Source organism: Balaenoptera physalus (assembly GCF_965194825.1).
Source record: "Balaenoptera physalus genome assembly, chromosome: 14".
In the NCBI taxonomy this organism is placed as follows: Eukaryota; Metazoa; Chordata; class Mammalia; order Artiodactyla; family Balaenopteridae; genus Balaenoptera; species Balaenoptera physalus.
Window position 1 is genome coordinate 96,393,855 of NC_138893.1, and position 144,179 is coordinate 96,538,033.

Consider the following 144,179-nt stretch of genomic DNA (forward strand, 5'->3'; position numbering starts at 1 on the left):
GCAGGGTCACACGTTTAGAAAACACACTATGGCTGCTTAACGGGAAAGGTGAGGTGGGGTGATGCATAAAACAAGGGTTTCAAATTAGCTCAGATACCGTTCCATAAACCCAATAGGTAATAGACAAGACCTACTCCTTGCTCAGTGAATTGGACTCAACACCCCCTATTCACCGCCCAAGAATATATCTGACTAGTAAGAATCTTAAAACCTATGCATTGATATCTCTCTGTAAGTGAGTCCAGTGGGTGTAAAGCGGCAAAAACACAGCAGTGAAAAGCAGGTAAACCCCATTATAAAAATCAATTACTTTTAAAAACCCGTGAAACAAAGACAGTGAAAGAGAGAGAAATTCTTACAAAATTCGTTCAGGGGCTGTGATGCCACCTGGATTGACCATATCTAGACCCACAGTTGATTGAGACATAAGGGTGGACACTCTTGGGGCTGAGAGGTTTGGTGAGGTTGGGTGAGCAAACGCAGACCCTTTAAAGTAATACGGCGTGGTACCCATCCCATGGGTTCCAAATCTCCAGGTTCAAGGGCATCTTCCTACATCGAAAGCATGCATGAGAAACCCAGAAGATGGTACACCGTGTGATCCGGAAAGGTTTTCAAAACGCACCTCATTTCTCATCTCCTTGTGCTCGGGTTTGCCATTCCAGCCGCTTTACTAGCAATCTCCCTCCTTGGAGAATCAGCACCTTTAACCTCCTGTTCCGTACAGGTTGCAATTTGTCCTGAGGATGAACGGGAAGAGGGGGAACCAATGAGAGACTAGCTCTAGGTGTTGGGACAGGCACAGGTCACTCTATTTTCCCATCAGGAAGAAGAATTAACCACAGGCTCAGCCTGCCGCCCGGGACCAGAATAGGGCCTGAAGCAATCCTGCGCTTTTGCGGCCAGCTCCCAAGAAAGCGAGTTGAAAAATGGAATTCAGGGGCACTGAAATTCACAAACCTGCAGACTTATAAATGATGACTCTCGTCCACAAATATATTGAGGGAAGGCAACGAAGAGGATTGGAAAGCAAGGCAGAATTGCAGGAAACAGATTTCAGGAGGGAGATTCGAATCGCCTTTAAAGCACAGGAAAAGCGGCAAAACCTCGACAATGATGCCCTTGGCCAAAAAGGGCGTATGCGTTTCTTCCTGAATATATTCAGGAAAAAACGCATACGCCCTTTTTGGCCAACCAAGCAACCTGGAAAGGCAAATCAGCGCTACAAAGAAGTCTCGCTTCCCATCGGTCAAAAGGGCCATGCTGAATAAAGTGTCAAAACCAGAAATGCAAAACAGGCCATGGAGAAACGGGAGCCTGGCTACGCTGATGGGCGGGATGTAAATTGCCAACAGCCACTCTGGAGAAGTGCACGGTGTGTCCTGAAACATCGAAAAAAATCAGCTTAGGGAGCATAGGGCACTTCCACTCATGGGCGTATAAATTGGGAAAACTAAAAGTCAGCAAGACACAGGCACCCCAAAGTTTAGGGCTGCTCTGTTGACAAGAACCTCCACTTCGTTACACCTTAAATATCCCAGGAAAGAGAAAAATGGATAAAGAAGTTGTGGTCCTTATGTACAATGGAATATCACTCAGCCATGAAATCAACGTCATAAGGCTAGTAGCAGCAAGATGAGTGGATTTAGGTAGGACGATTCTAAGTGAAATAAGTCACACAGAAAAAGATACTTATCATAAGATATCACTTATAGAGGGAATATAAAAACCGCTACCCTTGAACTGAATTACAAATCAGAGCAGGGTAACACGTTTAGAAAACACACTATGGCTGCTTAACGGGAAAGGTGAGGTGGGGTGATGCATAAAACAAGGGTTTCAAATTAGCTCAGATACCGTTCCATAAACCCAATAGGTAATAGACAAGACCTACTCCTTGCTCAGTGAATTGGACTCAACACCCCCTATTCACCGCCCAAGAATATATCTGACTAGTAAGAATCTTAAAACCTATGCATTGATATCTCTCTGTAAGTGAGTCCAGTGGGTGTAAAGCGGCAAAAACACAGCAGTGAAAAGCAGGTAAACCCCATTATAAAAATCAATTACTTTTAAAAACCCGTGAAACAAAGACAGTGAAAGAGAGAGAAATTCTTACAAAATTCGTTCAGGGGCTGTGATGCCACCTGGATTGACCATATCTAGACCCACAGTTGATTGAGACATAAGGGTGGACACTCTTGGGGCTGAGAGGTTTGGTGAGGTTGGGTGAGCAAACGCAGACCCTTTAAAGTAATACTGCGTGGTACCCATCCCATGGGTCCCAAATCTCCAGGTTCAAGGGCATCTTCCTACATCGAAAGCATGCATGAGAAACCCAGAAGATGGTACACCGTGTGATCCGGAAAGGTTTTCAAAACGCACCTCATTTCTCATCTCCTTGTGCTCGGGTTTGCCATTCCAGCCGCTTTACTAGCAATCTCCCTCCTTGGAGAATCAGCACCTTTAACCTCCTGTTCCGTACAGGTTGCAATTTGTCCTGAGGATGAACGGGAAGAGGGGGAACCAATGAGAGACTAGCTCTAGGTGTTGGGACAGGCACAGGTCACTCTATTTTCCCATCAGGAAGAAGAATTAACCACAGGCTCAGCCTGCCGCCCGGGACCAGAATAGGGCCTGAAGCAATCCTGCGCTTTTGCGGCCAGCTCCCAAGAAAGCGAGTTGAAAAATGGAGCTCAGGGGCACTGCAATTCACAAACCTGCAGACTTATAAATGATGACTCTCGTCCACAAATATATTGAGGGAAGGCAACGAAGAGGATTGGAAAGCAAGGCAGAATTGCAGGAAACAGATTTCAGGAGGGAGATTCGAATCGCCTTTAAAGCACAGGAAAAGCGGCAAAACCTCGACAATGATGCCCTTGGCCAAAAAGGGCGTATGCGTTTCTTCCTGAATATATTCAGGAAAAAACGCATACGCCCTTTTTGGCCAACCAAGCAACCTGGAAAGGCAAATCAGCGCTACAAAGAAGTCTCGCTTCCCATCGGTCAAAAGGGCCATGCTGAATAAAGGGTCAAAACCAGAAATGCAAAACAGGCCATGGAGAAACGGGAGCCTGGCTACGCTGATGGGCGGGATGTAAATTGCCAACAGCCACTCTGGAGAAGTGCACGGTGTGTCCTGAAACATCGAAAAAAATCAGCTTAGGGAGCATAGGGCACTTCCACTCATGGGCGTATAAATTGGGAAAACTAAAAGTCAGCAAGACACAGGCACCCCAAAGTTTAGGGCTGCTCTGTTGACAAGAACCTCCACTTCGTTACACCTTAAATATCCCAGGAAAGAGAAAAATGGATAAAGAAGTTGTGGTCCTTATGTACAATGGAATATCACTCAGCCATGAAATCAACGTCATAAGGCTAGTAGCAGCAAGATGAGTGGATTTAGGTAGGACGATTCTAAGTGAAATAAGTCACACAGAAAAAGATACTTATCATAAGATATCACTTATAGAGGGAATATAAAAACCGCTACCCTTGAACTGAATTACAAATCAGAGCAGGGTCACACGTTTAGAAAACACACTATGGCTGCTTAACGGGAAAGGTGAGGTGGGGTGATGCATAAAACAAGGGTTTCAAATTAGCTCAGATACCGTTCCATAAACCCAATAGGTAATAGACAAGACCTACTCCTTGCTCAGTGAATTGGACTCAACACCCCCTATTCACCGCCCAAGAATATATCTGACTAGTAAGAATCTTAAAACCTATGCATTGATATCTCTCTGTAAGTGAGTCCAGTGGGTGTAAAGCGGCAAAAACACAGCAGTGAAAAGCAGGTAAACCCCATTATAAAAATCAATTACTTTTAAAAACCCGTGAAACAAAGACAGTGAAAGAGAGAGAAATTCTTACAAAATTCGTTCAGGGGCTGTGATGCCACCTGGATTGACCATATCTAGACCCACAGTTGATTGAGACATAAGGGTGGACACTCTTGGGGCTGAGAGGTTTGGTGAGGTTGGGTGAGCAAACGCAGACCCTTTAAAGTAATACGGCGTGGTACCCATCCCATGGGTCCCAAATCTCCAGGTTCAAGGGCATCTTCCTACATCGAAAGCATGCATGAGAAACCCAGAAGATGGTACACCGTGTGATCCGGAAAGGTTTTCAAAACGCACCTCATTTCTCATCTCCTTGTGCTCGGGTTTGCCATTCCAGCCGCTTTACTAGCAATCTCCCTCCTTGGAGAATCAGCACCTTTAACCTCCTGTTCCGTACAGGTTGCAATTTGTCCTGAGGATGAACGGGAAGAGGGGGAACCAATGAGAGACTAGCTCTAGGTGTTGGGACAGGCACAGGTCACTCTATTTTCCCATCAGGAAGAAGAATTAACCACAGGCTCAGCCTGCCGCCCGGGACCAGAATAGGGCCTGAAGCAATCCTGCGCTTTTGCGGCCAGCTCCCAAGAAAGCGAGTTGAAAAATGGAATTCAGGGGCACTGAAATTCACAAACCTGCAGACTTATAAATGATGACTCTCGTCCACAAATATATTGAGGGAAGGCAACGAAGAGGATTGGAAAGCAAGGCAGAATTGCAGGAAACAGATTTCAGGAGGGAGATTCGAATCGCCTTTAAAGCACAGGAAAAGCGGCAAAACCTCGACAATGATGCCCTTGGCCAAAAAGGGCGTATGCGTTTCTTCCTGAATATATTCAGGAAAAAACGCATACGCCCTTTTTGGCCAACCAAGCAACCTGGAAAGGCAAATCAGCGCTACAAAGAAGTCTCGCTTCCCATCGGTCAAAAGGGCCATGCTGAATAAAGGGTCAAAACCAGAAATGCAAAACAGGCCATGGAGAAACGGGAGCCTGGCTACGCTGATGGGCGGGATGTAAATTGCCAACAGCCACTCTGGAGAAGTGCACGGTGTGTCCTGAAACATCGAAAAAAATCAGCTTAGGGAGCATAGGGCACTTCCACTCATGGGCGTATAAATTGGGAAAACTAAAAGTCAGCAAGACACAGGCACCCCAAAGTTTAGGGCTGCTCTGTTGACAAGAACCTCCACTTCGTTACACCTTAAATATCCCAGGAAAGAGAAAAATGGATAAAGAAGTTGTGGTCCTTATGTACAATGGAATATCACTCAGCCATGAAATCAACGTCATAAGGCTAGTAGCAGCAAGATGAGTGGATTTAGGTAGGACGATTCTAAGTGAAATAAGTCACACAGAAAAAGATACTTATCATAAGATATCACTTATAGAGGGAATATAAAAACCGCTACCCTTGAACTGAATTACAAATCAGAGCAGGGTCACACGTTTAGAAAACACACTATGGCTGCTTAACGGGAAAGGTGAGGTGGGGTGATGCATAAAACAAGGGTTTCAAATTAGCTCAGATACCGTTCCATAAACCCAATAGGTAATAGACAAGACCTACTCCTTGCTCAGTGAATTGGACTCAACACCCCCTATTCACCGCCCAAGAATATATCTGACTAGTAAGAATCTTAAAACCTATGCATTGATATCTCTCTGTAAGTGAGTCCAGTGGGTGTAAAGCGGCAAAAACACAGCAGTGAAAAGCAGGTAAACCCCATTATAAAAATCAATTACTTTTAAAAACCCGTGAAACAAAGACAGTGAAAGAGAGAGAAATTCTTACAAAATTCGTTCAGGGGCTGTGATGCCACCTGGATTGACCATATCTAGACCCACAGTTGATTGAGACATAAGGGTGGACACTCTTGGGGCTGAGAGGTTTGGTGAGGTTGGGTGAGCAAACGCAGACCCTTTAAAGTAATACGGCGTGGTACCCATCCCATGGGTCCCAAATCTCCAGGTTCAAGGGCATCTTCCTACATCGAAAGCATGCATGAGAAACCCAGAAGATGGTACACCGTGTGATCCGGAAAGGTTTTCAAAACGCACCTCATTTCTCATCTCCTTGTGCTCGGGTTTGCCATTCCAGCCGCTTTACTAGCAATCTCCCTCCTTGGAGAATCAGCACCTTTAACCTCCTGTTCCGTACAGGTTGCAATTTGTCCTGAGGATGAACGGGAAGAGGGGGAACCAATGAGAGACTAGCTCTAGGTGTTGGGACAGGCACAGGTCACTCTATTTTCCCATCAGGAAGAAGAATTAACCACAGGCTCAGCCTGCCGCCCGGGACCAGAATAGGGCCTGAAGCAATCCTGCGCTTTTGCGGCCAGCTCCCAAGAAAGCGAGTTGAAAAATGGAATTCAGGGGCACTGAAATTCACAAACCTGCAGACTTATAAATGATGACTCTCGTCCACAAATATATTGAGGGAAGGCAACGAAGAGGATTGGAAAGCAAGGCAGAATTGCAGGAAACAGATTTCAGGAGGGAGATTCGAATCGCCTTTAAAGCACAGGAAAAGCGGCAAAACCTCGACAATGATGCCCTTGGCCAAAAAGGGCGTATGCGTTTCTTCCTGAATATATTCAGGAAAAAACGCATACGCCCTTTTTGGCCAACCAAGCAACCTGGAAAGGCAAATCAGCGCTACAAAGAAGTCTCGCTTCCCATCGGTCAAAAGGGCCATGCTGAATAAAGTGTCAAAACCAGAAATGCAAAACAGGCCATGGAGAAACGGGAGCCTGGCTACGCTGATGGGCGGGATGTAAATTGCCAACAGCCACTCTGGAGAAGTGCACGGTGTGTCCTGAAACATCGAAAAAAATCAGCTTAGGGAGCATAGGGCACTTCCACTCATGGGCGTATAAATTGGGAAAACTAAAAGTCAGCAAGACACAGGCACCCCAAAGTTTAGGGCTGCTCTGTTGACAAGAACCTCCACTTCGTTACACCTTAAATATCCCAGGAAAGAGAAAAATGGATAAAGAAGTTGTGGTCCTTATGTACAATGGAATATCACTCAGCCATGAAATCAACGTCATAAGGCTAGTAGCAGCAAGATGAGTGGATTTAGGTAGGACGATTCTAAGTGAAATAAGTCACACAGAAAAAGATACTTATCATAAGATATCACTTATAGAGGGAATATAAAAACCGCTACCCTTGAACTGAATTACAAATCAGAGCAGGGTCACACGTTTAGAAAACACACTATGGCTGCTTAACGGGAAAGGTGAGGTGGGGTGATGCATAAAACAAGGGTTTCAAATTAGCTCAGATACCGTTCCATAAACCCAATAGGTAATAGACAAGACCTACTCCTTGCTCAGTGAATTGGACTCAACACCCCCTATTCACCGCCCAAGAATATATCTGACTAGTAAGAATCTTAAAACCTATGCATTGATATCTCTCTGTAAGTGAGTCCAGTGGGTGTAAAGCGGCAAAAACACAGCAGTGAAAAGCAGGTAAACCCCATTATAAAAATCAATTACTTTTAAAAACCCGTGAAACAAAGACAGTGAAAGAGAGAGAAATTCTTACAAAATTCGTTCAGGGGCTGTGATGCCACCTGGATTGACCATATCTAGACCCACAGTTGATTGAGACATAAGGGTGGACACTCTTGGGGCTGAGAGGTTTGGTGAGGTTGGGTGAGCAAACGCAGACCCTTTAAAGTAATACGGCGTGGTACCCATCCCATGGGTCCCAAATCTCCAGGTTCAAGGGCATCTTCCTACATCGAAAGCATGCATGAGAAACCCAGAAGATGGTACACCGTGTGATCCGGAAAGGTTTTCAAAACGCACCTCATTTCTCATCTCCTTGTGCTCGGGTTTGCCATTCCAGCCGCTTTACTAGCAATCTCCCTCCTTGGAGAATCAGCACCTTTAACCTCCTGTTCCGTACAGGTTGCAATTTGTCCTGAGGATGAACGGGAAGAGGGGGAACCAATGAGAGACTAGCTCTAGGTGTTGGGACAGGCACAGGTCACTCTATTTTCCCATCAGGAAGAAGAATTAACCACAGGCTCAGCCTGCCGCCCGGGACCAGAATAGGGCCTGAAGCAATCCTGCGCTTTTGCGGCCAGCTCCCAAGAAAGCGAGTTGAAAAATGGAATTCAGGGGCACTGAAATTCACAAACCTGCAGACTTATAAATGATGACTCTCGTCCACAAATATATTGAGGGAAGGCAACGAAGAGGATTGGAAAGCAAGGCAGAATTGCAGGAAACAGATTTCAGGAGGGAGATTCGAATCGCCTTTAAAGCACAGGAAAAGCGGCAAAACCTCGACAATGATGCCCTTGGCCAAAAAGGGCGTATGCGTTTCTTCCTGAATATATTCAGGAAAAAACGCATACGCCCTTTTTGGCCAACCAAGCAACCTGGAAAGGCAAATCAGCGCTACAAAGAAGTCTCGCTTCCCATCGGTCAAAAGGGCCATGCTGAATAAAGGGTCAAAACCAGAAATGCAAAACAGGCCATGGAGAAACGGGAGCCTGGCTACGCTGATGGGCGGGATGTAAATTGCCAACAGCCACTCTGGAGAAGTGCACGGTGTGTCCTGAAACATCGAAAAAAATCAGCTTAGGGAGCATAGGGCACTTCCACTCATGGGCGTATAAATTGGGAAAACTAAAAGTCAGCAAGACACAGGCACCCCAAAGTTTAGGGCTGCTCTGTTGACAAGAACCTCCACTTCGTTACACCTTAAATATCCCAGGAAAGAGAAAAATGGATAAAGAAGTTGTGGTCCTTATGTACAATGGAATATCACTCAGCCATGAAATCAACGTCATAAGGCTAGTAGCAGCAAGATGAGTGGATTTAGGTAGGACGATTCTAAGTGAAATAAGTCACACAGAAAAAGATACTTATCATAAGATATCACTTATAGAGGGAATATAAAAACCGCTACCCTTGAACTGAATTACAAATCAGAGCAGGGTCACACGTTTAGAAAACACACTATGGCTGCTTAACGGGAAAGGTGAGGTGGGGTGATGCATAAAACAAGGGTTTCAAATTAGCTCAGATACCGTTCCATAAACCCAATAGGTAATAGACAAGACCTACTCCTTGCTCAGTGAATTGGACTCAACACCCCCTATTCACCGCCCAAGAATATATCTGACTAGTAAGAATCTTAAAACCTATGCATTGATATCTCTCTGTAAGTGAGTCCAGTGGGTGTAAAGCGGCAAAAACACAGCAGTGAAAAGCAGGTAAACCCCATTATAAAAATCAATTACTTTTAAAAACCCGTGAAACAAAGACAGTGAAAGAGAGAGAAATTCTTACAAAATTCGTTCAGGGGCTGTGATGCCACCTGGATTGACCATATCTAGACCCACAGTTGATTGAGACATAAGGGTGGACACTCTTGGGGCTGAGAGGTTTGGTGAGGTTGGGTGAGCAAACGCAGACCCTTTAAAGTAATACGGCGTGGTACCCATCCCATGGGTCCCAAATCTCCAGGTTCAAGGGCATCTTCCTACATCGAAAGCATGCATGAGAAACCCAGAAGATGGTACACCGTGTGATCCGGAAAGGTTTTCAAAACGCACCTCATTTCTCATCTCCTTGTGCTCGGGTTTGCCATTCCAGCCGCTTTACTAGCAATCTCCCTCCTTGGAGAATCAGCACCTTTAACCTCCTGTTCCGTACAGGTTGCAATTTGTCCTGAGGATGAACGGGAAGAGGGGGAACCAATGAGAGACTAGCTCTAGGTGTTGGGACAGGCACAGGTCACTCTATTTTCCCATCAGGAAGAAGAATTAACCACAGGCTCAGCCTGCCGCCCGGGACCAGAATAGGGCCTGAAGCAATCCTGCGCTTTTGCGGCCAGCTCCCAAGAAAGCGAGTTGAAAAATGGAATTCAGGGGCACTGAAATTCACAAACCTGCAGACTTATAAATGATGACTCTCGTCCACAAATATATTGAGGGAAGGCAACGAAGAGGATTGGAAAGCAAGGCAGAATTGCAGGAAACAGATTTCAGGAGGGAGATTCGAATCGCCTTTAAAGCACAGGAAAAGCGGCAAAACCTCGACAATGATGCCCTTGGCCAAAAAGGGCGTATGCGTTTCTTCCTGAATATATTCAGGAAAAAACGCATACGCCCTTTTTGGCCAACCAAGCAACCTGGAAAGGCAAATCAGCGCTACAAAGAAGTCTCGCTTCCCATCGGTCAAAAGGGCCATGCTGAATAAAGGGTCAAAACCAGAAATGCAAAACAGGCCATGGAGAAACGGGAGCCTGGCTACGCTGATGGGCGGGATGTAAATTGCCAACAGCCACTCTGGAGAAGTGCACGGTGTGTCCTGAAACATCGAAAAAAATCAGCTTAGGGAGCATAGGGCACTTCCACTCATGGGCGTATAAATTGGGAAAACTAAAAGTCAGCAAGACACAGGCACCCCAAAGTTTAGGGCTGCTCTGTTGACAAGAACCTCCACTTCGTTACACCTTAAATATCCCAGGAAAGAGAAAAATGGATAAAGAAGTTGTGGTCCTTATGTACAATGGAATATCACTCAGCCATGAAATCAACGTCATAAGGCTAGTAGCAGCAAGATGAGTGGATTTAGGTAGGACGATTCTAAGTGAAATAAGTCACACAGAAAAAGATACTTATCATAAGATATCACTTATAGAGGGAATATAAAAACCGCTACCCTTGAACTGAATTACAAATCAGAGCAGGGTCACACGTTTAGAAAACACACTATGGCTGCTTAACGGGAAAGGTGAGGTGGGGTGATGCATAAAACAAGGGTTTCAAATTAGCTCAGATACCGTTCCATAAACCCAATAGGTAATAGACAAGACCTACTCCTTGCTCAGTGAATTGGACTCAACACCCCCTATTCACCGCCCAAGAATATATCTGACTAGTAAGAATCTTAAAACCTATGCATTGATATCTCTCTGTAAGTGAGTCCAGTGGGTGTAAAGCGGCAAAAACACAGCAGTGAAAAGCAGGTAAACCCCATTATAAAAATCAATTACTTTTAAAAACCCGTGAAACAAAGACAGTGAAAGAGAGAGAAATTCTTACAAAATTCGTTCAGGGGCTGTGATGCCACCTGGATTGACCATATCTAGACCCACAGTTGATTGAGACATAAGGGTGGACACTCTTGGGGCTGAGAGGTTTGGTGAGGTTGGGTGAGCAAACGCAGACCCTTTAAAGTAATACTGCGTGGTACCCATCCCATGGGTCCCAAATCTCCAGGTTCAAGGGCATCTTCCTACATCGAAAGCATGCATGAGAAACCCAGAAGATGGTACACCGTGTGATCCGGAAAGGTTTTCAAAACGCACCTCATTTCTCATCTCCTTGTGCTCGGGTTTGCCATTCCAGCCGCTTTACTAGCAATCTCCCTCCTTGGAGAATCAGCACCTTTAACCTCCTGTTCCGTACAGGTTGCAATTTGTCCTGAGGATGAACGGGAAGAGGGGGAACCAATGAGAGACTAGCTCTAGGTGTTGGGACAGGCACAGGTCACTCTATTTTCCCATCAGGAAGAAGAATTAACCACAGGCTCAGCCTGCCGCCCGGGACCAGAATAGGGCCTGAAGCAATCCTGCGCTTTTGCGGCCAGCTCCCAAGAAAGCGAGTTGACAAATGGAGCTCAGGGGCACTGCAATTCACAAACCTGCAGACTTATAAATGATGACTCTCGTCCACAAATATATTGAGGGAAGGCAACGAAGAGGATTGGAAAGCAAGGCAGAATTGCAGGAAACAGATTTCAGGAGGGAGATTCGAATCGCCTTTAAAGCACAGGAAAAGCGGCAAAACCTCGACAATGATGCCCTTGGCCAAAAAGGGCGTATGCGTTTTTTCCTGAATATATTCAGGAAAAAACGCATACGCCCTTTTTGGCCAACCAAGCAACCTGGAAAGGCAAATCAGCGCTACAAAGAAGTCTCGCTTCCCATCGGTCAAAAGGGCCATGCTGAATAAAGTGTCAAAACCAGAAATGCAAGACAGGCCATGGAGAAACGGGAGCCTGGCTACGCTGATGGGCGGGATGTAAATTGCCAACAGCCACTCTGGAGAAGTGCACGGTGTGTCCTGAAACATCGAAAAAAATCAGCTTAGGGAGCATAGGGCACTTCCACTCATGGGCGTATAAATTGGGAAAACTAAAAATCAGCAAGACACAGGCACCCCAAAGTTTAGGGCTGCTCTGTTGACAAGAACCTCCACTTCGTTACACCTTAAATATCCCAGGAAAGAGAAAAATGGATAAAGAAGTTGTGGTCCTTATGTACAATGGAATATCACTCAGCCATGAAATCAACGTCATAAGGCTAGTAGCAGCAAGATGAGTGGATTTAGGTAGGACGATTCTAAGTGAAATAAGTCACACAGAAAAAGATACTTATCATAAGATATCACTTATAGAGGGAATATAAAAACCGCTACCCTTGAACTGAATTACAAATCAGAGCAGGGTCACACGTTTAGAAAACACACTATGGCTGCTTAACGGGAAAGGTGAGGTGGGGTGATGCATAAAACAAGGGTTTCAAATTAGCTCAGATACCGTTCCATAAACCCAATAGGTAATAGACAAGACCTACTCCTTGCTCAGTGAATTGGACTCAACACCCCCTATTCACCGCCCAAGAATATATCTGACTAGTAAGAATCTTAAAACCTATGCATTGATATCTCTCTGTAAGTGAGTCCAGTGGGTGTAAAGCGGCAAAAACACAGCAGTGAAAAGCAGGTAAACCCCATTATAAAAATCAATTACTTTTAAAAACCCGTGAAACAAAGACAGTGAAAGAGAGAGAAATTCTTACAAAATTCGTTCAGGGGCTGTGATGCCACCTGGATTGACCATATCTAGACCCACAGTTGATTGAGACATAAGGGTGAACACTCTTGGGGCTGAGAGGTTTGGTGAGGTTGGGTGAGCAAACGCAGACCCTTTAAAGTAATACGGCGTGGTACCCATCCCATGGGTCCCAAATCTCCAGGTTCAAGGGCATCTTCCTACATCGAAAGCATGCATGAGAAACCCAGAAGATGGTACACCGTGTGATCCGGAAAGGTTTTCAAAACGCACCTCATTTCTCATCTCCTTGTGCTCGGGTTTGCCATTCCAGCCGCTTTACTAGCAATCTCCCTCCTTGGAAAACCAGCACCTTTAACCTCCTGTTCCGTACAGGTTGCAATTTGTCCTGAGGATGAACGGGAAGAGGGGGAACCAATGAGAGACTAGCTCTAGGTGTTGGGACAGGCACAGGTCACTCTATTTTCCCATCAGGAAGAAGAATTAACCACAGGCTCAGCCTGCCGCCCGGGACCAGAATAGGGCCTGAAGCAATCCTGCGCTTTTGCGGCCAGCTCCCAAGAAAGCGAGTTGAAAAATGGAGCTCAGGGGCACTGCAATTCACAAACCTGCAGACTTATAAATGATGACTCTCGTCCACAAATATATTGAGGGAAGGCAACGAAGAGGATTGGAAAGCAAGGCAGAATTGCAGGAAACAGATTTCAGGAGGGAGATTCGAATCGCCTTTAAAGCACAGGAAAAGCGGCAAAACCTCGACAATGATGCCCTTGGCCAAAAAGGGCGTATGCGTTTCTTCCTGAATATATTCAGGAAAAAACGCATACGCCCTTTTTGGCCAACCAAGCAACCTGGAAAGGCAAATCAGCGCTACAAAGAAGTCTCGCTTCCCATCGGTCAAAAGGGCCATGCTGAATAAAGTGTCAAAACCAGAAATGCAAAACAGGCCATGGAGAAACGGGAGCCTGGCTACGCTGATGGGCGGGATGTAAATTGCCAACAGCCACTCTGGAGAAGTGCACGGTGTGTCCTGAAACATCGAAAAAAATCAGCTTAGGGAGCATAGGGCACTTCCACTCATGGGCGTATAAATTGGGAAAACTAAAAGTCAGCAAGACACAGGCACCCCAAAGTTTAGGGCTGCTCTGTTGACAAGAACCTCCACTTCGTTACACCTTAAATATCCCAGGAAAGAGAAAAATGGATAAAGAAGTTGTGGTCCTTATGTACAATGGAATATCACTCAGCCATGAAATCAACGTCATAAGGCTAGTAGCAGCAAGATGAGTGGATTTAGGTAGGACGATTCTAAGTGAAATAAGTCACACAGAAAAAGATACTTATCATAAGATATCACTTATAGAGGGAATATAAAAACCGCTACCCTTGAACTGAATTACAAATCAGAGCAGGGTAACACGTTTAGAAAACACACTATGGCTGCTTAACGGGAAAGGTGAGGTGGGGTGATGCATAAAACAAGGGTTTCAAATTAGCTCAGATACCGTTCCATAAACCCAATAGGTAATAGACAAGACCTACTCCTTGCTCAGTGAATTGGACTCAACACCCCCTATTCACCGCCCAAGAATATATCTGACTAGTAAGAATCTTAAAACCTATGCATTGATATCTCTCTGTAAGTGAGTCCAGTGGGTGTAAAGCGGCAAAAACACAGCAGTGAAAAGCAGGTAAACCCCATTATAAAAATCAATTACTTTTAAAAACCCGTGAAACAAAGACAGTGAAAGAGAGAGAAATTCTTACAAAATTCGTTCAGGGGCTGTGATGCCACCTGGATTGACCATATCTAGACCCACAGTTGATTGAGACATAAGGGTGGACACTCTTGGGGCTGAGAGGTTTGGTGAGGTTGGGTGAGCAAACGCAGACCCTTTAAAGTAATACTGCGTGGTACCCATCCCATGGGTCCCAAATCTCCAGGTTCAAGGGCATCTTCCTACATCGAAAGCATGCATGAGAAACCCAGAAGATGGTACACCGTGTGATCCGGAAAGGTTTTCAAAACGCACCTCATTTCTCATCTCCTTGTGCTCGGGTTTGCCATTCCAGCCGCTTTACTAGCAATCTCCCTCCTTGGAGAATCAGCACCTTTAACCTCCTGTTCCGTACAGGTTGCAATTTGTCCTAAGGATGAACGGGAAGAGGGGGAACCAATGAGAGACTAGCTCTAGGTGTTGGGACAGGCACAGGTCACTCTATTTTCCCATCAGGAAGAAGAATTAACCACAGGCTCAGCCTGCCGCCCGGGACCAGAATAGGGCCTGAAGCAATCCTGCGCTTTTGCGGCCAGCTCCCAAGAAAGCGAGTTGACAAATGGAGCTCAGGGGCACTGCAATTCACAAACCTGCAGACTTATAAATGATGACTCTCGTCCACAAATATATTGAGGGAAGGCAACGAAGAGGATTGGAAAGCAAGGCAGAATTGCAGGAAACAGATTTCAGGAGGGAGATTCGAATCGCCTTTAAAGCACAGGAAAAGCGGCAAAACCTCGACAATGATGCCCTTGGCCAAAAAGGGCGTATGCGTTTTTTCCTGAATATATTCAGGAAAAAACGCATACGCCCTTTTTGGCCAACCAAGCAACCTGGAAAGGCAAATCAGCGCTACAAAGAAGTCTCGCTTCCCATCGGTCAAAAGGGCCATGCTGAATAAAGTGTCAAAACCAGAAATGCAAGACAGGCCATGGAGAAACGGGAGCCTGGCTACGCTGATGGGCGGGATGTAAATTGCCAACAGCCACTCTGGAGAAGTGCACGGTGTGTCCTGAAACATCGAAAAAAATCAGCTTAGGGAGCATAGGGCCCTTCCACTCATGGGCGTATAAATTGGGAAAACTAAAAATCAGCAAGACACAGGCACCCCAAAGTTTAGGGCTGCTCTGTTGACAAGAACCTCCACTTCGTTACACCTTAAATATCCCAGGAAAGAGAAAAATGGATAAAGAAGTTGTGGTCCTTATGTACAATGGAATATCACTCAGCCATGAAATCAACGTCATAAGGCTAGTAGCAGCAAGATGAGTGGATTTAGGTAGGACGATTCTAAGTGAAATAAGTCACACAGAAAAAGATACTTATCATAAGATATCACTTATAGAGGGAATATAAAAACCGCTACCCTTGAACTGAATTACAAATCAGAGCAGGGTCACACGTTTAGAAAACACACTATGGCTGCTTAACGGGAAAGGTGAGGTGGGGTGATGCATAAAACAAGGGTTTCAAATTAGCTCAGATACCGTTCCATAAACCCAATAGGTAATAGACAAGACCTACTCCTTGCTCAGTGAATTGGACTCAACACCCCCTATTCACCGCCCAAGAATATATCTGACTAGTAAGAATCTTAAAACCTATGCATTGATATCTCTCTGTAAGTGAGTCCAGTGGGTGTAAAGCGGCAAAAACACAGCAGTGAAAAGCAGGTAAACCCCATTATAAAAATCAATTACTTTTAAAAACCCGTGAAACAAAGACAGTGAAAGAGAGAGAAATTCTTACAAAATTCGTTCAGGGGCTGTGATGCCACCTGGATTGACCATATCTAGACCCACAGTTGATTGAGACATAAGGGTGGACACTCTTGGGGCTGAGAGGTTTGGTGAGGTTGGGTGAGCAAACGCAGACCCTTTAAAGTAATACGGCGTGGTACCCATCCCATGGGTCCCAAATCTCCAGGTTCAAGGGCATCTTCCTACATCGAAAGCATGCATGAGAAACCCAGAAGATGGTACACCGTGTGATCCGGAAAGGTTTTCAAAACGCACCTCATTTCTCATCTCCTTGTGCTCGGGTTTGCCATTCCAGCCGCTTTACTAGCAATCTCCCTCCTTGGAGAATCAGCACCTTTAACCTCCTGTTCCGTACAGGTTGCAATTTGTCCTGAGGATGAACGGGAAGAGGGGGAACCAATGAGAGACTAGCTCTAGGTGTTGGGACAGGCACAGGTCACTCTATTTTCCCATCAGGAAGAAGAATTAACCACAGGCTCAGCCTGCCGCCCGGGACCAGAATAGGGCCTGAAGCAATCCTGCGCTTTTGCGGCCAGCTCCCAAGAAAGCGAGTTGAAAAATGGAATTCAGGGGCACTGAAATTCACAAACCTGCAGACTTATAAATGATGACTCTCGTCCACAAATATATTGAGGGAAGGCAACGAAGAGGATTGGAAAGCAAGGCAGAATTGCAGGAAACAGATTTCAGGAGGGAGATTCGAATCGCCTTTAAAGCACAGGAAAAGCGGCAAAACCTCGACAATGATGCCCTTGGCCAAAAAGGGCGTATGCGTTTCTTCCTGAATATATTCAGGAAAAAACGCATACGCCCTTTTTGGCCAACCAAGCAACCTGGAAAGGCAAATCAGCGCTACAAAGAAGTCTCGCTTCCCATCGGTCAAAAGGGCCATGCTGAATAAAGTGTCAAAACCAGAAATGCAAAACAGGCCATGGAGAAACGGGAGCCTGGCTACGCTGATGGGCGGGATGTAAATTGCCAACAGCCACTCTGGAGAAGTGCACGGTGTGTCCTGAAACATCGAAAAAAATCAGCTTAGGGAGCATAGGGCACTTCCACTCATGGGCGTATAAATTGGGAAAACTAAAAGTCAGCAAGACACAGGCACCCCAAAGTTTAGGGCTGCTCTGTTGACAAGAACCTCCACTTCGTTACACCTTAAATATCCCAGGAAAGAGAAAAATGGATAAAGAAGTTGTGGTCCTTATGTACAATGGAATATCACTCAGCCATGAAATCAACGTCATAAGGCTAGTAGCAGCAAGATGAGTGGATTTAGGTAGGACGATTCTAAGTGAAATAAGTCACACAGAAAAAGATACTTATCATAAGATATCACTTATAGAGGGAATATAAAAACCGCTACCCTTGAACTGAATTACAAATCAGAGCAGGGTCACACGTTTAGAAAACACACTATGGCTGCTTAACGGGAAAGGTGAGGTGGGGTGATGCATAAAACAAGGGTTTCAAATTAGCTCAGATACCGTTCCATAAACCCAATAGGTAATAGACAAGACCTACTCCTTGCTCAGTGAATTGGACTCAACACCCCCTATTCACCGCCCAAGAATATATCTGACTAGTAAGAATCTTAAAACCTATGCATTGATATCTCTCTGTAAGTGAGTCCAGTGGGTGTAAAGCGGCAAAAACACAGCAGTGAAAAGCAGGTAAACCCCATTATAAAAATCAATTACTTTTAAAAACCCGTGAAACAAAGACAGTGAAAGAGAGAGAAATTCTTACAAAATTCGTTCAGGGGCTGTGATGCCACCTGGATTGACCATATCTAGACCCACAGTTGATTGAGACATAAGGGTGGACACTCTTGGGGCTGAGAGGTTTGGTGAGGTTGGGTGAGCAAACGCAGACCCTTTAAAGTAATACGGCGTGGTACCCATCCCATGGGTCCCAAATCTCCAGGTTCAAGGGCATCTTCCTACATCGAAAGCATGCATGAGAAACCCAGAAGATGGTACACCGTGTGATCCGGAAAGGTTTTCAAAACGCACCTCATTTCTCATCTCCTTGTGCTCGGGTTTGCCATTCCAGCCGCTTTACTAGCAATCTCCCTCCTTGGAGAATCAGCACCTTTAACCTCCTGTTCCGTACAGGTTGCAATTTGTCCTGAGGATGAACGGGAAGAGGGGGAACCAATGAGAGACTAGCTCTAGGTGTTGGGACAGGCACAGGTCACTCTATTTTCCCATCAGGAAGAAGAATTAACCACAGGCTCAGCCTGCCGCCCGGGACCAGAATAGGGCCTGAAGCAATCCTGCGCTTTTGCGGCCAGCTCCCAAGAAAGCGAGTTGAAAAATGGAATTCAGGGGCACTGAAATTCACAAACCTGCAGACTTAAAAATGATGACTCTCGTCCACAAATATATTGAGGGAAGGCAACGAAGAGGATTGGAAAGCAAGGCAGAATTGCAGGAAACAGATTTCAGGAGGGAGATTCGAATCGCCTTTAAAGCACAGGAAAAGCGGCAAAACCTCGACAATGATGCCCTTGGCCAAAAAGGGCGTATGCGTTTCTTCCTGAATATATTCAGGAAAAAACGCATACGCCCTTTTTGGCCAACCAAGCAACCTGGAAAGGCAAATCAGCGCTACAAAGAAGTCTCGCTTCCCATCGGTCAAAAGGGCCATGCTGAATAAAGTGTCAAAACCAGAAATGCAAAACAGGCCATGGAGAAACGGGAGCCTGGCTACGCTGATGGGCGGGATGTAAATTGCCAACAGCCACTCTGGAGAAGTGCACGGTGTGTCCTGAAACATCGAAAAAAATCAGCTTAGGGAGCATAGGGCACTTCCACTCATGGGCGTATAAATTGGGAAAACTAAAAGTCAGCAAGACACAGGCACCCCAAAGTTTAGGGCTGCTCTGTTGACAAGAACCTCCACTTCGTTACACCTTAAATATCCCAGGAAAGAGAAAAATGGATAAAGAAGTTGTGGTCCTTATGTACAATGGAATATCACTCAGCCATGAAATCAACGTCATAAGGCTAGTAGCAGCAAGATGAGTGGATTTAGGTAGGACGATTCTAAGTGAAATAAGTCACACAGAAAAAGATACTTATCATAAGATATCACTTATAGAGGGAATGTAAAAACCGCTACCCTTGAACTGAATTACAAATCAGAGCAGGGTAACACGTTTAGAAAACACACTATGGCTGCTTAACGGGAAAGGTGAGGTGGGGTGATGCATAAAACAAGGGTTTCAAATTAGCTCAGATACCGTTCCATAAACCCAATAGGTAATAGACAAGACCTACTCCTTGCTCAGTGAATTGGACTCAACACCCCCTATTCACCGCCCAAGAATATATCTGACTAGTAAGAATCTTAAAACCTATGCATTGATATCTCTCTGTAAGTGAGTCCAGTGGGTGTAAAGCGGCAAAAACACAGCAGTGAAAAGCAGGTAAACCCCATTATAAAAATCAATTACTTTTAAAAACCCGTGAAACAAAGACAGTGAAAGAGAGAGAAATTCTTACAAAATTCGTTCAGGGGCTGTGATGCCACCTGGATTGACCATATCTAGACCCACAGTTGATTGAGACATAAGGGTGGACACTCTTGGGGCTGAGAGGTTTGGTGAGGTTGGGTGAGCAAACGCAGACCCTTTAAAGTAATACTGCGTGGTACCCATCCCATGGGTCCCAAATCTCCAGGTTCAAGGGCATCTTCCTACATCGAAAGCATGCATGAGAAACCCAGAAGATGGTACACCGTGTGATCCGGAAAGGTTTTCAAAACGCACCTCATTTCTCATCTCCTTGTGCTCGGGTTTGCCATTCCAGCCGCTTTACTAGCAATCTCCCTCCTTGGAGAATCAGCACCTTTAACCTCCTGTTCCGTACAGGTTGCAATTTGTCCTGAGGATGAACGGGAAGAGGGGGAACCAATGAGAGACTAGCTCTAGGTGTTGGGACAGGCACAGGTCACTCTATTTTCCCATCAGGAAGAAGAATTAACCACAGGCTCAGCCTGCCGCCCGGGACCAGAATAGGGCCTGAAGCAATCCTGCGCTTTTGCGGCCAGCTCCCAAGAAAGCGAGTTGACAAATGGAGCTCAGGGGCACTGCAATTCACAAACCTGCAGACTTATAAATGATGACTCTCGTCCACAAATATATTGAGGGAAGGCAACGAAGAGGATTGGAAAGCAAGGCAGAATTGCAGGAAACAGATTTCAGGAGGGAGATTCGAATCGCCTTTAAAGCACAGGAAAAGCGGCAAAACCTCGACAATGATGCCCTTGGCCAAAAAGGGCGTATGCGTTTTTTCCTGAATATATTCAGGAAAAAACGCATACGCCCTTTTTGGCCAACCAAGCAACCTGGAAAGGCAAATCAGCGCTACAAAGAAGTCTCGCTTCCCATCGGTCAAAAGGGCCATGCTGAATAAAGTGTCAAAACCAGAAATGCAAGAAAGGCCATGGAGAAACGGGAGCCTGGCTACGCTGATGGGCGGGATGTAAATTGCCAACAGCCACTCTGGAGAAGTGCACGGTGTGTCCTGAAACATCGAAAAAAATCAGCTTAGGGAGCATAGGGCACTTCCACTCATGGGCGTATAAATTGGGAAAACTAAAAATCAGCAAGACACAGGCACCCCAAAGTTTAGGGCTGCTCTGTTGACAAGAACCTCCACTTCGTTACACCTTAAATATCCCAGGAAAGAGAAAAATGGATAAAGAAGTTGTGGTCCTTATGTACAATGGAATATCACTCAGCCATGAAATCAACGTCATAAGGCTAGTAGCAGCAAGATGAGTGGATTTAGGTAGGACGATTCTAAGTGAAATAAGTCACACAGAAAAAGATACTTATCATAAGATATCACTTATAGAGGGAATATAAAAACCGCTACCCTTGAACTGAATTACAAATCAGAGCAGGGTCACACGTTTAGAAAACACACTATGGCTGCTTAACGGGAAAGGTGAGGTGGGGTGATGCATAAAACAAGGGTTTCAAATTAGCTCAGATACCGTTCCATAAACCCAATAGGTAATAGACAAGACCTACTCCTTGCTCAGTGAATTGGACTCAACACCCCCTATTCACCGCCCAAGAATATATCTGACTAGTAAGAATCTTAAAACCTATGCATTGATATCTCTCTGTAAGTGAGTCCAGTGGGTGTAAAGCGGCAAAAACACAGCAGTGAAAAGCAGGTAAACCCCATTATAAAAATCAATTACTTTTAAAAACCCGTGAAACAAAGACAGTGAAAGAGAGAGAAATTCTTACAAAATTCGTTCAGGGGCTGTGATGCCACCTGGATTGACCATATCTAGACCCACAGTTGATTGAGACATAAGGGTGAACACTCTTGGGGCTGAGAGGTTTGGTGAGGTTGGGTGAGCAAACGCAGACCCTTTAAAGTAATACGGCGTGGTACCCATCCCATGGGTCCCAAATCTCCAGGTTCAAGGGCATCTTCCTACATCGAAAGCATGCATGAGAAACCCAGAAGATGGTACACCGTGTGATCCGGAAAGGTTTTCAAAACGCACCTCATTTCTCATCTCCTTGTGCTCGGGTTTGCCATTCCAGCCGCTTTACTAGCAATCTCCCTCCTTGGAAAACCAGCACCTTTAACCTCCTGTTCCGTACAGGTTGCAATTTGTCCTGAGGATGAACGGGAAGAGGGGGAACCAATGAGAGACTAGCTCTAGGTGTTGGGACAGGCACAGGTCACTCTATTTTCCCATCAGGAAGAAGAATTAACCACAGGCTCAGCCTGCCGCCCGGGACCAGAATAGGGCCTGAAGCAATCCTGCGCTTTTGCGGCCAGCTCCCAAGAAAGCGAGTTGAAAAATGGAGCTCAGGGGCACTGCAATTCACAAACCTGCAGACTTATAAATGATGACTCTCGTCCACAAATATATTGAGGGAAGGCAACGAAGAGGATTGGAAAGCAAGGCAGAATTGCAGGAAACAGATTTCAGGAGGGAGATTCGAATCGCCTTTAAAGCACAGGAAAAGCGGCAAAACCTCGACAATGATGCCCTTGGCCAAAAAGGGCGTATGCGTTTCTTCCTGAATATATTCAGGAAAAAACGCATACGCCCTTTTTGGCCAACCAAGCAACCTGGAAAGGCAAATCAGCGCTACAAAGAAGTCTCGCTTCCCATCGGTCAAAAGGGCCATGCTGAATAAAGTGTCAAAACCAGAAATGCAAAACAGGCCATGGAGAAACGGGAGCCTGGCTACGCTGATGGGCGGGATGTAAATTGCCAACAGCCACTCTGGAGAAGTGCACGGTGTGTCCTGAAACATCGAAAAAAATCAGCTTAGGGAGCATAGGGCACTTCCACTCATGGGCGTATAAATTGGGAAAACTAAAAGTCAGCAAGACACAGGCACCCCAAAGTTTAGGGCTGCTCTGTTGACAAGAACCTCCACTTCGTTACACCTTAAATATCCCAGGAAAGAGAAAAATGGATAAAGAAGTTGTGGTCCTTATGTACAATGGAATATCACTCAGCCATGAAATCAACGTCATAAGGCTAGTAGCAGCAAGATGAGTGGATTTAGGTAGGACGATTCTAAGTGAAATAAGTCACACAGAAAAAGATACTTATCATAAGATATCACTTATAGAGGGAATATAAAAACCGCTACCCTTGAACTGAATTACAAATCAGAGCAGGGTAACACGTTTAGAAAACACACTATGGCTGCTTAACGGGAAAGGTGAGGTGGGGTGATGCATAAAACAAGGGTTTCAAATTAGCTCAGATACCGTTCCATAAACCCAATAGGTAATAGACAAGACCTACTCCTTGCTCAGTGAATTGGACTCAACACCCCCTATTCACCGCCCAAGAATATATCTGACTAGTAAGAATCTTAAAACCTATGCATTGATATCTCTCTGTAAGTGAGTCCAGTGGGTGTAAAGCGGCAAAAACACAGCAGTGAAAAGCAGGTAAACCCCATTATAAAAATCAATTACTTTTAAAAACCCGTGAAACAAAGACAGTGAAAGAGAGAGAAATTCTTACAAAATTCGTTCAGGGGCTGTGATGCCACCTGGATTGACCATATCTAGACCCACAGTTGATTGAGACATAAGGGTGGACACTCTTGGGGCTGAGAGGTTTGGTGAGGTTGGGTGAGCAAACGCAGACCCTTTAAAGTAATACTGCGTGGTACCCATCCCATGGGTCCCAAATCTCCAGGTTCAAGGGCATCTTCCTACATCGAAAGCATGCATGAGAAACCCAGAAGATGGTACACCGTGTGATCCGGAAAGGTTTTCAAAACGCACCTCATTTCTCATCTCCTTGTGCTCGGGTTTGCCATTCCAGCCGCTTTACTAGCAATCTCCCTCCTTGGAGAATCAGCACCTTTAACCTCCTGTTCCGTACAGGTTGCAATTTGTCCTAAGGATGAACGGGAAGAGGGGGAACCAATGAGAGACTAGCTCTAGGTGTTGGGACAGGCACAGGTCACTCTATTTTCCCATCAGGAAGAAGAATTAACCACAGGCTCAGCCTGCCGCCCGGGACCAGAATAGGGCCTGAAGCAATCCTGCGCTTTTGCGGCCAGCTCCCAAGAAAGCGAGTTGACAAATGGAGCTCAGGGGCACTGCAATTCACAAACCTGCAGACTTATAAATGATGACTCTCGTCCACAAATATATTGAGGGAAGGCAACGAAGAGGATTGGAAAGCAAGGCAGAATTGCAGGAAACAGATTTCAGGAGGGAGATTCGAATCGCCTTTAAAGCACAGGAAAAGCGGCAAAACCTCGACAATGATGCCCTTGGCCAAAAAGGGCGTATGCGTTTTTTCCTGAATATATTCAGGAAAAAACGCATACGCCCTTTTTGGCCAACCAAGCAACCTGGAAAGGCAAATCAGCGCTACAAAGAAGTCTCGCTTCCCATCGGTCAAAAGGGCCATGCTGAATAAAGTGTCAAAACCAGAAATGCAAGACAGGCCATGGAGAAACGGGAGCCTGGCTACGCTGATGGGCGGGATGTAAATTGCCAACAGCCACTCTGGAGAAGTGCACGGTGTGTCCTGAAACATCGAAAAAAATCAGCTTAGGGAGCATAGGGCCCTTCCACTCATGGGCGTATAAATTGGGAAAACTAAAAATCAGCAAGACACAGGCACCCCAAAGTTTAGGGCTGCTCTGTTGACAAGAACCTCCACTTCGTTACACCTTAAATATCCCAGGAAAGAGAAAAATGGATAAAGAAGTTGTGGTCCTTATGTACAATGGAATATCACTCAGCCATGAAATCAACGTCATAAGGCTAGTAGCAGCAAGATGAGTGGATTTAGGTAGGACGATTCTAAGTGAAATAAGTCACACAGAAAAAGATACTTATCATAAGATATCACTTATAGAGGGAATATAAAAACCGCTACCCTTGAACTGAATTACAAATCAGAGCAGGGTCACACGTTTAGAAAACACACTATGGCTGCTTAACGGGAAAGGTGAGGTGGGGTGATGCATAAAACAAGGGTTTCAAATTAGCTCAGATACCGTTCCATAAACCCAATAGGTAATAGACAAGACCTACTCCTTGCTCAGTGAATTGGACTCAACACCCCCTATTCACCGCCCAAGAATATATCTGACTAGTAAGAATCTTAAAACCTATGCATTGATATCTCTCTGTAAGTGAGTCCAGTGGGTGTAAAGCGGCAAAAACACAGCAGTGAAAAGCAGGTAAACCCCATTATAAAAATCAATTACTTTTAAAAACCCGTGAAACAAAGACAGTGAAAGAGAGAGAAATTCTTACAAAATTCGTTCAGGGGCTGTGATGCCACCTGGATTGACCATATCTAGACCCACAGTTGATTGAGACATAAGGGTGGACACTCTTGGGGCTGAGAGGTTTGGTGAGGTTGGGTGAGCAAACGCAGACCCTTTAAAGTAATACTGCGTGGTACCCATCCCATGGGTCCCAAATCTCCAGGTTCAAGGGCATCTTCCTACATCGAAAGCATGCATGAGAAACCCAGAAGATGGTACACCGTGTGATCCGGAAAGGTTTTCAAAACGCACCTCATTTCTCATCTCCTTGTGCTCGGGTTTGCCATTCCAGCCGCTTTACTAGCAATCTCCCTCCTTGGAGAATCAGCACCTTTAACCTCCTGTTCCGTACAGGTTGCAATTTGTCCTGAGGATGAACGGGAAGAGGGGGAACCAATGAGAGACTAGCTCTAGGTGTTGGGACAGGCACAGGTCACTCTATTTTCCCATCAGGAAGAAGAATTAACCACAGGCTCAGCCTGCCGCCCGGGACCAGAATAGGGCCTGAAGCAATCCTGCGCTTTTGCGGCCAGCTCCCAAGAAAGCGAGTTGACAAATGGAGCTCAGGGGCACTGCAATTCACAAACCTGCAGACTTATAAATGATGACTCTCGTCCACAAATATATTGAGGGAAGGCAACGAAGAGGATTGGAAAGCAAGGCAGAATTGCAGGAAACAGATTTCAGGAGGGAGATTCGAATCGCCTTTAAAGCACAGGAAAAGCGGCAAAACCTCGACAATGATGCCCTTGGCCAAAAAGGGCGTATGCGTTTTTTCCTGAATATATTCAGGAAAAAACGCATACGCCCTTTTTGGCCAACCAAGCAACCTGGAAAGGCAAATCAGCGCTACAAAGAAGTCTCGCTTCCCATCGGTCAAAAGGGCCATGCTGAATAAAGTGTCAAAACCAGAAATGCAAGAAAGGCCATGGAGAAACGGGAGCCTGGCTACGCTGATGGGCGGGATGTAAATTGCCAACAGCCACTCTGGAGAAGTGCACGGTGTGTCCTGAAACATCGAAAAAAATCAGCTTAGGGAGCATAGGGCACTTCCACTCATGGGCGTATAAATTGGGAAAACTAAAAATCAGCAAGACACAGGCACCCCAAAGTTTAGGGCTGCTCTGTTGACAAGAACCTCCACTTCGTTACACCTTAAATATCCCAGGAAAGAGAAAAATGGATAAAGAAGTTGTGGTCCTTATGTACAATGGAATATCACTCAGCCATGAAATCAACGTCATAAGGCTAGTAGCAGCAAGATGAGTGGATTTAGGTAGGACGATTCTAAGTGAAATAAGTCACACAGAAAAAGATACTTATCATAAGATATCACTTATAGAGGGAATATAAAAACCGCTACCCTTGAACTGAATTACAAATCAGAGCAGGGTCACACGTTTAGAAAACACACTATGGCTGCTTAACGGGAAAGGTGAGGTGGGGTGATGCATAAAACAAGGGTTTCAAATTAGCTCAGATACCGTTCCATAAACCCAATAGGTAATAGACAAGACCTACTCCTTGCTCAGTGAATTGGACTCAACACCCCCTATTCACCGCCCAAGAATATATCTGACTAGTAAGAATCTTAAAACCTATGCATTGATATCTCTCTGTAAGTGAGTCCAGTGGGTGTAAAGCGGCAAAAACACAGCAGTGAAAAGCAGGTAAACCCCATTATAAAAATCAATTACTTTTAAAAACCCGTGAAACAAAGACAGTGAAAGAGAGAGAAATTCTTACAAAATTCGTTCAGGGGCTGTGATGCCACCTGGATTGACCATATCTAGACCCACAGTTGATTGAGACATAAGGGTGAACACTCTTGGGGCTGAGAGGTTTGGTGAGGTTGGGTGAGCAAACGCAGACCCTTTAAAGTAATACGGCGTGGTACCCATCCCATGGGTCCCAAATCTCCAGGTTCAAGGGCATCTTCCTACATCGAAAGCATGCATGAGAAACCCAGAAGATGGTACACCGTGTGATCCGGAAAGGTTTTCAAAACGCACCTCATTTCTCATCTCCTTGTGCTCGGGTTTGCCATTCCAGCCGCTTTACTAGCAATCTCCCTCCTTGGAAAACCAGCACCTTTAACCTCCTGTTCCGTACAGGTTGCAATTTGTCCTGAGGATGAACGGGAAGAGGGGGAACCAATGAGAGACTAGCTCTAGGTGTTGGGACAGGCACAGGTCACTCTATTTTCCCATCAGGAAGAAGAATTAACCACAGGCTCAGCCTGCCGCCCGGGACCAGAATAGGGCCTGAAGCAATCCTGCGCTTTTGCGGCCAGCTCCCAAGAAAGCGAGTTGAAAAATGGAGCTCAGGGGCACTGCAATTCACAAACCTGCAGACTTATAAATGATGACTCTCGTCCACAAATATATTGAGGGAAGGCAACGAAGAGGATTGGAAAGCAAGGCAGAATTGCAGGAAACAGATTTCAGGAGGGAGATTCGAATCGCCTTTAAAGCACAGGAAAAGCGGCAAAACCTCGACAATGATGCCCTTGGCCAAAAAGGGCGTATGCGTTTCTTCCTGAATATATTCAGGAAAAAACGCATACGCCCTTTTTGGCCAACCAAGCAACCTGGAAAGGCAAATCAGCGCTACAAAGAAGTCTCGCTTCCCATCGGTCAAAAGGGCCATGCTGAATAAAGTGTCAAAACCAGAAATGCAAAACAGGCCATGGAGAAACGGGAGCCTGGCTACGCTGATGGGCGGGATGTAAATTGCCAACAGCCACTCTGGAGAAGTGCACGGTGTGTCCTGAAACATCGAAAAAAATCAGCTTAGGGAGCATAGGGCACTTCCACTCATGGGCGTATAAATTGGGAAAACTAAAAGTCAGCAAGACACAGGCACCCCAAAGTTTAGGGCTGCTCTGTTGACAAGAACCTCCACTTCGTTACACCTTAAATATCCCAGGAAAGAGAAAAATGGATAAAGAAGTTGTGGTCCTTATGTACAATGGAATATCACTCAGCCATGAAATCAACGTCATAAGGCTAGTAGCAGCAAGATGAGTGGATTTAGGTAGGACGATTCTAAGTGAAATAAGTCACACAGAAAAAGATACTTATCATAAGATATCACTTATAGAGGGAATATAAAAACCGCTACCCTTGAACTGAATTACAAATCAGAGCAGGGTAACACGTTTAGAAAACACACTATGGCTGCTTAACGGGAAAGGTGAGGTGGGGTGATGCATAAAACAAGGGTTTCAAATTAGCTCAGATACCGTTCCATAAACCCAATAGGTAATAGACAAGACCTACTCCTTGCTCAGTGAATTGGACTCAACACCCCCTATTCACCGCCCAAGAATATATCTGACTAGTAAGAATCTTAAAACCTATGCATTGATATCTCTCTGTAAGTGAGTCCAGTGGGTGTAAAGCGGCAAAAACACAGCAGTGAAAAGCAGGTAAACCCCATTATAAAAATCAATTACTTTTAAAAACCCGTGAAACAAAGACAGTGAAAGAGAGAGAAATTCTTACAAAATTCGTTCAGGGGCTGTGATGCCACCTGGATTGACCATATCTAGACCCACAGTTGATTGAGACATAAGGGTGGACACTCTTGGGGCTGAGAGGTTTGGTGAGGTTGGGTGAGCAAACGCAGACCCTTTAAAGTAATACTGCGTGGTACCCATCCCATGGGTCCCAAATCTCCAGGTTCAAGGGCATCTTCCTACATCGAAAGCATGCATGAGAAACCCAGAAGATGGTACACCGTGTGATCCGGAAAGGTTTTCAAAACGCACCTCATTTCTCATCTCCTTGTGCTCGGGTTTGCCATTCCAGCCGCTTTACTAGCAATCTCCCTCCTTGGAGAATCAGCACCTTTAACCTCCTGTTCCGTACAGGTTGCAATTTGTCCTAAGGATGAACGGGAAGAGGGGGAACCAATGAGAGACTAGCTCTAGGTGTTGGGACAGGCACAGGTCACTCTATTTTCCCATCAGGAAGAAGAATTAACCACAGGCTCAGCCTGCCGCCCGGGACCAGAATAGGGCCTGAAGCAATCCTGCGCTTTTGCGGCCAGCTCCCAAGAAAGCGAGTTGACAAATGGAGCTCAGGGGCACTGCAATTCACAAACCTGCAGACTTATAAATGATGACTCTCGTCCACAAATATATTGAGGGAAGGCAACGAAGAGGATTGGAAAGCAAGGCAGAATTGCAGGAAACAGATTTCAGGAGGGAGATTCGAATCGCCTTTAAAGCACAGGAAAAGCGGCAAAACCTCGACAATGATGCCCTTGGCCAAAAAGGGCGTATGCGTTTTTTCCTGAATATATTCAGGAAAAAACGCATACGCCCTTTTTGGCCAACCAAGCAACCTGGAAAGGCAAATCAGCGCTACAAAGAAGTCTCGCTTCCCATCGGTCAAAAGGGCCATGCTGAATAAAGTGTCAAAACCAGAAATGCAAGACAGGCCATGGAGAAACGGGAGCCTGGCTACGCTGATGGGCGGGATGTAAATTGCCAACAGCCACTCTGGAGAAGTGCACGGTGTGTCCTGAAACATCGAAAAAAATCAGCTTAGGGAGCATAGGGCCCTTCCACTCATGGGCGTATAAATTGGGAAAACTAAAAATCAGCAAGACACAGGCACCCCAAAGTTTAGGGCTGCTCTGTTGACAAGAACCTCCACTTCGTTACACCTTAAATATCCCAGGAAAGAGAAAAATGGATAAAGAAGTTGTGGTCCTTATGTACAATGGAATATCACTCAGCCATGAAATCAACGTCATAAGGCTAGTAGCAGCAAGATGAGTGGATTTAGGTAGGACGATTCTAAGTGAAATAAGTCACACAGAAAAAGATACTTATCATAAGATATCACTTATAGAGGGAATATAAAAACCGCTACCCTTGAACTGAATTACAAATCAGAGCAGGGTCACACGTTTAGAAAACACACTATGGCTGCTTAACGGGAAAGGTGAGGTGGGGTGATGCATAAAACAAGGGTTTCAAATTAGCTCAGATACCGTTCCATAAACCCAAAAGGTAATAGACAAGACCTACTCCTTGCTCAGTGAATTGGACTCAACACCCCCTATTCACCGCCCAAGAATATATCTGACTAGTAAGAATCTTAAAACCTATGCATTGATATCTCTCTGTAAGTGAGTCCAGTGGGTGTAAAGCGGCAAAAACACAGCAGTGAAAAGCAGGTAAACCCCATTATAAAAATCAATTACTTTTAAAAACCCGTGAAACAAAGACTGTGAAAGAGAGAGAAATTCTTACAAAATTCGTTCAGGGGCTGTGATGCCACCTGGATTGACCATATCTAGACCCACAGTTGATTGAGACATAAGGGTGGACACTCTTGGGGCTGAGAGGTTTGGTGAGGTTGGGTGAGCAAACGCAGACCCTTTAAAGTAATACGGCGTGGTACCCATCCCATGGGTCCCAAATCTCCAGGTTCAAGGGCATCTTCCTACATCGAAAGCATGCATGAGAAACCCAGAAGATGGTACACCGTGTGATCCGGAAAGGTTTTCAAAACGCACCTCATTTCTCATCTCCTTGTGCTCGGGTTTGCCATTCCAGCCGCTTTACTAGCAATCTCCCTCCTTGGAAAACCAGCACCTTTAACCTCCTGTTCCGTACAGGTTGCAATTTGTCCTGAGGATGAACGGGAAGAGGGGGAACCAATGAGAGACTAGCTCTAGGTGTTGGGACAGGCACAGGTCACTCTATTTTCCCATCAGGAAGAAGAATTAACCACAGGCTCAGCCTGCCGCCCGGGACCAGAATAGGGCCTGAAGCAATCCTGCGCTTTTGCGGCCAGCTCCCAAGAAAGCGAGTTGAAAAATGGAGCTCAGGGGCACTGCAATTCACAAACCTGCAGACTTATAAATGATGACTCTCGTCCACAAATATATTGAGGGAAGGCAACGAAGAGGATTGGAAAGCAAGGCAGAATTGCAGGAAACAGATTTCAGGAGGGAGATTCGAATCGCCTTTAAAGCACAGGAAAAGCGGCAAAACCTCGACAATGATGCCCTTGGCCAAAAAGGGCGTATGCGTTTCTTCCTGAATATATTCAGGAAAAAACGCATACGCCCTTTTTGGCCAACCAAGCAACCTGGAAAGGCAAATCAGTGCTACAAAGAAGTCTCGCTTCCCATCGGTCAAAAGGGCCATGCTGAATAAAGTGTCAAAACCAGAAATGCAAAACAGGCCATGGAGAAACGGGAGCCTGGCTACGCTGATGGGCGGGATGTAAATTGCCAACAGCCACTCTGGAGAAGTGCACGGTGTGTCCTGAAACATCGAAAAAAATCAGCTTAGGGAGCATAGGGCACTTCCACTCATGGGCGTATAAATTGGGAAAACTGAAAATCAGCAAGACACAGGCACCCCAAAGTTTAGGGCTGCTCTGTTGACAAGAACCTCCACTTCGTTACACCTTAAATATCCCAGGAAAGAGAAAAATGGATAAAGAAGTTGTGGTCCTTATGTACAATGGAATGTCACTCAGCCATGAAATCAACGTCATAAGGCTAGTAGCAGCAAGATGAGTGGATTTAGGTAGGACGATTCTAAGTGAAATAAGTCACACAGAAAAAGATACTTATCATAAGATATCACTTATAGAGGGAATATAAAAACCGCTACCCTTGAACTGAATTACAAATCAGAGCAGGGTCACACGTTTAGAAAACACACTATGGCTGCTTAACGGGAAAGGTGAGGTGGGGTGATGCATAAAACAAGGGTTTCAAATTAGCTCAGATACCGTTCCATAAACCCAATAGGTAATAGACAAGACCTACTCCTTGCTCAGTGAATTGGACTCAACACCCCCTATTCACCGCCCAAGAATATATCTGACTAGTAAGAATCTTAAAACCTATGCATTGATATCTCTCTGTAAGTGAGTCCAGTGGGTGTAAAGCGGCAAAAACACAGCAGTGAAAAGCAGGTAAACCCCATTATAAAAATCAATTACTTTTAAAAACCCGTGAAACAAAGACAGTGAAAGAGAGAGAAATTCTTACAAAATTCGTTCAGGGGCTGTGATGCCACCTGGATTGACCATATCTAGACCCACAGTTGATTGAGACATAAGGGTGGACACTCTTGGGGCTGAGAGGTTTGGTGAGGTTGGGTGAGCAAACGCAGACCCTTTAAAGTAATACGGCGTGGTACCCATCCCATGGGTCCCAAATCTCCAGGTTCAAGGGCATCTTCCTACATCGAAAGCATGCATGAGAAACCCAGAAGATGGTACACCGTGTGATCCGGAAAGGTTTTCAAAACGCACCTCATTTCTCATCTCCTTGTGCTCGGGTTTGCCATTCCAGCCGCTTTACTAGCAATCTCCCTCCTTGGAGAATCAGCACCTTTAACCTCCTGTTCCGTACAGGTTGCAATTTGTCCTGAGGATGAACGGGAAGAGGGGGAACCAATGAGAGACTAGCTCTAGGTGTTGGGACAGGCACAGGTCACTCTATTTTCCCATCAGGAAGAAGAATTAACCACAGGCTCAGCCTGCCGCCCGGGACCAGAATAGGGCCTGAAGCAATCCTGCGCTTTTGCGGCCAGCTCCCAAGAAAGCGAGTTGAAAAATGGAGCTCAGGGGCACTGCAATTCACAAACCTGCAGACTTATAAATGATGACTCTCGTCCACAAATATATTGAGGGAAGGCAACGAAGAGGATTGGAAAGCAAGGCAGAATTGCAGGAAACAGATTTCAGGAGGGAGATTCGAATCGCCTTTAAAGCACAGGAAAAGCGGCAAAACCTCGACAATGATGCCCTTGGCCAAAAAGGGCGTATGCGTTTCTTCCTGAATATATTCAGGAAAAAACGCATACGCCCTTTTTGGCCAACCAAGCAACCTGGAAAGGCAAATCAGTGCTACAAAGAAGTCTCGCTTCCCATCGGTCAAAAGGGCCATGCTGAATAAAGTGTCAAAACCAGAAATGCAAAACAGGCCATGGAGAAACGGGAGCCTGGCTACGCTGATGGGCGGGATGTAAATTGCCAACAGCCACTCTGGAGAAGTGCACGGTGTGTCCTGAAACATCGAAAAAAATCAGCTTAGGGAGCATAGGGCACTTCCACTCATGGGCGTATAAATTGGGAAAACTGAAAATCAGCAAGACACAGGCACCCCAAAGTTTAGGGCTGCTCTGTTGACAAGAACCTCCACTTCGTTACACCTTAAATATCCCAGGAAAGAGAAAAATGGATAAAGAAGTTGTGGTCCTTATGTACAATGGAATGTCACTCAGCCATGAAATCAACGTCATAAGGCTAGTAGCAGCAAGATGAGTGGATTTAGGTAGGACGATTCTAAGTGAAATAAGTCACACAGAAAAAGATACTTATCATAAGATATCACTTATAGAGGGAATATAAAAACCGCTACCCTTGAACTGAATTACAAATCAGAGCAGGGTCACACGTTTAGAAAACACACTATGGCTGCTTAACGGGAAAGGTGAGGTGGGGTGATGCATAAAACAAGGGTTTCAAATTAGCTCAGATACCGTTCCATAAACCCAATAGGTAATAGACAAGACCTACTCCTTGCTCAGTGAATTGGACTCAACACCCCCTATTCACCGCCCAAGAATATATCTGACTAGTAAGAATCTTAAAACCTATGCATTGATATCTCTCTGTAAGTGAGTCCAGTGGGTGTAAAGCGGCAAAAACACAGCAGTGAAAAGCAGGTAAACCCCATTATAAAAATCAATTACTTTTAAAAACCCGTGAAACAAAGACAGTGAAAGAGAGAGAAATTCTTACAAAATTCGTTCAGGGGCTGTGATGCCACCTGGATTGACCATATCTAGACCCACAGTTGATTGAGACATAAGGGTGGACACTCTTGGGGCTGAGAGGTTTGGTGAGGTTGGGTGAGCAAACGCAGACCCTTTAAAGTAATACGGCGTGGTACCCATCCCATGGGTCCCAAATCTCCAGGTTCAAGGGCATCTTCCTACATCGAAAGCATGCATGAGAAACCCAGAAGATGGTACACCGTGTGATCCGGAAAGGTTTTCAAAACGCACCTCATTTCTCATCTCCTTGTGCTCGGGTTTGCCATTCCAGCCGCTTTACTAGCAATCTCCCTCCTTGGAGAATCAGCACCTTTAACCTCCTGTTCCGTACAGGTTGCAATTTGTCCTGAGGATGAACGGGAAGAGGGGGAACCAATGAGAGACTAGCTCTAGGTGTTGGGACAGGCACAGGTCACTCTATTTTCCCATCAGGAAGAAGAATTAACCACAGGCTCAGCCTGCCGCCCGGGACCAGAATAGGGCCTGAAGCAATCCTGCGCTTTTGCGGCCAGCTCCCAAGAAAGCGAGTTGAAAAATGGAATTCAGGGGCACTGAAATTCACAAACCTGCAGACTTAAAAATGATGACTCTCGTCCACAAATATATTGAGGGAAGGCAACGAAGAGGATTGGAAAGCAAGGCAGAATTGCAGGAAACAGATTTCAGGAGGGAGATTCGAATCGCCTTTAAAGCACAGGAAAAGCGGCAAAACCTCGACAATGATGCCCTTGGCCAAAAAGGGCGTATGCGTTTCTTCCTGAATATATTCAGGAAAAAACGCATACGCCCTTTTTGGCCAACCAAGCAACCTGGAAAGGCAAATCAGCGCTACAAAGAAGTCTCGCTTCCCATCGGTCAAAAGGGCCATGCTGAATAAAGTGTCAAAACCAGAAATGCAAAACAGGCCATGGAGAAACGGGAGCCTGGCTACGCTGATGGGCGGGATGTAAATTGCCAACAGCCACTCTGGAGAAGTGCACGGTGTGTCCTGAAACATCGAAAAAAATCAGCTTAGGGAGCATAGGGCACTTCCACTCATGGGCGTATAAATTGGGAAAACAAAAATCAGCAAGACACAGGCACCCCAAAGTTTAGGGCTGCTCTGTTGACAAGAACCTCCACTTCGTTACACCTTAAATATCCCAGGAAAGAGAAAAATGGATAAAGAAGTTGTGGTCCTTATGTACAATGGAATATCACTCAGCCATGAAATCAACGTCATAAGGCTAGTAGCAGCAAGATGAGTGGATTTAGGTAGGACGATTCTAAGTGAAATAAGTCACACAGAAAAAGATACTTATCATAAGATATCACTTATAGAGGGAATGTAAAAACCGCTACCCTTGAACTGAATTACAAATCAGAGCAGGGTAACACGTTTAGAAAACACACTATGGCTGCTTAACGGGAAAGGTGAGGTGGGGTGATGCATAAAACAAGGGTTTCAAATTAGCTCAGATACCGTTCCATAAACCCAATAGGTAATAGACAAGACCTACTCCTTGCTCAGTGAATTGGACTCAACACCCCCTATTCACCGCCCAAGAATATATCTGACTAGTAAGAATCTTAAAACCTATGCATTGATATCTCTCTGTAAGTGAGTCCAGTGGGTGTAAAGCGGCAAAAACACAGCAGTGAAAAGCAGGTAAACCCCATTATAAAAATCAATTACTTTTAAAAACCCGTGAAACAAAGACAGTGAAAGAGAGAGAAATTCTTACAAAATTCGTTCAGGGGCTGTGATGCCACCTGGATTGACCATATCTAGACCCACAGTTGATTGAGACATAAGGGTGGACACTCTTGGGGCTGAGAGGTTTGGTGAGGTTGGGTGAGCAAACGCAGACCCTTTAAAGTAATACTGCGTGGTACCCATCCCATGGGTCCCAAATCTCCAGGTTCAAGGGCATCTTCCTACATCGAAAGCATGCATGAGAAACCCAGAAGATGGTACACCGTGTGATCCGGAAAGGTTTTCAAAACGCACCTCATTTCTCATCTCCTTGTGCTCGGGTTTGCCATTCCAGCCGCTTTACTAGCAATCTCCCTCCTTGGAGAATCAGCACCTTTAACCTCCTGTTCCGTACAGGTTGCAATTTGTCCTGAGGATGAACGGGAAGAGGGGGAACCAATGAGAGACTAGCTCTAGGTGTTGGGACAGGCACAGGTCACTCTATTTTCCCATCAGGAAGAAGAATTAACCACAGGCTCAGCCTGCCGCCCGGGACCAGAATAGGGCCTGAAGCAATCCTGCGCTTTTGCGGCCAGCTCCCAAGAAAGCGAGTTGACAAATGGAGCTCAGGGGCACTGCAATTCACAAACCTGCAGACTTATAAATGATGACTCTCGTCCACAAATATATTGAGGGAAGGCAACGAAGAGGATTGGAAAGCAAGGCAGAATTGCAGGAAACAGATTTCAGGAGGGAGATTCGAATCGCCTTTAAAGCACAGGAAAAGCGGCAAAACCTCGACAATGATGCCCTTGGCCAAAAAGGGCGTATGCGTTTTTTCCTGAATATATTCAGGAAAAAACGCATACGCCCTTTTTGGCCAACCAAGCAACCTGGAAAGGCAAATCAGCGCTACAAAGAAGTCTCGCTTCCCATCGGTCAAAAGGGCCATGCTGAATAAAGTGTCAAAACCAGAAATGCAAGACAGGCCATGGAGAAACGGGAGCCTGGCTACGCTGATGGGCGGGATGTAAATTGCCAACAGCCACTCTGGAGAAGTGCACGGTGTGTCCTGAAACATCGAAAAAAATCAGCTTAGGGAGCATAGGGCACTTCCACTCATGGGCGTATAAATTGGGAAAACTAAAAGTCAGCAAGACACAGGCACCCCAAAGTTTAGGGCTGCTCTGTTGACAAGAACCTCCACTTCGTTACACCTTAAATATCCCAGGAAAGAGAAAAATGGATAAAGAAGTTGTGGTCCTTATGTACAATGGAATATCACTCAGCCATGAAATCAACGTCATAAGGCTAGTAGCAGCAAGATGAGTGGATTTAGGTAGGACGATTCTAAGTGAAATAAGTCACACAGAAAAAGATACTTATCATAAGATATCACTTATAGAGGGAATATAAAAACCGCTACCCTTGAACTGAATTACAAATCAGAGCAGGGTCACACGTTTAGAAAACACACTATGGCTGCTTAACGGGAAAGGTGAGGTGGGGTGATGCATAAAACAAGGGTTTCAAATTAGCTCAGATACCGTTCCATAAACCCAATAGGTAATAGACAAGACCTACTCCTTGCTCAGTGAATTGGACTCAACACCCCCTATTCACCGCCCAAGAATATATCTGACTAGTAAGAATCTTAAAACCTATGCATTGATATCTCTCTGTAAGTGAGTCCAGTGGGTGTAAAGCGGCAAAAACACAGCAGTGAAAAGCAGGTAAACCCCATTATAAAAATCAATTACTTTTAAAAACCCGTGAAACAAAGACAGTGAAAGAGAGAGAAATTCTTACAAAATTCGTTCAGGGGCTGTGATGCCACCTGGATTGACCATATCTAGACCCACAGTTGATTGAGACATAAGGGTGAACACTCTTGGGGCTGAGAGGTTTGGTGAGGTTGGGTGAGCAAACGCAGACCCTTTAAAGTAATACGGCGTGGTACCCATCCCATGGGTCCCAAATCTCCAGGTTCAAGGGCATCTTCCTACATCGAAAGCATGCATGAGAAACCCAGAAGATGGTACACCGTGTGATCCGGAAAGGTTTTCAAAACGCACCTCATTTCTCATCTCCTTGTGCTCGGGTTTGCCATTCCAGCCGCTTTACTAGCAATCTCCCTCCTTGGAAAACCAGCACCTTTAACCTCCTGTTCCGTACAGGTTGCAATTTGTCCTGAGGATGAACGGGAAGAGGGGGAACCAATGAGAGACTAGCTCTAGGTGTTGGGACAGGCACAGGTCACTCTATTTTCCCATCAGGAAGAAGAATTAACCACAGGCTCAGCCTGCCGCCCGGGACCAGAATAGGGCCTGAAGCAATCCTGCGCTTTTGCGGCCAGCTCCCAAGAAAGCGAGTTGAAAAATGGAGCTCAGGGGCACTGCAATTCACAAACCTGCAGACTTATAAATGATGACTCTCGTCCACAAATATATTGAGGGAAGGCAACGAAGAGGATTGGAAAGCAAGGCAGAATTGCAGGAAACAGATTTCAGGAGGGAGATTCGAATCGCCTTTAAAGCACAGGAAAAGCGGCAAAACCTCGACAATGATGCCCTTGGCCAAAAAGGGCGTATGCGTTTTTTCCTGAATATATTCAGGAAAAAACGCATACGCCCTTTTTGGCCAACCAAGCAACCTGGAAAGGCAAATCAGCGCTACAAAGAAGTCTCGCTTCCCATCGGTCAAAAGGGCCATGCTGAATAAAGTGTCAAAACCAGAAATGCAAAACAGGCCATGGAGAAACGGGAGCCTGGCTACGCTGATGGGCGGGATGTAAATTGCCAACAGCCACTCTGGAGAAGTGCACGGTGTGTCCTGAAACATCGAAAAAAATCAGCTTAGGGAGCATAGGGCACTTCCACTCATGGGCGTATAAATTGGGAAAACTGAAAATCAGCAAGACACAGGCACCCCAAAGTTTAGGGCTGCTCTGTTGACAAGAACCTCCACTTCGTTACACCTTAAATATCCCAGGAAAGAGAAAAATGGATAAAGAAGTTGTGGTCCTTATGTACAATGGAATATCACTCAGCCATGAAATCAACGTCATAAGGCTAGTAGCAGCAAGATGAGTGGATTTAGGTAGGACGATTCTAAGTGAAATAAGTCACACAGAAAAAGATACTTATCATAAGATATCACTTATAGAGGGAATATAAAAACCGCTACCCTTGAACTGAATTACAAATCAGAGCAGGGTAACACGTTTAGAAAACACACTATGGCTGCTTAACGGGAAAGGTGAGGTGGGGTGATGCATAAAACAAGGGTTTCAAATTAGCTCAGATACCGTTCCATAAACCCAATAGGTAATAGACAAGACCTACTCCTTGCTCAGTGAATTGGACTCAACACCCCCTATTCACCGCCCAAGAATATATCTGACTAGTAAGAATCTTAAAACCTATGCATTGATATCTCTCTGTAAGTGAGTCCAGTGGGTGTAAAGCGGCAAAAACACAGCAGTGAAAAGCAGGTAAACCACATTATAAAAATCAATTACTTTTAAAAACCCGTGAAACAAAGACAGTGAAAGAGAGAGAAATTCTTACAAAATTCGTTCAGGGGCTGTGATGCCACCTGGATTGACCATATCTAGACCCACAGTTGATTGAGACATAAGGGTGGACACTCTTGGGGCTGAGAGGTTTGGTGAGGTTGGGTGAGCAAACGCAGACCCTTTAAAGTAATACGGCGTGGTACCCATCCCATGGGTCCCAAATCTCCAGGTTCAAGGGCATCTTCCTACATCGAAAGCATGCATGAGAAACCCAGAAGATGGTACACCGTGTGATCCGGAAAGGTTTTCAAAACGCACCTCATTTCTCATCTCCTTGTGCTCGGGTTTGCCATTCCAGCCGCTTTACTAGCAATCTCCCTCCTTGGAGAATCAGCACCTTTAACCTCCTGTTCCGTACAGGTTGCAATTTGTCCTAAGGATGAACGGGAAGAGGGGGAACCAATGAGAGACTAGCTCTAGGTGTTGGGACAGGCACAGGTCACTCTATTTTCCCATCAGGAAGAAGAATTAACCACAGGCTCAGCCTGCCGCCCGGGACCAGAATAGGGCCTGAAGCAATCCTGCGCTTTTGCGGCCAGCTCCCAAGAAAGCGAGTTGACAAATGGAGCTCAGGGGCACTGCAATTCACAAACCTGCAGACTTATAAATGATGACTCTCGTCCACAAATATATTGAGGGAAGGCAACGAAGAGGATTGGAAAGCAAGGCAGAATTGCAGGAAACAGATTTCAGGAGGGAGATTCGAATCGCCTTTAAAGCACAGGAAAAGCGGCAAAACCTCGACAATGATGCCCTTGGCCAAAAAGGGCGTATGCGTTTTTTCCTGAATATATTCAGGAAAAAACGCATACGCCCTTTTTGGCCAACCAAGCAACCTGGAAAGGCAAATCAGCGCTACAAAGAAGTCTCGCTTCCCATCGGTCAAAAGGGCCATGCTGAATAAAGTGTCAAAACCAGAAATGCAAGACAGGCCATGGAGAAACGGGAGCCTGGCTACGCTGATGGGCGGGATGTAAATTGCCAACAGCCACTCTGGAGAAGTGCACGGTGTGTCCTGAAACATCGAAAAAAATCAGCTTAGGGAGCATAGGGCCCTTCCACTCATGGGCGTATAAATTGGGAAAACTAAAAATCAGCAAGACACAGGCACCCCAAAGTTTAGGGCTGCTCTGTTGACAAGAACCTCCACTTCGTTACACCTTAAATATCCCAGGAAAGAGAAAAATGGATAAAGAAGTTGTGGTCCTTATGTACAATGGAATGTCACTCAGCCATGAAATCAACGTCATAAGGCTAGTAGCAGCAAGATGAGTGGATTTAGGTAGGACGATTCTAAGTGAAATAAGTCACACAGAAAAAGATACTTATCATAAGATATCACTTATAGAGGGAATATAAAAACCGCTACCCTTGAACTGAATTACAAATCAGAGCAGGGTCACACGTTTAGAAAACACACTATGGCTGCTTAACGGGAAAGGTGAGGTGGGGTGATGCATAAAACAAGGGTTTCAAATTAGCTCAGATACCGTTCCATAAACCCAATAGGTAATAGACAAGACCTACTCCTTGCTCAGTGAATTGGACTCAACACCCCCTATTCACCGCCCAAGAATATATCTGACTAGTAAGAATCTTAAAACCTATGCATTGATATCTCTCTGTAAGTGAGTCCAGTGGGTGTAAAGCGGCAAAAACACAGCAGTGAAAAGCAGGTAAACCCCATTATAAAAATCAATTACTTTTAAAAACCCGTGAAACAAAGACTGTGAAAGAGAGAGAAATTCTTACAAAATTCGTTCAGGGGCTGTGATGCCACCTGGATTGACCATATCTAGACCCACAGTTGATTGAGACATAAGGGTGGACACTCTTGGGGCTGAGAGGTTTGGTGAGGTTGGGTGAGCAAACGCAGACCCTTTAAAGTAATACGGCGTGGTACCCATCCCATGGGTCCCAAATCTCCAGGTTCAAGGGCATCTTCCTACATCGAAAGCATGCATGAGAAACCCAGAAGATGGTACACCGTGTGATCCGGAAAGGTTTTCAAAACGCACCTCATTTCTCATCTCCTTGTGCTCGGGTTTGCCATTCCAGCCGCTTTACTAGCAATCTCCCTCCTTGGAAAACCAGCACCTTTAACCTCCTGTTCCGTACAGGTTGCAATTTGTCCTGAGGATGAACGGGAAGAGGGGGAACCAATGAGAGACTAGCTCTAGGTGTTGGGACAGGCACAGGTCACTCTATTTTCCCATCAGGAAGAAGAATTAACCACAGGCTCAGCCTGCCGCCCGGGACCAGAATAGGGCCTGAAGCAATCCTGCGCTTTTGCGGCCAGCTCCCAAGAAAGCGAGTTGAAAAATGGAGCTCAGGGGCACTGCAATTCACAAACCTGCAGACTTATAAATGATGACTCTCGTCCACAAATATATTGAGGGAAGGCAACGAAGAGGATTGGAAAGCAAGGCAGAATTGCAGGAAACAGATTTCAGGAGGGAGATTCGAATCGCCTTTAAAGCACAGGAAAAGCGGCAAAACCTCGACAATGATGCCCTTGGCCAAAAAGGGCGTATGCGTTTCTTCCTGAATATATTCAGGAAAAAACGCATACGCCCTTTTTGGCCAACCAAGCAACCTGGAAAGGCAAATCAGTGCTACAAAGAAGTCTCGCTTCCCATCGGTCAAAAGGGCCATGCTGAATAAAGTGTCAAAACCAGAAATGCAAAACAGGCCATGGAGAAACGGGAGCCTGGCTACGCTGATGGGCGGGATGTAAATTGCCAACAGCCACTCTGGAGAAGTGCACGGTGTGTCCTGAAACATCGAAAAAAATCAGCTTAGGGAGCATAGGGCACTTCCACTCATGGGCGTATAAATTGGGAAAACTAAAAATCAGCAAGACACAGGCACCCCAAAGTTTAGGGCTGCTCTGTTGACAAGAACCTCCACTTCGTTACACCTTAAATATCCCAGGAAAGAGAAAAATGGATAAAGAAGTTGTGGTCCTTATGTACAATGGAATGTCACTCAGCCATGAAATCAACGTCATAAGGCTAGTAGCAGCAAGATGAGTGGATTTAGGTAGGACGATTCTAAGTGAAATAAGTCACACAGAAAAAGATACTTATCATAAGATATCACTTATAGAGGGAATATAAAAACCGCTACCCTTGAACTGAATTACAAATCAGAGCAGGGTCACACGTTTAGAAAACACACTATGGCTGCTTAACGGGAAAGGTGAGGTGGGGTGATGCATAAAACAAGGGTTTCAAATTAGCTCAGATACCGTTCCATAAACCCAATAGGTAATAGACAAGACCTACTCCTTGCTCAGTGAATTGGACTCAACACCCCCTATTCACCGCCCAAGAATATATCTGACTAGTAAGAATCTTAAAACCTATGCATTGATATCTCTCTGTAAGTGAGTCCAGTGGGTGTAAAGCGGCAAAAACACAGCAGTGAAAAGCAGGTAAACCCCATTATAAAAATCAATTACTTTTAAAAACCCGTGAAACAAAGACAGTGAAAGAGAGAGAAATTCTTACAAAATTCGTTCAGGGGCTGTGATGCCACCTGGATTGACCATATCTAGACCCACAGTTGATTGAGACATAAGGGTGGACACTCTTGGGGCTGAGAGGTTTGGTGAGGTTGGGTGAGCAAACGCAGACCCTTTAAAGTAATACGGCGTGGTACCCATCCCATGGGTCCCAAATCTCCAGGTTCAAGGGCATCTTCCTACATCGAAAGCATGCATGAGAAACCCAGAAGATGGTACACCGTGTGATCCGGAAAGGTTTTCAAAACGCACCTCATTTCTCATCTCCTTGTGCTCGGGTTTGCGATTCCAGCCGCTTTACTAGCAATCTCCCTCCTTGGAGAATCAGCACCTTTAACCTCCTGTTCCGTACAGGTTGCAATTTGTCCTGAGGATGAACGGGAAGAGGGGGAACCAATGAGAGACTAGCTCTAGGTGTTGGGACAGGCACATGTCACTCTATTTTCCCATCAGGAAGAAGAATTAACCACAGGCTCAGCCTGCCGCCCGGGACCAGAATAGGGCCTGAAGCAATCCTGCGCTTTTGCGGCCAGCTCCCAAGAAAGCGAGTTGAAAAATGGAATTCAGGGGCACTGCAATTCACAAACCTGCAGACTTATAAATGATGACTCTCGTCCACAAATATATTGAGGGAAGGCAACGAAGAGGATTGGAAAGCAAGGCAGAATTGCAGGAAACAGATTTCAGGAGGGAGATTCGAATCGCCTTTAAAGCACAGGAAAAGCGGCAAAACCTCGACAATGATGCCCTTGGCCAAAAAGGGCGTATGCGTTTCTTCCTGAATATATTCAGGAAAAAACGCATACGCCCTTTTTGGCCAACCAAGCAACCTGGAAAGGCAAATCAGCGCTACAAAGAAGTCTCGCTTCCCATCGGTCAAAAGGGCCATGCTGAATAAAGTGTCAAAACCAGAAATGCAAAACAGGCCATGGAGAAACGGGAGCCTGGCTACGCTGATGGGCGGGATGTAAATTGCCAACAGCCACTCTGGAGAAGTGCACGGTGTGTCCTGAAACATCGAAAAAAATCAGCTTAGGGAGCATAGGGCCCTTCCACTCATGGGCGTATAAATTGGGAAAACTAAAAGTCAGCAAGACACAGGCACCCCAAAGTTTAGGGCTGCTCTGTTGACAAGAACCTCCACTTCGTTACACCTTAAATATCCCAGGAAAGAGAAAAATGGATAAAGAAGTTGTGGTCCTTATGTACAATGGAATATCACTCAGCCATGAAATCAACGTCATAAGGCTAGTAGCAGCAAGATGAGTGGATTTAGGTAGGACGATTCTAAGTGAAATAAGTCACACAGAAAAAGATACTTATCATAAGATATCACTTATAGAGGGAATATAAAAACCGCTACCCTTGAACTGAATTACAAATCAGAGCAGGGTAACACGTTTAGAAAACACACTATGGCTGCTTAACGGGAAAGGTGAGGTGGGGTGATGCATAAAACAAGGGTTTCAAATTAGCTCAGATACCGTTCCATAAACCCAATAGGTAATAGACAAGACCTACTCCTTGCTCAGTGAATTGGACTCAACACCCCCTATTCACCGCCCAAGAATATATCTGACTAGTAAGAATCTTAAAACCTATGCATTGATATCTCTCTGTAAGTGAGTCCAGTGGGTGTAAGGCGGCAAAAACACAGCAGTGAAAAGCAGGTAAACCCCATTATAAAAATCAATTACTTTTAAAAACCCGTGAAACAAAGACAGTGAAAGAGAGAGAAATTCTTACAAAATTCGTTCAGGGGCTGTGATGCCACCTGGATTGACCATATCTAGACCCACAGTTGATTGAGATATAAGGGTGGACACTCTTGGGGCTGAGAGGTTTGGTGAGGTTGGGTGAGCAAACGCAGACCCTTTAAAGTAATACTGCGTGGTACCCATCCCATGGGTCCCAAATCTCCAGGTTCAAGGGCATCTTCCTACATCGAAAGCATGCATGAGAAACCCAGAAGATGGTACACCGTGTGATCCGGAAAGGTTTTCAAAACGCACCTCATTTCTCATCTCCTTGTGCTCGGGTTTGCCATTCCAGCCGCTTTACTAGCAATCTCCCTCCTTGGAGAATCAGCACCTTTAACCTCCTGTTCCGTACAGGTTGCAATTTTTCCTAAGGATGAACGGGAAGAGGGGGAACCAATGAGAGACTAGCTCTAGGTGTTGGGACAGGCACAGGTCACTCTATTTTCCCATCAGGAAGAAGAATTAACCACAGGCTCAGCCTGCCGCCCGGGACCAGAATAGGGCCTGAAGCAATCCTGCGCTTTTGCGGCCAGCTCCCAAGAAAGCGAGTTGACAAATGGAGCTCAGGGGCACTGCAATTCACAAACCTGCAGACTTATAAATGATGACTCTCGTCCACAAATATATTGAGGGAAGGCAACGAAGAGGATTGGAAAGCAAGGCAGAATTGCAGGAAACAGATTTCAGGAGGGAGATTCGAATCGCCTTTAAAGCCCAGGAAAAGCGGCAAAACCTCGACAATGATGCCCTTGGCCAAAAAGGGCGTATGCGTTTTTTCCTGAATATATTCAGGAAAAAACGCATACGCCCTTTTTGGCCAACCAAGCAACCTGGAAAGGCAAATCAGCGCTACAAAGAAGTCTCGCTTCCCATCGGTCAAAAGGGCCATGCTGAATAAAGTGTCAAAACCAGAAATGCAAGACAGGCCATGGAGAAACGGGAGCCTGGCTACGCTGATGGGCGGGATGTAAATTGCCAACAGCCACTCTGGAGAAGTGCACGGTGTGTCCTGAAACATCGAAAAAAATCAGCTTAGGGAGCATAGGGCCCTTCCACTCATGGGCGTATAAATTGGGAAAACTAAAAATCAGCAAGACACAGGCACCCCAAAGTTTAGGGCTGCTCTGTTGACAAGAACCTCCACTTCGTTACACCTTAAATATCCCAGGAAAGAGAAAAATGGATAAAGAAGTTGTGGTCCTTATGTACAATGGAATATCACTCAGCCATGAAATCAACGTCATAAGGCTAGTAGCAGCAAGATGAGTGGATTTAGGTAGGACGATTCTAAGTGAAATAAGTCACACAGAAAAAGATACTTATCATAAGATATCACTTATAGAGGGAATATAAAAACCGCTACCCTTGAACTGAATTACAAATCAGAGCAGGGTCACACGTTTAGAAAACACACTATGGCTGCTTAACGGGAAAGGTGAGGTGGGGTGATGCATAAAACAAGGGTTTCAAATTAGCTCAGATACCGTTCCATAAACCCAATAGGTAATAGACAAGACCTACTCCTTGCTCAGTGAATTGGACTCAACACCCCCTATTCACCGCCCAAGAATATATCTGACTAGTAAGAATCTTAAAACCTATGCATTGATATCTCTCTGTAAGTGAGTCCAGTGGGTGTAAAGCGGCAAAAACACAGCAGTGAAAAGCAGGTAAACCCCATTATAAAAATCAATTACTTTTAAAAACCCGTGAAACAAAGACAGTGAAAGAGAGAGAAATTCTTACAAAATTCGTTCAGGGGCTGTGATGCCACCTGGATTGACCATATCTAGACCCACAGTTGATTGAGACATAAGGGTGGACACTCTTGGGGCTGAGAGGTTTGGTGAGGTTGGGTGAGCAAACGCAGACCCTTTAAAGTAATACTGCGTGGTACCCATCCCATGGGTCCCAAATCTCCAGGTTCAAGGGCATCTTCCTACATCGAAAGCATGCATGAGAAACCCAGAAGATGGTACACCGTGCGATCCGGAAAGGTTTTCAAAACGCACCTCATTTCTCATCTCCTTGTGCTCGGGTTTGCCATTCCAGCCGCTTTACTAGCAATCTCCCTCCTTGGAGAATCAGCACCTTTAACCTCCTGTTCCGTACAGGTTGCAATTTGTCCTGAGGATGAACGGGAAGAGGGGGAACCAATGAGAGACTAGCTCTAGGTGTTGGGACAGGCACAGGTCACTCTATTTTCCCCTCAGGAAGAAGAATTAACCACAGGCTCAGCCTGCCGCCCGGGACCAGAATAGGGCCTGAAGCAATCCTGCGCTTTTGCGGCCAGCTCCCAAGAAAGCGAGTTGAAAAATGGAGCTCAGGGGCACTGCAATTCACAAACCTGCAGACTTATAAAGGATGACTCTCGTCCACAAATATATTGAGGGAAGGCAACGAAGAGGATTGGAAAGCAAGGCAGAATTGCAGGAAACAGATTTCAGGAGGGAGATTCGAATCGCCTTTAAAGCACAGGAAAAGCGGCAAAACCTCGACAATGATGCCCTTGGCCAAAAAGGGCGTATGCGTTTTTTCCTGAATATATTCAGGAAAAAACGCATACGCCCTTTTTGGCCAACCAAGCAACCTGGAAAGGCAAATCAGCGCTACAAAGAAGTCTCGCTTCCCATCGGTCAAAAGGGCCATGCTGAATAAAGTGTCAAAACCAGAAATGCAAAACAGGCCATGGAGAAACGGGAGCCTGGCTACGCTGATGGGCGGGATGTAAATTGCCAACAGCCACTCTGGAGAAGTGCACGGTGTGTCCTGAAACATCGAAAAAAATCAGCTTAGGGAGCATAGGGCACTTCCACTCATGGGCGTATAAATTGGGAAAACTAAAAGTCAGCAAGACACAGGCACCCCAAAGTTTAGGGCTGCTCTGTTGACAAGAACCTCCACTTCGTTACACCTTAAATATCCCAGGAAAGAGAAAAATGGATAAAGAAGTTGTGGTCCTTATGTACAATGGAATATCACTCAGCCATGAAATCAACGTCATAAGGCTAGTAGCAGCAAGATGAGTGGATTTAGGTAGGACGATTCTAAGTGAAATAAGTCACACAGAAAAAGATACTTATCATAAGATATCACTTATAGAGGGAATATAAAAACCGCTACCCTTGAACTGAATTATAAATCAGAGCAGGGTCACACGTTTAGAAAACACACTATGGCTGCTTAACGGGAAAGGTGAGGTGGGGTGATGCATAAAACAAGGGTTTCAAATTAGCTCAGATACCGTTCCATAAACCCAATAGGTAATAGACAAGACCTACTCCTTGCTCAGTGAATTGGACTCAACACCCCCTATTCACCGCCCAAGAATATATCTGACTAGTAAGAATCTTAAAACCTATGCATTGATATCTCTCTGTAAGTGAGTCCAGTGGGTGTAAAGCGGCAAAAACACAGCAGTGAAAAGCAGGTAAACCCCATTATAAAAATCAATTACTTTTAAAAACCCGTGAAACAAAGACAGTGAAAGAGAGAGAAATTCTTACAAAATTCGTTCAGGGGCTGTGATGCCACCTGGATTGACCATATCTAGACCCACAGTTGATTGAGACATAAGGGTGGACACTCTTGGGGCTGAGAGGTTTGGTGAGGTTGGGTGAGCAAACGCAGACCCTTTAAAGTAATACTGCGTGGTACCCATCCCATGGGTCCCAAATCTCCAGGTTCAAGGGCATCTTCCTACATCGAAAGCATGCATGAGAAACCCAGAAGATGGTACACCGTGCGATCCGGAAAGGTTTTCAAAACGCACCTCATTTCTCATCTCCTTGTGCTCGGGTTTGCCATTCCAGCCGCTTTACTAGCAATCTCCCTCCTTGGAGAATCAGCACCTTTAACCTCCTGTTCCGTACAGGTTGCAATTTGTCCTGAGGATGAACGGGAAGAGGGGGAACCAATGAGAGACTAGCTCTAGGTGTTGGGACAGGCACAGGTCACTCTATTTTCCCCTCAGGAAGAAGAATTAACCACAGGCTCAGCCTGCCGCCCGGGACCAGAATAGGGCCTGAAGCAATCCTGCGCTTTTGCGGCCAGCTCCCAAGAAAGCGAGTTGAAAAATGGAGCTCAGGGGCACTGCAATTCACAAACCTGCAGACTTATAAAGGATGACTCTCGTCCACAAATATATTGAGGGAAGGCAACGAAGAGGATTGGAAAGCAAGGCAGAATTGCAGGAAACAGATTTCAGGAGGGAGATTCGAATCGCCTTTAAAGCACAGGAAAAGCGGCAAAACCTCGACAATGATGCCCTTGGCCAAAAAGGGCGTATGCGTTTTTTCCTGAATATATTCAGGAAAAAACGCATACGCCCTTTTTGGCCAACCAAGCAACCTGGAAAGGCAAATCAGCGCTACAAAGAAGTCTCGCTTCCCATCGGTCAAAAGGGCCATGCTGAATAAAGTGTCAAAACCAGAAATGCAAAACAGGCCATGGAGAAACGGGAGCCTGGCTACGCTGATGGGCGGGATGTAAATTGCCAACAGCCACTCTGGAGAAGTGCACGGTGTGTCCTGAAACATCGAAAAAAATCAGCTTAGGGAGCATAGGGCACTTCCACTCATGGGCGTATAAATTGGGAAAACTAAAAATCAGCAAGACACAGGCACCCCAAAGTTTAGGGCTGCTCTGTTGACAAGAACCTCCACTTCGTTACACCTTAAATATCCCAGGAAAGAGAAAAATGGATAAAGAAGTTGTGGTCCTTATGTACAATGGAATATCACTCAGCCATGAAATCAACGTCATAAGGCTAGTAGCAGCAAGATGAGTGGATTTAGGTAGGACGATTCTAAGTGAAATAAGTCACACAGAAAAAGATACTTATCATAAGATATCACTTATAGAGGGAATATAAAAACCGCTACCCTTGAACTGAATTACAAATCAGAGCAGGGTAACACGTTTAGAAAACACACTATGGCTGCTTAACGGGAAAGGTGAGGTGGGGTGATGCATAAAACAAGGGTTTCAAATTAGCTCAGATACCGTTCCATAAACCCAATAGGTAATAGACAAGACCTACTCCTTGCTCAGTGAATTGGACTCAACACCCCCTATTCACCGCCCAAGAATATATCTGACTAGTAAGAATCTTAAAACCTATGCATTGATATCTCTCTGTAAGTGAGTCCAGTGGGTGTAAAGCGGCAAAAACACAGCAGTGAAAAGCAGGTAAACCCCATTATAAAAATCAATTACTTTTAAAAACCCGTGAAACAAAGACAGTGAAAGAGAGAGAAATTCTTACAAAATTCGTTCAGGGGCTGTGATGCCACCTGGATTGACCATATCTAGACCCACAGTTGATTGAGACATAAGGGTGGACACTCTTGGGGCTGAGAGGTTTGGTGAGGTTGGGTGAGCAAACGCAGACCCTTTAAAGTAATACTGCGTGGTACCCATCCCATGGGTCCCAAATCTCCAGGTTCAAGGGCATCTTCCTACATCGAAAGCATGCATGAGAAACCCAGAAGATGGTACACCGTGCGATCCGGAAAGGTTTTCAAAACGCACCTCATTTCTCATCTCCTTGTGCTCGGGTTTGCCATTCCAGCCGCTTTACTAGCAATCTCCCTCCTTGGAGAATCAGCACCTTTAACCTCCTGTTCCGTACAGGTTGCAATTTGTCCTGAGGATGAACGGGAAGAGGGGGAACCAATGAGAGACTAGCTCTAGGTGTTGGGACAGGCACAGGTCACTCTATTTTCCCCTCAGGAAGAAGAATTAACCACAGGCTCAGCCTGCCGCCCGGGACCAGAATAGGGCCTGAAGCAATCCTGCGCTTTTGCGGCCAGCTCCCAAGAAAGCGAGTTGAAAAATGGAGCTCAGGGGCACTGCAATTCACAAACCTGCAGACTTATAAAGGATGACTCTCGTCCACAAATATATTGAGGGAAGGCAACGAAGAGGATTGGAAAGCAAGGCAGAATTGCAGGAAACAGATTTCAGGAGGGAGATTCGAATCGCCTTTAAAGCACAGGAAAAGCGGCAAAACCTCGACAATGATGCCCTTGGCCAAAAAGGGCGTATGCGTTTTTTCCTGAATATATTCAGGAAAAAACGCATACGCCCTTTTTGGCCAACCAAGCAACCTGGAAAGGCAAATCAGCGCTACAAAGAAGTCTCGCTTCCCATCGGTCAAAAGGGCCATGCTGAATAAAGTGTCAAAACCAGAAATGCAAAACAGGCCATGGAGAAACGGGAGCCTGGCTACGCTGATGGGCGGGATGTAAATTGCCAACAGCCACTCTGGAGAAGTGCACGGTGTGTCCTGAAACATCGAAAAAAATCAGCTTAGGGAGCATAGGGCACTTCCACTCATGGGCGTATAAATTGGGAAAACTAAAAGTCAGCAAGACACAGGCACCCCAAAGTTTAGGGCTGCTCTGTTGACAAGAACCTCCACTTCGTTACACCTTAAATATACCAGGAAAGAGAAAAATGGATAAAGAAGTTGTGGTCCTTATGTACAATGGAATATCACTCAGCCATGAAATCAACGTCATAAGGCTAGTAGCAGCAAGATGAGTGGATTTAGGTAGGACGATTCTAAGTGAAATAAGTCACACAGAAAAAGATACTTATCATAAGATATCACTTATAGAGGGAATATAAAAACCGCTACCCTTGAACTGAATTACAAATCAGAGCAGGGTAACACGTTTAGAAAACACACTATGGCTGCTTAACGGGAAAGGTGAGGTGGGGTGATGCATAAAACAAGGGTTTCAAATTAGCTCAGATACCGTTCCATAAACCCAATAGGTAATAGACAAGACCTACTCCTTGCTCAGTGAATTGGACTCAACACCCCCTATTCACCGCCCAAGAATATATCTGACTAGTAAGAATCTTAAAACCTATGCATTGATATCTCTCTGTAAGTGAGTCCAGTGGGTGTAAAGCGGCAAAAACACAGCAGTGAAAAGCAGGTAAACCCCATTATAAAAATCAATTACTTTTAAAAACCTGTGAAACAAAGACAGTGAAAGAGAGAGAAATTCTTACAAAATTCGTTCAGGGGCTGTGATGCCACCTGGATTGACCATATCTAGACCCACAGTTGATTGAGACATAAGGGTGGACACTCTTGGGGCTGAGAGGTTTGGTGAGGTTGGGTGAGCAAACGCAGACCCTTTAAAGTAATACTGCGTGGTACCCATCCCATGGGTCCCAAATCTCCAGGTTCAAGGGCATCTTCCTACATCGAAAGCATGCATGAGAAACCCAGAAGATGGTACACCGTGCGATCCGGAAAGGTTTTCAAAACGCACCTCATTTCTCATCTCCTTGTGCTCGGGTTTGCCATTCCAGCCCCTTTACTAGCAATCTCCCTCCTTGGAGAATCAGCACCTTTAACCTCCTGTTCCGTACAGGTTGCAATTTGTCCTGAGGATGAACGGGAAGAGGGGGAACCAATGAGAGACTAGCTCTAGGTGTTGGGACAGGCACAGGTCACTCTATTTTCCCATCAGGAAGAAGAATTAACCACAGGCTCAGCCTGCCGCCCGGGACCAGAATAGGGCCTGAAGCAATCCTGCGCTTTTGCGGCCAGCTCCCAAGAAAGCGAGTTGAAAAATGGAGCTCAGGGGCACTGCAATTCACAAACCTGCAGACTTATAAAGGATGACTCTCGTCCACAAATATATTGAGGGAAGGCAACGAAGAGGATTGGAAAGCAAGGCAGAATTGCAGGAAACAGATTTCAGGAGGGAGATTCGAATCGCCTTTAAAGCACAGGAAAAGCGGCAAAACCTCGACAATGATGCCCTTGGCCAAAAAGGGCGTATGCGTTTTTTCCTGAATATATTCAGGAAAAAACGCATACGCCCTTTTTGGCCAACCAAGCAACCTGGAAAGGCAAATCAGCGCTACAAAGAAGTCTCGCTTCCCATCGGTCAAAAGGGCCATGCTGAATAAAGTGTCAAAACCAGAAATGCAAAACAGGCCATGGAGAAACGGGAGCCTGGCTACGCTGATGGGCGGGATGTAAATTGCCAACAGCCACTCTGGAGAAGTGCACGGTGTGTCCTGAAACATCGAAAAAACTCAGCTTAGGGAGCATAGGGCACTTCCACTCATGGGCGTATAAATTGGGAAAACTAAAAGTCAGCAAGACACAGGCACCCCAAAGTTTAGGGCTGCTCTGTTGACAAGAACCTCCACTTCGTTACACCTTAAATATCCCAGGAAAGAGAAAAATGGATAAAGAAGTTGTGGTCCTTATGTACAATGGAATATCACTCAGCCATGAAATCAACGTCATAAGGCTAGTAGCAGCAAGATGAGTGGATTTAGGTAGGACGATTCTAAGTGAAATAAGTCACACAGAAAAAGATACTTATCATAAGATATCACTTATAGAGGGAATATAAAAACCGCTACCCTTGAACTGAATTACAAATCAGAGCAGGGTAACACGTTTAGAAAACACACTATGGCTGCTTAACGGGAAAGGTGAGGTGGGGTGATGCATAAAACAAGGGTTTCAAATTAGCTCAGATACCGTTCCATAAACCCAATAGGTAATAGACAAGACCTACTCCTTGCTCAGTGAATTGGACTCAACACCCCCTATTCACCGCCCAAGAATATATCTGACTAGTAAGAATCTTAAAACCTATGCATTGATATCTCTCTGTAAGTGAGTCCAGTGGGTGTAAAGCGGCAAAAACACAGCAGTGAAAAGCAGGTAAACCCCATTATAAAAATCAATTACTTTTAAAAACCCGTGAAACAAAGACAGTGAAAGAGAGAGAAATTCTTACAAAATTCGTTCAGGGGCTGTGATGCCACCTGGATTGACCATATCTAGACCCACAGTTGATTGAGACATAAGGGTGGACACTCTTGGGGCTGAGAGGTTTGGTGAGGTTGGGTGAGCAAACGCAGACCCTTTAAAGTAATACTGCGTGGTACCCATCCCATGGGTCCCAAATCTCCAGGTTCAAGGGCATCTTCCTACATCGAAAGCATGCATGAGAAACCCAGAAGATGGTACACCGTGCGATCCGGAAAGGTTTTCAAAACGCACCTCATTTCTCATCTCCTTGTGCTCGGGTTTGCCATTCCAGCCGCTTTACTAGCAATCTCCCTCCTTGGAGAATCAGCACCTTTAACCTCCTGTTCCGTACAGGTTGCAATTTGTCCTGAGGATGAACGGGAAGAGGGGGAACCAATGAGAGACTAGCTCTAGGTGTTGGGACAGGCACAGGTCACTCTATTTTCCCCTCAGGAAGAAGAATTAACCACAGGCTCAGCCTGCCGCCCGGGACCAGAATAGGGCCTGAAGCAATCCTGCGCTTTTGCGGCCAGCTCCCAAGAAAGCGAGTTGAAAAATGGAGCTCAGGGGCACTGCAATTCACAAACCTGCAGACTTATAAAGGATGACTCTCGTCCACAAATATATTGAGGGAAGGCAACGAAGAGGATTGGAAAGCAAGGCAGAATTGCAGGAAACAGATTTCAGGAGGGAGATTCGAATCGCCTTTAAAGCACAGGAAAAGCGGCAAAACCTCGACAATGATGCCCTTGGCCAAAAAGGGCGTATGCGTTTTTTCCTGAATATATTCAGGAAAAAACGCATACGCCCTTTTTGGCCAACCAAGCAACCTGGAAAGGCAAATCAGCGCTACAAAGAAGTCTCGCTTCCCATCGGTCAAAAGGGCCATGCTGAATAAAGTGTCAAACCCAGAAATGCAAAACAGGCCATGGAGAAACGGGAGCCTGGCTACGCTGATGGGCGGGATGTAAATTGCCAACAGCCACTCTGGAGAAGTGCACGGTGTGTCCTGAAACATCGAAAAAAATCAGCTTAGGGAGCATAGGGCACTTCCACTCATGGGCGTATAAATTGGGAAAACTAAATGTCAGCAAGACACAGGCACCCCAAAGTTTAGGGCTGCTCTGTTGACAAGAACCTCCACTTCGTTACACCTTAAATATCCCAGGAAAGAGAAAAATGGATAAAGAAGTTGTGGTCCTTATGTACAATGGAATATCACTCAGCCATGAAATCAACGTCATAAGGCTAGTAGCAGCAAGATGAGTGGATTTAGGTAGGACGATTCTAAGTGAAATAAGTCACACAGAAAAAGATACTTATCATAAGATATCACTTATAGAGGGAATATAAAAACCGCTACCCTTGAACTGAATTACAAATCAGAGCAGGGTAACACGTTTAGAAAACACACTATGGCTGCTTAACGGGAACGGTGAGGTGGGGTGATGCATAAAACAAGGGTTTCAAATTAGCTCAGATACCGTTCCATAAACCCAATAGGTAATAGACAAGACCTACTCCTTGCTCAGTGAATTGGACTCAACACCCCCTATTCACCGCCCAAGAATATATCTGACTAGTAAGAATCTTAAAACCTATGCATTGATATCTCTCTGTAAGTGAGTCCAGTGGGTGTAAAGCGGCAAAAACACAGCAGTGAAAAGCAGGTAAACCCCATTATAAAAATCAATTACTTTTAAAAACCCGTGAAACAAAGACAGTGAAAGAGAGAGAAATTCTTACAAAATTCGTTCAGGGGCTGTGATGCCACCTGGATTGACCATATCTAGACCCACAGTTGATTGAGACATAAGGGTGGACACTCTTGGGGCTGAGAGGTTTGGTGAGGTTGGGTGAGCAAACGCAGACCCTTTAAAGTAATACTGCGTGGTACCCATCCCATGGGTCCCAAATCTCCAGGTTCAAGGGCATCTTCCTACATCGAAAGCATGCATGAGAAACCCAGAAGATGGTACACCGTGCGATCCGGAAAGGTTTTCAAAACGCACCTCATTTCTCATCTCCTTGTGCTCGGGTTTGCCATTCCAGCCGCTTTACTAGCAATCTTCCTCCTTGGAGAATCAGCACCTTTAACCTCCTGTTCCGTACAGGTTGCAATTTGTCCTGAGGATGAACGGGAAGAGGGGGAACCAATGAGAGACTAGCTCTAGGTGTTGGGACAGGCACAGGTCACTCTATTTTCCCATCAGGAAGAAGAATTAACCACAGGCTCAGCCTGCCGCCCGGGACCAGAATAGGGCCTGAAGCAATCCTGCGCTTTTGCGGCCAGCTCCCAAGAAAGCGAGTTGAAAAATCGAGCTCAGGGGCACTGCAATTCACAAACCTGCAGACTTATAAAGGATGACTCTCGTCCACAAATATATTGAGGGAAGGCAACGAAGAGGATTGGAAAGCAAGGCAGAATTGCAGGAAACAGATTTCAGGAGGGAGATTCGAATCGCCTTTAAAGCACAGGAAAAGCGGCAAAACCTCGACAATGATGCCCTTGGCCAAAAAGGGCGTATGCGTTTTTTCCTGAATATATTCAGGAAAAAACGCATACGCCCTTTTTGGCCAACCAAGCAACCTGGAAAGGCAAATCAGCGCTACAAAGAAGTCTCGCTTCCCATCGGTCAAAAGGGCCATGCTGAATAAAGTGTCAAAACCAGAAATGCAAAACAGGCCATGGAGAAACGGGAGCCTGGCTACGCTGATGGGCGGGATGTAAATTGCCAACAGCCACTCTGGAGAAGTGCACGGTGTGTCCTGAAACATCGAAAAAAATCAGCTTAGGGAGCATAGGGCACTTCCACTCATGGGCGTATAAATTGGGAAAACTAAATGTCAGCAAGACACAGGCACCCCAAAGTTTAGGGCTGCTCTTTTGGCAAGAACCTCCACTTCGTTACACCTTAAATATCCCAGGAAAGAGAAAAATGGATAAAGAAGTTGTGGTCCTTATGTACAATGGAATATCACTCAGCCATGAGATCAACGTCATAAGGCTAGTAGCAGCAAGATGAGTGGATTTAGGTAGGACGATTCTAAGTGAAATAAGTCACACAGAAAACGATACTTATCATAAGATATCACTTATAGAGGGAATATAAAAACCGCTACCCTTGAACTGAATTACAAATCAGAGCAGGGTAACACGTTTAGAAAACACACTATGGCTGCTTAACGGGAACGGTGAGGTGGGGTGATGCATAAAACAAGGGTTTCAAATTAGCTCAGATACCGTTCCATAAACCCAATAGGTAATAGACAAGACCTACTCCTTGCTCAGTGAATTGGACTCAACATCCCCTATTCACCGCCCAAGAATATATCTGACTAGTAAGAATCTTAAAACCTATGCATTGATATCTCTCTGTAAGTGAGTCCAGTGGGTGTAAAGCGGCAAAAACACAGCAGTGAAAAGCAGGTAAACCCCATTATAAAAATCAATTACTTTTAAAAACCCGTGAAACAAAGACAGTGAAAGAGAGAGAAATTCTTACAAAATTCGTTCAGGGGCTGTGATGCCACCTGGATTGACCATATCTAGACCCACAGTTGATTGAGACATAAGGGTGGACACTCTTGGGGCTGAGAGGTTTGGTGAGGTTGGGTGAGCAAACGCAGACCCTTTAAAGTAATACGGCGTGGTACCCATCCCATGGGTCCCAAATCTCCAGGTTCAAGGGCATCTTCCTACATCGAAAGCATGCATGAGAAACCCAGAAGATGGTACACCGTGCGATCCGGAAAGGTTTTCAAAACGCACCTCATTTCTCATCTCCTTGTGCTCAGGTTTGCCATTCCAGCCGCTTTACTAGCAATCTCCCTCCTTGGAGAATCAGCACCTTTAACCTCCTGTTCCGTACAGGTTGCAATTTGTCCTGAGGATGAACGGGAAGAGGGGGAACCAATGAGAGACTAGCTCTAGGTGTTGGGACAGGCACAGGTCACTCTATTTTCCCCTCAGGAAGAAGAATTAACCACAGGCTCAGCCTGCCGCCCGGGACCAGAATAGGGCCTGAAGCAATCCTGCGCTTTTGCGGCCAGCTCCCAAGAAAGCGAGTTGAAAAATGGAGCTCAGGGGCACTGCAATTCACAAACCTGCAGACTTATAAATGATGACTCTCGTCCACAAATATATTGAGGGAAGGCAACGAAGAGGATTGGAAAGCAAGGCAGAATTGCAGGAAACAGATTTCAGGAGGGAGATTCGAATCGCCTTTAAAGCCCAGGAAAAGCGGCAAAACCTCGACAATGATGCCCTTGGCCAAAAAGGGCGTATGCGTTTTTTCCTGAATATATTCAGGAAAAAACGCATACGCCCTTTTTGGCCAACCAGGCAACCTGGAAAGGCAAATCAGCGCTACAAAGAAGTCTCGCTTCCCATCGGTCAAAAGGGCCATGCTGAATAAAGTGTCAAAACCAGAAATGCAAAACAGGCCATGGAGAAACGGGAGCCTGGCTACGCTGATGGGCGGGATGTAAATTGCCAACAGCCACTCTGGAGAAGTGCACGGTGTGTCCTGAAACATCGAAAAAAATCAGCTTAGGGAGCATAGGGCACTTCCACTCATGGGCGTATAAATTGGGAAAACTAAAAGTCAGCAAGACACAGGCACCCCAAAGTTTAGGGCTGCTCTGTTGACAAGAACCTCCACTTCGTTACACCTTAAATATCCCAGGAAAGAGAAAAATGGATAAAGAAGTTGTGGTCCTTATGTACAATGGAATATCACTCAGCCATGAAATCAACGTCATAAGGCTAGTAGCAGCAAGATGAGTGGATTTAGGTAGGACGATTCTAAGTGAAATAAGTCACACAGAAAAAGATACTTATCATAAGATATCACTTATAGAGGGAATATAAAAACCGCTACCCTTGAACTGAATTACAAATCAGAGCAGGGTAACACGTTTAGAAAACACACTATGGCTGCTTAACGGGAACGGTGAGGTGGGGTGATGCATAAAACAAGGGTTTCAAATTAGCTCAGATACCGTTCCATAAACCCAATAGGTAATAGACAAGACCTACTCCTTGCTCAGTGAATTGGACTCAACACCCCCTATTCACCGCCCAAGAATATATCTGACTAGTAAGAATCTTAAAACCTATGCATTGATATCTCTCTGTAAGTGAGTCCAGTGGGTGTAAAGCGGCAAAAACACAGCAGTGAAAAGCAGGTAAACCCCATTATAAAAATCAATTACTTTTAAAAACCCGTGAAACAAAGACAGTGAAAGAGAGAGAAATTCTTACAAAATTCGTTCAGGGGCTGTGATGCCACCTGGATTGACCATATCTAGACCCACAGTTGATTGAGACATAAGGGTGGACACTCTTGGGGCTGAGAGGTTTGGTGAGGTTGGGTGAGCAAACGCAGACCCTTTAAAGTAATACTGCGTGGTACCCATCCCATGGGTCCCAAATCTCCAGGTTCAAGGGCATCTTCCTACATCGAAAGCATGCATGAGAAACCCAGAAGATGGTACACCGTGCGATCCGGAAAGGTTTTCAAAACGCACCTCATTTCTCATCTCCTTGTGCTCGGGTTTGCCATTCCAGCCGCTTTACTAGCAATCTCCCTCCTTGGAGAATCAGCACCTTTAACCTCCTGTTCCGTACAGGTTGCAATTTGTCCTGAGGATGAACGGGAAGAGGGGGAACCAATGAGAGACTAGCTCTAGGTGTTGGGACAGGCACAGGTCACTCTATTTTCCCCTCAGGAAGAAGAATTAACCACATGCTCAGCCTGCCGCCCGGGACCAGAATAGGGCCTGAAGCAATCCTGCGCTTTTGCGGCCAGCTCCCAAGAAAGCGAGTTGAAAAATGGAGCTCAGGGGCACTGCAATTCACAAACCTGCAGACTTATAAATGATGACTCTCGTCCACATATATATTGAGGGAAGGCAACGAAGAGGATTGGAAAGCAAGGCAGAATTGCAGGAAACAGATTTCAGGAGGGAGATTCGAATCGCCTTTAAAGCCCAGGAAAAGCGGCAAAACCTCGACAATGATGCCCTTGGCCAAAAAGGGCGTATGCGTTTTTTCCTGAATATATTCAGGAAAAAACGCATACGCCCTTTTTGGCCAACCAAGCAACCTGGAAAGGCAAATCAGCGCTACAAAGAAGTCTCGCTTCCCATCGGTCAGAAGGGCCATGCTGAATAAAGTGTCAAAACCAGAAATGCAAAACAGGCCATGGAGAAACGGGAGCCTGGCTACGCTGATGGGCGGGATGTAAATTGCCAACAGCCACTCTGGAGAAGTGCACGGTGTGTCCTGAAACATCGAAAAAAATCAGCTTAGGGAGCATAGGGCACTTCCACTCATGGGCGTATAAATTGGGAAAACTAAAAGTCAGCAAGACACAGGCACCCCAAAGTTTAGGGCTGCTCTGTTGACAAGAACCTCCACTTCGTTACACCTTAAATATCCCAGGAAAGAGAAAAATGGATAAAGAAGTTGTGGTCCTTATGTACAATGGAATATCACTCAGCCATGAAATCAACGTCATAAGGCTAGTAGCAGCAAGATGAGTGGATTTAGGTAGGACGATTCTAAGTGAAATAAGTCACACAGAAAAAGATACTTATCATAAGATATCACTTATAGAGGGACTATAAAAACCGCTACCCTTGAACTGAATTACAAATCAGAGCAGGGTAACACGTTTAGAAAACACACTATGGCTGCTTAACGGGAACGGTGAGGTGGGGTGATGCATAAAACAAGGGTTTCAAATTAGCTCAGATACCGTTCCATAAACCCAATAGGTAATAGACAAGACCTACTCCTTGCTCAGTGAATTGGACTCAACACCCCCTATTCACCGCCCAAGAATATATCTGACTAGTAAGAATCTTAAAACCTATGCATTGATATCTCTCTGTGAGTCCAGTGGGTGTAAAGCGGCAAAAACACAGCAGTGAAAAGCAGGTAAACCCCATTATAAAAATCAATTACTTTTAAAAACCCGTGAAACAAAGACAGTGAAAGAGAGAGAAATTCTTACAAAATTCGTTCAGGGGCTGTGATGCCACCTGGATTGACCATATCTAGACCCACAGTTGATTGAGACATAAGGGTGGACACTCTTGGGGCTGAGAGGTTTGGTGAGGTTGGGTGAGCAAACGCAGACCCTTTAAAGTAATACTGCGTGGTACCCATCCCATGGGTCCCAAATCTCCAGGTTCAAGGGCATCTTCCTACATCGAAAGCATGCATGAGAAACCCAGAAGATGGTACACCGTGCGATCCGGAAAGGTTTTCAAAACGCACCTCATTTCTCATCTCCTTGTGCTCGGGTTTGCCATTCCAGCCGCTTTACTAGCAATCTCCCTCCTTGGAGAATCAGCACCTTTAACCTCCTGTTCCGTACAGGTTGCAATTTGTCCTGAGGATGAACGGGAAGAGGGGGAACCAATGAGAGACTAGCTCTAGGTGTTGGGACAGGCACAGGTCACTCTATTTTCCCCTCAGGAAGAAGAATTAACCACAGGCTCAGCCTGCCGCCCGGGACCAGAATAGGGCCTGAAGCAATCCTGCGCTTTTGCGGCCAGCTCCCAAGAAAGCGAGTTGAAAAATGGAGCTCAGGGGCACTGCAATTCACAAACCTGCAGACTTATAAATGATGACTCTCGTCCACATATATATTGAGGGAAGGCAACGAAGAGGATTGGAAAGCAAGGCAGAATTGCAGGAAACAGATTTCAGGAGGGAGATTCGAATCGCCTTTAAAGCCCAGGAAAAGCGGCAAAACCTCGACAATGATGCCCTTGGCCAAAAAGGGCGTATGCGTTTTTTCCTGAATATATTCAGGAAAAAACGCATACGCCCTTTTTGGCCAACCAAGCAACCTGGAAAGGCAAATCAGCGCTACAAAGAAGTCTCGCTTCCCATCGGTCAAAAGGGCCATGCTGAATAAAGTGTCAAAACCAGAAATGCAAAACAGGCCATGGAGAAACGGGAGCCTGGCTACGCTGATGGGCGGGATGTAAATTGCCAACAGCCACTCTGGAGAAGTGCACGGTGTGTCCTGAAACATCGAAAAAAATCAGCTTAGGGAGCATAGGGCACTTCCACTCATGGGCGTATAAATTGGGAAAACTAAAAATCAGCAAGACACAGGCACCCCAAAGTTTAGGGCTGCTCTGTTGACAAGAACCTCCACTTCGTTACACCTTAAATATCCCAGGAAAGAGAAAAATGGATAAAGAAGTTGTGGTCCTTATGTACAATGGAATATCACTCAGCCATGAAATCAACGTCATAAGGCTAGTAGCAGCAAGATGAGTGGATTTAGGTAGGACGATTCTAAGTGAAATAAGTCACACAGAAAAAGATACTTATCATAAGATATCACTTATAGAGGGAATATAAAAACCGCTACCCTTGAACTGAATTACAAATCAGAGCAGGGTAACACGTTTAGAAAACACACTATGGCTGCTTAACGGGAACGGTGAGGTGGGGTGATGCATAAAACAAGGGTTTCAAATTAGCTCAGATACCGTTCCATAAACCCAATAGGTAATAGACAAGACCTACTCCTTGCTCAGCGAATTGGACTCAACACCCCCTATTCACCGCCCAAGAATATATCTGACTAGTAAGAATCTTAAAACCTATGCATTGATATCTCTCTGTAAGTGAGTCCAGTGGGTGTAAAGTGGCAAAAACACAGCAGTGAAAAGCAGGTAAACCCCATTATAAAAATCAATTACTTTTAAAAACCCGTGAAACAAAGACAGTGAAAGAGAGAGAAATTCTTACAAAATTCGTTCAGGGGCTGTGATGCCACCTGGATTGACCATATCTAGACCCACAGTTGATTGAGACATAAGGGTGGACACTCTTGGGGCTGAGAGGTTTGGTGAGGTTGGGTGAGCAAACGCAGACCCTTTAAAGTAATACTGCGTGGTACCCATCCCATGGGTCCCAAATCTCCAGGTTCAAGGGCATCTTCCTACATCGAAAGCATGCATGAGAAACCCAGAAGATGGTACACCGTGTGATCCGGAAAGGTTTTCAAAACGCACCTCATTTCTCATCTCCTTGTGCTCGGGTTTGCCATTCCAGCCGCTTTACTAGCAATCTCCCTCCTTGGAGAATCAGCACCTTTAACCTCCTGTTCCGTACAGGTTGCAATTTGTCCTGAGGATGAACGGGAAGAGGGGGAACCAATGAGAGACTAGCTCTAGGTGTTGGGACAGGCACAGGTCACTCTATTTTCCCCTCAGGAAGAAGAATTAACCACAGGCTCAGCCTGCCGCCCGGGACCAGAATAGGGCCTGAAGCAATCCTGCGCTTTTGCGGCCAGCTCCCAAGAAAGCGAGTTGAAAAATGGAGCTCAGGGGCACTGCAATTCACAAACCTGCAGACTTATAAATGATGACTCTCGTCCACAAATATATTGAGGGAAGGCAACGAAGAGGATTGGAAAGCAAGGCAGAATTGCAGGAAACAGATTTCAGGAGGGAGATTCGAATCGCCTTTAAAGCCCAGGAAAAGCGGCAAAACCTCGACAATGATGCCCTTGGCCAAAAAGGGCGTATGCGTTTTTTGCTGAATATATTCAGGAAAGAACGCATACGCCCTTTTTGGCCAACCAAGCAACCTGGAAAGGCAAATCAGCGCTACAAAGAAGTCTCGCTTCCCATCGGTCAAAAGGGCCATGCTGAATAAAGTGTCAAAACCAGAAATGCAAAACAGGCCATGGAGAAACGGGAGCCTGGCTACGCTGATGGGCGGGATGTAAATTGCCAACAGCCACTCTGGAGAAGTGCACGGTGTGTCCTGAAACATCGAAAAAAATCAGCTTAGGGAGCATAGGGCACTTCCACTCATGGGCGTATAAATTGGGAAAACTAAAAGTCAGCAAGACACAGGCACCCCAAAGTTTAGGGCTGCTCTGTTGACAAGAACCTCCACTTCGTTACACCTTAAATATCCCAGGAAAGAGAAAAATGGATAAAGAAGTTGTGGTCCTTATGTACAATGGAATATCACTCAGCCATGAAATCAACGTCATAAGGCTAGTAGCAGCAAGATGAGTGGATTTACGTAGGACGATTCTAAGTGAAATAAGTCACACAGAAAAAGATACTTATCATAAGATATCACTTATAGAGGGAATATAAAAACCGCTACCCTTGAACTGAATTACAAATCAGAGCAGGGTAACACGTTTAGAAAACACACTATGGCTGCTTAACGGGAACGGTGAGGTGGGGTGATGCATAAAACAAGGGTTTCAAATTAGCTCAGATACCGTTCCATAAACCCAATAGGTAATAGACAAGACCTACTCCTTGCTCAGTGAATTGGACTCAACACCCCCTATTCACCGCCCAAGAATATATCTGACTAGTAAGAATCTTAAAACCTATGCATTGATATCTCTCTGTGAGTCCAGTGGGTGTAAAGCGGCAAAAACACAGCAGTGAAAAGCAGGTAAACCCCATTATAAAAATCAATTACTTTTAAAAACCCGTGAAACAAAGACAGTGAAAGAGAGAGAAATTCTTACAAAATTCGTTCAGGAGCTGTGATGCCACCTGGATTGACCATATCTAGACCCACAGTTGATTGAGACATAAGGGTGGACACTCTTTGGGCTGAGAGGTTTGGTGAGGTTGGGTGAGCAAACGCAGACCCTTTAAAGTAATACTGCGTGGTACCCATCCCATGGGTCCCAAATCTCCAGGTTCAAGGGCATCTTCCTACATCGAAAGCATGCATGAGAAACCCAGAAGATGGTACACCGTGCGATCCGGAAAGGTTTTCAAAACGCACCTCATTTCTCATCTCCTTGTGCTCGGGTTTGCCATTCCAGCCGCTTTACTAGCAATCTCCCTCCTTGGAGAATCAGCACCTTTAACCTCCTGTTCCGTACAGGTTGCAATTTGTCCTGAGGATGAACGGGAAGAGGGGGAACCAATGAGAGACTAGCTCTAGGTGTTGGGACAGGCACAGGTCACTCTATTTTCCCCTCAGGAAGAAGAATTAACCACATGCTCAGCCTGCCGCCCGGGACCAGAATAGGGCCTGAAGCAATCCTGCACTTTTGCGGCCAGCTCCCAAGAAAGCGAGTTGAAAAATGGAGCTCAGGGGCACTGCAATTCACAAACCTGCAGACTTATAAATGATGACTCTCGTCCACAAATATATTGAGGGAAGGCAACGAAGAGGATTGGAAAGCAAGGCAGAATTGCAGGAAACAGATTTCAGGAGGGAGATTCGAATCGCCTTTAAAGCCCAGGAAAAGCGGCAAAACCTCGACAATGATGCCCTTGGCCAAAAAGGGCGTATGCGTTTTTTCCTGAATATATTCAGGAAAAAACGCATACGCCCTTTTTGGCCAACCAGGCAACCTGGAAAGGCAAATCAGCGCTACAAAGAAGTCTCGCTTCCCATCGGTCAAAAGGGCCATGCTGAATAAAGTGTCAAAACCAGAAATGCAAAACAGGCCATGGAGAAACGGGAGCCTGGCTACGCTTATGGGCGGGATGTAAATTGCCAACAGCCACTCTGGAGAAGTGCACGGTGTGTCCTGAAACATCGAAAAAAATCAGCTTAGGGAGCATAGGGCACTTCCACTCATGGGCGTATAAATTGGGAAAACTAAAAGTCAGCAAGACACAGGCACCCCAAAGTTTAGGGCTGCTCTGTTGACAAGAACCTCCACTTCGTTACACCTTAAATATCCCAGGAAAGAGAAAAATGGATAAAGAAGTTGTGGTCCTTATGTACAATGGAATATCACTCAGCCATGAAATCAACGTCATAAGGCTAGTAGCAGCAAGATGAGTGGATTTAGGTAGGACGATTCTAAGTGAAATAAGTCACACAGAAAAAGATACTTATCATAAGATATCACTTATAGAGGGAATATAAAAACCGCTACCCTTGAACTGAATTACAAATCAGAGCAGGGTAACACGTTTAGAAAACACACTATGGCTGCTTAACGGGAACGGTGAGGTGGGGTGATGCATAAAACAAGGGTTTCAAATTAGCTCAGATACCGTTCCATAAACCCAATAGGTAATAGACAAGACCTACTCCTTGCTCAGTGAATTGGACTCAACACCCCCTATTCACCGCCCAAGAATATATCTGACTAGTAAGAATCTTAAAACCTATGCATTGATATCTCTCTGTGAGTCCAGTGGGTGTAAAGCGGCAAAAACACAGCAGTGAAAAGCAGGTAAACCCCATTATAAAAATCAATTACTTTTAAAAACCCGTGAAACAAAGACAGTGAAAGAGAGAGAAATTCTTACAAAATTCGTTCAGGAGCTGTGATGCCACCTGGATTGACCATATCTAGACCCACAGTTGATTGAGACATAAGGGTGGACACTCTTTGGGCTGAGAGGTTTGGTGAGGTTGGGTGAGCAAACGCAGACCCTTTAAAGTAATACTGCGTGGTACCCATCCCATGGGTCCCAAATCTCCAGGTTCAAGGGCATCTTCCTACATCGAAAGCATGCATGAGAAACCCAGAAGATGGTACACCGTGCGATCCGGAAAGGTTTTCAAAACGCACCTCATTTCTCATCTCCTTGTGCTCGGGTTTGCCATTCCAGCCGCTTTACTAGCAATCTCCCTCCTTGGAGAATCAGCACCTTTAACCTCCTGTTCCGTACAGGTTGCAATTTGTCCTGAGGATGAACGGGAAGAGGGGGAACCAATGAGAGACTAGCTCTAGGTGTTGGGACAGGCACAGGTCACTCTATTTTCCCATCAGGAAGAAGAATTAACCACAGGCTCAGCCTGCCGCCCGGGACCAGAATAGGGCCTGAAGCAATCCTGCGCTTTTGCGGCCAGCTCCCAAGAAAGCGAGTTGAAAAATGGAGCTCAGGGGCACTGCAATTCACAAACCTGCAGACTTATAAATGATGACTCTCGTCCACAAATATATTGAGGGAAGGCAACGAAGAGGATTGGAAAGCAAGGCAGAATTGCAGGAAACAGATTTCAGGAGGGAGATTCGAATCGCCTTTAAAGCCCAGGAAAAGCGGCAAAACCTCGACAATGATGCCCTTGGCCAAAAAGGGCGTATGCGTTTTTTCCTGAATATATTCAGGAAAAAACGCATACGCCCTTTTTGGCCAACCAGGCAACCTGGAAAGGCAAATCAGCGCTACAAAGAAGTCTCGCTTCCCATCGGTCAAAAGGGCCATGCTGAATAAAGTGTCAAAACCAGAAATGCAAAACAGGCCATGGAGAAACGGGAGCCTGGCTACGCTGATGGGCGGGATGTAAATTGCCAACAGCCACTCTGGAGAAGTGCACGGTGTGTCCTGAAACATCGAAAAAAATCAGCTTAGGGAGCATAGGGCACTTCCACTCATGGGCGTATAAATTGGGAAAACTAAAAGTCAGCAAGACACAGGCACCCCAAAGTTTAGGGCTGCTCTGTTGACAAGAACCTCCACTTCGTTACACCTTAAATATCCCAGGAAAGAGAAAAATGGATAAAGAAGTTGTGGTCCTTATGTACAATGGAATATCACTCAGCCTTGAAATCAACGTCATAAGGCTAGTAGCAGCAAGATGAGTGGATTTAGGTAGGACGATTCTAAGTGAAATAAGTCACACAGAAAAAGATACTTATCATAAGATATCACTTATAGAGGGAATATAAAAACCGCTACCCTTGAACTGAATTACAAATCAGAGCAGGGTAACACGTTTAGAAAACACACTATGGCTGCTTAACGGGAACGGTGAGGTGGGGTGATGCATAAAACAAGGGTTTCAAATTAGCTCAGATACCGTTCCATAAACCCAATAGGTAATAGACAAGACCTACTCCTTGCTCAGTGAATTGGACTCAACACCCCCTATTCACCGCCCAAGAATATATCTGACTAGTAAGAATCTTAAAACCTATGCATTGATATCTCTCTGTGAGTCCAGTGGGTGTAAAGCGGCAAAAACACAGCAGTGAAAAGCAGGTAAACCCCATTATAAAAATCAATTACTTTTAAAAACCCGTGAAACAAAGACAGTGAAAGAGAGAGAAATTCTTACAAAATTCGTTCAGGAGCTGTGATGCCACCTGGATTGACCATATCTAGACCCACAGTTGATTGAGACATAAGGGTGGACACTCTTTGGGCTGAGAGGTTTGGTGAGGTTGGGTGAGCAAACGCAGACCCTTTAAAGTAATACTGCGTGGTACCCATCCCATGGGTCCCAAATCTCCAGGTTCAAGGGCATCTTCCTACATCGAAAGCATGCATGAGAAACCCAGAAGATGGTACACCGTGCGATCCGGAAAGGTTTTCAAAACGCACCTCATTTCTCATCTCCTTGTGCTCGGGTTTGCCATTCCAGCCGCTTTACTAGCAATCTCCCTCCTTGGAGAATCAGCACCTTTAACCTCCTGTTCCGTACAGGTTGCAATTTGTCCTGAGGATGAACGGGAAGAGGGGGAACCAATGAGAGACTAGCTCTAGGTGTTGGGACAGGCACAGGTCACTCTATTTTCCCCTCAGGAAGAAGAATTAACCACATGCTCAGCCTGCCGCCCGGGACCAGAATAGGGCCTGAAGCAATCCTGCGCTTTTGCGGCCAGCTCCCAAGAAAGCGAGTTGAAAAATGGAGCTCAGGGGCACTGCAATTCACAAACCTGCAGACTTGTAAATGATGACTCTCGTCCACAAATATATTGAGGGAAGGCAACGAAGAGGATTGGAAAGCAAGGCAGAATTGCAGGAAACAGATTTCAGGAGGGAGATTCGAATCGCCTTTAAAGCCCAGGAAAAGCTGCAAAACCTCGACAATGATGCCCTTGGCCAAAAAGGGCGTATGCGTTTTTTCCTGAATATATTCAGGAAAAAACGCATACGCCCTTTTTGGCCAACCAGGCAACCTGGAAAGGCAAATCAGCGCTACAAAGAAGTCTCGCTTCCCATCGGTCAAAAGGGCCATGCTGAATAAAGTGTCAAAACCAGAAATGCAAAACAGGCCATGGAGAAACGGGAGCCTGGCTACGCTGATGGGCGGGATGTAAATTGCCAACAGCCACTCTGGAGAAGTGCACGGTGTGTCCTGAAACATCGAAAAAAATCAGCTTAGGGAGCATAGGGCACTTCCACTCATGGGCGTATAAATTGGGAAAACTAAAAGTCAGCAAGACACAGGCACCCCAAAGTTTAGGGCTGCTCTGTTGACAAGAACCTCCACTTCGTTACACCTTAAATATCCCAGGAAAGAGAAAAATGGATAAAGAAGTTGTGGTCCTTATGTACAATGGAATATCACTCAGCCATGAAATCAACGTCATAAGGCTAGTAGCAGCAAGATGAGTGGATTTAGGTAGGACGATTCTAAGTGAAATAAGTCACACAGAAAAAGATACTTATCATAAGATATCACTTATAGAGGGAATATAAAAACCGCTACCCTTGAACTGAATTACAAATCAGAGCAGGGTAACACGTTTAGAAAACACACTATGGCTGCTTAACGGGAACGGTGAGGTGGGGTGATGCATAAAACAAGGGTTTCAAATTAGCTCAGATACCGTTCCATAAACCCAATAGGTAATAGACAAGACCTACTCCTTGCTCAGTGAATTGGACTCAACACCCCCTATTCACCGCCCAAGAATATATCTGACTAGTAAGAATCTTAAAACCTATGCATTGATATCTCTCTGTGAGTCCAGTGGGTGTAAAGCGGCAAAAACACAGCAGTGAAAAGCAGGTAAACCCCATTATAAAAATCAATTACTTTTAAAAACCCGTGAAACAAAGACAGTGAAAGAGAGAGAAATTCTTACAAAATTCGTTCAGGAGCTGTGATGCCACCTGGATTGACCATATCTAGACCCACAGTTGATTGAGACATAAGGGTGGACACTCTTTGGGCTGAGAGGTTTGGTGAGGTTGGGTGAGCAAACGCAGACCCTTTAAAGTAATACTGCGTGGTACCCATCCCATGGGTCCCAAATCTCCAGGTTCAAGGGCATCTTCCTACATCGAAAGCATGCATGAGAAACCCAGAAGATGGTACACCGTGCGATCCGGAAAGGTTTTCAAAACGCACCTCATTTCTCATCTCCTTGTGCTCGGGTTTGCCATTCCAGCCGCTTTACTAGCAATCTCCCTCCTTGGAGAATCAGCACCTTTAACCTCCTGTTCCGTACAGGTTGCAATTTGTCCTGAGGATGAACGGGAAGAGGGGGAACCAATGAGAGACTAGCTCTAGGTGTTGGGACAGGCACAGGTCACTCTATTTTCCCCTCAGGAAGAAGAATTAACCACATGCTCAGCCTGCCGCCCGGGACCAGAATAGGGCCTGAAGCAATCCTGCGCTTTTGCGGCCAGCTCCCAAGAAAGCGAGTTGAAAAATCGAGCTCAGGGGCACTGCAATTCACAAACCTGCAGACTTATAAATGATGACTCTCGTCCATAAATATATTGAGGGAAGGCAACGAAGAGGATTGGAAAGCAAGGCAGAATTGCAGGAAACAGATTTCAGGAGGGAGATTCGAATCGCCTTTAAAGCCCAGGAAAAGCTGCAAAACCTCGACAATGATGCCCTTGGCCAAAAAGGGCGTATGCGTTTTTTCCTGAATATATTCAGGAAAAAACGCATACGCCCTTTTTGGCCAACCAGGCAACCTGGAAAGGCAAATCAGCGCTACAAAGAAGTCTCGCTTCCCATCGGTCAAAAGGGCCATGCTGAATAAAGTGTCAAAACCAGAAATGCAAAACAGGCCATGGAGAAACGGGAGCCTGGCTACGCTGATGGGCGGGATGTAAATTGCCAACAGCCACTCTGGAGAAGTGCACGGTGTGTCCTGAAACATCGAAAAAAATCAGCTTAGGGAGCATAGGGCACTTCCACTCATGGGCGTATAAATTGGGAAAACTAAAAGTCAGCAAGACACAGGCACCCCAAAGTTTAGGGCTGCTCTGTTGACAAGAACCTCCACTTCGTTACACCTTAAATATCCCAGGAAAGAGAAAAATGGATAAAGAAGTTGTGGTCCTTATGTACAATGGAATATCACTCAGCCATGAAATCAACGTCATAAGGCTAGTAGCAGCAAGATGAGTGGATTTAGGTAGGACGATTCTAAGTGAAATAAGTCACACAGAAAAAGATACTTATCATAAGATATCACTTATAGAGGGAATATAAAAACCGCTACCCTTGAACTGAATTACAAATCAGAGCAGGGTAACACGTTTAGAAAACACACTATGGCTGCTTAACGGGAACGGTGAGGTGGGGTGATGCATAAAACAAGGGTTTCAAATTAGCTCAGATACCGTTCCATAAACCCAATAGGTAATAGACAAGACCTACTCCTTGCTCAGTGAATTGGACTCAACACCCCCTATTCACCGCCCAAGAATATATCTGACTAGTAAGAATCTTAAAACCTATGCATTGATATCTCTCTGTGAGTCCAGTGGGTGTAAAGCGGCAAAAACACAGCAGTGAAAAGCAGGTAAACCCCATTATAAAAATCAATTACTTTTAAAAACCCGTGAAACAAAGACAGTGAAAGAGAGAGAAATTCTTACAAAATTCGTTCAGGAGCTGTGATGCCACCTGGATTGACCATATCTAGACCCACAGTTGATTGAGACATAAGGGTGGACACTCTTTGGGCTGAGAGGTTTGGTGAGGTTGGGTGAGCAAACGCAGACCCTTTAAAGTAATACTGCGTGGTACCCATCCCATGGGTCCCAAATCTCCAGGTTCAAGGGCATCTTCCTACATCGAAAGCATGCATGAGAAACCCAGAAGATGGTACACCGTGCGATCCGGAAAGGTTTTCAAAACGCACCTCATTTCTCATCTCCTTGTGCTCGGGTTTGCCATTCCAGCCGCTTTACTAGCAATCTCCCTCCTTGGAGAATCAGCACCTTTAACCTCCTGTTCCGTACAGGTTGCAATTTGTCCTGAGGATGAACGGGAAGAGGGGGAACCAATGAGAGACTAGCTCTAGGTGTTGGGACAGGCACAGGTCACTCTATTTTCCCCTCAGGAAGAAGAATTAACCACATGCTCAGCCTGCCGCCCGGGACCAGAATAGGGCCTGAAGCAATCCTGCGCTTTTGCGGCCAGCTCCCAAGAAAGCGAGTTGAAAAATCGAGCTCAGGGGCACTGCAATTCACAAACCTGCAGACTTATAAATGATGACTCTCGTCCATAAATATATTGAGGGAAGGCAACGAAGAGGATTGGAAAGCAAGGCAGAATTGCAGGAAACAGATTTCAGGAGGGAGATTCGAATCGCCTTTAAAGCCCAGGAAAAGCGGCAAAACCTCGACAATGATGCCCTTGGCCAAAAAGGGCGTATGCGTTTTTTCCTGAATATATTCAGGAAAAAACGCATACGCCCTTTTTGGCCAACCAGGCAACCTGGAAAGGCAAATCAGCGCTACAAAGAAGTCTCGCTTCCCATCGGTCAAAAGGGCCATGCTGAATAAAGTGTCAAAACCAGAAATGCAAAACAGGCCATGGAGAAAGGGGAGCCTGGCTACGCTGATGGGCGGGATGTAAATTGCCAACAGCCACTCTCGAGAAGTGCACGGTGTGTCCTGAAACATCGAAAAAAATCAGCTTAGGGAGCATAGGGCACTTCCACTCATGGGCGTATAAATTGGGAAAACTAAAAGTCAGCAAGACACAGGCACCCCAAAGTTTAGGGCTGCTCTGTTGACAAGAACCTCCACTTCGTTACACCTTAAATATCCCAGGAAAGAGAAAAATGGATAAAGAAGTTGTGGTCCTTATGTACAATGGAATATCACTCAGCCTTGAAATCAACGTCATAAGGCTAGTAGCAGCAAGATGAGTGGATTTAGGTAGGACGATTCTAAGTGAAATAAGTCACACAGAAAAAGATACTTATCATAAGATATCACTTATAGAGGGAATATAAAAACCGCTACCCTTGAACTGAATTACAAATCAGAGCAGGGTAACACGTTTAGAAAACACACTATGGCTGCTTAACGGGAAAGGTGAGGTGGGGTGATGCATAAAACAAGGGTTTCAAATTAGCTCAGATACCGTTCCATAAACCCAATAGGTAATAGACAAGACCTACTCCTTGCTCAGTGAATTGGACTCAACACCCCCTATTCACCGCCCAAGAATATATCTGACTAGTAAGAATCTTAAAACCTATGCATTGATATCTCTCTGTGAGTCCAGTGGGTGTAAAGCGGCAAAAACACAGCAGTGAAAAGCAGGTAAACCCCATTATAAAAATCAATTACTTTTAAAAACCCGTGAAACAAAGACAGTGAAAGAGAGAGAAATTCTTACAAAATTCGTTCAGGAGCTGTGATGCCACCTGGATTGACCATATCTAGACCCACAGTTGATTGAGACATAAGGGTGGACACTCTTTGGGCTGAGAGGTTTGGTGAGGTTGGGTGAGCAAACGCAGACCCTTTAAAGTAATACTGCGTGGTACCCATCCCATGGGTCCCAAATCTCCAGGTTCAAGGGCATCTTCCTACATCGAAAGCATGCATGAGAAACCCAGAAGATGGTACACCGTGCGATCCGGAAAGGTTTTCAAAACGCACCTCATTTCTCATCTCCTTGTGCTCGGGTTTGCCATTCCAGCCGCTTTACTAGCAATCTCCCTCCTTGGAGAATCAGCACCTTTAACCTCCTGTTCCGTACAGGTTGCAATTTGTCCTGAGGATGAACGGGAAGAGGGGGAACCAATGAGAGACTAGCTCTAGGTGTTGGGACAGGCACAGGTCACTCTATTTTCCCCTCAGGAAGAAGAATTAACCACATGCTCAGCCTGCCGCCCGGGACCAGAATAGGGCCTGAAGCAATCCTGCGCTTTTGCGGCCAGCTCCCAAGAAAGCGAGTTGAAAAATGGAGCTCAGGGGCACTGCAATTCACAAACCTGCAGACTTATAAATGATGACTCTCGTCCACAAATATATTGAGGGAAGGCAACGAAGAGGATTGGAAAGCAAGGCAGAATTGCAGGAAACAGATTTCAGGAGGGAGATTCGAATCGCCTTTAAAGCCCAGGAAAAGCGGCAAAACCTCGACAATGATGCCCTTGGCCAAAAAGGGCGTATGCGTTTTTTCCTGAATATATTCAGGAAAAAACGCATACGCCCTTTTTGGCCAACCAGGCAACCTGGAAAGGCAAATCAGCGCTACAAAGAAGTCTCGCTTCCCATCGGTCAAAAGGGCCATGCTGAATAAAGTGTCAAAACCAGAAATGCAAAACAGGCCATGGAGAAACGGGAGCCTGGCTACGCTGATGGGCGGGATGTAAATTGCCAACAGCCACTCTGGAGAAGTGCACGGTGTGTCCTGAAACATCGAAAAAAATCAGCTTAGGGAGCATAGGGCACTTCCACTCATGGGCGTATAAATTGGGAAAACTAAAAGTCAGCAAGACACAGGCACCCCAAAGTTTAGGGCTGCTCTGTTGACAAGAACCTCCACTTCGTTACACCTTAAATATCCCAGGAAAGAGAAAAATGGATAAAGAAGTTGTGGTCCTTATGTACAATGGAATATCACTCAGCCATGAAATCAACGTCATAAGGCTAGTAGCAGCAAGATGAGTGGATTTAGGTAGGACGATTCTAAGTGAAATAAGTCACACAGAAAAAGATACTTATCATAAGATATCACTTATAGAGGGAATATAAAAACCGCTACCCTTGAACTGAATTACAAATCAGAGCAGGGTAACACGTTTAGAAAACACACTATGGCTGCTTAACGGGAACGGTGAGATGGGGTGATGCATAAAACAAGGGTTTCAAATTAGCTCAGATACCGTTCCATAAACCCAATAGGTAATAGACAAGACCTACTCCTTGCTCAGTGAATTGGACTCAACACCCCCTATTCACCGCCCAAGAATATATCTGACTAGTAAGAATCTTAAAACCTATGCATTGATATCTCTCTGTAAGTGAGTCCAGTGGGTGTAAAGCGGCAAAAACACAGCAGTGAAAAGCAGGTAAACCCCATTATAAAAATCAATTACTTTTAAAAACCCGTGAAACAAAGACAGTGAAAGAGAGAGAAATTCTTACAAAATTCGTTCAGGGGCTGTGATGCCACCTGGATTGACCATATCTAGACCCACAGTTGATTGAGACATAAGGGTGGACACTCTTGGGGCTGAGAGGTTTGGTGAGGTTGGGTGAGCAAACGCAGACCCTTTAAAGTAATACTGCGTGGTACCCATCCCATGGGTCCCAAATCTCCAGGTTCAAGGGCATCTTCCTACATCGAAAGCATGCATGAGAAACCCAGAAGATGGTACACCGTGCGATCCGGAAAGGTTTTCAAAACGCACCTCATTTCTCATCTCCTTGTGCTCGGGATTGCCATTCCAGCCGCTTTACTAGCAATCTCCCTCCTTGGAGAATCAGCACCTTTAACCTCCTGTTCCGTACAGGTTGCAATTTGTCCTGAGGATGAACGGGAAGAGGGGGAACCAATGAGAGACTAGCTCTAGGTGTTGGGACAGGCACAGGTCACTCTATTTTCCCCTCAGGAAGAAGAATTAACCACAGGCTCAGCCTGCCGCCCGGGACCAGAATAGGGCCTGAAGCAATCCTGCGCTTTTGCGGCCAGCTCCCAAGAAAGCGAGTTGAAAAATGGAGCTCAGGGGCACTGCAATTCACAAACCTGCAGACTTATAAAGGATGACTCTCGTCCACAAATATATTGAGGGAAGGCAACGAAGAGGATTGGAAAGCAAGGCAGAATTGCAGGAAACAGATTTCAGGAGGGAGATTCGAATCGCCTTTAAAGCCCAGGAAAAGCGGCAAAACCTCGACAATGATGCCCTTGGCCCAAAAGGGCGTATGCGTTTTTTCCTGAATATATTCAGGAAAAAACGCATACGAACTTTTTGGCCAACCAAGCAACCTGGAAAGGCAAATCAGCGCTACAAAGAAGTCTCGCTTCCCATCGGTCAAAAGGGCCATGCTGAATAAAGTGTCAAAACCAGAAATGCAAAACAGGCCATGGAGAAACGGGAGCCTGGCTACGCTGATGGGCGGGATGTAAATTGCCAACAGCCACTCTGGAGAAGTGCACGGTGTGTCCTGAAACATCGAAAAAAATCAGCTTAGGGAGCATAGGGCACTTCCACTCATGGGCGTATAAATTGGGAAAACTAAAAATCAGCAAGACACAGGCACCCCAAAGTTTAGGGCTGCTCTGTTGACAAGAACCTCCACTTCGTTACACCTTAAATATCCCAGGAAAGAGAAAAATGGATAAAGAAGTTGTGGTCCTTATGTACAATGGAATATCACTCAGCCATGAAATCAACGTCATAAGGCTAGTAGCAGCAAGATGAGTGGATTTAGGTAGGACGATTCTAAGTGAAATAAGTCACACAGAAAAAGATACTTATCATAAGATATCACTTATAGAGGGAATATAAAAACCGCTACCCTTGAACTGAATTACAAATCAGAGCAGGGTAACACGTTTAGAAAACACACTATGGCTGCTTAACGGGAACGGTGAGGTGGGGTGATGCATAAAACAAGGGTTTCAAATTAGCTCAGATACCGTTCCATAAACCCAATAGGTAATAGACAAGACCTACTCCTTGCTCAGTGAATTGGACTCAACACCCCCTATTCACCGCCCAAGAATATATCTGACTAGTAAGAATCTTAAAACCTATGCATTGATATCTCTCTGTAAGTGAGTCCAGTGGGTGTAAAGCGGCAAAAACACAGCAGTGAAAAGCAGGTAAACCCCATTATAAAAATCAATTACTTTTAAAAACCCGTGAAACAAAGACAGTGAAAGAGAGAGAAATTCTTACAAAATTCGTTCAGGGGCTGTGATGCCACCTGGATTGACCATATCTAGACCCACAGTTGATTGAGACATAAGGGTGGACACTCTTGGGGCTGAGAGGTTTGGTGAGGTTGGGTGAGCAAACGCAGACCCTTTAAAGTAATACTGCGTGGTACCCATCCCATGGGTCCCAAATCTCCAGGTTCAAGGGCATCTTCCTACATCGAAAGCATGCATGAGAAACCCAGAAGATGGTACACCGTGCGATCCGGAAAGGTTTTCAAAACGCACCTCATTTCTCATCTCCTTGTGCTCGGGTTTGCCATTCCAGCCGCTTTACTAGCAATCTCCCTCCTTGGAGAATCAGCACCTTTAACCTCCTGTTCCGTACAGGTTGCAATTTGTCCTGAGGATGAACGGGAAGAGGGGGAACCAATGAGAGACTAGCTCTAGGTGTTGGGACAGGCACAGGTCACTCTATTTTCCCCTCAGGAAGAAGAATTAACCACAGGCTCAGCCTGCCGCCCGGGACCAGAATAGGGCCTGAAGCAATCCTGCGCTTTTGCGGCCAGCTCCCAAGAAAGCGAGTTGAAAAATGGAGCTCAGGGGCACTGCAATTCACAAACCTGCAGACTTATAAATGATGACTCTCGTCCACAAATATATTGAGGGAAGGCAACGAAGAGGATTGGAAAGCAAGGCAGAATTGCAGGAAACAGATTTCAGGAGGGAGATTCGAATCGCCTTTAAAGCCCAGGAAAAGCGGCAAAACCTCGACAATGATGCCCTTGGCCAAAAAGGGCGTATGCGTTTTTTCCTGAATATATTCAGGAAAAAACGCATACGCCCTTTTTGGCCAACCAGGCAACCTGGAAAGGCAAATCAGCGCTACAAAGAAGTCTCGCTTCCCATCGGTCAAAAGGGCCATGCTGAATAAAGTGTCAAAACCAGAAATGCAAAACAGGCCATGGAGAAACGGGAGCCTGGCTACGCTGATGGGCGTGATGTAAATTGCCAACAGCCACTCTGGAGAAGTGCACGGTGTGTCCTGAAACATCGAAAAAAATCAGCTTAGGGAGCATAGGGCACTTCAACTCATGGGCGTATAAATTGGGAAAACTAAAAGTCAGCAAGACACAGGCACCCCAAAGTTTAGGGCTGCTCTGTTGACAAGAACCTCCACTTCGTTACACCTTAAATATCCCAGGAAAGAGAAAAATGGATAAAGAAGTTGTGGTCCTTATGTACAATGGAATATCACTCAGCCATGAAATCAACGTCATAAGGCTAGTAGCAGCAAGATGAGTGGATTTAGGTAGGACGATTCTAAGTGAAATAAGTCACACAGAAAAAGATACTTATCATAAGATATCACTTATAGAGGGACTATAAAAACCGCTACCCTTGAACTGAATTACAAATCAGAGCAGGGTAACACGTTTAGAAAACACACTATGGCTGCTTAACGGGAACGGTGAGGTGGGGTGATGCATAAAACAAGGGTTTCAAATTAGCTCAGATACCGTTCCATAAACCCAATAGGTAATAGACAAGACCTACTCCTTGCTCAGTGAATTGGACTCAACACCCCCTATTCACCGCCCAAGAATATATCTGACTAGTAAGAATCTTAAAACCTATGCATTGATATCTCTCTGTAAGTGAGTCCAGTGGGTGTAAAGCGGCAAAAACACAGCAGTGAAAAGCAGGTAAACCCCATTATAAAAATCAATTACTTTTAAAAACCCGTGAAACAAAGACAGTGAAAGAGAGAGAAATTCTTACAAAATTCGTTCAGGGGCTGTGATGCCACCTGGATTGACCATATCTAGACCCACAGTTGATTGAGACATAAGGGTGGACACTCTTGGGGCTGAGAGGTTTGGTGAGGTTGGGTGAGCAAACGCAGACCCTTTAAAGTAATACTGCGTGGTACCCATCCCATGGGTCCCAAATCTCCAGGTTCAAGGGCATCTTCCTACATCGAAAGCATGCATGAGAAACCCAGAAGATGGTACACCGTGCGATCCGGAAAGGTTTTCAAAACGCACCTCATTTCTCATCTCCTTGTGCTCGGGTTTGCCATTCCAGCCGCTTTACTAGCAATCTCCCTCCTTGGAGAATCAGCACCTTTAACCTCCTGTTCCGTACAGGTTGCAATTTGTCCTGAGGATGAACGGGAAGAGGGGGAACCAATGAGAGACTAGCTCTAGGTGTTGGGACAGGCACAGGTCACTCTATTTTCCCCTCAGGAAGAAGAATTAACCACAGGCTCAGCCTGCCGCCCGGGACCAGAATAGGGCCTGAAGCAATCCTGTGCTTTTGCGGCCAGCTCCCAAGAAAGCGAGTTGAAAAATGGAGCTCAGGGGCACTGCAATTCACAAACCTGCAGACTTATAAATGATGACTCTCGTCCACAAATATATTGAGGGAAGGCAACGAAGAGGATTGGAAAGCAAGGCAGAATTGCAGGAAACAGATTTCAGGAGGGAGATTCGAATCGCCTTTAAAGCCCAGGAAAAGCGGCAAAACCTCGACAATGATGCCCTTGGCCAAAAAGGGCGTATGCGTTTTTTCCTGAATATATTCAGGAAAAAACGCATACGCCCTTTTTGGCCAACCAAGCAACCTGGAAAGGCAAATCAGCGCTACAAAGAAGTCTCGCTTCCCATCGGTCAAAAGGGCCATGCTGAATAAAGTGTCAAAACCAGAAATGCAAAACAGGCCATGGAGAAACGGGAGCCTGGCTACGCTGATGGGCGGGATGTAAATTGCCAACAGCCACTCTGGAGAAGTGCACGGTGTGTCCTGAAACATCGAAAAAAATCAGCTTAGGGAGCATAGGGCACTTCCACTCATGGGCGTATAAATTGGGAAAACTAAAAGTCAGCAAGACACAGGCACCCCAAAGTTTAGGGCTGCTCTGTTGACAAGAACCTCCACTTCGTTACACCTTAAATATCCCAGGAAAGAGAAAAATGGATAAAGAAGTTGTGGTCCTTATGTACAATGGAATATCACTCAGCCATGAAATCAACGTCATAAGGCTAGTAGCAGCAAGATGAGTGGATTTAGGTAGGACGATTCTAAGTGAAATAAGTCACACAGAAAAAGATACTTATCATAAGATATCACTTATAGAGGGAATATAAAAACCGCTACCCTTGAACTGAATTACAAATCAGAGCAGGGTAACACGTTTAGAAAACACACTATGGCTGCTTAACGGGAAAGGTGAGGTGGGGTGATGCATAAAACAAGGGTTTCAAATTAGCTCAGATACCGTTCCATAAACCCAATAGGTAATAGACAAGACCTACTCCTTGCTCAGTGAATTGGACTCAACACCCCCTATTCACCGCCCAAGAATATATCTGACTAGTAGGAATCTTAAAACCTATGCATTGATATCTCTCTGTAAGTGAGTCCAGTGGGTGTAAAGCGGCAAAAACACAGCAGTGAAAAGCAGGTAAACCCCATTATAAAAATCAATTACTTTTAAAAACCCGTGAAACAAAGACAGTGAAAGAGAGAGAAATTCTTACAAAATTCGTTCAGGGGCTGTGATGCCACCTGGATTGACCATATCTAGACCCACAGTTGATTGAGACATAAGGGTGGACACTCTTGGGGCTGAGAGGTTTGGTGAGGTTGGGTGAGCAAACGCAGACCCTTTAAAGTAATACTGCGTGGTACCCATCCCATGGGTCCCAAATCTCCAGGTTCAAGGGCATCTTCCTACATCGAAAGCATGCATGAGAAACCCAGAAGATGGTACACCGTGCGATCCGGAAAGGTTTTCAAAACGCACCTCATTTCTCATCTCCTTGTGCTCGGGTTTGCCATTCCAGCCGCTTTACTAGCAATCTCCCTCCTTGGAGAATCAGCACCTTTAACCTCCTGTTCCGTACAGGTTGCAATTTGTCCTGAGGATGAACGGGAAGAGGGGGAACCAATGAGAGACTAGCTCTAGGTGTTGGGACAGGCACAGGTCACTCTATTTTCCCCTCAGGAAGAAGAATTAACCACAGGCTCAGCCTGCCGCCCGGGACCAGAATAGGGCCTGAAGCAATCCTGCGCTTTTGCGGCCAGCTCCCAAGAAAGCGAGTTGAAAAATGGAGCTCAGGGGCACTGCAATTCACAAACCTGCAGACTTATAAATGATGACTCTCGTCCACAAATATATTGAGGGAAGGCAACGAAGAGGATTGGAAAGCAAGGCAGAATTGCAGGAAACAGATTTCAGGAGGGAGATTCGAATCGCCTTTAAAGCCCAGGAAAAGAGGCAAAACCTCGACAATGATGCCCTTGGCCAAAAAGGGCGTATGCGTTTTTTGCTGAATATATTCAGGAAAAAACGCATACGCCCTTTTTGGCCAACCAAGCAACCTGGAAAGGCAAATCAGCGCTACAAAGAAGTCTCGCTTCCCATCGGTCAAAAGGGCCATGCTGAATAAAGTGTCAAAACCAGAAATGCAAAACAGGCCATGGAGAAACGGGAGCCTGGCTACGCTGATGGGCGGGATGTAAATTGCCAACAGCCACTCTGGAGAAGTGCACGGTGTGTCCTGAAACATCGAAAAAAATCAGCTTAGGGAGCATAGGGCACTTCCACTCATGGGCGTATAAATTGGGAAAACTAAAAGTCAGCAAGACACAGGCACCCCAAAGTTTAGGGCTGCTCTGTTGACAAGAACCTCCACTTCGTTACACCTTAAATATCCCAGGAAAGAGAAAAATGGATAAAGAAGTTGTGGTCCTTATGTACAATGGAATATCACTCAGCCATGAAATCAACGTCATAAGGCTAGTAGCAGCAAGATGAGTGGATTTAGGTAGGACGATTCTAAGTGAAATAAGTCACACAGAAAAAGATACTTATCATAAGATATCACTTATAGAGGGACTATAAAAACCGCTACCCTTGAACTGAATTACAAATCAGAGCAGGGTAACACGTTTAGAAAACACACTATGGCTGCTTAACGGGAACGGTGAGGTGGGGTGATGCATAAAACAAGGGTTTCAAATTAGCTCAGATACCGTTCCATAAACCCAATAGGTAATAGACAAGACCTACTCCTTGCTCAGTGAATTGGACTCAACACCCCCTATTCACCGCCCAAGAATATATCTGACTAGTAAGAATCTTAAAACCTATGCATTGATATCTCTCTGTGAGTCCAGTGGGTGTAAAGCGGCAAAAACACAGCAGTGAAAAGCAGGTAAACCCCATTATAAAAATCAATTACTTTTAAAAACCCGTGAAACAAAGACAGTGAAAGAGAGAGAAATTCTTACAAAATTCGTTCAGGAGCTGTGATGCCACCTGGATTGACCATATCTAGACCCACAGTTGATTGAGACATAAGGGTGGACACTCTTTGGGCTGAGAGGTTTGGTGAGGTTGGGTGAGCAAACGCAGACCCTTTAAAGTAATACTGCGTGGTACCCATCCCATGGGTCCCAAATCTCCAGGTTCAAGGGCATCTTCCTACATCGAAAGCATGCATGAGAAACCCAGAAGATGGTACACCGTGCGATCCGGAAAGGTTTTCAAAACGCACCTCATTTCTCATCTCCTTGTGCTCGGGTTTGCCATTCCAGCCGCTTTACTAGCAATCTCCCTCCTTGGAGAATCAGCACCTTTAACCTCCTGTTCCGTACAGGTTGCAATTTGTCCTGAGGATGAACGGGAAGAGGGGGAACCAATGAGAGACTAGCTCTAGGTGTTGGGACAGGCACAGGTCACTCTATTTTCCCCTCAGGAAGAAGAATTAACCACATGCTCAGCCTGCCGCCCGGGACCAGAATAGGGCCTGAAGCAATCCTGCGCTTTTGCGGCCAGCTCCCAAGAAAGCGAGTTGAAAAATCGAGCTCAGGGGCACTGCAATTCACAAACCTGCAGACTTATAAATGATGACTCTCGTCCATAAATATATTGAGGGAAGGCAACGAAGAGGATTGGAAAGCAAGGCAGAATTGCAGGAAACAGATTTCAGGAGGGAGATTCGAATCGCCTTTAAAGCCCAGGAAAAGCGGCAAAACCTCGACAATGATGCCCTTGGCCAAAAAGGGCGTATGCGTTTTTTCCTGAATATATTCAGGAAAAAACGCATACGCCCTTTTTGGCCAACCAGGCAACCTGGAAAGGCAAATCAGCGCTACAAAGAAGTCTCGCTTCCCATCGGTCAAAAGGGCCATGCTGAATAAAGTGTCAAAACCAGAAATGCAAAACAGGCCATGGAGAAAGGGGAGCCTGGCTACGCTGATGGGCGGGATGTAAATTGCCAACAGCCACTCTCGAGAAGTGCACGGTGTGTCCTGAAACATCGAAAAAAATCAGCTTAGGGAGCATAGGGCACTTCCACTCATGGGCGTATAAATTGGGAAAACTAAAAGTCAGCAAGACACAGGCACCCCAAAGTTTAGGGCTGCTCTGTTGACAAGAACCTCCACTTCGTTACACCTTAAATATCCCAGGAAAGAGAAAAATGGATAAAGAAGTTGTGGTCCTTATGTACAATGGAATATCACTCAGCCTTGAAATCAACGTCATAAGGCTAGTAGCAGCAAGATGAGTGGATTTAGGTAGGACGATTCTAAGTGAAATAAGTCACACAGAAAAAGATACTTATCATAAGATATCACTTATAGAGGGAATATAAAAACCGCTACCCTTGAACTGAATTACAAATCAGAGCAGGGTAACACGTTTAGAAAACACACTATGGCTGCTTAACGGGAAAGGTGAGGTGGGGTGATGCATAAAACAAGGGTTTCAAATTAGCTCAGATACCGTTCCATAAACCCAATAGGTAATAGACAAGACCTACTCCTTGCTCAGTGAATTGGACTCAACACCCCCTATTCACCGCCCAAGAATATATCTGACTAGTAAGAATCTTAAAACCTATGCATTGATATCTCTCTGTGAGTCCAGTGGGTGTAAAGCGGCAAAAACACAGCAGTGAAAAGCAGGTAAACCCCATTATAAAAATCAATTACTTTTAAAAACCCGTGAAACAAAGACAGTGAAAGAGAGAGAAATTCTTACAAAATTCGTTCAGGAGCTGTGATGCCACCTGGATTGACCATATCTAGACCCACAGTTGATTGAGACATAAGGGTGGACACTCTTTGGGCTGAGAGGTTTGGTGAGGTTGGGTGAGCAAACGCAGACCCTTTAAAGTAATACTGCGTGGTACCCATCCCATGGGTCCCAAATCTCCAGGTTCAAGGGCATCTTCCTACATCGAAAGCATGCATGAGAAACCCAGAAGATGGTACACCGTGCGATCCGGAAAGGTTTTCAAAACGCACCTCATTTCTCATCTCCTTGTGCTCGGGTTTGCCATTCCAGCCGCTTTACTAGCAATCTCCCTCCTTGGAGAATCAGCACCTTTAACCTCCTGTTCCGTACAGGTTGCAATTTGTCCTGAGGATGAACGGGAAGAGGGGGAACCAATGAGAGACTAGCTCTAGGTGTTGGGACAGGCACAGGTCACTCTATTTTCCCCTCAGGAAGAAGAATTAACCACATGCTCAGCCTGCCGCCCGGGACCAGAATAGGGCCTGAAGCAATCCTGCGCTTTTGCGGCCAGCTCCCAAGAAAGCGAGTTGAAAAATGGAGCTCAGGGGCACTGCAATTCACAAACCTGCAGACTTATAAATGATGACTCTCGTCCACAAATATATTGAGGGAAGGCAACGAAGAGGATTGGAAAGCAAGGCAGAATTGCAGGAAACAGATTTCAGGAGGGAGATTCGAATCGCCTTTAAAGCCCAGGAAAAGCGGCAAAACCTCGACAATGATGCCCTTGGCCAAAAAGGGCGTATGCGTTTTTTCCTGAATATATTCAGGAAAAAACGCATACGCCCTTTTTGGCCAACCAGGCAACCTGGAAAGGCAAATCAGCGCTACAAAGAAGTCTCGCTTCCCATCGGTCAAAAGGGCCATGCTGAATAAAGTGTCAAAACCAGAAATGCAAAACAGGCCATGGAGAAACGGGAGCCTGGCTACGCTGATGGGCGGGATGTAAATTGCCAACAGCCACTCTGGAGAAGTGCACGGTGTGTCCTGAAACATCGAAAAAAATCAGCTTAGGGAGCATAGGGCACTTCCACTCATGGGCGTATAAATTGGGAAAACTAAAAGTCAGCAAGACACAGGCACCCCAAAGTTTAGGGCTGCTCTGTTGACAAGAACCTCCACTTCGTTACACCTTAAATATCCCAGGAAAGAGAAAAATGGATAAAGAAGTTGTGGTCCTTATGTACAATGGAATATCACTCAGCCATGAAATCAACGTCATAAGGCTAGTAGCAGCAAGATGAGTGGATTTAGGTAGGACGATTCTAAGTGAAATAAGTCACACAGAAAAAGATACTTATCATAAGATATCACTTATAGAGGGAATATAAAAACCGCTACCCTTGAACTGAATTACAAATCAGAGCAGGGTAACACGTTTAGAAAACACACTATGGCTGCTTAACGGGAACGGTGAGGTGGGGTGATGCATAAAACAAGGGTTTCAAATTAGCTCAGATACCGTTCCATAAACCCAATAGGTAATAGACAAGACCTACTCCTTGCTCAGTGAATTGGACTCAACACCCCCTATTCACCGCCCAAGAATATATCTGACTAGTAAGAATCTTAAAACCTATGCATTGATATCTCTCTGTAAGTGAGTCCAGTGGGTGTAAAGCGGCAAAAACACAGCAGTGAAAAGCAGGTAAACCCCATTATAAAAATCAATTACTTTTAAAAACCCGTGAAACAAAGACAGTGAAAGAGAGAGAAATTCTTACAAAATTCGTTCAGGGGCTGTGATGCCACCTGGATTGACCATATCTAGACCCACAGTTGATTGAGACATAAGGGTGGACACTCTTGGGGCTGAGAGGTTTGGTGAGGTTGGGTGAGCAAACGCAGACCCTTTAAAGTAATACTGCGTGGTACCCATCCCATGGGTCCCAAATCTCCAGGTTCAAGGGCATCTTCCTACATCGAAAGCATGCATGAGAAACCCAGAAGATGGTACACCGTGCGATCCGGAAAGGTTTTCAAAACGCACCTCATTTCTCATCTCCTTGTGCTCGGGTTTGCCATTCCAGCCGCTTTACTAGCAATCTCCCTCCTTGGAGAATCAGCACCTTTAACCTCCTGTTCCGTACAGGTTGCAATTTGTCCTGAGGATGAACGGGAAGAGGGGGAACCAATGAGAGACTAGCTCTAGGTGTTGGGACAGGCACAGGTCACTCTATTTTCCCCTCAGGAAGAAGAATTAACCACAGGCTCAGCCTGCCGCCCGGGACCAGAATAGGGCCTGAAGCAATCCTGCGCTTTTGCGGCCAGCTCCCAAGAAAGCGAGTTGAAAAATGGAGCTCAGGGGCACTGCAATTCACAAACCTGCAGACTTATAAATGATGACTCTCGTCCACAAATATATTGAGGGAAGGCAACGAAGAGGATTGGAAAGCAAGGCAGAATTGCAGGAAACAGATTTCAGGAGGGAGATTCGAATCGCCTTTAAAGCCCAGGAAAAGCGGCAAAACCTCGACAATGATGCCCTTGGCCAAAAAGGGCGTATGCGTTTTTTCCTGAATATATTCAGGAAAAAACGCATACGCCCTTTTTGGCCAACCAGGCAACCTGGAAAGGCAAATCAGCGCTACAAAGAAGTCTCGCTTCCCATCGGTCAAAAGGGCCATGCTGAATAAAGTGTCAAAACCAGAAATGCAAAACAGGCCATGGAGAAACGGGAGCCTGGCTACGCTGATGGGCGTGATGTAAATTGCCAACAGCCACTCTGGAGAAGTGCACGGTGTGTCCTGAAACATCGAAAAAAATCAGCTTAGGGAGCATAGGGCACTTCAACTCATGGGCGTATAAATTGGGAAAACTAAAAGTCAGCAAGACACAGGCACCCCAAAGTTTAGGGCTGCTCTGTTGACAAGAACCTCCACTTCGTTACACCTTAAATATCCCAGGAAAGAGAAAAATGGATAAAGAAGTTGTGGTCCTTATGTACAATGGAATATCACTCAGCCATGAAATCAACGTCATAAGGCTAGTAGCAGCAAGATGAGTGGATTTAGGTAGGACGATTCTAAGTGAAATAAGTCACACAGAAAAAGATACTTATCATAAGATATCACTTATAGAGGGACTATAAAAACCGCTACCCTTGAACTGAATTACAAATCAGAGCAGGGTAACACGTTTAGAAAACACACTATGGCTGCTTAACGGGAACGGTGAGGTGGGGTGATGCATAAAACAAGGGTTTCAAATTAGCTCAGATACCGTTCCATAAACCCAATAGGTAATAGACAAGACCTACTCCTTGCTCAGTGAATTGGACTCAACACCCCCTATTCACCGCCCAAGAATATATCTGACTAGTAAGAATCTTAAAACCTATGCATTGATATCTCTCTGTAAGTGAGTCCAGTGGGTGTAAAGCGGCAAAAACACAGCAGTGAAAAGCAGGTAAACCCCATTATAAAAATCAATTACTTTTAAAAACCCGTGAAACAAAGACAGTGAAAGAGAGAGAAATTCTTACAAAATTCGTTCAGGGGCTGTGATGCCACCTGGATTGACCATATCTAGACCCACAGTTGATTGAGACATAAGGGTGGACACTCTTGGGGCTGAGAGGTTTGGTGAGGTTGGGTGAGCAAACGCAGACCCTTTAAAGTAATACTGCGTGGTACCCATCCCATGGGTCCCAAATCTCCAGGTTCAAGGGCATCTTCCTACATCGAAAGCATGCATGAGAAACCCAGAAGATGGTACACCGTGCGATCCGGAAAGGTTTTCAAAACGCACCTCATTTCTCATCTCCTTGTGCTCGGGTTTGCCATTCCAGCCGCTTTACTAGCAATCTCCCTCCTTGGAGAATCAGCACCTTTAACCTCCTGTTCCGTACAGGTTGCAATTTGTCCTGAGGATGAACGGGAAGAGGGGGAACCAATGAGAGACTAGCTCTAGGTGTTGGGACAGGCACAGGTCACTCTATTTTCCCCTCAGGAAGAAGAATTAACCACAGGCTCAGCCTGCCGCCCGGGACCAGAATAGGGCCTGAAGCAATCCTGTGCTTTTGCGGCCAGCTCCCAAGAAAGCGAGTTGAAAAATGGAGCTCAGGGGCACTGCAATTCACAAACCTGCAGACTTATAAATGATGACTCTCGTCCACAAATATATTGAGGGAAGGCAACGAAGAGGATTGGAAAGCAAGGCAGAATTGCAGGAAACAGATTTCAGGAGGGAGATTCGAATCGCCTTTAAAGCCCAGGAAAAGCGGCAAAACCTCGACAATGATGCCCTTGGCCAAAAAGGGCGTATGCGTTTTTTCCTGAATATATTCAGGAAAAAACGCATACGCCCTTTTTGGCCAACCAAGCAACCTGGAAAGGCAAATCAGCGCTACAAAGAAGTCTCGCTTCCCATCGGTCAAAAGGGCCATGCTGAATAAAGTGTCAAAACCAGAAATGCAAAACAGGCCATGGAGAAACGGGAGCCTGGCTACGCTGATGGGCGGGATGTAAATTGCCAACAGCCACTCTGGAGAAGTGCACGGTGTGTCCTGAAACATCGAAAAAAATCAGCTTAGGGAGCATAGGGCACTTCCACTCATGGGCGTATAAATTGGGAAAACTAAAAGTCAGCAAGACACAGGCACCCCAAAGTTTAGGGCTGCTCTGTTGACAAGAACCTCCACTTCGTTACACCTTAAATATCCCAGGAAAGAGAAAAATGGATAAAGAAGTTGTGGTCCTTATGTACAATGGAATATCACTCAGCCATGAAATCAACGTCATAAGGCTAGTAGCAGCAAGATGAGTGGATTTAGGTAGGACGATTCTAAGTGAAATAAGTCACACAGAAAAAGATACTTATCATAAGATATCACTTATAGAGGGAATATAAAAACCGCTACCCTTGAACTGAATTACAAATCAGAGCAGGGTAACACGTTTAGAAAACACACTATGGCTGCTTAACGGGAAAGGTGAGGTGGGGTGATGCATAAAACAAGGGTTTCAAATTAGCTCAGATACCGTTCCATAAACCCAATAGGTAATAGACAAGACCTACTCCTTGCTCAGTGAATTGGACTCAACACCCCCTATTCACCGCCCAAGAATATATCTGACTAGTAGGAATCTTAAAACCTATGCATTGATATCTCTCTGTAAGTGAGTCCAGTGGGTGTAAAGCGGCAAAAACATAGCAGTGAAAAGCAGGTAAACCCCATTATAAAAATCAATTACTTTTAAAAACCCGTGAAACAAAGACAGTGAAAGAGAGAGAAATTCTTACAAAATTCGTTCAGGGGCTGTGATGCCACCTGGATTGACCATATCTAGACCCACAGTTGATTGAGACATAAGGGTGGACACTCTTGGGGCTGAGAGGTTTGGTGAGGTTGGGTGAGCAAACGCAGACCCTTTAAAGTAATACTGCGTGGTACCCATCCCATGGGTCCCAAATCTCCAGGTTCAAGGGCATCTTCCTACATCGAAAGCATGCATGAGAAACCCAGAAGATGGTACACCGTGCGATCCGGAAAGGTTTTCAAAACGCACCTCATTTCTCATCTCCTTGTGCTCGGGTTTGCCATTCCAGCCGCTTTACTAGCAATCTCCCTCCTTGGAGAATCAGCACCTTTAACCTCCTGTTCCGTACAGGTTGCAATTTGTCCTGAGGATGAACGGGAAGAGGGGGAACCAATGAGAGACTAGCTCTAGGTGTTGGGACAGGCACAGGTCACTCTATTTTCCCCTCAGGAAGAAGAATTAACCACAGGCTCAGCCTGCCGCCCGGGACCAGAATAGGGCCTGAAGCAATCCTGCGCTTTTGCGGCCAGCTCCCAAGAAAGCGAGTTGAAAAATGGAGCTCAGGGGCACTGCAATTCACAAACCTGCAGACTTATAAATGATGACTCTCGTCCACAAATATATTGAGGGAAGGCAACGAAGAGGATTGGAAAGCAAGGCAGAATTGCAGGAAACAGATTTCAGGAGGGAGATTCGAATCGCCTTTAAAGCCCAGGAAAAGAGGCAAAACCTCGACAATGATGCCCTTGGCCAAAAAGGGCGTATGCGTTTTTTGCTGAATATATTCAGGAAAAAACGCATACGCCCTTTTTGGCCAACCAAGCAACCTGGAAAGGCAAATCAGCGCTACAAAGAAGTCTCGCTTCCCATCGGTCAAAAGGGCCATGCTGAATAAAGTGTCAAAACCAGAAATGCAAAACAGGCCATGGAGAAACGGGAGCCTGGCTACGCTGATGGGCGGGATGTAAATTGCCAACAGCCACTCTGGAGAAGTGCACGGTGTGTCCTGAAACATCGAAAAAAATCAGCTTAGGGAGCATAGGGCACTTCCACTCATGGGCGTATAAATTGGGAAAACTAAAAGTCAGCAAGACACAGGCACCCCAAAGTTTAGGGCTGCTCTGTTGACAAGAACCTCCACTTCGTTACACCTTAAATATCCCAGGAAAGAGAAAAATGGATAAAGAAGTTGTGGTCCTTATGTACAATGGAATATCACTCAGCCATGAAATCAACGTCATAAGGCTAGTAGCAGCAAGATGAGTGGATTTAGGTAGGACGATTCTAAGTGAAATAAGTCACACAGAAAAAGATACTTATCATAAGATATCACTTATAGAGGGACTATAAAAACCGCTACCCTTGAACTGAATTACAAATCAGAGCAGGGTAACACGTTTAGAAAACACACTATGGCTGCTTAACGGGAACGGTGAGGTGGGGTGATGCATAAAACAAGGGTTTCAAATTAGCTCAGATACCGTTCCATAAACCCAATAGGTAATAGACAAGACCTACTCCTTGCTCAGTGAATTGGACTCAACACCCCCTATTCACCGCCCAAGAATATATCTGACTAGTAAGAATCTTAAAACCTATGCATTGATATCTCTCTGTAAGTGAGTCCAGTGGGTGTAAAGCGGCAAAAACACAGCAGTGAAAAGCAGGTAAACCCCATTATAAAAATCAATTACTTTTAAAAACCCGTGAAACAAAGACAGTGAAAGAGAGAGAAATTCTTACAAAATTCGTTCAGGGGCTGTGATGCCACCTGGATTGACCATATCTAGACCCACAGTTGATGGAGACATAAGGGTGGACACTCTTGGGGCTGAGAGGTTTGGTGAGGTTGGGTGAGCAAACGCAGACCCTTTAAAGTAATACTGCGTGGTACCCATCCCATGGGTCCCAAATCTCCAGGTTCAAGGGCATCTTCCTACATCGAAAGCATGCATGAGAAACCCAGAAGATGGTACACCGTGCGATCCGGAAAGGTTTTCAAAACGCACCTCATTTCTCATCTCCTTGTGCTCGGGTTTGCCATTCCAGCCGCTTTACTAGCAATCTCCCTCCTTGGAGAATCAGCACCTTTAACCTCCTGTTCCGTACAGGTTGCAATTTGTCCTGAGGATAAACGGGAAGAGGGGGAACCAATGAGAGACTAGCTCTAGGTGTTGGGACAGGCACAGGTCACTCTATTTTCCCCTCAGGAAGAAGAATTAACCACAGGCTCAGCCTGCCGCCCGGGACCAGAATAGGGCCTGAAGCAATCCTGCGCTTTTGCGGCCAGCTCCCAAGAAAGCGAGTTGAAAAATGGAGCTCAGGGGCACTGCAATTCACAAACCTGCAGACTTATAAATGATGACTCTCGTCCACAAATATATTGAGGGAAGGCAACGAAGAGGATTGGAAAGCAAGGCAGAATTGCAGGAAACAGATTTCAGGAGGGAGATTCGAATCGCCTTTAAAGCCCAGGAAAAGCGGCAAAACCTCGACAATGATGCCCTTGGCCAAAAAGGGCGTATGCGTTTTTTCCTGAATATATTCAGGAAAAAACGCATACGCCCTTTTTGGCCAACCAAGCAACCTGGAAAGGCAAATCAGCGCTACAAAGAAGTCTCGCTTCCCATCGGTCAAAAGGGCCATGCTGAATAAAGTGTCAAAACCAGAAATGCAAAACAGGCCATGGAGAAACGGGAGCCTGGCTACGCTGATGGGCGGGATGTAAATTGCCAACAGCCACTCTGGAGAAGTGCACGGTGTGTCCTGAAACATCGAAAAAAATCAGCTTAGGGAGCATAGGGCACTTCCACTCATGGGCGTATAAATTGGGAAAACTAAAAGTCAGCAAGACACAGGCACCCCAAAGTTTAGGGCTGCTCTGTTGACAAGAACCTCCACTTCGTTACACCTTAAATATCCCAGGAAAGAGAAAAATGGATAAAGAAGTTGTGGTCCTTATGTACAATGGAATATCACTCAGCCATGAAATCAACGTCATAAGGCTAGTAGCAGCAAGATGAGTGGATTTAGGTAGGACGATTCTAAGTGAAATAAGTCACACAGAAAAAGATACTTATCATAAGATATCACTTATAGAGGGACTATAAAAACCGCTACCCTTGAACTGAATTACAAATCAGAGCAGGGTAACACGTTTAGAAAACACACTATGGCTGCTTAACGGGAAAGGTGAGGTGGGGTGATGCATAAAACAAGGGTTTCAAATTAGCTCAGATACCGTTCCATAAACCCAATAGGTAATAGACAAGACCTACTCCTTGCTCAGTGAATTGGACTCAACACCCCCTATTCACCGCCCAAGAATATATCTGACTAGTAAGAATCTTAAAACCTATGCATTGATATCTCTCTGTAAGTGAGTCCAGTGGGTGTAAAGCGGCAAAAACACAGCAGTGAAAAGCAGGTAAACCCCATTATAAAAATCAATTACTTTTAAAAACCCGTGAAACAAAGACAGTGAAAGAGAGAGAAATTCTTACAAAATTCGTTCAGGGGCTGTGATGCCACCTGGATTGACCATATCTAGACCCACAGTTGATTGAGACATAAGGGTGGACACTCTTGGGGCTGAGAGGTTTGGTGAGGTTGGGTGAGCAAACGCAGACCCTTTAAAGTAATACTGCGTGGTACCCATCCCATGGGTCCCAAATCTCCAGGTTCAAGGGCATCTTCCTACATCGAAAGCATGCATGAGAAACCCAGAAGATGGTACACCGTGTGATCCGGAAAGGTTTTCAAAACGCACCTCATTTCTCATCTCCTTGTGCTCGGGTTTGCCATTCCAGCCGCTTTACTAGCAATCTCCCTCCTTGGAGAATCAGCACCTTTAACCTCCTGTTCCGTACAGGTTGCAAGTTGTCCTGAGGATGAACGGGAAGAGGGGGAACCAATGAGAGACTAGCTCTAGGTGTTGGGACAGGCACAGGTCACTCTATTTTCCCATCAGGAAGAAGAATTAACCACAGGCTCAGCCTGCCGCCCGGGACCAGAATAGGGCCTGAAGCAATCCTGCGCTTTTGCGGCCAGCTCCCAAGAAAGCGAGTTGAAAAATGGAGCTCAGGGGCACTGCAATTCACAAACCTGCAGACTTATAAATGATGACTCTCGTCCACAAATATATTGAGGGAAGGCAACGAAGAGGATTGGAAAGCAAGGCAGAATTGCAGGAAACAGATTTCAGGAGGGAGATTCGAATCGCCTTTAAAGCACAGGAAAAGCGGCAAAACCTCGACAATGATGCCCTTGGCCAAAAAGGGCGTATGCGTTTTTTCCTGAATATATTCAGGAAAAAACGCATACGCCCTTTTTGGCCAACCAAGCAACCTGGAAAGGCAAATCAGCGCTACAAAGAAGTCTCGCTTCCCATCGGTCAAAAGGGCCATGCTGAATAAAGTGTCAAAACCAGAAATGCAAAACAGGCCATGGAGAAACGGGAGCCTGGCTACGCTGATGGGCGGGATGTAAATTGCCAACAGCCACTCTGGAGAAGTGCACGGTGTGTCCTGAAACATCGAAAAAAATCAGCCTAGGGAGCATAGGGCACTTCCACTCATGGGCGTATAAATTGGGAAAACTAAAAATCAGCAAGACACAGGCACCCCAAAGTTTAGGGCTGCTCTGTTGACAAGAACCTCCACTTCGTTACACCTTAAATATCCCAGGAAAGAGAAAAATGGATAAAGAAGTTGTGGTCCTTATGTACAATGGAATATCACTCAGCCATGAAATCAACGTCATAAGGCTAGTAGCAGCAAGATGAGTGGATTTAGGTAGGACGATTCTAAGTGAAATAAGTCACACAGAAAAAGATACTTATCATAAGATATCACTTATAGAGGGACTATAAAAACCGCTACCCTTGAACTGAATTACAAATCAGAGCAGGGTAACACGTTTAGAAAACACACTATGGCTGCTTAACGGGAACGGTGAGGTGGGGTGATGCATAAAACAAGGGTTTCAAATTAGCTCAGATACCGTTCCATAAACCCAATAGGTAATAGACAAGACCTACTCCTTGCTCAGTGAATTGGACTCAACACCCCCTATTCACCGCCCAAGAATATATCTGACTAGTAAGAATCTTAAAACCTATGCATTGATATCTCTCTGTAAGTGAGTCCAGTGGGTGTAAAGCGGCAAAAACACAGCAGTGAAAAGCAGGTAAACCCCATTATAAAAATCAATTACTTTTAAAAACCCGTGAAACAAAGACAGTGAAAGAGAGAGAAATTCTTACAAAATTCGTTCAGGGGCTGTGATGCCACCTGGATTGACCATATCTAGACCCACAGTTGATGGAGACATAAGGGTGGACACTCTTGGGGCTGAGAGGTTTGGTGAGGTTGGGTGAGCAAACGCAGACCCTTTAAAGTAATACTGCATGGTACCCATCCCATGGGTCCCAAATCTCCAGGTTCAAGGGCATCTTCCTACATCGAAAGCATGCATGAGAAACCCAGAAGATGGTACACCGTGTGATCCGGAAAGGTTTTCAAAACGCACCTCATTTCTCATCTCCTTGTGCTCGGGTTTGCTATTCCAGCCGCTTTACTAGCAATCTCCCTCCTTGGAGAATCAGCACCTTTAACCTCCTGTTCCGTACAGGTTGCAAGTTGTCCTGAGGATGAACGGGAAGAGGGGGAACCAATGAGAGACTAGCTCTAGGTGTTGGGACAGGCACAGGTCACTCTATTTTCCCATCAGGAAGAAGAATTAACCACAGGCTCAGCCTGCCGCCCGGGACCAGAATAGGGCCTGAAGCAATCCTGCGCTTTTGCGGCCAGCTCCCAAGAAAGCGAGTTGAAAAATGGAGCTCAGGGGCACTGCAATTCACAAACCTGCAGACTTATAAATGATGACTCTCGTCCACAAATATATTGAGGGAAGGCAACGAAGAGGATTGGAAAGCAAGGCAGAATTGCAGGAAACAGATTTCAGGAGGGAGATTCGAATCGCCTTTAAAGCACAGGAAAAGCGGCAAAACCTCGACAATGATGCCCTTGGCCAAAAAGGGCGTATGCGTTTTTTCCTGAATATATTCAGGAAAAAACGCATACGCCCTTTTTGGCCAACCAAGCAACCTGGAAAGGCAAATCAGCGCTACAAAGAAGTCTCGCTTCCCATCGGTCAAAAGGGCCATGCTGAATAAAGGGTCAAAACCAGAAATGCAAAACAGGCCATGGAGAAACGGGAGCCTGGCTACGCTGATGGGCGGGATGTAAATTGCCAACAGCCACTCTGGAGAAGTGCACGGTGTGTCCTGAAACATCGAAAAAAATCAGCCTAGGGAGCATAGGGCACTTCCACTCATGGGCGTATAAATTGGGAAAACTAAAAATCAGCAAGACACAGGCACCCCAAAGTTTAGGGCTGCTCTGTTGACAAGAACCTCCACTTCGTTACACCTTAAATATCCCAGGAAAGAGAAAAATGGATAAAGAAGTTGTGGTCCTTATGTACAATGGAATATCACTCAGCCATGAAATCAACGTCATAAGGCTAGTAGCAGCAAGATGAGTGGATTTAGGTAGGACGATTCTAAGTGAAATAAGTCACACAGAAAAAGATACTTATCATAAGATATCACTTATAGAGGGACTATAAAAACCGCTACCCTTGAACTGAATTACAAATCAGAGCAGGGTAACACGTTTAGAAAACACACTATGGCTGCTTAACGGGAACGGTGAGGTGGGGTGATGCATAAAACAAGGGTTTCAAATTAGCTCAGATACCGTTCCATAAACCCAATAGGTAATAGACAAGACCTACTCCTTGCTCAGTGAATTGGACTCAACACCCCCTATTCACCGCCCAAGAATATATCTGACTAGTAAGAATCTTAAAACCTATGCATTGATATCTCTCTGTAAGTGAGTCCAGTGGGTGTAAAGCGGCAAAAACACAGCAGTGAAAAGCAGGTAAACCCCATTATAAAAATCAATTACTTTTAAAAACCCGTGAAACAAAGACAGTGAAAGAGAGAGAAATTCTTACAAAATTCGTTCAGGGGCTGTGATGCCACCTGGATTGACCATATCTAGACCCACAGTTGATTGAGACATAAGGGTGGACACTCTTGGGGCTGAGAGGTTTGGTGAGGTTGGGTGAGCAAACGCAGACCCTTTAAAGTAATACTGCGTGGTACCCATCCCATGGGTCCCAAATCTCCAGGTTCAAGGGCATCTTCCTACATCGAAAGCATGCATGAGAAACCCAGAAGATGGTACACCGTGCGATCCGGAAAGGTTTTCAAAACGCACCTCATTTCTCATCTCCTTGTGCTCGGGTTTGCCATTCCAGCCGCTTTACTAGCAATCTCCCTCCTTGGAGAATCAGCACCTTTAACCTCCTGTTCCGTACAGGTTGCAATTTGTCCTGAGGATGAACGGGAAGAGGGGGAACCAATGAGAGACTAGCTCTAGGTGTTGGGACAGGCACAGGTCACTCTATTTTCCCCTCAGGAAGAAGAATTAACCACAGGCTCAGCCTGCCGCCCGGGACCAGAATAGGGCCTGAAGCAATCCTGCGCTTTTGCGGCCAGCTCCCAAGAAAGCGAGTTGAAAAATGGAGCTCAGGGGCACTGCAATTCACAAACCTGCAGACTTATAAATGATGACTCTCGTCCACAAATATATTGAGGGAAGGCAACGAAGAGGATTGGAAAGCAAGGCAGAATTGCAGGAAACAGATTTCAGGAGGGAGATTCGAATCGCCTTTAAAGCCCAGGAAAAGCGGCAAAACCTCGACAATGATGCCCTTGGCCAAAAAGGGCGTATGCGTTTTTTCCTGAATATATTCAGGAAAAAACGCATACGCCCTTTTTGGCCAACCAAGCAACCTGGAAAGGCAAATCAGCGCTACAAAGAAGTCTCGCTTCCCATCGGTCAAAAGGGCCATGCTGAATAAAGTGTCAAAACCAGAAATGCAAAACAGGCCATGGAGAAACGGGAGCCTGGCTACGCTGATGGGCGGGATGTAAATTGCCAACAGCCACTCTGGAGAAGTGCACGGTGTGTCCTGAAACATCGAAAAAAATCAGCTTAGGGAGCATAGGGCACTTCCACTCATGGGCGTATAAATTGGGAAAACTAAAAGTCAGCAAGACACAGGCACCCCAAAGTTTAGGGCTGCTCTGTTGACAAGAACCTCCACTTCGTTACACCTTAAATATCCCAGGAAAGAGAAAAATGGATAAAGAAGTTGTGGTCCTTATGTACAATGGAATATCACTCAGCCATGAAATCAACGTCATAAGGCTAGTAGCAGCAAGATGAGTGGATTTAGTTAGGACGATTCTAAGTGAAATAAGTCACACAGAAAAAGATACTTATCATAAGATATCACTTATAGAGGGACTATAAAAACCGCTACCCTTGAACTGAATTACAAATCAGAGCAGGGTAACACGTTTAGAAAACACACTATGGCTGCTTAACGGGAACGGTGAGGTGGGGTGATGCATAAAACAAGGGTTTCAAATTAGCTCAGATACCGTTCCATAAACCCAATAGGTAATAGACAAGACCTACTCCTTGCTCAGTGAATTGGACTCAACACCCCCTATTCACCGCCCAAGAATATATCTGACTAGTAAGAATCTTAAAACCTATGCATTGATATCTCTCTGTAAGTGAGTCCAGTGGGTGTAAAGCGGCAAAAACACAGCAGTGAAAAGCAGGTAAACCCCATTATAAAAATCAATTACTTTTAAAAACCCGTGAAACAAAGACAGTGAAAGAGAGAGAAATTCTTACAAAATTCGTTCAGGGGCTGTGATGCCACCTGGATTGACCATATCTAGACCCACAGTTGATGGAGACATAAGGGTGGACACTCTTGGGGCTGAGAGGTTTGGTGAGGTTGGGTGAGCAAACGCAGACCCTTTAAAGTAATACTGCATGGTACCCATCCCATGGGTCCCAAATCTCCAGGTTCAAGGGCATCTTCCTACATCGAAAGCATGCATGAGAAACCCAGAAGATGGTACACCGTGTGATCCGGAAAGGTTTTCAAAACGCACCTCATTTCTCATCTCCTTGTGCTCGGGTTTGCTATTCCAGCCGCTTTACTAGCAATCTCCCTCCTTGGAGAATCAGCACCTTTAACCTCCTGTTCCGTACAGGTTGCAAGTTGTCCTGAGGATGAACGGGAAGAGGGGGAACCAATGAGAGACTAGCTCTAGGTGTTGGGACAGGCACAGGTCACTCTATTTTCCCATCAGGAAGAAGAATTAACCACAGGCTCAGCCTGCCGCCCGGGACCAGAATAGGGCCTGAAGCAATCCTGCGCTTTTGCGGCCAGCTCCCAAGAAAGCGAGTTGAAAAATGGAGCTCAGGGGCACTGCAATTCACAAACCTGCAGACTTATAAATGATGACTCTCGTCCACAAATATATTGAGGGAAGGCAACGAAGAGGATTGGAAAGCAAGGCAGAATTGCAGGAAACAGATTTCAGGAGGGAGATTCGAATCGCCTTTAAAGCACAGGAAAAGCGGCAAAACCTCGACAATGATGCCCTTGGCCAAAAAGGGCGTATGCGTTTTTTCCTGAATATATTCAGGAAAAAACGCATACGCCCTTTTTGGCCAACCAAGCAACCTGGAAAGGCAAATCAGCGCTACAAAGAAGTCTCGCTTCCCATCGGTCAAAAGGGCCATGCTGAATAAAGGGTCAAAACCAGAAATGCAAAACAGGCCATGGAGAAACGGGAGCCTGGCTACGCTGATGGGCGGGATGTAAATTGCCAACAGCCACTCTGGAGAAGTGCACGGTGTGTCCTGAAACATCGAAAAAAATCAGCCTAGGGAGCATAGGGCACTTCCACTCATGGGCGTATAAATTGGGAAAACTAAAAATCAGCAAGACACAGGCACCCCAAAGTTTAGGGCTGCTCTGTTGACAAGAACCTCCACTTCGTTACACCTTAAATATCCCAGGAAAGAGAAAAATGGATAAAGAAGTTGTGGTCCTTATGTACAATGGAATATCACTCAGCCATGAAATCAACGTCATAAGGCTAGTAGCAGCAAGATGAGTGGATTTAGGTAGGACGATTCTAAGTGAAATAAGTCACACAGAAAAAGATACTTATCATAAGATATCACTTATAGAGGGAATATAAAAACCGCTACCCTTGAACTGAATTACAAATCAGAGCAGGGTAACACGTTTAGAAAACACACTATGGCTGCTTAACGGGAACGGTGAGGTGGGGTGATGCATAAAACAAGGGTTTCAAATTAGCTCAGATACCGTTCCATAAACCCAATAGGTAATAGACAAGACCTACTCCTTGCTCAGTGAATTGGACTCAACACCCCCTATTCACCGCCCAAGAATATATCTGACTAGTAAGAATCTTAAAACCTATGCATTGATATCTCTCTGTAAGTGAGTCCAGTGGGTGTAAAGCGGCAAAAACACAGCAGTGAAAAGCAGGTAAACCCCATTATAAAAATCAATTACTTTTAAAAACCCGTGAAACAAAGACAGTGAAAGAGAGAGAAATTCTTACAAAATTCGTTCAGGGGCTGTGATGCCACCTGGATTGACCATATCTAGACCCACAGTTGATTGAGACATAAGGGTGGACACTCTTGGGGCTGAGAGGTTTGGTGAGGTTGGGTGAGCAAACGCAGACCCTTTAAAGTAATACTGCGTGGTACCCATCCCATGGGTCCCAAATCTCCAGGTTCAAGGGCATCTTCCTACATCGAAAGCATGCATGAGAAACCCAGAAGATGGTACACCGTGCGATCCGGAAAGGTTTTCAAAACGCACCTCATTTCTCATCTCCTTGTGCTCGGGTTTGCCATTCCAGCCGCTTTACTAGCAATCTCCCTCCTTGGAGAATCAGCACCTTTAACCTCCTGTTCCGTACAGGTTGCAATTTGTCCTGAGGATGAACGGGAAGAGGGGGAACCAATGAGAGACTAGCTCTAGGTGTTGGGACAGGCACAGGTCACTCTATTTTCCCCTCAGGAAGAAGAATTAACCACAGGCTCAGCCTGCCGCCCGGGACCAGAATAGGGCCTGAAGCAATCCTGCGCTTTTGCGGCCAGCTCCCAAGAAAGCGAGTTGAAAAATGGAGCTCAGGGGCACTGCAATTCACAAACCTGCAGACTTATAAATGATGACTCTCGTCCACAAATATATTGAGGGAAGGCAACGAAGAGGATTGGAAAGCAAGGCAGAATTGCAGGAAACAGATTTCAGGAGGGAGATTCGAATCGCCTTTAAAGCCCAGGAAAAGCGGCAAAACCTCGACAATGATGCCCTTGGCCAAAAAGGGCGTATGCGTTTTTTCCTGAATATATTCAGGAAAAAACGCATACGCCCTTTTTGGCCAACCAGGCAACCTGGAAAGGCAAATCAGCGCTACAAAGAAGTCTCGCTTCCCATCGGTCAAAAGGGCCATGCTGAATAAAGTGTCAAAACCAGAAATGCAAAACAGGCCATGGAGAAACGGGAGCCTGGCTACGCTGATGGGCGTGATGTAAATTGCCAACAGCCACTCTGGAGAAGTGCACGGTGTGTCCTGAAACATCGAAAAAAATCAGCTTAGGGAGCATAGGGCACTTCAACTCATGGGCGTATAAATTGGGAAAACTAAAAGTCAGCAAGACACAGGCACCCCAAAGTTTAGGGCTGCTCTGTTGACAAGAACCTCCACTTCGTTACACCTTAAATATCCCAGGAAAGAGAAAAATGGATAAAGAAGTTGTGGTCCTTATGTACAATGGAATATCACTCAGCCATGAAATCAACGTCATAAGGCTAGTAGCAGCAAGATGAGTGGATTTAGGTAGGACGATTCTAAGTGAAATAAGTCACACAGAAAAAGATACTTATCATAAGATATCACTTATAGAGGGACTATAAAAACCGCTACCCTTGAACTGAATTACAAATCAGAGCAGGGTAACACGTTTAGAAAACACACTATGGCTGCTTAACGGGAACGGTGAGGTGGGGTGATGCATAAAACAAGGGTTTCAAATTAGCTCAGATACCGTTCCATAAACCCAATAGGTAATAGACAAGACCTACTCCTTGCTCAGTGAATTGGACTCAACACCCCCTATTCACCGCCCAAGAATATATCTGACTAGTAAGAATCTTAAAACCTATGCATTGATATCTCTCTGTAAGTGAGTCCAGTGGGTGTAAAGCGGCAAAAACACAGCAGTGAAAAGCAGGTAAACCCCATTATAAAAATCAATTACTTTTAAAAACCCGTGAAACAAAGACAGTGAAAGAGAGAGAAATTCTTACAAAATTCGTTCAGGGGCTGTGATGCCACCTGGATTGACCATATCTAGACCCACAGTTGATTGAGACATAAGGGTGGACACTCTTGGGGCTGAGAGGTTTGGTGAGGTTGGGTGAGCAAACGCAGACCCTTTAAAGTAATACTGCGTGGTACCCATCCCATGGGTCCCAAATCTCCAGGTTCAAGGGCATCTTCCTACATCGAAAGCATGCATGAGAAACCCAGAAGATGGTACACCGTGCGATCCGGAAAGGTTTTCAAAACGCACCTCATTTCTCATCTCCTTGTGCTCGGGTTTGCCATTCCAGCCGCTTTACTAGCAATCTCCCTCCTTGGAGAATCAGCACCTTTAACCTCCTGTTCCGTACAGGTTGCAATTTGTCCTGAGGATGAACGGGAAGAGGGGGAACCAATGAGAGACTAGCTCTAGGTGTTGGGACAGGCACAGGTCACTCTATTTTCCCCTCAGGAAGAAGAATTAACCACAGGCTCAGCCTGCCGCCCGGGACCAGAATAGGGCCTGAAGCAATCCTGTGCTTTTGCGGCCAGCTCCCAAGAAAGCGAGTTGAAAAATGGAGCTCAGGGGCACTGCAATTCACAAACCTGCAGACTTATAAATGATGACTCTCGTCCACAAATATATTGAGGGAAGGCAACGAAGAGGATTGGAAAGCAAGGCAGAATTGCAGGAAACAGATTTCAGGAGGGAGATTCGAATCGCCTTTAAAGCCCAGGAAAAGCGGCAAAACCTCGACAATGATGCCCTTGGCCAAAAAGGGCGTATGCGTTTTTTCCTGAATATATTCAGGAAAAAACGCATACGCCCTTTTTGGCCAACCAAGCAACCTGGAAAGGCAAATCAGCGCTACAAAGAAGTCTCGCTTCCCATCGGTCAAAAGGGCCATGCTGAATAAAGTGTCAAAACCAGAAATGCAAAACAGGCCATGGAGAAACGGGAGCCTGGCTACGCTGATGGGCGGGATGTAAATTGCCAACAGCCACTCTGGAGAAGTGCACGGTGTGTCCTGAAACATCGAAAAAAATCAGCTTAGGGAGCATAGGGCACTTCCACTCATGGGCGTATAAATTGGGAAAACTAAAAGTCAGCAAGACACAGGCACCCCAAAGTTTAGGGCTGCTCTGTTGACAAGAACCTCCACTTCGTTACACCTTAAATATCCCAGGAAAGAGAAAAATGGATAAAGAAGTTGTGGTCCTTATGTACAATGGAATATCACTCAGCCATGAAATCAACGTCATAAGGCTAGTAGCAGCAAGATGAGTGGATTTAGGTAGGACGATTCTAAGTGAAATAAGTCACACAGAAAAAGATACTTATCATAAGATATCACTTATAGAGGGAATATAAAAACCGCTACCCTTGAACTGAATTACAAATCAGAGCAGGGTAACACGTTTAGAAAACACACTATGGCTGCTTAACGGGAAAGGTGAGGTGGGGTGATGCATAAAACAAGGGTTTCAAATTAGCTCAGATACCGTTCCATAAACCCAATAGGTAATAGACAAGACCTACTCCTTGCTCAGTGAATTGGACTCAACACCCCCTATTCACCGCCCAAGAATATATCTGACTAGTAGGAATCTTAAAACCTATGCATTGATATCTCTCTGTAAGTGAGTCCAGTGGGTGTAAAGCGGCAAAAACACAGCAGTGAAAAGCAGGTAAACCCCATTATAAAAATCAATTACTTTTAAAAACCCGTGAAACAAAGACAGTGAAAGAGAGAGAAATTCTTACAAAATTCGTTCAGGGGCTGTGATGCCACCTGGATTGACCATATCTAGACCCACAGTTGATTGAGACATAAGGGTGGACACTCTTGGGGCTGAGAGGTTTGGTGAGGTTGGGTGAGCAAACGCAGACCCTTTAAAGTAATACTGCGTGGTACCCATCCCATGGGTCCCAAATCTCCAGGTTCAAGGGCATCTTCCTACATCGAAAGCATGCATGAGAAACCCAGAAGATGGTACACCGTGCGATCCGGAAAGGTTTTCAAAACGCACCTCATTTCTCATCTCCTTGTGCTCGGGTTTGCCATTCCAGCCGCTTTACTAGCAATCTCCCTCCTTGGAGAATCAGCACCTTTAACCTCCTGTTCCGTACAGGTTGCAATTTGTCCTGAGGATGAACGGGAAGAGGGGGAACCAATGAGAGACTAGCTCTAGGTGTTGGGACAGGCACAGGTCACTCTATTTTCCCCTCAGGAAGAAGAATTAACCACAGGCTCAGCCTGCCGCCCGGGACCAGAATAGGGCCTGAAGCAATCCTGCGCTTTTGCGGCCAGCTCCCAAGAAAGCGAGTTGAAAAATGGAGCTCAGGGGCACTGCAATTCACAAACCTGCAGACTTATAAATGATGACTCTCGTCCACAAATATATTGAGGGAAGGCAACGAAGAGGATTGGAAAGCAAGGCAGAATTGCAGGAAACAGATTTCAGGAGGGAGATTCGAATCGCCTTTAAAGCCCAGGAAAAGAGGCAAAACCTCGACAATGATGCCCTTGGCCAAAAAGGGCGTATGCGTTTTTTGCTGAATATATTCAGGAAAAAACGCATACGCCCTTTTTGGCCAACCAAGCAACCTGGAAAGGCAAATCAGCGCTACAAAGAAGTCTCGCTTCCCATCGGTCAAAAGGGCCATGCTGAATAAAGTGTCAAAACCAGAAATGCAAAACAGGCCATGGAGAAACGGGAGCCTGGCTACGCTGATGGGCGGGATGTAAATTGCCAACAGCCACTCTGGAGAAGTGCACGGTGTGTCCTGAAACATCGAAAAAAATCAGCTTAGGGAGCATAGGGCACTTCCACTCATGGGCGTATAAATTGGGAAAACTAAAAGTCAGCAAGACACAGGCACCCCAAAGTTTAGGGCTGCTCTGTTGACAAGAACCTCCACTTCGTTACACCTTAAATATCCCAGGAAAGAGAAAAATGGATAAAGAAGTTGTGGTCCTTATGTACAATGGAATATCACTCAGCCATGAAATCAACGTCATAAGGCTAGTAGCAGCAAGATGAGTGGATTTAGGTAGGACGATTCTAAGTGAAATAAGTCACACAGAAAAAGATACTTATCATAAGATATCACTTATAGAGGGAATATAAAAACCGCTACCCTTGAACTGAATTACAAATCAGAGCAGGGTAACACGTTTAGAAAACACACTATGGCTGCTTAACGGGAACGGTGAGGTGGGGTGATGCATAAAACAAGGGTTTCAAATTAGCTCAGATACCGTTCCATAAACCCAATAGGTAATAGACAAGACCTACTCCTTGCTCAGTGAATTGGACTCAACACCCCCTATTCACCGCCCAAGAATATATCTGACTAGTAAGAATCTTAAAACCTATGCATTGATATCTCTCTGTAAGTGAGTCCAGTGGGTGTAAAGCGGCAAAAACACAGCAGTGAAAAGCAGGTAAACCCCATTATAAAAATCAATTACTTTTAAAAACCCGTGAAACAAAGACAGTGAAAGAGAGAGAAATTCTTACAAAATTCGTTCAGGGGCTGTGATGCCACCTGGATTGACCATATCTAGACCCACAGTTGATTGAGACATAAGGGTGGACACTCTTGGGGCTGAGAGGTTTGGTGAGGTTGGGTGAGCAAACGCAGACCCTTTAAAGTAATACTGCGTGGTACCCATCCCATGGGTCCCAAATCTCCAGGTTCAAGGGCATCTTCCTACATCGAAAGCATGCATGAGAAACCCAGAAGATGGTACACCGTGCGATCCGGAAAGGTTTTCAAAACGCACCTCATTTCTCATCTCCTTGTGCTCGGGTTTGCCATTCCAGCCGCTTTACTAGCAATCTCCCTCCTTGGAGAATCAGCACCTTTAACCTCCTGTTCCGTACAGGTTGCAATTTGTCCTGAGGATAAACGGGAAGAGGGGGAACCAATGAGAGACTAGCTCTAGGTGTTGGGACAGGCACAGGTCACTCTATTTTCCCCTCAGGAAGAAGAATTAACCACAGGCTCAGCCTGCCGCCCGGGACCAGAATAGGGCCTGAAGCAATCCTGCGCTTTTGCGGCCAGCTCCCAAGAAAGCGAGTTGAAAAATGGAGCTCAGGGGCACTGCAATTCACAAACCTGCAGACTTATAAATGATGACTCTCGTCCACAAATATATTGAGGGAAGGCAACGAAGAGGATTGGAAAGCAAGGCAGAATTGCAGGAAACAGATTTCAGGAGGGAGATTCGAATCGCCTTTAAAGCCCAGGAAAAGCGGCAAAACCTCGACAATGATGCCCTTGGCCAAAAAGGGCGTATGCGTTTTTTCCTGAATATATTCAGGAAAAAACGCATACGCCCTTTTTGGCCAACCAAGCAACCTGGAAAGGCAAATCAGCGCTACAAAGAAGTCTCGCTTCCCATCGGTCAAAAGGGCCATGCTGAATAAAGGGTCAAAACCAGAAATGCAAAACAGGCCATGGAGAAACGGGAGCCTGGCTACGCTGATGGGCGGGATGTAAATTGCCAACAGCCACTCTGGAGAAGTGCACGGTGTGTCCTGAAACATCGAAAAAAATCAGCTTAGGGAGCATAGGGCACTTCCACTCATGGGCGTATAAATTGGGAAAACTAAAAATCAGCAAGACACAGGCACCCCAAAGTTTAGGGCTGCTCTGTTGACAAGAACCTCCACTTCGTTACACCTTAAATATCCCAGGAAAGAGAAAAATGGATAAAGAAGTTGTGGTCCTTATGTACAATGGAATATCACTCAGCCATGAAATCAACGTCATAAGGCTAGTAGCAGCAAGATGAGTGGATTTAGGTAGGACGATTCTAAGTGAAATAAGTCACACAGAAAAAGATACTTATCATAAGATATCACTTATAGAGGGAATATAAAAACCGCTACCCTTGAACTGAATTACAAATCAGAGCAGGGTAACACGTTTAGAAAACACACTATGGCTGCTTAACGGGAAAGGTGAGGTGGGGTGATGCATAAAACAAGGGTTTCAAATTAGCTCAGATACCGTTCCATAAACCCAATAGGTAATAGACAAGACCTACTCCTTGCTCAGTGAATTGGACTCAACACCCCCTATTCACCGCCCAAGAATATATCTGACTAGTAAGAATCTTAAAACCTATGCATTGATATCTCTCTGTAAGTGAGTCCAGTGGGTGTAAAGCGGCAAAAACACAGCAGTGAAAAGCAGGTAAACCCCATTATAAAAATCAATTACTTTTAAAAACCCGTGAAACAAAGACAGTGAAAGAGAGAGAAATTCTTACAAAATTCGTTCAGGGGCTGTGATGCCACCTGGATTGACCATATCTAGACCCACAGTTGATTGAGACATAAGGGTGGACACTCTTGGGGCTGAGAGGTTTGGTGAGGTTGGGTGAGCAAACGCAGACCCTTTAAAGTAATACTGCGTGGTACCCATCCCATGGGTCCCAAATCTCCAGGTTCAAGGGCATCTTCCTACATCGAAAGCATGCATGAGAAACCCAGAAGATGGTACACCGTGTGATCCGGAAAGGTTTTCAAAACGCACCTCATTTCTCATCTCCTTGTGCTCGGGTTTGCCATTCCAGCCGCTTTACTAGCAATCTCCCTCCTTGGAGAATCAGCACCTTTAACCTCCTGTTCCGTACAGGTTGCAAGTTGTCCTGAGGATGAACGGGAAGAGGGGGAACCAATGAGAGACTAGCTCTAGGTGTTGGGACAGGCACAGGTCACTCTATTTTCCCATCAGGAAGAAGAATTAACCACAGGCTCAGCCTGCCGCCCGGGACCAGAATAGGGCCTGAAGCAATCCTGCGCTTTTGCGGCCAGCTCCCAAGAAAGCGAGTTGAAAAATGGAGCTCAGGGGCACTGCAATTCACAAACCTGCAGACTTATAAATGATGACTCTCGTCCACAAATATATTGAGGGAAGGCAACGAAGAGGATTGGAAAGCAAGGCAGAATTGCAGGAAACAGATTTCAGGAGGGAGATTCGAATCGCCTTTAAAGCCCAGGAAAAGCGGCAAAACCTCGACAATGATGCCCTTGGCCAAAAAGGGCGTATGCGTTTTTTCCTGAATATATTCAGGAAAAAACGCATACGCCCTTTTTGGCCAACCAAGCAACCTGGAAAGGCAAATCAGCGCTACAAAGAAGTCTCGCTTCCCATCGGTCAAAAGGGCCATGCTGAATAAAGGGTCAAAACCAGAAATGCAAAACAGGCCATGGAGAAACGGGAGCCTGGCTACGCTGATGGGCGGGATGTAAATTGCCAACAGCCACTCTGGAGAAGTGCACGGTGTGTCCTGAAACATCGAAAAAAATCAGCCTAGGGAGCATAGGGCACTTCCACTCATGGGCGTATAAATTGGGAAAACTAAAAATCAGCAAGACACAGGCACCCCAAAGTTTAGGGCTGCTCTGTTGACAAGAACCTCCACTTCGTTACACCTTAAATATCCCAGGAAAGAGAAAAATGGATAAAGAAGTTGTGGTCCTTATGTACAATGGAATATCACTCAGCCATGAAATCAACGTCATAAGGCTAGTAGCAGCAAGATGAGTGGATTTAGGTAGGACGATTCTAAGTGAAATAAGTCACACAGAAAAAGATACTTATCATAAGATATCACTTATAGAGGGAATATAAAAACCGCTACCCTTGAACTGAATTACAAATCAGAGCAGGGTAACACGTTTAGAAAACACACTATGGCTGCTTAACGGGAAAGGTGAGGTGGGGTGATGCATAAAACAAGGGTTTCAAATTAGCTCAGATACCGTTCCATAAACCCAATAGGTAATAGACAAGACCTACTCCTTGCTCAGTGAATTGGACTCAACACCCCCTATTCACCGCCCAAGAATATATCTGACTAGTAAGAATCTTAAAACCTATGCATTGATATCTCTCTGTAAGTGAGTCCAGTGGGTGTAAAGCGGCAAAAACACAGCAGTGAAAAGCAGGTAAACCCCATTATAAAAATCAATTACTTTTAAAAACCCGTGAAACAAAGACAGTGAAAGAGAGAGAAATTCTTACAAAATTCGTTCAGGGGCTGTGATGCCACCTGGATTGACCATATCTAGACCCACAGTTGATTGAGACATAAGGGTGGACACTCTTGGGGCTGAGAGGTTTGGTGAGGTTGGGTGAGCAAACGCAGACCCTTTAAAGTAATACTGCGTGGTACCCATCCCATGGGTCCCAAATCTCCAGGTTCAAGGGCATCTTCCTACATCGAAAGCATGCATGAGAAACCCAGAAGATGGTACACCGTGTGATCCGGAAAGGTTTTCAAAACGCACCTCATTTCTCATCTCCTTGTGCTCGGGTTTGCCATTCCAGCCGCTTTACTAGCAATCTCCCTCCTTGGAGAATCAGCACCTTTAACCTCCTGTTCCGTACAGGTTGCAATTTGTCCTGAGGATGAACGGGAAGAGGGGGAACCAATGAGAGACTAGCTCTAGGTGTTGGGACAGGCACAGGTCACTCTATTTTCCCATCAGGAAGAAGAATTAACCACAGGCTCAGCCTGCCGCCCGGGACCAGAATAGGGCCTGAAGCAATCCTGCGCTTTTGCGGCCAGCTCCCAAGAAAGCGAGTTGAAAAATGGAGCTCAGGGGCACTGCAATTCACAAACCTGCAGACTTATAAATGATGACTCTCGTCCAGAAATATATTGAGGGAAGGCAACGAAGAGGATTGGAAAGCAAGGCAGAATTGCAGGAAACAGATTTCAGGAGGGAGATTCGAATCGCCTTTAAAGCACAGGAAAAGCGGCAAAACCTCGACAATGATGCCCTTGGCCAAAAAGGGCGTATGCGTTTTTTCCTGAATATATTCAGGAAAAAACGCATACGCCCTTTTTGGCCAACCAAGCAACCTGGAAAGGCAAATCAGCGCTACAAAGAAGTCTCGCTTCCCATCGGTCAAAAGGGCCATGCTGAATAAAGGGTCAAAACCAGAAATGCAAAACAGGCCATGGAGAAACGGGAGCCTGGCTACGCTGATGGGCGGGATGTAAATTGCCAACAGCCACTCTGGAGAAGTGCACGGTGTGTCCTGAAACATCGAAAAAAATCAGCCTAGGGAGCATAGGGCACTTCCACTCATGGGCGTATAAATTGGGAAAACTAAAAATCAGCAAGACACAGGCACCCCAAAGTTTAGGGCTGCTCTGTTGACAAGAACCTCCACTTCGTTACACCTTAAATATCCCAGGAAAGAGAAAAATGGATAAAGAAGTTGTGGTCCTTATGTACAATGGAATATCACTCAGCCATGAAATCAACGTCATAAGGCTAGTAGCAGCAAGATGAGTGGATTTAGGTAGGACGATTCTAAGTGAAATAAGTCACACAGAAAAAGATACTTATCATAAGATATCACTTATAGAGGGAATATAAAAACCGCTACCCTTGAACTGAATTACAAATCAGAGCAGGGTAACACGTTTAGAAAACACACTATGGCTGCTTAACGGGAAAGGTGAGGTGGGGTGATGCATAAAACAAGGGTTTCAAATTAGCTCAGATACCGTTCCATAAACCCAATAGGTAATAGACAAGACCTACTCCTTGCTCAGTGAATTGGACTCAACACCCCCTATTCACCGCCCAAGAATATATCTGACTAGTAAGAATCTTAAAACCTATGCATTGATATCTCTCTGTAAGTGAGTCCAGTGGGTGTAAAGCGGCAAAAACACAGCAGTGAAAAGCAGGTAAACCCCATTATAAAAATCAATTACTTTTAAAAACCCGTGAAACAAAGACAGTGAAAGAGAGAGAAATTCTTACAAAATTCGTTCAGGGGCTGTGATGCCACCTGGATTGACCATATCTAGACCCACAGTTGATTGAGACATAAGGGTGGACACTCTTGGGGCTGAGAGGTTTGGTGAGGTTGGGTGAGCAAACGCAGACCCTTTAAAGTAATACTGCGTGGTACCCATCCCATGGGTCCCAAATCTCCAGGTTCAAGGGCATCTTCCTACATCGAAAGCATGCATGAGAAACCCAGAAGATGGTACACCGTGTGATCCGGAAAGGTTTTCAAAACGCACCTCATTTCTCATCTCCTTGTGCTCGGGTTTGCCATTCCAGCCGCTTTACTAGCAATCTCCCTCCTTGGAGAATCAGCACCTTTAACCTCCTGTTCCGTACAGGTTGCAATTTGTCCTGAGGATGAACGGGAAGAGGGGGAACCAATGAGAGACTAGCTCTAGGTGTTGGGACAGGCACAGGTCACTCTATTTTCCCATCAGGAAGAAGAATTAACCACAGGCTCAGCCTGCCGCCCGGGACCAGAATAGGGCCTGAAGCAATCCTGCGCTTTTGCGGCCAGCTCCCAAGAAAGCGAGTTGAAAAATGGAGCTCAGGGGCACTGCAATTCACAAACCTGCAGACTTATAAATGATGACTCTCGTCCAGAAATATATTGAGGGAAGGCAACGAAGAGGATTGGAAAGCAAGGCAGAATTGCAGGAAACAGATTTCAGGAGGGAGATTCGAATCGCCTTTAAAGCACAGGAAAAGCGGCAAAACCTCGACAATGATGCCCTTGGCCAAAAAGGGCGTATGCGTTTTTTCCTGAATATATTCAGGAAAAAACGCATACGCCCTTTTTGGCCAACCAAGCAACCTGGAAAGGCAAATCAGCGCTACAAAGAAGTCTCGCTTCCCATCGGTCAAAAGGGCCATGCTGAATAAAGGGTCAAAACCAGAAATGCAAAACAGGCCATGGAGAAACGGGAGCCTGGCTACGCTGATGGGCGGGATGTAAATTGCCAACAGCCACTCTGGAGAAGTGCACGGTGTGTCCTGAAACATCGAAAAAAATCAGCTTAGGGAGCATAGGGCACTTCCACTCATGGGCGTATAAATTGGGAAAACTAAAAATCAGCAAGACACAGGCACCCCAAAGTTTAGGGCTGCTCTGTTGACAAGAACCTCCACTTCGTTACACCTTAAATATCCCAGGAAAGAGAAAAATGGATAAAGAAGTTGTGGTCCTTATGTACAATGGAATATCACTCAGCCATGAAATCAACGTCATAAGGCTAGTAGCAGCAAGATGAGTGGATTTAGGTAGGACGATTCTAAGTGAAATAAGTCACACAGAAAAAGATACTTATCATAAGATATCACTTATAGAGGGAATATAAAAACCGCTACCCTTGAACTGAATTACAAATCAGAGCAGGGTCACACGTTTAGAAAACACACTATGGCTGCTTAACGGGAAAGGTGAGGTGGGGTGATGCATAAAACAAGGGTTTCAAATTAGCTCAGATACCGTTCCATAAACCCAATAGGTAATAGACAAGACCTACTCCTTGCTCAGTGAATTGGACTCAACACCCCCTATTCACCGCCCAAGAATATATCTGACTAGTAAGAATCTTAAAACCTATGCATTGATATCTCTCTGTAAGTGAGTCCAGTGGGTGTAAAGCGGCAAAAACACAGCAGTGAAAAGCAGGTAAACCCCATTATAAAAATCAATTACTTTTAAAAACCCGTGAAACAAAGACAGTGAAAGAGAGAGAAATTCTTACAAAATTCGTTCAGGGGCTGTGATGCCACCTGGATTGACCATATCTAGACCCACAGTTGATTGAGACATAAGGGTGGACACTCTTGGGGCTGAGAGGTTTGGTGAGGTTGGGTGAGCAAACGCAGACCCTTTAAAGTAATACTGCGTGGTACCCATCCCATGGGTCCCAAATCTCCAGGTTCAAGGGCATCTTCCTACATCGAAAGCATGCATGAGAAACCCAGAAGATGGTACACCGTGTGATCCGGAAAGGTTTTCAAAACGCACCTCATTTCTCATCTCCTTGTGCTCGGGTTTGCCATTCCAGCCGCTTTACTAGCAATCTCCCTCCTTGGAGAATCAGCACCTTTAACCTCCTGTTCCGTACAGGTTGCAAGTTGTCCTGAGGATGAACGGGAAGAGGGGGAACCAATGAGAGACTAGCTCTAGGTGTTGGGACAGGCACAGGTCACTCTATTTTCCCATCAGGAAGAAGAATTAACCACAGGCTCAGCCTGCCGCCCGGGACCAGAATAGGGCCTGAAGCAATCCTGCGCTTTTGCGGCCAGCTCCCAAGAAAGCGAGTTGAAAAATGGAGCTCAGGGGCACTGCAATTCACAAACCTGCAGACTTATAAATGATGACTCTCGTCCACAAATATATTGAGGGAAGGCAACGAAGAGGATTGGAAAGCAAGGCAGAATTGCAGGAAACAGATTTCAGGAGGGAGATTCGAATCGCCTTTAAAGCACAGGAAAAGCGGCAAAACCTCAACAATGATGCCCTTGGCCAAAAAGGGCGTATGCGTTTTTTCCTGAATATATTCAGGAAAAAACGCATACGCCCTTTTTGGCCAACCAAGCAACCTGGAAAGGCAAATCAGCGCTACAAAGAAGTCTCGCTTCCCATCGGTCAAAAGGGCCATGCTGAATAAAGGGTCAAAACCAGAAATGCAAAACAGGCCATGGAGAAACGGGAGCCTGGCTACGCTGATGGGCGGGATGTAAATTGCCAACAGCCACTCTGGAGAAGTGCACGGTGTGTCCTGAAACATCGAAAAAAATCAGCTTAGGGAGCATAGGGCACTTCCACTCATGGGCGTATAAATTGGGAAAACTAAAAATCAGCAAGACACAGGCACCCCAAAGTTTAGGGCTGCTCTGTTGACAAGAACCTCCACTTCGTTACACCTTAAATATCCCAGGAAAGAGAAAAATGGATAAAGAAGTTGTGGTCCTTATGTACAATGGAATATCACTCAGCCATGAAATCAACGTCATAAGGCTAGTAGCAGCAAGATGAGTGGATTTAGGTAGGACGATTCTAAGTGAAATAAGTCACACAGAAAAAGATACTTATCATAAGATATCACTTATAGAGGGAATATAAAAACCGCTACCCTTGAACTGAATTACAAATCAGAGCAGGGTAACACGTTTAGAAAACACACTATGGCTGCTTAACGGGAAAGGTGAGGTGGGGTGATGCATAAAACAAGGGTTTCAAATTAGCTCAGATACCGTTCCATAAACCCAATAGGTAATAGACAAGACCTACTCCTTGCTCAGTGAATTGGACTCAACACCCCCTATTCACCGCCCAAGAATATATCTGACTAGTAAGAATCTTAAAACCTATGCATTGATATCTCTCTGTAAGTGAGTCCAGTGGGTGTAAAGCGGCAAAAACACAGCAGTGAAAAGCAGGTAAACCCCATTATAAAAATCAATTACTTTTAAAAACCCGTGAAACAAAGACAGTGAAAGAGAGAGAAATTCTTACAAAATTCGTTCAGGGGCTGTGATGCCACCTGGATTGACCATATCTAGACCCACAGTTGATTGAGACATAAGGGTGGACACTCTTGGGGCTGAGAGGTTTGGTGAGGTTGGGTGAGCAAACGCAGACCCTTTAAAGTAATACTGCGTGGTACCCATCCCATGGGTCCCAAATCTCCAGGTTCAAGGGCATCTTCCTACATCGAAAGCATGCATGAGAAACCCAGAAGATGGTACACCGTGTGATCCGGAAAGGTTTTCAAAACGCACCTCATTTCTCATCTCCTTGTGCTCGGGTTTGCCATTCCAGCCGCTTTACTAGCAATCTCCCTCCTTGGAGAATCAGCACCTTTAACCTCCTGTTCCGTACAGGTTGCAAGTTGTCCTGAGGATGAACGGGAAGAGGGGGAACCAATGAGAGACTAGCTCTAGGTGTTGGGACAGGCACAGGTCACTCTATTTTCCCATCAGGAAGAAGAATTAACCACAGGCTCAGCCTGCCGCCCGGGACCAGAATAGGGCCTGAAGCAATCCTGCGCTTTTGCGGCCAGCTCCCAAGAAAGCGAGTTGAAAAATGGAGCTCAGGGGCACTGCAATTCACAAACCTGCAGACTTATAAATGATGACTCTCGTCCACAAATATATTGAGGGAAGGCAACGAAGAGGATTGGAAAGCAAGGCAGAATTGCAGGAAACAGATTTCAGGAGGGAGATTCGAATCGCCTTTAAAGCACAGGAAAAGCGGCAAAACCTCGACAATGATGCCCTTGGCCAAAAAGGGCGTATGCGTTTTTTCCTGAATATATTCAGGAAAAAACGCATACGCCCTTTTTGGCCAACCAAGCAACCTGGAAAGGCAAATCAGCGCTACAAAGAAGTCTCGCTTCCCATCGGTCAAAAGGGCCATGCTGAATAAAGGGTCAAAACCAGAAATGCAAAACAGGCCATGGAGAAACGGGAGCCTGGCTACGCTGATGGGCGGGATGTAAATTGCCAACAGCCACTCTGGAGAAGTGCACGGTGTGTCCTGAAACATCGAAAAAAATCAGCCTAGGGAGCATAGGGCACTTCCACTCATGGGCGTATAAATTGGGAAAACTAAAAATCAGCAAGACACAGGCACCCCAAAGTTTAGGGCTGCTCTGTTGACAAGAACCTCCACTTCGTTACACCTTAAATATCCCAGGAAAGAGAAAAATGGATAAAGAAGTTGTGGTCCTTATGTACAATGGAATATCACTCAGCCATGAAATCAACGTCATAAGGCTAGTAGCAGCAAGATGAGTGGATTTAGGTAGGACGATTCTAAGTGAAATAAGTCACACAGAAAAAGATACTTATCATAAGATATCACTTATAGAGGGAATATAAAAACCGCTACCCTTGAACTGAATTACAAATCAGAGCAGGGTAACACGTTTAGAAAACACACTATGGCTGCTTAACGGGAAAGGTGAGGTGGGGTGATGCATAAAACAAGGGTTTCAAATTAGCTCAGATACCGTTCCATAAACCCAATAGGTAATAGACAAGACCTACTCCTTGCTCAGTGAATTGGACTCAACACCCCCTATTCACCGCCCAAGAATATATCTGACTAGTAAGAATCTTAAAACCTATGCATTGATATCTCTCTGTAAGTGAGTCCAGTGGGTGTAAAGCGGCAAAAACACAGCAGTGAAAAGCAGGTAAACCCCATTATAAAAATCAATTACTTTTAAAAACCCGTGAAACAAAGACAGTGAAAGAGAGAGAAATTCTTACAAAATTCGTTCAGGGGCTGTGATGCCACCTGGATTGACCATATCTAGACCCACAGTTGATTGAGACATAAGGGTGGACACTCTTGGGGCTGAGAGGTTTGGTGAGGTTGGGTGAGCAAACGCAGACCCTTTAAAGTAATACTGCGTGGTACCCATCCCATGGGTCCCAAATCTCCAGGTTCAAGGGCATCTTCCTACATCGAAAGCATGCATGAGAAACCCAGAAGATGGTACACCGTGTGATCCGGAAAGGTTTTCAAAACGCACCTCATTTCTCATCTCCTTGTGCTCGGGTTTGCCATTCCAGCCGCTTTACTAGCAATCTCCCTCCTTGGAGAATCAGCACCTTTAACCTCCTGTTCCGTACAGGTTGCAATTTGTCCTGAGGATGAACGGGAAGAGGGGGAACCAATGAGAGACTAGCTCTAGGTGTTGGGACAGGCACAGGTCACTCTATTTTCCCATCAGGAAGAAGAATTAACCACAGGCTCAGCCTGCCGCCCGGGACCAGAATAGGGCCTGAAGCAATCCTGCGCTTTTGCGGCCAGCTCCCAAGAAAGCGAGTTGAAAAATGGAGCTCAGGGGCACTGCAATTCACAAACCTGCAGACTTATAAATGATGACTCTCGTCCAGAAATATATTGAGGGAAGGCAACGAAGAGGATTGGAAAGCAAGGCAGAATTGCAGGAAACAGATTTCAGGAGGGAGATTCGAATCGCCTTTAAAGCACAGGAAAAGCGGCAAAACCTCGACAATGATGCCCTTGGCCAAAAAGGGCGTATGCGTTTTTTCCTGAATATATTCAGGAAAAAACGCATACGCCCTTTTTGGCCAACCAAGCAACCTGGGAAGGCAAATCAGCGCTACAAAGAAGTCTCGCTTCCCATCGGTCAAAAGGGCCATGCTGAATAAAGGGTCAAAACCAGAAATGCAAAACAGGCCATGGAGAAACGGGAGCCTGGCTACGCTGATGGGCGGGATGTAAATTGCCAACAGCCACTCTGGAGAAGTGCACGGTGTGTCCTGAAACATCGAAAAAAATCAGCTTAGGGAGCATAGGGCACTTCCACTCATGGGCGTATAAATTGGGAAAACTAAAAATCAGCAAGACACAGGCACCCCAAAGTTTAGGGCTGCTCTGTTGACAAGAACCTCCACTTCGTTACACCTTAAATATCCCAGGAAAGAGAAAAATGGATAAAGAAGTTGTGGTCCTTATGTACAATGGAATATCACTCAGCCATGAAATCAACGTCATAAGGCTAGTAGCAGCAAGATGAGTGGATTTAGGTAGGACGATTCTAAGTGAAATAAGTCACACAGAAAAAGATACTTATCATAAGATATCACTTATAGAGGGAATATAAAAACCGCTACCCTTGAACTGAATTACAAATCAGAGCAGGGTAACACGTTTAGAAAACACACTATGGCTGCTTAACGGGAAAGGTGAGGTGGGGTGATGCATAAAACAAGGGTTTCAAATTAGCTCAGATACCGTTCCATAAACCCAATAGGTAATAGACAAGACCTACTCCTTGCTCAGTGAATTGGACTCAACACCCCCTATTCACCGCCCAAGAATATATCTGACTAGTAAGAATCTTAAAACCTATGCATTGATATCTCTCTGTAAGTGAGTCCAGTGGGTGTAAAGCGGCAAAAACACAGCAGTGAAAAGCAGGTAAACCCCATTATAAAAATCAATTACTTTTAAAAACCCGTGAAACAAAGACAGTGAAAGAGAGAGAAATTCTTACAAAATTCGTTCAGGGGCTGTGATGCCACCTGGATTGACCATATCTAGACCCACAGTTGATTGAGACATAAGGGTGGACACTCTTGGGGCTGAGAGGTTTGGTGAGGTTGGGTGAGCAAACGCAGACCCTTTAAAGTAATACTGCGTGGTACCCATCCCATGGGTCCCAAATCTCCAGGTTCAAGGGCATCTTCCTACATCGAAAGCATGCATGAGAAACCCAGAAGATGGTACACCGTGTGATCCGGAAAGGTTTTCAAAACGCACCTCATTTCTCATCTCCTTGTGCTCGGGTTTGCCATTCCAGCCGCTTTACTAGCAATCTCCCTCCTTGGAGAATCAGCACCTTTAACCTCCTGTTCCGTACAGGTTGCAATTTGTCCTGAGGATGAACGGGAAGAGGGGGAACCAATGAGAGACTAGCTCTAGGTGTTGGGACAGGCACAGGTCACTCTATTTTCCCATCAGGAAGAAGAATTAACCACAGGCTCAGCCTGCCGCCCGGGACCAGAATAGGGCCTGAAGCAATCCTGCGCTTTTGCGGCCAGCTCCCAAGAAAGCGAGTTGAAAAATGGAGCTCAGGGGCACTGCAATTCACAAACCTGCAGACTTATAAATGATGACTCTCGTCCACAAATATATTGAGGGAAGGCAACGAAGAGGATTGGAAAGCAAGGCAGAATTGCAGGAAACAGATTTCAGGAGGGAGATTCGAATCGCCTTTAAAGCACAGGAAAAGCGGCAAAACCTCAACAATGATGCCCTTGGCCAAAAAGGGCGTATGCGTTTTTTCCTGAATATATTCAGGAAAAAACGCATACGCCCTTTTTGGCCAACCAAGCAACCTGGAAAGGCAAATCAGCGCTACAAAGAAGTCTCGCTTCCCATCGGTCAAAAGGGCCATGCTGAATAAAGGGTCAAAACCAGAAATGCAAAACAGGCCATGGAGAAACGGGAGCCTGGCTACGCTGATGGGCGGGATGTAAATTGCCAACAGCCACTCTGGAGAAGTGCACGGTGTGTCCTGAAACATCGAAAAAAATCAGCTTAGGGAGCATAGGGCACTTCCACTCATGGGCGTATAAATTGGGAAAACTAAAAATCAGCAAGACACAGGCACCCCAAAGTTTAGGGCTGCTCTGTTGACAAGAACCTCCACTTCGTTACACCTTAAATATCCCAGGAAAGAGAAAAATGGATAAAGAAGTTGTGGTCCTTATGTACAATGGAATATCACTCAGCCATGAAATCAACGTCATAAGGCTAGTAGCAGCAAGATGAGTGGATTTAGGTAGGACGATTCTAAGTGAAATAAGTCACACAGAAAAAGATACTTATCATAAGATATCACTTATAGAGGGAATATAAAAACCGCTACCCTTGAACTGAATTACAAATCAGAGCAGGGTAACACGTTTAGAAAACACACTATGGCTGCTTAACGGGAAAGGTGAGGTGGGGTGATGCATAAAACAAGGGTTTCAAATTAGCTCAGATACCGTTCCATAAACCCAATAGGTAATAGACAAGACCTACTCCTTGCTCAGTGAATTGGACTCAACACCCCCTATTCACCGCCCAAGAATATATCTGACTAGTAAGAATCTTAAAACCTATGCATTGATATCTCTCTGTAAGTGAGTCCAGTGGGTGTAAAGCGGCAAAAACACAGCAGTGAAAAGCAGGTAAACCCCATTATAAAAATCAATTACTTTTAAAAACCCGTGAAACAAAGACAGTGAAAGAGAGAGAAATTCTTACAAAATTCGTTCAGGGGCTGTGATGCCACCTGGATTGACCATATCTAGACCCACAGTTGATTGAGACATAAGGGTGGACACTCTTGGGGCTGAGAGGTTTGGTGAGGTTGGGTGAGCAAACGCAGACCCTTTAAAGTAATACTGCGTGGTACCCATCCCATGGGTCCCAAATCTCCAGGTTCAAGGGCATCTTCCTACATCGAAAGCATGCATGAGAAACCCAGAAGATGGTACACCGTGTGATCCGGAAAGGTTTTCAAAACGCACCTCATTTCTCATCTCCTTGTGCTCGGGTTTGCCATTCCAGCCGCTTTACTAGCAATCTCCCTCCTTGGAGAATCAGCACCTTTAACCTCCTGTTCCGTACAGGTTGCAATTTGTCCTGAGGATGAACGGGAAGAGGGGGAACCAATGAGAGACTAGCTCTAGGTGTTGGGACAGGCACAGGTCACTCTATTTTCCCATCAGGAAGAAGAATTAACCACAGGCTCAGCCTGCCGCCCGGGACCAGAATAGGGCCTGAAGCAATCCTGCGCTTTTGCGGCCAGCTCCCAAGAAAGCGAGTTGAAAAATGGAGCTCAAGGGCACTGCAATTCACAAACCTGCAGACTTATAAATGATGACTCTCGTCCACAAATATATTGAGGGAAGTCAACGAAGAGGATTGGAAAGCAAGGCAGAATTGCAGGAAACAGATTTCAGGAGGGAGATTCGAATCGCCTTTAAAGCACAGGAAAAGCGGCAAAACCTCGACAATGATGCCCTTGGCCAAAAAGGGCGTATGCGTTTTTTCCTGAATATATTCAGGAAAAAACGCATACGCCCTTTTTGGCCAACCAAGCAACCTGGAAAGGCAAATCAGCGCTACAAAGAAGTCTCGCTTCCCGTCGGTAAAAAGGGCCATGCTGAATAAAGGGTCAAAACCAGAAATGCAAAACAGGCCATGGAGAAACGGGAGCCTGGCTACGCTGATGGGCGGGATGTAAATTGCCAACAGCCACTCTGGAGAAGTGCACGGTGTGTCCTGAAACATCGAAAAAAATCAGCTTAGGGAGCATAGGGCACTTCCACTCATGGGCGTAAAAATTGGGAAAACTAAAAATCAGCAAGACACAGGCACCCCAAAGTTTAGGGCTGCTCTGTTGACAAGAACCTCCACTTCGTTACACCTTAAATATCCCAGGAAAGAGAAAAATGGATAAAGAAGTTGTGGTCCTTATGTACAATGGAATATCACTCAGCCATGAAATCAACGTCATAAGGCTAGTAGCAGCAAGATGAGTGGATTTAGGTAGGACGATTCTAAGTGAAATAAGTCACACAGAAAAAGATACTTATCATAAGATATCACTTATAGAGGGAATATAAAAACCGCTACCCTTGAACTGAATTACAAATCGGAGCAGGGTAACACGTTTAGAAAACACACTATGGCTGCTTAACGGGAAAGGTGAGGTGGGGTGATGCATAAAACAAGGGTTTCAAATTAGCTCAGATACCGTTCCATAAACCCAATAGGTAATAGACAAGACCTACTCCTTGCTCAGTGAATTGGACTCAACACCCCCTATTCACCGCCCAAGAATATATCTGACTACTAAGAATCTTAAAACCTATGCATTGATATCTCTCTGTAAGTGAGTCCAGTGGGTGTAAAGTGGCAAAAACACAGCAGTGAAAAGCCGGTAAACACCATTATAAAAATCAATTACTTTTAAAAACCCGTGAAACAAAGACAGTGAAAGAGAGAGAAATTCTTACAAAATTCTTTCAGGGGCTGTGATGCCACCTGGATTGACCATATCTAGACCCACAGTTGATTGAGACATAAGGGTGGACACTCTTGGGGCTGAGAGGTTTGGTGAGGTTGGGTGAGCAAACGCAGACCCTTTAAAGTAATACTGCGTGGTACCCATCCCATGGGTCCCAAATCTCCAGGTTCAAGGGAATCTTCCTACATCGAAAGCATGCATGAGAAACCCAGAAGATGGTACACCGTGTGATCCGGAAAGGTTTTCAAAACTCACCTCATTTCTCATCTCCTTGTGCTCGGGTTTGCCATTCCAGCCGCTTTACTAGCAATCTCCCTCCTTGGAGAATCAGCACCTTTAACCTCCTGTTCCGTACAGGTTGCAATTTGTCCTGAGGATGAACGGGAAGAGGGGGAACCAATGAGAGACTAGCTCTAGGTGTTGGGACAGGCACAGGTCACTCTATTTTCCCATCAGGAAGAAGAATTAACCACAGGGTCAGCCTACCGCCCGGGACCACAATAGGGCCTGAAGCAATCCTGCGCTTTTGCGGCCAGCTCCCAAGAAAGCGAGTTGAAAAATGGAGCTCAGGGGCACTGCAATTCACAAACCTGCAGACTTATAAATGATGACTCTCGTCCACAAATATATTGAGGGAAGGCAACGAAGAGGATTTGAAGGCAAGGCAGAATTGCAGGAAACAGATTTCAGGAGGGAGATTCGAATCGCCTTTAAAGCACAGGAAAAGCGGCAAAACCTCGACAATGATGCCCTTGGCCAAAAAGGGCGTATGCGTTTTTTCCTGAATATATTCAGGAAAAAACGCATACGCCCTTTTTGGCCAACCAAGCAACCTGGAAAGGCAAATCAGCGCTACAAAGAAGTCTCGCTTCCCGTCGGTCAAAAGGGCCATGCTGAATAAAGGGTCAAAACCAGAAATGCAAAACAGGCCATGGAGAAACGGGAGCCTGGCTACGCTGATGGGCGGGATGTAAATTGCCAACAGCCACTCTGGAGAAGTGCACGGTGTGTCCTGAAACATCGAAAAAAATCAGCTTAGGGAGCATAGGGCACTTCCACTCATGGGCGTATAAATTGGGAAAACTAAAAATCAGCAAGACACAGGCACCCCAAAGTTTAGGGCTGCTCTGTTGACAAGAACCTCCACTTCGTTACACCTTAAATATCCCAGGAAAGAGAAAAATGGATAAAGAAGTTGTGGTCCTTATGTACAATGGAATATCACTCAGCCATGAAATCAACGTCATAAGGCTAGTAGCAGCAAGATGAGTGGATTTAGGTAGGACGATTCTAAGTGAAATAAGTCACACAGAAAAAGATACTTATCATAAGATATCACTTATAGAGGGAATATAAAAACCGCTACCCTTGAACTGAATTACAAATCGGAGCAGGGTAACACGTTTAGAAAACACACTATGGCTGCTTAACGGGAAAGGTGAGGTGGGGTGATGCATAAAACAAGGGTTTCAAATTAGCTCAGATACCGTTCCATAAACCCAATAGGTAATAGACAAGACCTACTCCTTGCTCAGTGAATTGGACTCAACACCCCCTATTCACCGCCCAAGAATATATCTGACTAGTAAGAATCTTAAAACCTATGCATTGATATCTCTCTGTAAGTGAGTCCAGTGGGTGTAAAGTGGCAAAAACACAGCAGTGAAAAGCAGGTAAACCCCATTATAAAAATCAATTACTTTTAAAAACCCGTGAAACAAAGACAGTGAAAGAGAGAGAAATTCTTACAAAATTCTTTCAGGGGCTGTGATGCCACCTGGATTGACCATATCTAGACCCACAGTTGATTGAGACATAAGGGTGGACACTCTTGGGGCTGAGAGGTTTGGTGAGGTTGGGTGAGCAAACGCAGACCCTTTAAAGTAATACTGCGTGGTACCCATCCCATGGGTCCCAAATCTCCAGGTTCAAGGGAATCTTCCTACATCGAAAGCATGCATGAGAAACCCAGAAGATGGTACACCGTGTGATCCGGAAAGGTTTTCAAAACGCACCTCATTTCTCATCTCCTTGTGCTCGGGTTTGCCATTCCAGCCGCTTTACTAGCAATCTCCCTCCTTGGAGAATCAGCACCTTTAACCTCCTGTTCCGTACAGGTTGCAATTTGTCCTGAGGATGAACGGGAAGAGGGGGAACCAATGAGAGACTAGCTCTAGGTGTTGGGACAGGCACAGGTCACTCTATTTTCCCATCAGGAAGAAGAATTAACCACAGGGTCAGCCTACCGCCCGGGACCACAATAGGGCCTGAAGCAATCCTGCGCTTTTGCGGCCAGCTCCCAAGAAAGCGAGTTGAAAAATGGAGCTCAGGGGCACTGCAATTCACAAACCTGCAGACTTATAAATGATGACTCTCGTCCACAAATATATTGAGGGAAGGCAAAGAAGAGGATTTGAAGGCAAGGCAGAATTGCAGGAAACAGATTTCAGGAGGGAGATTCGAATCGCCTTTAAAGCACAGGAAAAGCGGCAAAACCTCGACAATGATGCCCTTGGCCGAAAAGGGCGTATGCGTTTTTTCCTGAATATATTCAGGAAAAAACGCATACGCCCTTTTTGGCCAACCAAGCAACCTGGAAAGGCAAATCAGCGCTACAAAGAAGTCTCGCTTCCCGTCGGTCAAAAGGGCCATGCTGAATAAAGTGTCAAAACCAGAAATGCAAAACAGGCCATGGAGAAACGGGAGCCTGGCTACGCTGATGGGCGGGATGTAAATTGCCAACAGCCACTCTGGAGAAGTGCACGGTGTGTCCTGAAACATCGAAAAAAATCAGCTTAGGGAGCATAGGGCACTTCCACTCATGGGCGTATAAATTGGGAAAACTAAAAATCAGCAAGACACAGGCACCCCAAAGTTTAGGGCTGCTCTGTTGACAAGAACCTCCACTTCGTTACACCTTAAATATCCCAGGAAAGAGAAAAATGGATAAAGAAGTTGTGGTCCTTATGTACAATGGAATATCACTCAGCCATGAAATCAACGTCATAAGGCTAGTAGCAGCAAGATGAGTGGATTTAGGTAGGACGATTCTAACTGAAATAAGTCACACAGAAAAAGATACTTATCATAAGATATCACTTATAGAGGGAATATAAAAACCGCTACCCTTGAACTGAATTACAAATCAGAGCAGGGTAACACGTTTAGAAAACACACTATGGCTGCTTAACGGGAAAGGTGAGGTGGGGTGATGCATAAAACAAGGGTTTCAAATTAGCTCAGATACCGTTCCATAAACCCAATAGGTAATAGACAAGACCTACTCCTTGCTCAGTGAATTGGACTCAACACCCCCTATTCACCGCCCAAGAATATATCTGACTAGTAAGAATCTTAAAACCTATGCATTGATATCTCTCTGTAAGTGAGTCCAGTGGGTGTAAAGTGGCAAAAACACAGCAGTGAAAAGCAGGTAAACCCCATTATAAAAATCAATTACTTTTAAAAACCCGTGAAACAAAGACAGTGAAAGAGAGAGAAATTCTTACAAAATTCTTTCAGGGGCTGTGATGCCACCTGGATTGACCATATCTAGACCCACAGTTGATTGAGACATAAGGGTGGACACTCTTGGGGCTGAGAGGTTTGGTGAGGTTGGGTGAGCAAACGCAGACCCTTTAAAGTAATACTGCGTGGTACCCATCCCATGGGTCCCAAATCTCCAGGTTCAAGGGAATCTTCCTACATCGAAAGCATGCATGAGAAACCCAGAAGATGGTACACCGTGTGATCCGGAAAGGTTTTCAAAACGCACCTCATTTCTCATCTCCTTGTGCTCGGGTTTGCCATTCCAGCCGCTTTACTAGCAATGTCCCTCCTTGGAGAATCAGCACCTTTAACCTCCTGTTCCGTACAGGTTGCAATTTGTCCTGAGGATAAACGGGAAGAGGGGGAACCAATGAGAGACTAGCTCTAGGTGTTGGGACAGGCACAGGTCACTCTATTTTCCCATCAGGAAGAAGAATTAACCAGAGGCTCAGCCTGCCGCCCGGGACCAGAATAGGGCCTGAAGCAATCCTGCGCTTTTGCGGCCAGCTCCCAAGAAAGCGAGTTGAAAAATGGAGCTCAGGGGCACTGCAATTCACAAACCTGCAGACTTATAAATGATGACTCTCGTCCACAAATATATTGAGGGAAGGCAACGAAGAGGATTGGAAAGCAAGGCAGAATTGCAGGAAACAGATTTCAGGAGGGAGATTCGAATCGCCTTTAAAGCACAGGAAAAGCGGCAAAACCTCAACAATGATGCCCTTGGCCAAAAAGGGCGTATGCGTTTTTTCCTGAATATATTCAGGAAAAAACGCATACGCCCTTTTTGGCCAACCAAGCAACCTGGAAAGGCAAATCAGCGCTACAAAGAAGTCTCGCTTCCCATCGGTCAAAAGGGCCATGCTGAATAAAGGGTCAAAACCAGAAATGCAAAACAGGCCATGGAGAAACGGGAGCCTGGCTACGCTGATGGGCGGGATGTAAATTGCCAACAGCCACTCTGGAGAAGTGCACGGTGTGTCCTGAAACATCGAAAAAAATCAGCTTAGGGAGCATAGGGCACTTCCACTCATGGGCGTATAAATTGGGAAAACTAAAAATCAGCAAGACACAGGCACCCCAAAGTTTAGGGCTGCTCTGTTGACAAGAACCTCCACTTCGTTACACCTTAAATATCCCAGGAAAGAGAAAAATGGATAAAGAAGTTGTGGTCCTTATGTACAATGGAATATCACTCAGCCATGAAATCAACGTCATAAGGCTAGTAGCAGCAAGATGAGTGGATTTAGGTAGGACGATTCTAAGTGAAATAAGTCACACAGAAAAAGATACTTATCATAAGATATCACTTATAGAGGGAATATAAAAACCGCTACCCTTGAACTGAATTACAAATCAGAGCAGGGTAACACGTTTAGAAAACACACTATGGCTGCTTAACGGGAAAGGTGAGGTGGGGTGATGCATAAAACAAGGGTTTCAAATTAGCTCAGATACCGTTCCATAAACCCAATAGGTAATAGACAAGACCTACTCCTTGCTCAGTGAATTGGACTCAACACCCCCTATTCACCGCCCAAGAATATATCTGACTAGTAAGAATCTTAAAACCTATGCATTGATATCTTTCTGTAAGTGAGTCAAGTGGGTGTAAAGCGGCAAAAACACAGCAGTGAAAAGCAGGTAAACCCCATTATAAAAATCAATTACTTTTAAAAACCCGTGAAACAAAGACAGTGAAAGAGAGAGAAATTCTTACAAAATTCGTTCAGAGGCTGTGATGCCACCTCGATTGACCATATCTAGATCCAAAGCTGATTGAGACATAAGGGTGGACACTCTTGGGGCTGAGAGGTTTGGTGAGGTTGGGTGAGCAAACGCAGACCCTTTAAAGTAATACTGCGTGGTACCCATCCCATGGGTCCCAAATCTCCAGGTTCAAGGGCATCTTCCTACATCGAAAGCATGCATGAGAAACCCAGAAGATGGTACACCGTGTGATCCGGAAAGGTTTTCAAAACGCACCTCATTTCTCATCTCCTTGTGCTCGGGTTTGCCATTCCAGCCGCTTTACTAGCAATCTCCCTCCTTGGAGAATCAGCACCTTTAACCTCCTGTTCCGTACAGGTTGCAATTTGTCCTGAGGATGAACGGGAAGAGGGGGAACCAATGAGAGACTAGCTCTAGGTGTTGGGACAGGCACAGGTCACTCTATTTTCCCATCAGGAAGAAGAATTAACCACAGGCTCAGCCTGCCGCCCAGGACCAGAATAGGGCCTGAAGCAATCCTGCGCTTTTGCGGCCAGCTCCCAAGAAAGCGAGTTGAAAAATGGAGCTCAGGGGCACTGCAATTCACAAACCTGCAGACTTATAAATGTTGACTCTCGTCCACAAATATATTGAGGGAAGGCAACGAAGAGGATTGGAATGCAAGGCAGAATTGCAGGAAACAGATTTCAGGAGGGAGATTCGAATCGCCTTTAAAGCACAGGAAAAGCGGCAAAACCTCGACAATGATGCCCTTGGCCAAAAAGGGCGTATGCGTTTTTTCCTGAATATATTCAGGAAAAAACGCATACGCCCTTTTTGGCCAACCAAGCAACCTGGAAAGGCAAATCAGCGCTACAAAGAAGTCTCGCTTCCCATCGGTCAAAAGGGCCATGCTGAATAAAGTGTCAAAACCAGAAATGCAAAACAGGCCATGGAGAAACGGGAGCCTGGCTACGCTGATGGGCGGGATGTAAATTGCCAACAGCCACTCTGGAGAAGTGCACGGTGTGTCCTGAAACATCGAAAAAAATCAGCTTAGGGAGCATAGGGCACTTCCACTCATGGGCGTATAAATTGGGAAAACTAAAAATCAGCAAGACACAGGCACCCCAAAGTTTAGGGTTGCTCTGTTGACAAGAACCTCCACTTCGTTACACCTTAAATATCCCAGGAAAGAGAAAAATGGATAAAGAAGTTGTGGTCCTTATGTACAATGGAATATCACTCAGCCATGAAATCAACGTCATAAGGCTAGTAGCAGCAAGTTGAGTGGATTTAGGTAGGACGATTCTAAGTGAAATAAGTCACACAGAAAAAGATACTTATCATAAGATATCACTTATAGAGGGAATATAAAAACCGCTACCCTTGAACTGAATTACAAATCAGAGCAGGGTCACACGTTTAGAAAACACACTATGGCTGCTTAACGGGAAAGGTGAGGTGGGGTGATGCATAAAACAAGGGTTTCAAATTAGCTCAGATACCGTTCCATAAACCCAATAGGTAATAGACAAGACCTACTCCTTGCTCAGTGAATTGGACTCAACACCCCCTATTCACCGCCCAAGAATATATCTGACTAGTAAGAATCTTAAAACCTATGCATTGATATCTCTCTGTAAGTGAGTCAAATGGGTGTAAAGCGGCAAAAACACAGCAGTGAAAAGCAGGTAAACCCCATTATAAAAATCAATTACTTTTAAAAACCCGTGAAACAAAGACAGTGAAAGAGAGAGAAATTCTTACAAAATTCGTTCAGGGGCTGTGATGCCACCTGGATTGACCATATCTAGACCCACAGCTGATTGAGACATAAGGGTGGACACTCTTGGGGCTGAGAGGTTTGGTGAGGTTGGGTGAGCAAACGCAGACCCTTTGAAGTAATACTGCGTGGTACCCATCCCATGGGTCCCAAATCTCCAGGTTCAAGGGCATCTTCCTACATCGAAAGCATGCATGAGAAACCCAGAAGATGGTACACCGTGTGATCCGGAAAGGTTTTCAAAACGCACCTCATTTCTCATCTCCTTGTTCTCGGGTTTGCCATTCCAGCCGCTTTACTAGCAATCTCCCTCCTTGGAGAATCAGCACCTTTAACCTCCTGTTCCGTACAGGTTGCAATTTGTCCTGAGGATGAACGGGAAGAGGGGGAACCAATGAGAGACTAGCTCTAGGTGTTGGGACAGGCACAGATCACTCTATTTTCCCATCAGGAAGAAGAATTAACCACAGGCTCAGCCTGCCGCCCGGGACCAGAATAGGGCCTGAAGCAATCCTGCGCTTTTGCGGCCAGCTCCCAAGAAAGCGAGTTGAAAAATGGAGCTCAGGGGCACTGCAATTCACAAACCTGCAGACTTATAAATGATGACTCTCGTCCACAAATATATTGAGGGAAGGCAACGAAGAGGACTGGAAAGCAAGGCAGAATTGCAGGAAACAGATTTCAGGAGGGAGATTCGAATCGCCTTTAAAGCACAGGAAAAGCGGCAAAACCTCGACAATGATGCCCTTGGCCAAAAAGGGCGTATGCGTTTTTTCCTGAATATATTCAGGAAAAAACGCATACGCCCTTTTTGGCCAACCAAGCAACCTGGAAAGGCAAATCAGCGCTACAAAGAAGTCTCGCTTCCCGTCGGTCAAAAGGGCCATGCTGAATAAAGGGTCAAAACCAGAAATGCAAAACAGGCCATGGAGAAACGGGAGCCTGGCTACGCTGATGGGCGGGATGTAAATTGCCAACAGCCACTCTGGAGAAGTGCACGGTGTGTCCTGAAACATCGAAAAAAATCAGCTTAGGGAGCATAGGGCACTTCCACTCATGGGCGTATAAATTGGGAAAACTAAAAATCAGCAAGACACAGGCACCCCAAAGTTTAGGGCTGCTCTGTTGACAAGAACCTCCACTTCGTTACACCTTAAATATCCCAGGAAAGAGAAAAATGGATAAAGAAGTTGTGGTCCTTATGTACAATGGAATATCACTCAGCCATGAAATCAACGTCATAAGGCTAGTAGCAGCAAGATGAGTGGATTTAGGTAGGACGATTCTAAGTGAAATAAGTCACACAGAAAAAGATACTTATCATAAGATATCACTTATAGAGGGAATATAAAAACCGCTACCCTTGAACTGAATTACAAATCAGAGCAGGGTAACACGTTTAGAAAACACACTATGGCTGCTTAACGGGAAAGGTGAGGTGGGGTGATGCATAAAACAAGGGTTTCAAATTAGCTCAGATACCGTTCCATAAACCCAATAGGTAATAGACAAGACCTACTCCTTGCTCAGTGAATTGGACTCAACACCCCCTATTCACCGCCCAAGAATATATCTGTCTAGTAAGAATCTTAAAACCTATGCATTGATATCTCTCTGTAAGTGAGTCAAGTGGGTGTAAAGCGGCAAAAACACAGCAGTGAAAAGCAGGTAAACCCCATTATAAAAATCAATTACTTTTAAAAACCCGTGAAACAAAGACAGTGAAAGAGAGAGAAATTCTTACAAAATTCGTTCAGGGGCTGTGATGCCACCTGGATTGACCATATCTAGACCCACAGTTGATTGAGACATAAGGGTGGACACTCTTGGGGCTGAGAGGTTTGGTGAGGTTGGGTGAGCAAACGCAGACCCTTTAAAGTAATACTGCGTGGTACCCATCCCATGGGTCCCAAATCTCCAGGTTCAAGGGCATCTTCCTACATCGAAAGCATGCATGAGAAACCCAGAAGATGGTACACCGTGTGATCCGGAAAGGTTTTCAAAACGCACCTCATTTCTCATCTCCTTGTGCTCGGGTTTGCCATTCCAGCCGCTTTACTAGCAATCTCCCTCCTTGGAGAATCAGCACCTTTAACCTCCTGTTCCGTACAGGTTGCAATTTGTCCTGAGGATGAACGGGAAGAGGGGGAACCAATGAGAGACTAGCTCTAGGTGTTGGGACAGGCACAGGTCACTCTATTTTCCCATCAGGAAGAAGAATTAACCACAGGCTCAGCCTGCCGCCCGGGACCAGAATAGGGCCTGAAGCAATCCTGCGCTTTTGCGGCCAGCTCCCAAGAAAGCGAGTTGAAAAATGGAGCTCAGGGGCACTGCAATTCACAAACCTGCAGACTTATAAATGATGACTCTCGTCCACAAATATATTGAGGGAAGGCAACGAAGAGGATTGGAAAGCAAGGCAGAATTGCAGGAAACAGACTTCAGGAGGGAGATTCGAATCGCCTTTAAAGCACAGGAAAAGCGGCAAAACCTCGACAATGATGCCCTTGGCCAAAAAGGGCGTATGCGTTTTTTCCTGAATATATTCAGGAAAAAACGCATACGCCCTTTTTGGCCAACCAAGCAACCTGGAAAGGCAAATCAGCGCTACAAAGAAGTCTCGCTTCCCGTCGGTCAAAAGGGCCATGCTGAATAAAGTGTCAAAACCAGAAATGCAAAACAGGCCATGGAGAAACGGGAGCCTGGCTACGCTGATGGGCGGGATGTAAATTGCCAACAGCCACTCTGGAGAAGTGCACGGTGTGTCCTGAAACATCGAAAAAAATCAGCTTAGGGAGCATAGGGCACTTCCACTCATGGGCGTATAAATTGGGAAAACTAAAAATCAGCAAGACACAGGCACCCCAAAGTTTAGGGCTGCTCTGTTGACAAGAACCTCCACTTCGTTACACCTTAAATATCCCAGGAAAGAGAAAAATGGATAAAGAAGTTGTGGTCCTTATGTACAATGGAATATCACTCAGCCATGAAATCAACGTCATAAGGCTAGTAGCAGCAAGATGAGTGGATTTAGGTAGGACGATTCTAAGTGAAATAAGTCACACAGAAAAAGATACTTATCATAAGATATCACTTATAGAGGAAATATAAAAACCGCTACCCTTGAACTGAATTACAAATCAGAGCAGGGTAACACGTTTAGAAAACACACTATGGCTGCTTAACGGGAAAGGTGAGGTGGGGTGATGCATAAAACAAGGGTTTCAAATTAGCTCAGATACCGTTCCATAAACCCAATAGGTAATAGACAAGACCTACTCCTTGCTCAGTGAATTGGACTCAACACCCCCTATTCACCGCCCAAGAATATATCTGACTAGTAAGAATCTTAAAACCTATGCATTGATATCTCTCTGTAAGTGAGTCAAGTGGGTGTAAAGCGGCAAAAACACAGCAGTGAAAAGCAGGTAAACCCCATTATAAAAATCAATTACTTTTAAAAACCCGTGAAACAAAGACAGTGAAAGAGAGAGAAATTCTTACAAAATTCGTTCAGGGGCTGTGATGCCACCTGGATTGACCATATCTAGACCCACAGTTGATTGAGACATAAGGGTGGACACTCTTGGGGCTGAGAGGTTTGGTGAGGTTGGGTGAGCAAACGCAGACCCTTTAAAGTAATACTGCGTGGTACCCATCCCATGGGTCCCAAATCTCCAGGTTCAAGGGCATCTTCCTACATCGAAAGCATGCATGAGAAACCCAGAAGATGGTACACCGTGTGATCCGGAAAGGTTTTCAAAACGCACCTCATTTCTCCTCTCCTTGTGCTCGGATTTGCCATTCCAGCCGCTTTACTAGCAATCTCCCTCCTTGGAGAATCAGCACATTTAACCCCCTGTTCCGTACAGGTTGCAATTTGTCCTGAGGATGAAGCGGAAGAGGGGGAACCAATGAGAGACTAGCTCTACGTGTTGGGACAGGCACAGGTCACTCTATTTTCCCATCAGGAAGAAGAATTAACCACAGGCTCAGCCTACCGCCGGGACCAGAATAGGGCCTGAAGCAATCCTGCGCTTTTGCGGCCAGCTCCCAAGAAAGCGAGTTGAAAAATGGAGCTCAGGGGCACTGCAATTCACAAACCTGCAGACTTATGAATGATGACTCTCGTCCACAAATATATTGAGGGAAGGCAACGAAGAGGATTGGAAAGCAAGGCAGAATTGCAGGAAACAGATTTCAGGAGGGAGATTCGAATCGCCTTTAAAGCACAGGAAAAGCGGCAAAACCTCGACAATGATGCCCTTGGCCAAAAAGGGCGTATGCGTTTTTTCCTGAATATATTCAGGAAAAAACGCATACGCCCTTTTTGGCCAACCAAGCAACCTGGAAAGGCAAATCAGCGCTACAAAGAAGTCTCGCTTCCCATCGGTCAAAAGGGCCATGCTGAATAAAGGGTCAAAACCAGAAATGCAAAACAGGCCATGGAGAAACGGGAGACTGGCTACGCTGATGGGCGGGATGTAAATTGCTAACAGCCACTCTGGAGAAGTGCACGGTGTGTCCTGAAACATCGAAAAAAATCAGCTTAGGGAGCATAGGGCACTTCCACTCATGGGCGTATAAATTGGGAAAACTAAAAATCAGCAAGACACAGGCACCCCAAAGGTTAGGGCTGCTCTGTTGACAAGAACCTCCACTTCGTTACACCTTAAATATCCCAGGAAAGAGAAAAATGGATAAAGAAGTTGTGGTCCTTATGTACAATGGAATATCACTCAGCCATGAAATCAACGTCATAAGGCTAGTAGCAGCAAGATGAGTGGATTTAGGTAGGACGATTCTAAGTGAAATAAGTCACACAGAAAAAGATACTTATCATAAGATATCACTTATAGAGGGAATATAAAAACCGCTACCCTTGAACTGAATTACAAATCAGAGCAGGGTCACACGTTTAGAAAACACACTATGGCTGCTTAACGGGAAAGGTGAGGTGGGGTGATGCATAAAACAAGGGTTTCAAATTAGCTCAGATACCGTTCCATAAACCCAATAGGTAATAGACAAGACCTACTCCTTGCTCAGTGAATTGGACTCAACACCCCCTATTCACCGCCCAAGAATATATCTGACTAGTAAGAATCTTAAAACCTATGCATTGATATCTCTCTGTAAGTGAGTCAAGTGGGTGTAAAGCGGCAAAAACACAGCAGTGAAAAGCAGGTAAACCCCATTATAAAAATCAATTACTTTTAAAAACCCGTGAAACAAAGACAGTGAAAGAGAGAGAAATTCTTACAAAATTCGTTCAGGGGCTGTGATGCCACCTGGATTGACCATATCTAGACCCACAGTTGATTGAGACATAAGGGTGGACACTCTTGGGGCTGAGAGGTTTGGTGAGGTTGGGTGAGCAAACGCAGACCCTTTAAAGTAATACTGCGTGGTACCCATCCCATGGGTCCCAAATCTCCAGGTTCAAGGGCATCTTCCTACATCGAAAGCATGCATGAGAAACCCAGAAGATGGTACACCGTGTGATCCGGAAAGGTTTTCAAAACGCACCTCATTTCTCCTCTCCTTGTGCTCGGATTTGCCATTCCAGCCGCTTTACTAGCAATCTCCCTCCTTGGAGAATCAGCACATTTAACCCCCTGTTCCGTACAGGTTGCAATTTGTCCTGAGGATGAAGCGGAAGAGGGGGAACCAATGAGAGACTAGCTCTACGTGTTGGGACAGGCACAGGTCACTCTATTTTCCCATCAGGAAGAAGAATTAACCACAGGCTCAGCCTACCGCCGGGACCAGAATAGGGCCTGAAGCAATCCTGCGCTTTTGCGGCCAGCTCCCAAGAAAGCGAGTTGAAAAATGGAGCTCAGGGGCACTGCAATTCACAAACCTGCAGACTTATGAATGATGACTCTCGTCCACAAATATATTGAGGGAAGGCAACGAAGAGGATTGGAAAGCAAGGCAGAATTGCAGGAAACAGATTTCAGGAGGGAGATTCGAATCGCCTTTAAAGCACAGGAAAAGCGGCAAAACCTCGACAATGATGCCCTTGGCCAAAAAGGGCGTATGCGTTTTTTCCTGAATATATTCAGGAAAAAACGCATACGCCCTTTTTGGCCAACCAAGCAACCTGGAAAGGCAAATCAGCGCTACAAAGAAGTCTCGCTTCCCATCGGTCAAAAGGGCCATGCTGAATAAAGGGTCAAAACCAGAAATGCAAAACAGGCCATGGAGAAACGGGAGACTGGCTACGCTGATGGGCGGGATGTAAATTGCCAACAGCCACTCTGGAGAAGTGCACGGTGTGTCCTGAAACATCGAAAAAAATCAGCTTAGGGAGCATAGGGCACTTCCACTCATGGGCGTATAAATTGGGAAAACTAAAAATCAGCAAGACACAGGCACCCCAAAGGTTAGGGCTGCTCTGTTGACAAGAACCTCCACTTCGTTACACCTTAAATATCCCAGGAAAGAGAAAAATGGATAAAGAAGTTGTGGTCCTTATGTACAATGGAATATCACTCAGCCATGAAATCAACGTCATAAGGCTAGTAGCAGCAAGATGAGTGGATTTAGGTAGGACGATTCTAAGTGAAATAAGTCACACAGAAAAAGATACTTATCATAAGATATCACTTATAGAGGGAATATAAAAACCGCTACCCTTGAACTGAATTACAAATCAGAGCAGGGTCACACGTTTAGAAAACACACTATGGCTGCTTAACGGGAAAGGTGAGGTGGGGTGATGCATAAAACAAGGGTTTCAAATTAGCTCAGATACCGTTCCATAAACCCAATAGGTAATAGACAAGACCTACTCCTTGCTCAGTGAATTGGACTCAACACCCCCTATTCACCGCCCAAGAATATATCTGACTAGTAAGAATCTTAAAACCTATGCATTGATATCGCTCTGTAAGTGAGTCAAGTGGGTGTAAAGCGGCAAAAACACAGCAGTGAAAAGCAGGTAAACCCCATTATAAAAATCAATTACTTTTAAAAACCCGTGAAACAAAGACAGTGAAAGAGAGAGAAATTCTTACAAAATTCGTTCAGGGGCTGTGATGCCACCTGGATTGACCATATCTAGACCCACAGTTGATTGAGACATAAGGGTGGACACTCTTGGGGCTGAGAGGTTTGGTGAGGTTGGGTGAGCAAACGCAGACCCTTTAAAGTAATACTGCGTGGTACCCATCCCATGGGTCCCAAATCTCCAGGTTCAAGGGCATCTTCCTACATCGAAAGCATGCATGAGAAACCCAGAAGATGGTACACCATGTGATCCGGAAAGGTTTTCAAAACGCACCTCATTTCTCATCTCCTTGTGCTCGGGTTTGCCATTCCAGCCGCTTTACTAGCAATCTCCCTCCTTGGAGAATCAGCACCTTTAACCTCCTGTTCCGTACAGGTTGCAATTTGTCCTGAGGATGAACGGGAAGAGGGGGAACCAATGAGAGACTAGCTCTAGGTGTTGGGACAGGCACAGGTCACTCTATTTTCCCATCAGGAAGAAGAATTAACCACAGGCTCAGCCTGCCGCACGGGACCAGAATAGGGCCTGAAGCAATCCTGCGCTTTTGCGGCCAGCTCCTAAGAAAGCGAGTTGAAAAATGGAGCTCAGGGGCACTGCAATTCACAAACCTGCAGACTTATAAATGATGACTCTCGTCCACAAATATATTGAGGGAAGGCAACGAAGAGGATTGGAAAGCAAGGCAGAATTGCAGGAAACAGATTTCAGGAGGGAGATTCGAATCGCCTTTAAAGCACAGGAAAAGCGGCAAAACCTCGACAATGATGCCCTTGGCCAAAAAGGGCGTATGCGTTTTTTCCTGAATATATTCAGGAAAAAACGCATACGCCCTTTTTGGCCAACCAAGCAACCTGGAAAGGCAAATCAGCGCTACAAAGAAGTCTCGCTTCCCATCGGTCAAAAGGGCCATGCTGAATAAAGGGTCAAAACCAGAAATGCAAAACAGGCCATGGAGAAACGGGAGACTGGCTACGCTGATGGGCGGGATGTAAATTGCCAACAGCCACTCTGGAGAAGTGCACGGTGTGTCCTGAAACATCGAAGAAAATCAGCTTAGGGAGCATAGGGCACTTCCACTCATGGGCGTATAAATTGGGAAAACTAAAAATCAGCAAGACACAGGCACCCCAAAGGTTAGGGCTGCTCTGTTGACAAGAACCTCCACTTCGTTACACCTTAAATATCCCAGGAAAGAGAAAAATGGATAAAGAAGTTGTGGTCCTTATGTACAATGGAATATCACTCAGCCATGAAATCAACGTCATAAGGATAGTAGCAGCAAGATGAGTGGATTTAGGTAGGACGATTCTAAGTGAAATAAGTCACACAGAAAAAGATACTTATCATAAGATATCACTTATAGAGGGAATATAAAAACCGGCACCCTTGAACTGAATTACAAATCAGAGCAGGGTCACACGTTTAGAAAACACACTATGGCTGCTTAACGGGAAAGGTGAGGTGGGGTGATGCATAAAACAAGGGTTTCAAATTAGCTCAGATACCGTTCCATAAACCCAATAGGTAATAGACAAGACCTACTCCTTGCTCAGTGAATTGGACTCAACACCCCCTATTCACCGCCCAAGAATATATCTGACTAGTAAGAATCTTAAAACCTATGCATTGATATCGCTCTGTAAGTGAGTCAAGTGGGTGTAAAGCGGCAAAAACACAGCAGTGAAAAGCAGGTAAACCCCATTATAAAAATCAATTACTTTTAAAAACCCGTGAAACAAAGACAGTGAAAGAGAGAGAAATTCTTACAAAATTCGTTCAGGGGCTGTGATGCCACCTGGATTGACCATATCTAGACCCACAGTTGATTGAGACATAAGGGTGGACACTCTTGGGGCTGAGAGGTTTGGTGAGGTTGGGTGAGCAAACGCAGACCCTTTAAAGTAATACTGCGTGGTACCCATCCCATGGGTCCCAAATCTCCAGGTTCAAGGGCATCTTCCTACATCGAAAGCATGCATGAGAAACCCAGAAGATGGTACACCATGTGATCCGGAAAGGTTTTCAAAACGCACCTCATTTCTCATCTCCTTGTGCTCGGGTTTGCCATTCCAGCCGCTTTACTAGCAATCTCCCTCCTTGGAGAATCAGCACCTTTAACCTCCTGTTCCGTACAGGTTGCAATTTGTCCTGAGGATGAACGGGAAGAGGGGGAACCAATGAGAGACTAGCTCTAGGTGTTGGGACAGGCACAGGTCACTCTATTTTCCCATCAGGAAGAAGAATTAACCACAGGCTCAGCCTGCCGCACGGGACCAGAATAGGGCCTGAAGCAATCCTGCGCTTTTGCGGCCAGCTCCCAAGAAAGCGAGTTGAAAAATGGAGCTCAGGGGCACTGCAATTCACAAACCTGCAGACTTATAAATGATGACTCTCGTCCACAAATATATTGAGGGAAGGCAACGAAGAGGATTGGAAAGCAAGGCAGAATTGCAGGAAACAGATTTCAGGAGGGAGATTCGAATCGCCTTTAAAGCACAGGAAAAGCGGCAAAACCTCGACAATGATGCCCTTGGCCAAAAAGGGCGTATGCGTTTTTTCCTGAATATATTCAGGAAAAAACGCATACGCCCTTTTTGGCCAACCAAGCAACCTGGAAAGGCAAATCAGCGCTACAAAGAAGTCTCGCTTCCCATCGGTCAAAAGGGCCATGCTGAATAAAGGGTCAAAACCAGAAATGCAAAACAGGCCATGGAGAAACGGGAGACTGGCTACGCTGATGGGCGGGATGTAAATTGCCAACAGCCACTCTGGAGAAGTGCACGGTGTGTCCTGAAACATCGAAGAAAATCAGCTTAGGGAGCATAGGGCACTTCCACTCATGGGCGTATAAATTGGGAAAACTAAAAATCAGCAAGACACAGGCACCCCAAAGGTTAGGGCTGCTCTGTTGACAAGAACCTCCACTTCGTTACACCTTAAATATCCCAGGAAAGAGAAAAATGGATAAAGAAGTTGTGGTCCTTATGTACAATGGAATATCACTCAGCCATGAAATCAACGTCATAAGGCTAGTAGCAGAAAGATGAGTGGATTTAGGTAGGACGATTCTAAGTGAAATAAGTCACACAGAAAAAGATACTTATCATAAGATATCACTTATAGAGGGAATATAAAAACCGGCACCCTTGAACTGAATTACAAATCAGAGCAGGGTCACACGTTTAGAAAACACACTATGGCTGCTTAACGGGAAAGGTGAGGTGGGGTGATGCATAAAACAAGGGTTTCAAATTAGCTCAGATACCGTTCCATAAACCCAATAGGTAATAGACAAGACCTACTCCTTGCTCAGTGAATTGGACTCAACACCCCCTATTCACCGCCCAAGAATATATCTGACTAGTAAGAATCTTAAAACCTATGCATTGATATCTCTCTGTAAGTGAGTCAAGTGGGTGTAAAGCGGCAAAAACACAGCAGTGAAAAGCAGGTAAACCCCATTATAAAAATCAATTACTTTTAAAAACCCGTGAAACAAAGACAGTGAAAGAGAGAGAAATTCTTACAAAATTCGTTCAGGGGCTGTGATGCCACCTGGATTGACCATATCTAGACCCACAGCTGATTGAGACATAAGGGTGGACACTCTTGGCGCTGAGAGGTTTGGTGAGGTTGGGTGAGCAAACGCAGACCCTTTAAAGTAATAGTGCGTGGTACCCATCCCATGGGTCCCAAATCTCCAGGTTCAAGGGCATCTTCCTACATCGAAAACATGCATGAGAAACCCAGAAGATGGTACACCGTGTGATCCGGAAAGGTTTTCAAAACGCACCTCATTTCTCATCTCCTTGTGCTCGGGTTTGCCATTCCAGCCGCTTTACTAGCAATCTCCCTCCTTGGAGAATCAGCACCTTTAACCTCCTGTTCCGTACAGGTTGCAATTTGTCCTGAGGATGAACGGGAAGAGGGGGAACCAATGAGAGACTAGCTCTAGGTGTTGGGACAGGCACAGGTCACTCTATTTTCCCATCAGGAAGAAGAATTAACCACAGGCTCAGCCTGCCGCCCGGGACCAGAATAGGGCCTGAAGCAATCCTGCGCTTTTGCGGCCAGCTCCCAAGAAAGCGAGTTGAAAAATGGAGCTCAGGGGCACTGCAATTCACAAACCTGCAGACTTATAAATGATGACTCTCGTCCACAAATATATTGAGGGAAGGCATCGAAGAGGATTGGAAAGCAAGGCAGAATTGCAGGAAACAGATTTCAGGAGGGAGATTCGAATCGCCTTTAAAGCACAGGAAAAGCGGCAAAACGTCGACAATGATGCCCTTGGCTAAAAAGGGCGTATGCGTTTTTTGCTGAATATATTCAGGAAAAAACGCATACGCCCTTTTTGGCCAACCAAGCAACCTGGAAAGGCAAATCAGCGCTACAAAGAAGTCTCGCTTCCCATCGGTCAAAAGGGCCATGCTGAATAAAGGGTCAAAACCCGAAATGCAAAACAGGCCATGGAGAAACGGGAGCCTGGCTACGCTGATGGGCGGGATGTAAATTGCCAACAGCCACTCTGGAGAAGTGCACGGTGTGTCCTGAAACATCGAAAAAAATCAGCTTAGGGAGCATAGGGCACTTCCACTCATGGGCGTATAAATTGGGAAAACTAAAAATCAGCAAGACACAGGCACCCCAAAGTTTAGGGCTGCTCTGTTGACAAGAACCTCCACTTCGTTACATCTTAAATATCCCAGGAAAGAGAAAAATGGATAAAGAAGTTGTGGTCCTTATGTACAATGGAATATCACTCAGCCATGAAATCAACGTCATAAGGCTAGTAGCAGCAAGATGAGTGGATTTAGGTAGGACGATTCTAAGTGAAATAAGTCACACAGAAAAAGATACTTATCATAAGATATCACTTATAGAGGGAATATAAAAACCGCTACCCTTGAACTGAATTACAAATCAGAGCAGGGTCACACGTTTAGAAAACACACTATGGCTGCTTAACGGGAAAGGTGAGGTGGGGTGATGCATAAAACAAGGGTTTCAAATTAGCTCAGATACCGTTCCATAAACCCAATAGGTAATAGACAAGACCTACTCCTTGCTCAGTGAATTGGACTCAACACCCCCTATTCACCGCCCAAGAATATATCTGACTAGTAAGAATCTTAAAACCTATGCATTGATATCTCTCTGTAAGTGAGTCAAGTGGGTGTAAAGCGGCAAAAACACAGCAGTGAAAAGCAGGTAAACCCCATTATAAAAATCAATTACTTTTAAAAACCCGTGAAACAAAGACAGTGAAAGAGAGAGAAATTCTTACAAAATTCGTTCAGGGGCTGTGATGCCACCTCGATTGACCATATCTAGACCCAACGCTGATTGAGACATAAGGGTGGACACTCTTGGGCCTGAGAGGTTTGGTGAGGTTGGGTGAGCAAACGCAGACCCTTTAAAGTAATACTGCGTGGTACCCATCCCATGGGTCCCAAATCTCCAGGTTCAAGGGCATCTTCCTACATCGAAAACATGCATGAGAAACCCAGAAGATGGTACACCGTGTGATCCGGAAAGGTTTTCAAAACGCACCTCATTTCTCATCTCCTTGTGCTCGGGTTTGCCATTCCGGCCGCTTTACTAGCAATCTCCCTCCTTGGAGAATCAGCACCTTTAACCTCCTGTTCCGTACAGGTTGCAATTTGTCCTGAGGATGAACGGGAAGAGGGGGAACCAATGAGAGACTAGCTCTAGGTGTTGGGACAGGCACAGGTCACTCTATTTTCCCATCAGGAAGAAGAATTAACCACAGGCTCAGCCTGCCGCCCGGGACCAGAATAGGGCCTGAAGCAATCCTGCGCTTTTGCGGCCAGCTCCCAAGAAAGCGAGTTGAAAAATGGAGCTCAGGGGCACTGCAATTCACAAACCTGCAGACTTATAAATGATGACTCTCGTCCACAAATATATTGAGGGAAGGCAACGAAGAGGATTGGAAAGCAAGGCAGAATTGCAGGAAACAGATTTCAGGAGGGAGATTCGAATCGCCTTTAAAGCACAGGAAAAGCGGCAAAACCTCGACAATGATGCCCTTGGCCAAAAAGGGCGTATGCGTTTTTTCCTGAATATATTCAGGAAAAAACGCATACGCCCTTTTTGGCCAACCAAGCAACCTGGAAAGGCAAATCAGCGCTACAAAGAAGTCTCGCTTCCCATCGGTCAAAAGGGCCATGCTGAATAAAGTGTCAAAACCAGAAATGCAAAACAGGCCATGGAGAAACGGGAGCCTGGCTACGCTGATGGGCGGGATGTAAATTGCCAACAGCCACTCTGGAGAAGTGCACGGTGTGTCCTGAAACATCGAAAAAAATCAGCTTAGGGAGCATAGGGCACTTCCACTCATGGGCGTATAAATTGGGAAAACTAAAAATCAGCAAGACACAGGCACCCCAAAGTTTAGGGCTGCTCTGTTGACAAGAACCTCCACTTCGTTACACCTTAAATATCCCAGGAAAGAGAAAAATGGATAAAGAAGTTGTGGTCCTTATGTACAATGGAATATCACTCAGCCATGAAATCAACGTCATAAGGCTAGTAGCAGCAAGATGAGTGGATTTAGGTAGGACGATTCTAAGTGAAATAAGTCACACAGAAAAAGATACTTATCATAAGATATCACTTATAGAGGGAATATAAAAACCGCTACCCTTGAACTGAATTACAAATCAGAGCAGGGTCACACGTTTAGAAAACACACTATGGCTGCTTAACGGGAAAGGTGAGGTGGGGTGATGCATAAAACAAGGGTTTCAAATTAGCTCAGATACCGTTCCATATACCCAATAGGTAATAGACAAGACCTACTCCTTGCTCAGTGAATTGGACTCAACACCCCCTATTCACCGCCCAAGAATATATCTGACTAGTAAGAATCTTAAAACCTATGCATTGATATCTTTCTGTAAGTGAGTCAAGTGGGTGTAAAGCGGCAAAAACACAGCAGTGAAAAGCAGGTAAACCCCATTATAAAAATCAATTACTTTTAAAAACCCGTGAAACAAAGACAGTGAAAGAGAGAGAAATTCTTACAAAATTCGTTCAGGGGCTGTGATGCCACCTGGATTGACCATATCTAGACCCACAGCTGATTGAGACATAAGGGTGGACACTCTTGGGGCTGAGAGGTTTGGTGAGGTTGGGTGAGCAAACGCAGACCCTTTAAAGTAATACTGCGTGGTACCCATCCCATGGGTCCCAAATCTCCAGGTTCAAGGGCATCTTCCTACATCGAAAGCATGCATGAGAAACCCAGAAGATGGTACACCGTGTTATCCGGAAAGGTTTTCAAAACGCACCTCATTTCTCCTCTCCTTGTGCTCGGATTTGCCATTCCAGCCGCTTTACTAGCAATCTCCCTCCTTGGAGAATCAGCACCTTTAACCTCCTGTTCCGTACAGGTTGCAATTTGTCCTGAGGATGAAGCGGAAGAGGGGGAACCAATGAGAGACTAGCTCTACGTGTTGGGACAGGCACAGGTCACTCTATTTTCCCATCAGGAAGAAGAATTAACCACAGGCTCAGCCTGCCGCACGGGACCAGAATAGGGCCTGAAGCAATCCTGCGCTTTTGCGGCCAGCTCCCAAGAAAGCGAGTTGAAAAATGGAGCTCAGGGGCACTGCAATTCACAAACCTGCAGACTTATGAATGATGACTCTCGTCCACAAATATATTGAGGGAAGGCAACGAAGAGGATTGGAAAGCAAGGCAGAATTGCAGGAAACAGATTTCAGGAGGGAGATTCGAATCGCCTTTAAAGCACAGGAAAAGCGGCAAAACCTCGACAATGATGCCCTTGGCCACAAAGGGCGTATGCGTTTTTTCCTGAATATATTCAGGAAAAAACGCATACGCCCTTTTTGGCCAACCAAGCAACCTGGAAAGGCAAATCAGCGCTACAAAGAAGTCTCGCTTCCCATCGGTCAAAAGGGCCATGCTGAATAAAGGGTCAAAAGCAGAAATGCAAAACAGGCCATGGAGAAACGGGAGACTGGCTACGCTGATGGGCGGGATGTAAATTGCCAACAGCCACTCTGGAGAAGTGCACGGTGTGTCCTGAAACATCGAAAAAAATCAGCTTAGGGAGCATAGGGCACTTCCACTCATGGGCGTATAAATTGGGAAAACTAAAAATCAGCAAGACACAGGCACCCCAAAGTTTAGGGCTGCTCTGTTGACAAGAACCTCCACTTCGTTACACCTTAAATATCCCAGGAAAGAGAAAAATGGATAAAGAAGTTGTGGTCCTTATGTACAATGGAATATCACTCAGCCATGAAATCAACGTCATAAGGCTAGTAGCAGCAAGATGAGTGGATTTAGGTAGGACGATTCTAAGTGAAATAAGTCACACAGAAAAAGATACTTATCATAAGATATCACTTATAGAGGGAATATAAAAACCGCTACCCTTGAACTGAATTACAAATCAGAGCAGGGTAACACGTTTAGAAAACACACTATGGCTGCTTAACGGGAAAGGTGAGGTGGGGTGATGCATAAAACAAGGGTTTCAAATTAGCTCAGATACCGTTCCATAAACCCAATAGGTAATAGACAAGACCTACTCCTTGCTCAGTGAATTGGACTCAACACCCCCTATTCACCGCCCAAGAATATATCTGACTAGTAAGAATCTTAAAACCTATGCATTGATATCGCTCTGTAAGTGAGTCAAGTGGGTGTAAAGCGGCAAAAACACAGCAGTGAAAAGCAGGTAAACCCCATTATAAAAATCAATTACTTTTAAAAACCCGTGAAACAAAGACAGTGAAAGAGAGAGAAATTCTTACAAAATTCGTTCAGGGGCTGTGATGCCACCTGGATTGACCATATCTAGACCCACAGTTGATTGAGACATAAGGGTGGACACTCTTGGGGCTGAGAGGTTTGGTGAGGTTGGGTGAGCAAACGCAGACCCTTTAAAGTAATACTGCGTGGTACCCATCCCATGGGTCCCAAATCTCTAGGTTCAAGGGCATCTTCCTACATCGAAAGCATGCATGAGAAACCCAGAAGATGGTACACCGTGTGATCCGGAAAGGTTTTCAAAACGCACCTCATTTCTCATCTCCTTGTGCTCGGGTTTGCCATTCCAGCCGCTTTACTAGCAATCTCCCTCCTTGGAGAATCAGCACCTTTAACCTCCTGTTCCGTACAGGTTGAAATTTGTCCTGAGGATGAACGGGAAGAGGGGGAACCAATGAGAGACTAGCTCTAGGTGTTGGGACAGGCACAGGTCACTCTATTTTCCCATCAGGAAGAAGAATTAACCACAGGCTCAGCCTGCCGCACGGGACCAGAATAGGGCCTGAAGCAATCCTGCGCTTTTGCGGCCAGCTCCCAAGAAAGCGAGTTGAAAAATGGAGCTCAGGGGCACTGCAATTCACAAACCTGCAGACTTATAAATGATGACTCTCGTCCACAAATATATTGAGGGAAGGCAACGAAGAGGATTGGAAAGCAAGGCAGAATTGCAGGAAACAGATTTCAGGAGGGAGATTCGAATCGCCTTTAAAGCACAGGAAAAGCGGCAAAACCTCGACAATGATGCCCTTGGCCACAAAGGGCGTATGCGTTTTTTCCTGAATATATTCAGGAAAAAACGCATACGCCCTTTTTGGCCAACCAAGCAACCTGGAAAGGCAAATCAGCGCTACAAAGAAGTCTCGCTTCCCATCGGTCAAAAGGGCCATGCTGAATAAAGGGTCAAAAGCAGAAATGCAAAACAGGCCATGGAGAAACGGGAGACTGGCTACGCTGATGGGCGGGATGTAAATTGCCAACAGCCACTCTGGAGAAGTGCACGGTGTGTCCTGAAACATCGAAAAAAATCAGCTTAGGGAGCATAGGGCACTTCCACTCATGGGCGTATAAATTGGGAAAACTAAAAATCAGCAAGACACAGGCACCCCAAAGTTTAGGGCTGCTCTGTTGACAAGAACCTCCACTTCGTTACACCTTAAATATCCCAGGAAAGAGAAAAATGGATAAAGAAGTTGTGGTCCTTATGTACAATGGAATATCACTCAGCCATGAAATCAACGTCATAAGGCTAGTAGCAGCAAGATGAGTGGATTTAGGTAGGACGA